Source organism: Sparus aurata, chromosome 11 (assembly GCF_900880675.1).
Source record: "Sparus aurata chromosome 11, fSpaAur1.1, whole genome shotgun sequence".
Lineage (NCBI taxonomy): Eukaryota > Metazoa > Chordata > Actinopteri > Spariformes > Sparidae > Sparus > Sparus aurata.
In genome coordinates this window covers 6,196-146,735 of record NC_044197.1, presented here as the reverse complement: position 1 = coordinate 146,735, position 140,540 = coordinate 6,196, and the positions used below count along the sequence as shown (strand labels likewise).

The 140,540-nt window shown below is 42.9% G+C and overlaps 4 protein-coding genes across 8 annotated transcripts; 1 reads left to right on the top strand and 3 right to left on the bottom strand.

Moving 5' to 3' along the window:
* Positions 1-19,873: 19,873 nt before the first annotated feature.
* On the bottom strand, positions 19,874-56,847 carry wdr18 (WD repeat domain 18). The gene is made up of 10 exons (XM_030434244.1): positions 56,576-56,847; positions 48,138-48,248; positions 47,846-47,979; positions 46,653-46,794; positions 43,152-43,295; positions 41,852-41,916; positions 41,568-41,692; positions 21,156-21,319; positions 20,825-20,893; positions 19,874-20,096 (listed from the first exon to the last, which is right to left on the bottom strand). Exons 1-10 carry the CDS (start codon positions 56,783-56,785, stop codon positions 19,968-19,970), a joined length of 1,293 nt encoding a protein of 430 aa, XP_030290104.1. The 5' UTR covers positions 56,786-56,847; the 3' UTR covers positions 19,874-19,967.
* A 483-nt stretch (positions 56,848-57,330) lies between these two features.
* On the bottom strand, positions 57,331-63,540 carry LOC115591695 (ELAV-like protein 1). 3 transcript variants are annotated; one of them, XM_030433904.1, is made up of 8 exons: positions 63,348-63,539; positions 62,694-62,755; positions 62,528-62,596; positions 62,254-62,419; positions 59,350-59,453; positions 58,731-58,884; positions 58,394-58,628; positions 57,331-58,266 (listed from the first exon to the last, which is right to left on the bottom strand). In XM_030433904.1, exons 2-8 carry the CDS (start codon positions 62,727-62,729, stop codon positions 57,948-57,950), a joined length of 1,083 nt encoding a protein of 360 aa, XP_030289764.1. In that variant the 5' UTR covers positions 62,730-62,755; positions 63,348-63,539; the 3' UTR covers positions 57,331-57,947. The 3 variants fall into 3 exon arrangements, with proteins under 3 accessions (XP_030289764.1, XP_030289765.1, XP_030289766.1); XM_030433905.1 differs by having other exon boundaries at positions 58,394-58,619; XM_030433906.1 differs by lacking the exon at positions 59,350-59,453 and having other exon boundaries at positions 58,394-58,619; positions 63,348-63,540.
* Positions 63,541-70,162: 6,622 nt separating this feature from the next.
* stx6 (syntaxin 6) lies at positions 70,163-76,701 on the top strand. Of its 3 annotated transcripts, none has more exons than XM_030433309.1 (8): positions 70,163-70,394; positions 71,751-71,920; positions 72,001-72,095; positions 72,281-72,340; positions 72,543-72,671; positions 72,818-72,924; positions 73,369-73,463; positions 75,384-76,701. In XM_030433309.1, the coding sequence occupies exons 1-8, from the start codon at positions 70,360-70,362 to the stop codon at positions 75,458-75,460; spliced, it is 768 nt and encodes a 255-aa protein (XP_030289169.1). In that variant the 5' UTR covers positions 70,163-70,359; the 3' UTR covers positions 75,461-76,701. The 3 variants fall into 3 exon arrangements, with proteins under 3 accessions (XP_030289169.1, XP_030289167.1, XP_030289168.1); XM_030433307.1 differs by lacking the exon at positions 75,384-76,701 and adding an exon at positions 73,718-74,589; XM_030433308.1 differs by lacking the exons at positions 70,163-70,394; positions 75,384-76,701 and adding exons at positions 70,401-70,525; positions 73,718-74,600.
* A 269-nt stretch (positions 76,702-76,970) lies between these two features.
* LOC115591349 (uncharacterized) lies at positions 76,971-96,242 on the bottom strand. The gene is made up of 7 exons (XM_030433306.1): positions 96,128-96,242; positions 94,555-95,516; positions 90,974-91,076; positions 81,308-81,503; positions 81,109-81,212; positions 80,683-80,855; positions 76,971-80,374 (listed from the first exon to the last, which is right to left on the bottom strand). Exons 1-7 carry the CDS (start codon positions 96,190-96,192, stop codon positions 80,178-80,180), a joined length of 1,800 nt encoding a protein of 599 aa, XP_030289166.1. The 5' UTR covers positions 96,193-96,242; the 3' UTR covers positions 76,971-80,177.
* Between the last annotated feature and the right edge of the window lie 44,298 nt (positions 96,243-140,540).

The window sequence follows — 140,540 nt, the reverse complement described above, 5'->3', positions numbered from 1 at the left end:
TCATCCCACGGAAAGACTGCCCTCCCATGGACTTGTCAGTAACTGTCAATGATGTCACATCACGGTATCGCCTTCATCAACAACGAGGAGCCTCGGCACTACAACATCACTACTGAGGCCTGATCCTGCATATGCCCTCTACAACCTCCTCATCTGCCGCCTGTACTAAAGTAACTCCCTCTTGGCTGGACTCCCAGCATCTGCGACTTAACCGCTGCAGTGTATCCAGAACGCTGCAGCACACCTCATTTACAATCTACACAAATTCTTCCATGTGACCCGCCTCCTCCATGACCTCCACTGGCTTCCTGTTGCGGCCCGCATCTGATTCCAGATGATGGTGCTGGTCTTCAAGGCCATCAACAGTACTGCACCGTCTACCTCCAAACACTGGTCAGAGCACACGGCCCAGAGAGAGCACTTCACTCTTCTACATAAGCTAGCCGGTTGTTACCACCATCACTAAGAGTAAACAAAGCTGCTCAGCAAAGTTGCAACTCTTCTCTCTTCTGGAGCCTCAGTGATTGAACAAACTCCTGACCAACGTTAGGACAGCAGAGTCACTCTGTCTTCAGCAGAAGACTCAAGACTCATTTGTTCAGACTTCACCTCGACCCGCAGAGCATGACTCCCTCCCAACCCCCTTTCCAAAAAAAAAAAATTTTTGAAAAAATTTTAAATGTAAAAATGTGTGTTACGATCCTCAGATAAGACCTTGAAAATTGTTTCTATATTTCTTTTTACTCCATCGACGGTGATAAATGTACTCATTGTAAGTCGCTTTGGACAAAAGCATCTGCTAAATGCCCTAAAGATAAATGTAAATGTCAACTTCACCCTCACGAACACAGGGACAAAAGAAATACTTAGGAATCAGGAAAAAGACAGTCCACTGACAAGAGAACAGACTGTGGCCTTTTGAAGTTCCGGCTGGCTCATCTTAATGGCAGTCTTTGCCTCCCACCTTTAAGCTCCAACTTTCTACACCTGACTGGTAAGGAAAACAAATCACAGTCATCACCTCTATTAACAGCAAACTTGATAATACTGACGCCCGATGCCACAAACAATTGTTAATTTCCCAGCCTTACAAGAACAAACTCATCCGATCCTTCCTATCATAAACCATGCCTGTTTATCTTCTGGAGCATGCCAGGCTCGAGGCAACTTGACAGGCAAAATAGCAGCAGCCAAGGCCCTGGCACAAACAGGCCTTTCTCATTTCCGACCGTGTTCACAGTAAACCCAAGGGCTATGTAGGCATCGTCATATTTACTGCTCCATACTTCCCGACCGAAGGATCAGCAGAAGAGCTTGTGTTTGTCTCTTTTTTGAGATTTGTGTGCTCGTGTCATCAAGTGTTTTATTTTGAAAAGTAACCGGATGTTATATTGTTATTTCGGTGCTTGACTTCCTGTCTGCTCAGTGCAAAATTCAGCTGAATTGCTGCGTCGTGCTCTGGTATCTGCCAGAAATAGAAGTCCTGCGTATCTGTTCTGGGGGGCTCCGGACTGCCGGAGCTGGACGGGGCAGACAGGCAGCAAAGCGGACCTGGTGAAAATTAACACATAGACTAAAGTGAGCTCCGCTGGCGTGGCGGAGACATAACGCAGCGGACACGTATCCAGTGGAAATAGACCTTCGCATCCCGCCCTGCCTCTCACGCCCCCTCCCGGTATGCCCCACTATTTGAGAAGTACTGTACTAGACTAACTTGCAACAAGTTTGTTTGATTGATCAAATCTAAGCCAATCAGATTTCTAGTACAAGTGCACTGTTTGCCAATGAGAGGGAAGATAAAAAACAAAGGGAAAGAGAAAAAATAGTACATGTACGTTGAAGAGCCGCGTGTATAGTGAGCAGAGCGCTAAAAGCTTAGCTTGATGTCAAGGTAATTATTATTTGTAGACTAATTACTTATTAAGCATTGGCACAAGTATTATCCTGCAGTTAATTGTCATGTGTCGCTCACAGTTCAGTAACTTGTCCAAGATGTGGTTTCCTAAGTAGAGGCTTAACCACAGCAGACTTAAAACTAGCAGGGACTGTAACGCAGTTACTTTACATTACTTTATGTTGAAATTACTTTACATTAACATTACTTTATATTTACACTAATTTACATTGATATGATTTTACATTAACATTACTTTGCATTAACATTGACATTATTTCACATAATAATACTTTATGCAGTCTCTGTTCTCACCCTCACTCGTTATTTCAGAGTAATTAAGTGATTTTCTTCTGCCTGGCAGTGTTGCTTCACTCTGTTATCTATTTTTCCTGAATGTTGACTTGCAGGTGGATTTAAAATGACACCTGCTGAAAGGGCTTCTCTTCGTCTCTTTGATGCTATGTTACCAAGCGATCGCTGAATAGTTGTTATTATTGATCTCACGTTCATGACAATTGGAAGGATCGCTTTTGGATTTGGAATCTTTATGCAATATTGAAAAATGAGAAAGATCGCTACTGAGCAGACCAGTGCGAGGGCGGACAACGCCAATACTCGGAGTGCTGTGGTCGGGATACGCTCTGACATCTCAACAATCCGCGACTTCGTGATACAGATGCGAGTTGATGTAGCCACCAATCGGGAGGACATGGCGAAGCTAGCAGCGATAAAAGCTGCAGAGGAGACTGATGAATAACATGAAAATGCATTAAAGGGCTCTTACACCATCCCAACACCATCTCAACAAATAATAAATACACTGGACTTTTGCTCTCTCTCAATTGGATATTCTGACTTTGTGGCAAGCCTGGCTATAAAATGAGGCCATAAGATGAGACTGTTGTTCACTCATGATGGACTAATATGGACACATGTGCAGACACACATGTAATCTGTATGTACTGTCTAGAGCTTGAATTCAGCTCTGTATGCTACTGCTGTAATATGTTTTGTCAAAGGTCATAACAAAAGAAAAAAAGAGAAGAAAAGAAAAAAGTAATTTGCAAATGACAAGAAAAGATCAGAATGAAGATTTTATACTGTGGGTAATGGGGGCGGGACTTGATAAGCTTTGGCTTCTCCCGCTTTTCCCTTTCGGCCATGTGTGTTGTATTATTTGAACAATGATGAAATGTGATGCTTATGAATTGACATGCCCGAAATAAACAACATAAATAAATAAATAAATAAATAATGGTGACTGTAGGAGAGAGATTGTTCTAGATGTGAGCTAGGGAGGTAAAACGTCTGTGTTAAGTGGGAGTCACTTGTTAATATTAAAGATTGCTGGTTTTGGTCCAACAGTTTGACATTAAACAACACTTGTAAATGTCAGTCAATCATGCAGCAATAGTGCCCGGGAATAGAGCCAGTGACTCTCTGATTACTGAACACCCTCTCTTCCTCCTGAGCCACAGCCACGAGAAAAAAATGTAATTGATATTGATTTTAACCTTCTTGTTATCAGTCTGACTGGCTGGTTCTGAAGTGAGAAATGCCCTTCGTCTTTTTAAGGGTAAATGTGTGTGTAGATGAAGCAACAGGTGCTAACACCTGGAATCAATGAACACACCTCAGGGCTATATTATTAAGATCCTGAGTTTTTCTAAGTGCAGTTCATATTCAACTGGGCTTGTTTCAATTTGTTGAAGACATTTCACCAAGTCAAGAGGCGTCTTCACTTCTAACTAATTGAAGGGGAATTGCAGGCTTTTACACTACGCATGGGAGTGTCCTTATATGGTGTGGGAGTGTCCTTCCATCGTGTGGGATTGTCCTTACACAATGTAGGAGTGTCCTTACATGGTGTTGGAGTGTCCTTACACAGTATGGGAGTGTCCTTACATGGTGTGGGAGTGTTCTTACATGGTATGGGAGTGTCCTTACACAGTGTAGGAGTGTCCTTACATGGTGTTGGAGTGTCCTTACACAGTATGGGAGTGTCCTTACATGGTGTGGGAGTGTTCTTACATGGTATGGGAGTGTCCTTACACAGTGTAGGAGTGTCCTTACATGGTGTTGGAGTGTCCTTACACAGTATGGGAGTGTCCTTACATGGTGTGGGAGTGTTCTTACATGGTATGGGATTGTCCTTACACAGTGTAGGAGTGTCCTTACATGGTGTTGGAGTGTCCTTACACAGTATGGGAGTGTCCTTACATGGTGTGGGAGTGTTCTTACATGGTATGGGAGTGTCCTTACACAGTATGGGAGTGTCCTTACATGGTGTGGGAGTGTCCTTACATATTGTTGGAGAGTCCTTACAGAGTCATTAAAGACAAGTCTAAGCTCAGAGTTTCATAGTCGTTCGGGCCACTTCGGTCTTCATCTGGGGTGCTAAGTCTGGGTGAGCCCAGGTGTGAATGGCTGTCTGAGGAGAGAACTCAGTATAGTATTGTAGGGGGTGATCAGTGATGTCTTAGTCCACCTCCTCTGTTCAAATAAGGTTCCAGTTCGGCATGGATGGATTCTTTTACTCCTCTTTCAAACCATCTGTCTGCTCTGGACAACATGTTCACATTGTTCCTTCATCAACACAACCTGAGTATTCATCAGCTCCAATGTTACCGACTTTTATTGGTTCTTGTCAGATGTGGGCGGAGCTGAGAAGGTCATCACAGAGACATGAAACACTGTCCGTGGGTGTCAGTGACCCTGAGTTTTGACCTGAAGGCAACTGAAGTGCGGAGGCATTTAATTTGTTGTCACACACATCAGTTTCACAGTCCAGCTGCTGGTTCATTCACAGGCATGAAGGTAGAGAGACACCTGCAGTGTGACTCATCCTCTCTCTCTCTCTGCTAAACACACACACACACACACACACACACACACACACACACACAGTGACAGCAGCATTGTTGAATGAAGCTCAGCCGGTCGGAAACGAGCTTCAGAAGTAAATCCCAGACGAGCCACTGGAATTAAAAAGATAATTAACATTCAACACAGAGAACAATTGACAAGACTAGAGGAGAACAGAATAGGATACAGAGAGGAGAACATACAGGAGAACACAGAAAGGAGGACACATACAGGAGAACACAGAGAGGAAAATACAGAGAGGAGAACACAGAGAGGAGGACACAGAGAGAAGAACACAGAGAGGAGAACACAGACACAACACTATAGTCATTTAAGGCTGTTTATTAACTTGGGTTAGGGTTATAATAATAAGATTATATGAGGTTAACAAGTTTACTGGTGGATTATAAGACAATAATAAACAGATATAAGACACATGGAGCATATTATCAACCAGGTGACCTACCTGAACACTTTGTGTTGATGTGATCATTTGTATTAACTCAGCTAATCATCATTCTCTGTTTTAACAGCATCACCACGCATGATCATGTTGATAATATCACATTATCATATTTAACATGTTGATGAAGGTTCTCAGTCATCCAGGTCCTGGTTCCTCTAAGAACTGTAACATAGCAACTGGACTTGTTTCAGTGTGTTGAAGACGTTTCACCTCATCCAAGAGGCATCTTCACTTCTAACTAACTGACTTATTAATTTTTACCTTGTTTCACTCTCACGTGAACAGAAAAAACTGTCTGACACATATTATAATTATGTGGGAGGTGATCCCGGGGCATCCGAAACAGATGCCCGAGCCACCTCAGCTGGCTCCTCTCGATGTGGAGGAGCAGCGGCTCTACTCCGAGCTCCTCCCTGGTGACAGAGCACCTCACCCTATCTCTAAGGGAGCGCTCCGCCACCCTGCGGAGGAAACTCATTTCAGCTGCTTGTATCCGGGATCTTATTCTTTCGGTCATGACCCAAAGTTCATGACCATAGGTGAGGGTAGGAACGTAGATTGACCGGTAAATCGAGAGCTTCGCCTTTCGACTCAGCTCTCCCTTCACCACGACAGACCGATACAACAACTGCATTACTGCAGTCGCTGCACCGAACCGCCTGTCAATCTCCCGTTCCATCCTGAATCCGAGTTTAAGTACCCCAAGGTACTTAAACTCCTCCACTTGAGGCAGGAATTCTCCCCCAACCCGGAGGGAGCAAGCCACCTTTTTCCGGTTGAGAACCATGGCCTCGGACTTGGAGGTGCTGATTCTCATCCCAGCTGCTTCACACTCGGCTGCAAACTGCCCCAGGACATGCTGGAGGTCCTGGCTCGAAGGAGCCAACAAGACCACATCATCCGCGAAAAGCAGAGATGAAATCCAGTGGCTCCCGAACCAGACCCCCTCTGGCCCGTGGCTGCGCCTAGAAATTATGTCTATAAAAATAATGAACAGAACCGGTGACAAAGGGCGGCCCTGCCGGAGTCCAACATGCACTGGGAACAGGTCTGACTTACTGCCGGCAATGCGAACCAAGCTCCTGCACCGGTCGTACAGGGACCGTACAGCCCTTAGCAGAGGGCCTCCGACTCTGTAATCCCGGAGCACCTCCAACAGAATGCCACGAGGGACACAGTCGAATGCTTTCTCCAAGTCCACAAAACACATGTGGACTGGTTGGGCAAACTCTCATGAACCCTCGAGCACCCTGCGGAGGGTATAGATCTGGTCCAGTGTTCCGCGGCCTGGACAAAAACCGCATTGTTCCTCCTGAATCCGAGGTTCGACTATCGGCCGAATTCTCCTCCCCAGTACCCTGGAATAGACTTTCCCAGGGAGGCTGAGGAGTGTGATCCCCCGATAGTTGGAACACACCCTCCGGTCCCCCTTTTTGAATAGAGGGACCACCACCCCGGTCTGCCAGTCCAGAGGCACTGTCCCCGACTGCCACGCGATGCTGCAGAGTCGTGTACACCAAGACAGGCCCACAACATCCAGAGACTTGAGGTACTCAGGGCGGATCTCATCCACCCCCGGTGCTTTGCCACTGAGGAGCTTCCGGACTACCTCAGTGACTTCGGCTTGGGTGATGGATGGGTCAACCTCTGAGTCCCCAGCCTCTGCTTCCTCTATGGAAGGCGTGTCAGTGGGGTTGAGGAGATCCTCGAAGTATTCCTTCCACCGCCCTACAAAGTCCCCAGTCGAGGACAACAGCTCACCACCTCCACTGTAAACAGTGTTGGTGGAGGACTGCTTCCCCCTCCTGAGGCGCCGGATGTTAGTCCTCCTCCATGGCCTCCCCGAACTTTTCCCAGACCCAAGTTTTTGCTTCCGCGACTGCCCGTGCTGCCGCACGCTTGGCCTGCTGGTACCCGCCAGCTACCTCAGGAGTTCCCCGGGCCAACCAGGCTCGATAGGACTCCTTCTTCAGCTTGACAGCATCTCTTACTTCCGGAGTCCACCACCGGGTTCGGGGATTGCCGCCACGACAGGCACCGGAGACCTTACGGCCACAGCTCTGGACAGCCGCGTCAACAATGGAAGTGGAGAACATGGTCCATTCAGACTCAATGTCCCAAGCCTCCCTCGGGATCTGGTCAAAGCTCTCCCGGAAGTGGGAGTTAAAACCTCCCTGACAGAGGGTTCCGCCAGACGTTCCCAGCAGACCCTCACAATATGTTTGGGTCTGCCAGGTCTGTCCAGCTTCCTCCCCTGCCAGCGGATACGACTCACCACCAGGTGGTGATCAGTTGACAGCTCAGCCTCTCTCTTCACCCGAGTATCCAAGACATACGGCCGGAGGTCAGATGACACGACCACAAAGTCGATCACTGACCTCCAGCCTAGGGTGTCCTGGTGCCACGTGCACATATGGACACCCTTATGCTTGAACATGGTGTTCGTTATGGACAAACTGTGACTAGCACAGAAGTCCAGTAACAAAACACCACTCGGGTTCAGATCGGGGAGGCCGTTCCTTCCAATCACACCCCTCCAGGTAACACTGTCGCTGCCCACGTGAGCGTTGAAGTCCCCCAGTAGAACGACGGAGTCCCTGGTTGGAGCACTCTCCAGTACCTCTTCCAGGGACTCCAAGAAGGCTGGGTACTCTGCACTGCTGTTCGGCCCATAAGCCAAGACAACAGTGAGAGACCTATCCCTGACCCGAAGGCGCAGGGAAACGACCCTCTCGTTCACCGGGGTGAACTCCAACACATGGCGGCTGAGCTGAGGAGCTATAAGTAAGCCCACACCAGCTCGCTGCCTCTCACCGCGGGCAACTCCAGAGTAGAAGAGAGTCCAGCCTCTCTCAAGGAGTTGGGTTCCAGAGTAGGGATGGAAATCTCCATCCCCAAGACGATACGATATGCATCTCGATATGTAGGCTACGGTACGATACACTAACGATTCACATGAAGCATCTAATGATTCAGTACGATATGATTTATCATCCTACCATGATTCAATTGCGATGCAATCACAATGCAATCACGATTAAAAAACAATGCAAATCTGTGCAAATTCAACTCAACTTTATTGCTCCTTCAAGAACATAAGCAGTACCATACTTCTCGTCATTAAGAGGCTTATAACAAATGAAGACAGATCTCTTAAATTAGGCTACTTAAGCATTGAGGAGGTGTTTGTCAACATAAATAAGTTGGCCTATTCACAAAAAGGCACATAGGCCTAACAGTAGTGGAGCTCAGCCTACAAAGCTGTCAGGAGTCAGGACATGTCATTAACAATTTAGACTAAACAGATAAACAGTCAGGAGCAGCAGCACTGCCCCAGCAGTGGAGCCAGTGGATTATTTGTTAAACATAAAACAGCCTTTCCTGTCACAAAACTGGTCTGTCATAACTACAAAAATAAAGATTAGGCCTACATAAATAACACCAGCCTCACCATTATCATAACAGCAAACTTAAGACAAATGACTTTTTAAAAGATTTTTCTTCATGAATACCAGCTGATCCACATGTTCAGGGGCTGGATATCTTTGCATATACAGAAAGCAATGACTTTAGTTATTACCTTGCCGCGGGCAGTATTTGTGCCCAGCGGAGTTTGGAAAAAAAAGTACTGATGCTTGGCTGTTGACTAGTGTTGTTAGCGCCGCTGGAGCTACTAGTAGCATGAGGTGAATCCGAGGCATGATCCGAGACGGTCGAGTTGGCTAATACCGAGGGGGCTTCTTCAGCCACACTGTGTCGTCGTTTCAGATGAGTTATCAGGTTGGTCGTGCTGCCTGTGTACTTTATAGCAAGACGGCATATTTACAAATTGCCTGGGACTTATCAAGGTTTGCGTCCTTTTTGAAAAATCCGAAGTGACGCCAAACATTGGACTTGTATGTATGGCTGGGTAAACTATGAATTTGTTGTTCGTCTTCTGCCATGTTTACTGGTAGCCCACTTCAACACGTTTGTTTATTGTCGACTCTGTTGCCCGGATGTTATTGTTTTTATTCTTCTTCTGCTTCTTCTTTAACGGCCCGGATATTGATATTCAGTGACTAGTGACGTGTACGGCTTGTAGTGAATAGGTGAATCAGAGTGTGTTTGTCGTTCCGCAACAAGTAGTCCGCTCGTGAGAAACAGCTGATTGAGATAATTATGGAAGTGAATTGACTAAAAATAATCATTTTAAAAATATATATAATGATAACAAATCAGATTTTACTGATGCAAAGCTTTTACAAGGAGATGCATTGTGGTTTCAGCCCAGTTTATATCCGATGCACACCACTCCAACCGATGCAATGTATCATAGACCCTTGCATCGATGCACTGATTGCGCATCGGATAAAATGCGCAATCAGTTCTTCTTGCAAAAATGAAAAGCATGTTTTCTGAAGTCATATGGAATAAAGGAAGGGCTAGGCTTTGCTTATCCTTGCGTTATCTCCCCTATGAAAGAGGGGGTCTTAAACTCCCAAACCTCCAATGGTATTATTGGGCAGCCTAACCTTCTACTGCTTCCTACTGGTTTGCATTAGGAACCCCATTGCCCTGGGTTAACATGGAAAGAGGTAGCGCATCTTATTTACCTCAACTCATACTTGTACTCAGCTAAACTAAAAGACTTTAAGTAAAATACTCAGAATCCCTTTGTTAAAAACACAATACATGTATGGTATGAGGTACAGTACATAAACATTGTCCAAGTTTTCTCCAATCTAGGGTAATGGCTGCTTCCCACCAGGTAAGAGCAATATGAGCTTTAAAATCTGGGCTGATAAAGGCATATGTAAGGTTGCAGACCTATCTGACAAAAAATATTTTTATGTCTTTCGACAATGTGCAACAGAAATATGACATGCAGACCAAGCATTTCTTTAAATATTTACAGATCAAGAGTTTCATATTTAAGACACATAAGTCATTATCCTTACCTTCCCTCACTTCTGTGGAAGAAATATCAGTAAATCACAACTCCAAGAGAGGCCTGATCTCTGTGGACGGCTCCCAAGTCTCCTCAGAATATAAAAGGGTGGCGTGGAGTGAGGACCTAAAAACTGACATCTCAGTGGAAGACTGGCAACGAGTCTACCTAAAAGCCCAACCACAATCCATAAACACCCAATTTAAATTAATTCAGTTCAAGTGGTTAATGAGAACCTATATAACACCAATCTCGCTTAATAAAGTTGATCCCAATGTTTGTATGTGTGTTAAATGTCAAATGAAAGGTGCTTTACTTCACTGCCTATATGGGACTGCCGAAGTATTCAGACTTTCTGGTTGGAAGTTTTACATATTCTTTCATATGTCACAGGTGTGAAATGACCTCTATGCCCTAAGCTGTGTATACTTGGGATTTTCCCTGCAAAATGCAAAGCAAGGATGATAAGAAAATTACTGTATATTGCTTATTACAAGCTAAACACTCCATAGCCAAATCTTGGAGATCTGTTAACAAACCAAATTTACAAGTGTGGCTTGCTGGACTGTCAAACTATTTTGCCCTTGAAAAACTTACTTTTGTGAGTTAGGGTAAATATTCTACACATTCTACATTCCACAATGGGAGAAAGCCATTGAAGCCTTCTTGCCATAACAGTACTGTTTCATTTGACATGTATTATTCTTTCTTTATTTGTATGTTTATTTGCATTTAGATACATGTTGATGTATACTCTAGACCCATAAGAGTAACTCAGTGTAGCGCCCTGTCATAGAACTGTATTGGAAGATATTATGCCGCTACCCTGCACCATACTTGTTCTCTTTTTGTTTGTGTTTGTCGCTGTCATTGTAAATATTGAAAAATTTCAATAAAAACATTTAATTAAAAAAAAAGAAGAGGGCCTCTAGGTCAGGGGACCGAGCAGAGCTCAAGCATGTTCAAAGTAGGGCTGCAACAACCAATTGATTAAATCAATTAAAATCGATTACAAAAATAGTTGCCAATTAATTTAGTCATTGATTCGTTGGATCTATGTTATGCGCTGCATGGGCTGCATGCGCTGCAGTGCCATGTGCAGCTTAAAGTGAAACTCTTGCCAAAATGCAACCAAGGCTTTATTTGTGATTGAATATGAGTCAAACCTTCGAGTAAATGCATAATTATGACGAAAGAGGCACTTTTAAGATTTACCGAAGTTTAGTTTTCGGGGCAGGATACGATGGCATCAAAATTGCTATTTATAAAACACTAAGAAGGCTCGACACAACATGAAACTTTGCTCGTAGCATCACCAGGGTCTCTACACATGAACATGAGCATTGAGAACATTGTTTGTGTACACAGAGTTTATGAAAAAGAAGGTTTTTGAACAACTCACGTTAGCTGCTGCATCTCCGGCGCGTGGCCGTCATGGCAGGCAAAAAGTGTCGATCCACGAGTGCGACCTAATAGGAAGGAGAGTAATGGTGGGATGCTCCTCAAGCTTAGTTCCATATGAATTCACGGATAATTCATTGTTTTGTCGTTAGCGAAATGCAACATTGACGTCCACGTTGAAAAGGGAGCCTCATATTACAAGCAATACTACAATCAGCAGCTGGAAAAGTCACGTGACATCTCGCGTGGATAGTTGTTGCCTCGGTTGCATTTTGGCGAGAGTTTCATTTAGTGATGACGCCGTCTACCTTGCCTGGAGGAAACATTTGAAAAAATGGCGGAGGCAAGCACTACAGATAGTTAAGTGGAGAAACGTGTGGAGGTTAATGATACCACAGAGAAAAGTGTTCGACCCAAGTCATAAAAAGTGTTGTAACAATTTACATTAAAGCCTTCAAAGAAGACAGTTAGCTGCAAAATGTGTAGCGTTGACCTCGCATGGCACGGTAGTACAACATCACTGCGGGAGCTCCTGAGAAAGAAACATGTTGGAGCCATGGATGAAGGGAACTCACGGTTTGTAACTTTATAAATCCATAGCCAGGGTACATTGATCCGTTGTCTCCATGTACATGTTTTTTTTAATCTTTTGTTAAAGAGAAGTAATCCGATTGTTTAACGAAGTGCAGCAGCAACTGCTGTGTATTAATAAGTGTTACAAACTTTTTGGAGAGTGTGACAATTTCATTTGTTGTGTTGTTTTAGGTCGGAATAGGCATTCGTGAGTTCAGCACGCCAGCTCTTTTGTTTGAGTATCCCTTTGTTGCAACTCGGGGCTGATAATGTGTCGGTCTCCGGAGATTTGATTCAGTTTTGATGGGGAAAACGCACAGTTACCAATTTCGAAATAAACGTAATGGACAGAAATATCTCCAGTTCGTTTCATAATGGATCAATGTAGCCGGGCCACCAATAAAGCTATTTAAATCTATTTAGGTTGGAGAGACACTTTAGTATAACTAATGTTATGGAGTTCCTGGAATATTTCATGCTATTATTCAGAGGCAGTCTAAAGTGAATCCTTTATTACTTCGCAACAGAAACTTGAAATATATCTGATCCAGTTCTGATCTGATTAGTTACATTTCCGTTTTTTTTTGTTTGTCAGTTTTTTTGCTGTATGCTGCATCCCCAATGTCCATTTATTTAATTTAGTTTTTTATGTGCTGGCATTGTCTTTACTTGTCTTTTACATAATCAATTATTAATTGAATCAACAAGGTATGTGTTGAGATACATTTAAATGGTGTTACTATGTACGTTCATTATATGGTTTCTCTCATTTCAGAAAGAAACAACCCAACATTAGTGACTTTGTTCAAAGGAAGGTCTGCACACACAGCAAGTAGCTGCATTAACTGATGGTATCCTGAATATGTTGGTAACTGACATGAGGCCACTATCAATGGTGGAGGATGAAGGATTCAGACAAATGGTTCACGTCCTCAACCCTGGTTACACTCTTCCCTATGGACCCATTTTACCAAACTGATGGAGAGGAAGTACAAGCAGACATTCCAAGCAGTGAAGAGTGACATAAAAGCCACCCAGAGCAAAAGTATATAGCCATGGCATTACATGCCATTACATTGGAGACGAATGGAACATGAAGTCAATCTGCCTTACGACCATGCCACTAGAGGAAAGACATACGGCATCCAACATTGCAGAATGGTTTGAAGAGGTAGTAGTCAGGTTTGAAATTCCCCCAAGCAAAATTATTGCTATTGTGCATGACAATGGTGCCAATATTGTGGCTGTAGCACAAGTACTAGTGGAGAAGCATGGGTGGTCCTGAGTCTGCTGTGCTGGCCACACTTTACAGCTGGTGATCAATTCTTCACTGAAGCACTCAAGCATTGAAAAAGCATTTGGAGCAAGATGTCTCATGGAACAGTTTAGAAAAAGTGAGCTAGCCTGCAACAAACTGAGATAAAAACAGCAAGAAATGAGAACACCTCTGCACAAGCTTATTAAGGAAGTAAGCACTAGATGGAACAGCACATTTTATATGATTAGCCGACTGCTTGAGCAAAGGTGGCCTGTAACTGCCACGCAGGCCGACTCGACTGTTACACAGAGAGGCAAATGGTACCTTGACTTAAAAGCTGACCAGTGGAACCTACTTGAAGAGCTTTTCACAGCCCTTAAACCCTTTGAATGTGCCACTGTGTTTATGAGTGGGGAGAAATACATGACATGTATGTATCTCTGCAGTACTTTCACTTGAGAAGGGACTATTGAAGTCCACCCAGAGTGTTGTCTTCTAGCCAGCAGCAGTGCGGGCTTTCCAAGTCACTGCTACAGAGCAGCTTCAACAGCAATGGAAGAAGGGGACTACTTTCTTAGACACAGCACCGAACACAGTGATCCTCTCTCTTTACCCTGGACCCGAGGTTCAGAAAACTGAAGCTTCTGACACCTGAGCATGTCATTATGGGCAAGCCAAAGTGCAAACACAGGCATTCGAATTGAGAAGGGATCATCAGCAGCAGTGTGATGGTGTCCATGAGCAAACCAGTGTCACCTCCACCATTAATGTAGCTGCTCCTGCACCTACAACTCCTGTTTCTTTACCTGACTCATTTCTTGATTCTGAAACCAGGAGTGAAAAAAAGCATAAAGAGAGGGAAGGTGAGGATCCCAATAGCCAAGTGAGGAACGAGGTCCTCTCATACTTTGGAGAGAAGCCCCTTCCCAAGGAAGAAAATCCATTACATTGGTGGAAGGCTAATGAGAATACATATGCCACCTTGGCCAGGTTAGCAAAGTCCTACTTATGCATTCATGGCACCTCAACGCCACCTGAGCGCCTCTTCTCTGCAGCAGGCAACATCGCTTAGAAGAAGCGAGCCAGCCTTCCGGCCCAACCTTGGGACGTCTGAAGCGTTCGGGGAGACTCGGACGAGGTCGGCAACTAATGTGTTCGGTGTGTTCAGCTGCGTTGGAAGCTTTCGGAGCCTCGCGGACGTTGTCTGCTCCGATTCAACATGCAAAGTCTGAGGAGGTTGGCTGTCGGCCGTCTGAGCCGTTGGATTCTCTGATTGGTTGTGTGCGAGCTGTATGACCATTCTGTTTGGTGGTTTGCTAGCGAATTAGCGCGGTGTGTGGAAGGGGTGGAATACCTGCTTATTGCATCTCGCGCAAGCGCAGAACGTACACGCTGCTATGGAGCTGGCAGCACGTAGAAGCGGTGTGTTCAATGACACTTTTCTGCCGAACGGGTCAGACGAGAGGCAACAGAGTGGACGGATAAAGGCAGTTGGCTGTTGGTTTGAGTCTGTGCGGTGTGTGGGGGCCTTTAGCCCAGAGCATGTGGACATGCTAACATTCTTGCATTGCAATGCACAGTTTCTTATAAGTCAGTGAGAGTGAGGGTGTTCCTGCAGAACCATTCATTCATACTCCAATTCTACCTCCATGGCCTGTTGTTGTAGAGCCATTTAGCAAAGCCTGTTAAAAACTTGGTTCGTGTTTTATGTTTTTCTTTTTTATTTAAACTGTTCTTCAGCTAAATCACCTTCCTTTTTTAAACTGAAGACTTGAACAGGTTTTTGTTTTGAGAACAAATGGAAAGGCCTGCTGTGTGAAATTTGTCAAACCTATATATATTGTGTTTTTGTTGATAACTCTTAAAAAAACGTTCAGCTACAAACTGAAGTGCACTTTATACTTTTATTATTATTATTGTTATTGTTATTTATTTTATGTTTTTGTTTGTTTAACTCATTTGGCTTCTTTTAAATAGAAGACTTTAAAAGGTTTTTTGTTGAGAAAAAATTTTAATGTAATGTAAAAAAAACTTTTTTGTAACATTTTCTTTGTTTTATTTGGCAAGTTGTTTGAAAGAACATGGTACAAGAAGACCAGTACGCTGTTTTTTGAAAAAAATACTGGAAAAGATAGAAATGTAGTTTTTGTCTTTTTATCCGATTAATAATTGATTCATCGAAGTAATCAACAGATTAATCAATTATCAAATTAGTTGTTAGTTGCAGCCCTTGTTCAAAGAGAACTAAAACACAGAAAACTAGAGTACAAACTGGAAAACAATAACACCAGGGATGTATGGAGTGGGATGAGGGAGAAAACCCAGCTTCCAAAGTAAAGATAGGGGAGCAGCTGAGGGTAATAAAAAACGAGCAAATCAGTTCAACCAGGTTTTCAACAGGTTTGATTCCAGCACCCCCAAACTTATCCAAAGGGCAGGGTGTGTTGTTGAATCTGAGCTTGTCACCCTGGAGGAGGCTGCAGAGGACAGGATGCTGGTGAAACTGCTGGCAATCATAGACAATGTCTCTCACCACCTCCACAAAACTCTGGACAAGCAAAAGAGCAGCTTCACCAACAGACTAATTCAACCCCGCTGCCTAAAGGAACGGCACAGGAAATCATTCCTACCTGGTGCCATCAGACACTCAAATGCATCGATCGGGTATAACATTGTGACCGCTGACAGGTGAAGTGAATCACACTGACTATCTCTTCATCATGGCACCTGTTAGTAGGTGGGATATATTAGGCAGCAAGTGAACATGTCATCCTCGAAGTTGATGTGTTAGAAGCAGGCAAAATGGGCGAGCATAAGGATTTGAGCGAGTTTGACAAGGGCCAAATTGTGATGGCTAGACGACTGGGTCAGAACATCTCTAGAACTGCAGCAATTTTAGGGTTTTCCCAGTCTGCAGTGGTCAGTATCTATCAAAATGATCCGAGGAAAGAACAGTGGTGAACCGGCGACAGGGTCATTGATGCATGTGGGGAGCGAAGGCTGGCCCGTGTGGTCCAATCCAACAGACAAGCTACTGTTGCTCAAATTGCTGAAAAAAGTTCATGCTGGTTCAGATAGAAAGGTGTCAGAACATACAGTGCATCACAGTATGTTGTGTATGGGGCTGCATAGCCGCAGACCAGTCAGGGTGCCCATGCTGACCCCTGTTGACCGCCGAAAGCACCAACAATGGGCACGTGAGCATCAGAACTGGACCTCAGTGCAATGGAAGAAGGTGGCCTGTCTGACGAATAACGTTTTCTTTTACATCACGTGGATACCTGGGGAACACATGGCACCAGGACGCATTATGGGAAGAAGGCAAGCTGAGGGAGGCAGTGTGATGCTTTGGACAATGTTCTGCTGAGAAACCTTGAGTCCTGCCATCCATGTGGATGTGACTCTGACACGTACCACCTACCCACCTCAGCATTGTTGCAGACCATGAACACCCTTTCATGGAAACAGTATTTCCTGATGGTTGTGGCCTCTTTCAGCAGGATAATCTGCCACAAAGCAAACAATGGTTCAGAATGGTTTGAGGAGCACAACAACAAGTTTGAGGTGTTGACTTGGCCTCCAAATTTCCCAGATCTCAATCCAATCAAGTGTGCTGGACAAACAAGTCCCATCAATGAAAGCCCAACCTCGCAACTTACAGGACTTAAAGTACTTAAATGTACCTGCTTCTTTGTTCACCTAATTTCCCATTGGGGATTAATAAACTTTATCTATCTATCTATCTATCTATCTATCTATCTATCTATCTATCTATCTATCTATCTTCCTTCCTTCCTTCCTTTCTTCCTTTCTTCCTTCCTTCCTTCACCAGGCAGAGGAGTGTGTTCAGTGGCTGCTGTCCCAGTCCAGCTCCACCAACAGACTCAAAAAGTCTTTCGTCCCCCTCGCCATCAGACTGTACAACAGCTCTCAGTAAAGGCAGGGAGGACAATAGATAATAGACAATGGACAATTTCTACCTCTATTTGCACTGTTTCACTTTTATTTGCACTGTCCACTGTTTTGCACTGTTTACTGTAGCTACTGTTCATTTTATATATATATATATATACAGTATAAAATACTTTATATTTTATATTTCATTCTATTTTTAATTATATTCTTAAGGTTAGGGTTTTTAATTTTAGTTTAATGTATGTCTAATGTATGTCTAATGTGTTTTGTATCTTGTATGCTACTGGACACTTGAATTTCCCTCGGGATAAATAAAGTATCTATCTATCTATCTATCTATCTATAATTGGTGGCTGGACTTGTAAAGGCTGTTCACGCCCGATCCCCTTCAACTTGACAGAGTTGGAGCAGTTTTAAAAAGGAATTGAGTAAAATTGCAGCGTCCAGATGTTAAAGCCTCAATACTGACTTGAAGGGGGTGAAAACTTATGCAAACATGTATGTTCATATATTTATTTTTATGAACTGACATCACTTTGCAGAGTTAAGAGTTTTTTACATTTAAGATTTTTTAAATATATATATTTACCATATTCTATTTAAAAAAGCAATTAAAGAAAAAAAGAATTCAGGGGGTCAACACCTTTTATAGGCAACATATAACTCAGGTGAGCAGTTAGATTCATCATAAAAACATGAATTTATCAACAGATTTTATTGATTCTTTCAGCATCTCTCAAAAAAGTTGAGAACATTAATATATAATCAATAAATATATGATTTCTGACGGTCTATTTTTACTTTAATAAATAAAATAATACATTGCTTTTTGCCTAGGCTTAGCACAGAGAACAGGGCTCATGCTAGGACAGTGGAAGTTGTTTTTTTTTTGTGATCAAATTTTAAAATTATTATTATGTATGACAAACAACAAACATAGCCCAAGACAAGGGAACATGTCGAGGGAGCTCGACAAACATTATCAATAAAGAAACATAAAAGAAAAGAAAATAATTGCACCGCAATATGACACTTAAAGAAAACAACAGTAAATAACAAAAAAAATAAAAAAATAAAAAATAAAAATAAATAAATAATCAAATGCATACATAAACATACAAAGACATACACACACACAAACACATAAGACAAGACAGGGGGAACTGGACAACCAGGAATACAAAAATAGGAAAGCCAATAGCAAAGGAGTTACAGCAGCAGAGCGCCAGGAGTCAAGAGTCTGCTCATTGGCACCATTGATTCGGGCTGTGGAGAGCTCCAAATATATAACGTCCAGGAAAGAAAGGATCCAAGCCCTAACAATAAGAGAACGAGGCGGCTTCCACTGGGTCGAAATCATTTTCTTGGCTGCAGTCAAACCGGCGAAAACGACACACTTATTCAGTTTGAAAAGAGTAAGAGTCGACAGGTCGTTAAGGACCAACACACATACAGATACAGGTACTGTTACCTGTATCTGTATGTGTGTGTAAGAAATTAATTAATTGAATTAATGACTATTACCCATTAATTATTTATTGACAACATGGTGCTAATTAATGACCATTCATATTGATGAATGTCTTAATCTTATTTACACTCTTTCAGACTTATTTTAGACGTACACCTGCGCCACCAGTCTTTTTCTTTTTAAAACTTTATTAGCAGCATTTGAATAACAGCAGGCCACTACTTGTTCTGAAAACAAGTTCAAGTTAGTTAAAGGTTTTTTTTTTTAACTTCCACTGTTTTAAGTTGTATGATGTGTGATTGTGTCTCTATGTTTTCCCATATGTGTGTATGAGGACTCTACTAATGCAAACAAAATCTACCTCTGGGCACTAATAAAGTAACTTGAACTTGAACCATGTTGTCAATGAATAATTAATGAGGTAATAGTCATTCATTCAATTAATTTCTTCTTCCAGCAGTTGGAAAAATTCTCCTGTTGTGGTCCAGAGGTTAAATGTTGTGTTTCTTAAATGGAGTTCTGTTGAGTTCAAGGATTCCTGCTGAATCACATTTTTGAGTGGTGACTTTTCATCTTCTTCTTTAAACTCAATTTATTTGATCTGCAACGCAACCGATTCACTCTGAAACTTTTACATAAACCTTCAAATCATAAAGATATTTGTTCTGATGTATTTAACAACAGGACCAGTCTGTGGGTGACCTTTGACCTCTCACCAGTCGGGTTTAATTGAGGTCAAGCCCTGAACGAAATCTTTTATACAGCAGATCTTTTCAGAATAACAGTCTAGGGTTCATGCTTTGACCCTGCCAGCTGATTGGTTTATTAATCAGAGTAACGTGATTACTCAGTGAGTGAGGTTCATTTCAGTTCAGTGTGGTGTGTTTGAGGATAATTAGGGGAGTTGTCAACAGTTGGGGCAGTTTATTGTGAGGTCGGGGTAGTTGATGGTGGTTGTGGTCAATTAATGATGAGTTATAGTTACAGATTACAAACACAGACAGGAAGTTCTAAAAAACACTTTTATTTTGAAACAACCAAAAAAATCATACTGTAAGACACCTGTGTGTGTGTGTGTGTGTGTGTGTGTGTGTGTGTGTGCAGTGTATATGTGGCTTTGAAAAACTGTGTGTACTTTAATGTGTGTATGTTAATATGTGTGTATCTTTGTATAGGAGTGTTTGTGTGTGCCTATGTGGGCTTGGTGAGCAGCTGGCTGGAGAAGTCGAACAGATCTTTGTTGACTTTCTTCAGAGTCTGAACTTCTTCCTCAAGCTCAGCGACTCGAACCTTTGTGTTTTCACCATCACCAAACACCGACTGAAACACACACACACACACACACAGAGATTACTGTACCACATATCTACCATGTCACAGAAACACATCTGATTAGTTAAACTGATCCCAGTCTTTCCACCACAGCAGCAAAGTGAGGTCACTTATAACATTCCAGCTGTAGTTACATCCTTCACATGTCATAAAATGTCATGTGACTCAAACTGCTGTACCTGGTCTAAGTGTGTCCTTAATCATTATTCATAAATAAAACATTATTTGTAAATAAAGATTATTAGAGAGCTGAAGCCCCGCCCTTTCCTGTGATCAAACCTTTGTCTGGAAGTGAATGAAAAGAGACAGATAAAGTATTGATCCTGTTTGAATTGTGTCATGAATCACATACGTCTGTCACTTTGTCATCAAACTAATGAAACATTGGACTGAAAATCCATTGTTAGTGACATCACAGCCGACAGCGTCGTTAGAGACGTCCAAGCTGACTGTCGCTAGTGGCGTCATATCTTAACTTAAACACCGTAGAGCTGCTCCTGTATATCAGCAGCTCACATAACTGAACGAGAACCAGAACTGCAGTTGTCAATATGAGCAGGTTTATTGTGCCGTTCATTGTGTTCACAACCTTTTCTGACCCAATTGGCTCCATGTTGGTTCTGGTGTCGTGTTGATGAGACGATGCAGTTCACTGAGCTTTAATGAAGGATTACGGTTAGCTTTTATGAACAGACTGAAGCCCCGCCCCCTCTCACCTTGTCAGTCACAGCATTCATTAAAGAGTTCAACCTTTCAGCTTTTTTGAGGTACGTCTCCTCTTCCTCCTAAAGACACAGGAAGACAATTTCTAAATAAAAACAAATAAGGTCTGCATTCTCTGCAAAATAAAATAAAGAGTCAAATTCTGAAATAGGAAGATTTTCAATATAATTAGTGCCTCCCACAGGCAGCAGAGATCATTACAAACAACATCCTGAGGCGTCTGAACCATTGTTGAGATAAACATGCACAGTTCGTCCTGATGATGGCGCTAGAGGAAAGATAGTCGAGTCAATGGTGTCACCCACTCTTCACCTGTGGACTCACCTGTGTGTAGAGGCCGAGTCGAACACACACGTCTCCTAACTCTCCACTGTCGCCCTCGGAGGCGTGCAGGTGTCGGCTGAAGCGTGGCAGCGGGACGGCAGGCCGACTGTCGGGCAGGAACATGTTAGCTGGAGCTGCCATGATGACAGCATTCGTCACCAGACCTGCGCACACAGACAGGAAGTGAGGTCAGAGGACTGTAGTTCCACTGTTACCATGGAGACGGTATGCCTTGTGACAATCAACAGCTGAAACTAATCATCATTACTGATCAATGAGGACTAATCAAGAATTCATTCAGCTTATGAAACATCTGAGTGTGTCGGAGTCGAACATGACATCTAAAACTGAAAAGCTTTTATGGATCAACGATTCAATATTGATTTATTTCAGCTGTACTGTGATCAGAAAGCCTGAATTGACTTGAATAACAACCATGACCAAGAACAATTGGTTGATTCTGATGCTTCTGCACATAAACAGACCAATGAGCTGTCAGCTGACCTGTGACATCAGCTGAATGATGATGAGGACGGAGCCTGAAGGCAGGGAAGAGCAGATCAAAGTGAGGATGAATTGCTTCAATTTGTAACCTGAAATAACCTTGAATCTGCAGAAGAGACTGAAAATACTAAAAATACTACAGTTCACCTCCGAGTGAGAACTCTTCATATCCAATATAATTTATTATCAGACTGAGAAGAAAACATATTCTCATCAACACTGCATTTATTCACTGAAGCTGTTTTTAAAGCTTTTACCAGTTTACTTTTAAATAAAGTCCTCATGTTCCTGAACAGCTTCATGGTAATAAGCAGCTCACATTATATTTCAGTCATCATGACCTCACTTCCTGTCTGTGTTTGTTTCATAATAAAGTTAATTCAGCCTGTACTTTCAGAAATCCTCCTCTGAGAGCTGCGGCAGTCCTTCACTTTATTCTTTTATAGGTAGTTTGACTCTTGAACCCGGCAGCTGATCTCTGATTGGTCCATTAGTGTAAGTCTTCTACAAATGCAAAGTAAATCATCTAATTGGACAGATGGATCGGACTCATTTTTGAATGCGACAGCGAGTTGGCCGCTCTAAACAGACACTTTTCACATACTGTCTGAAATTAACACTTTGCACGTTTCAGTTTGTTGTCAACAGACGATCAAATACCTTAAATATCAAATGTCTCTGAACATAATCCAAGCAGCGATCCTTTAACATGGTGTCTTTTACCAACGACCACCATCTTTCTTTAACTGCCATCGACTCGTTTTTGTTCCACAGCTTGGTAAAAACGTTAAAATGGAGATCAAGGAAACAAAGTTCTGTTGGTTTTTTTCACTATTTGTTGGGAAAACTGCAGATATGACCTTATTTTTTCATTTTAACTCCTTCAAATGTTCACAGTTGTCCATCATTCGCTGCTCTCGTTGGCTCTCAGTGACCTCCAGCTAGTGAAACGCTGATCCTGCAGCTTCAACAATTTTCCCTTTCTGAATCCAACAAACTGACGGGAACATCACCTGTGAAGATTCAGCAACAGTCGATGTGAGTTGTAGTTGGTATTTACCTGGACGTTTAAGCAGCGACACAAGGAGGCGAGCTGAAGGTCGAGTGAAAAACTGACCATCAGACTTTCATCACAAGACTGACGGGAAACAAAACTGAAGAAACTCACAAATTACTTGAAAATCAAATAAGAAAACACATTCTCCTCATTTATTTTAGCGTCCTCTTCTGCTGCTGTAAGTATGTCTACTCCTAAAAGATAAACCATTAAAACTGCAACACTCACATTTCTATTAATGTCTTGTTAGACCATGTGAGGTAAAAACCATAGGTGTGATTGGCAAAGGACAAAAAAGCAGGAAAATATACAGCTCCACTATGTCTTTACATTTATTTTTGCCCCGTTGTTGGCTTCAGCTAAGAAAGAAATAGTTTGCCTCACACCTCCAAAATTCTTAGAACAGCGTTGCCCTTAGATTTTTTTGTATAAGCAGTGCTCTGAGGTGGAAACCTAGCAAGACTAGGGGGGTCCAGGGCCATGCCCCCCCGAAAAAAAAAGAAATTAGAAAAATAACCCTTTAAAGGTGACATGAGACAAAATAGTGTAGAAGTTGACACTGCTGCTTGAAAATATGTTAAAGTGAAAGTCTCGCCAAATAGCAACTGAGGCTTTATATGTGAATGTATACGAGTCAAACCTTCGTGTAAATGCATAATTACGACAAAAGAGGCACTTTTAAGATTAACCGTAGTTTTGTTTTCGGGGAAGCTAATTTTTAATGGAGTGCATGGGGCACTGGCACGCCAGCATCAAAATCTCTATTTTTAAAACAGTAAGAAGGCTCGACACAACATGAAACTTTGCTCGTAGTATCACCAGTGTCTCTACACATGAACACGAGCATTGAGAACACTGTTTGTGTACACAGAGTTTACTAAAAAGAACATTTTTGAACTACTCACCGTTGTAGCTGGATCTCCGGCGCGCCACCGTCATGACAGACAAAAAGTGTCGATCCCCGAGTTCTCAATGCTCATGTTCATGTGTAGAGACCCTTGTGATACTACGAGCAAAGTTTCATGTTGTGTCGAGCCTTCTTAGTGTTTTAGAGAACTTTTTTTTACCATTATTTTCTTTATTATTATATATTTTTTATGGAAACAATTTGTTTCAGAAGTCAGTGGGCCAGATGACATGGAAGCTATTGAGGAAAAAATCACAACTTCTGCATATTAATATTCATATAAAATAGAGGAAGCACTAAAATACATAAAAAATGTGTGTCTCATTCGTCCAGTTTAATTATACAATCTGCTGCTGGATTGGAGTCACTGGGTCACATGACATGGAAGATATTGAAAAAACACCACCGCCAGCACTGCAGGGAACAGCACCCTCTGTCCAGAAGTGAACTTGCGTCTGGAGGCCCCGTTCACACAGCGGGGGTGACGCAGGAGACCCAGAGATCCAGTCCCAGCGATGGAGCCCGGGGCGAAGCGACAACATAAGTCCAGGAGCTCCCGCGCTGAACACCTGAAGACCCCACCAGCAACGGTGGAGCAGCGACCATTCAACATCACCGTGAGCCGGGGAGACCACAGCAGCAGAGGAGAGTGACAAAGGAGCCAGGCGGTGAACAACCTAGAGGTTGTGGTGGAGGGAGGACCAGCGGAGCAGCGATGGACAACCCACAGAGCATCGAGTACTTCTGCTTATAAGTTAGCGTTGCTATGCTAACAGCTGATCGGTGAGGCTTACAGCTGATCAGCAGAGAAAGGTGAGTCCATGGAGCCAATTCTTCAGGTGTGCATGCTTCAAAGGTGTAGTAGCACAGCCTCAGAGCTTGTAAAGACAACTTGGCTTTCTTCTTTTAACAGAAAAAAGCTGCTTTGTCACAGATCGAGAAGCAGCGATATTCACGCCAGTGTCCTCTCACATCCGGGTTTCCATTGACCTTTACCGGCTAACCGTCCTCCTGCTGCTAACACTGGGTGAACCTCAGTGAAGTCACGGCAGGACCCGAGTGAATATCCAACCTGAAACTAACTTCACCCCGGTTCGATGAATCGCCTTTTGCAGCTGTAGGAACACAAGCCTTTGTCTCTGCATCTTAAAGTGGTCCCATTTTATCCATGATTACCTTTAACCCAAATCGACTCCTTTTTCCAGCATATGGGACTGAAAGCCCCCCCACCTCCTGACCTGGCAGATCTTCTTTCTCCACGGAGGGGGGAGAATGTTGTTGTTTTTCTTGCTATAAACAGATCACCAGAGACCTTCTTTTAGTAATTTACAACGGCTAAGCACATCTGGTCTGTTCCCCTTCCTCCAAAGAAGATGAACCCCTTTTCCTCAGGTCAAACGAGGTCAAGCACGATAGAGTCTTCTTTCTCCACATCAGAAGAAAGGGGAACTGGTTTCTAACACAGATGTTGTGATTTAAGATGTCTTACTAATCTACGTGTCTCTCCCTCTGGAACATTCTCCAGTGGGGGAAGGCAAGGTGCGAAACCTAATCTGTGTGTTCTTCTCCTCACATGTCCAACTTTTATTTACGACCGTTGTTGTTCCTGGGTCTGACATACCAATCCTACTGCAGTCTCTGTCTTCATCCAAATTCAAATAAATAACTAATAAACTACAATCCCAACTTCTTAATTTTAGTAGATTCCAAAACAGTGTAAGAAGGTCATACAATAGATATTTCCCATGTTATTGTCAAGCCCAAATGAAGTTTATTACTCAATAAGTTTGAGGTCAACAGAAACCAGCCCCTCCCCTTGGTGAAGATGGAGGAGACTTGCAGATCATCATTCCATGTGTAATACTTGTGTTATTTACCAGTTAAATGTCTGATATGTTTTGTAAAGATAGAACTACAAGGAATATGTATAAGTCCTTGGTCCTACTGTGTATTGCATACTTTATTGTTTTATGTCTTAATCAGGTTATAATTCTTTTGAATGATAAATTATCATTATCATGTTGCATCTTTTCACAAAGGCAAAAATTCGACTTTTAAGATGGTGAAGTTTTGGGAAGGTTAAAACATGATTTCAAAACATTAAATACAATAGTGTAGTTAGATTAAACTTTTGGGAGCCTAAACTCAGATCACAGTAGGAGGGACACTCTGCCCCCACCTCTTTGTGGTCCATCTGCTGCAGGTCATAAAACAGACCACTCTGCTCCTCTCGGCCCTCCTCCCCTCTCTTCTCTCCCTGCTTCTTCTCCTTCTTCTCTCTTCTCTTCACTTCTTTGCTTTTCATTTTTTTTTTTAAAGTAATCTTTACTTTTATTTTTGCAACAAGCTCTAATAGAAGCGAATTGACTCCCTACTTTAAGTGTTTTACTTTTATCCAAGTTTTAATAGAACAAATTCTTTTCTTTTTGATTTTAATATACTGTTAAAGTATCACTGCCTGATCCAGAAGAAGTTGAATTAGTTTCAGAATCAGAACTTAAGTACCACTACTTGAAACAACAAAGAAAAAGTCTTTTTCAAGACTGTGATCATTTGATGAAGAACGTTGCAGTCATTGTCTGCTTCAGAAGCCTTGCAAGGAGTCTCCAACAAAAGAGACTTTGTGTGCTCCCAGCCGAGATCGACTCTGCCCCCAGCGCTCCCAAGGCGGGAAAACCTGCTGGGCCTTCGGACCAAGAGTTCCTCAACAGAGTACCGGCCATCCCTCTGGCTACTGGACCGACACACCGTGCCGTAGTCCAACCCAGAACTCTCAAGAACACCAAACTTCAGTGCCTCCTGACTCCCAGACAAAACAGGCTGAACGTCTTCATGCAGCTGGATCCACACACGTGAGAATGAGTGGTGTCTAAAGTTCTGACTTCTGTCTAGGCTCTGACTTCTGTCTAAGTTCTAACTTCTATCTTATGAACTTCAGAGAATTAAGGTTAGGGTCTCGTTAGTATTAAAAAATTACTCCCGTAATATTTAACATATATATATATATATATAACCCGACCCTTTAACTTTACCATCTACCGACGGTCAAACGACTTTATTACTTTCCCAATTACAGTCTTTACCTTTTCTGTTATCTGTTGTTGTTCGTCCAAAATTGTCATTTCATTTATTTTACCCCAAATTATTTAATCAATAAACATATATAATCGTTTGTCTTTGTCTGGAACTTAATTTTAATGTGGAGAACCGATGGATACATGCAAAGAAGTCACTGCTTCAGAATATTGAGACTGAATAAATTGATTTTGAATGGACTCTAACTGTCCAAGCCAACTGGTACAGTTAGGTGTTTGGAATAATTTCCTCCGGATTATTCCAAGAACTAAACACGGAGGTGGTGTCCCATTTACGAGTGTAAAATTAATTACCAGTGATTAATTATCATATATATATCAAAGTAGTGTGTGAGCAGTGTCTCCTACACAGCCTTTGAATAGGATGACGAGGATTTCAGTCACTCAACTTAAACAGTGACTTGTAGAAATTATACAAATAGCAGTAATGACAATAATAATTGGTTTCCATATAATTTAGGGTGTAGTGCTCTCACTGTGTCCAACCTTTTTTTTTTTTTGCGGCAGCGCTGAAAATCCAGCAGCAGAATGCATATAGGAGAAACACTGACACATCAGATAACCTTCTGCAACGATTACAGGCTCTTTGGTGAAGCTCTGCTTTGAATGAAGTTCCATCGTGACAAATGAATGGAGTGACATGAAGACATGAATCAGAGGCACAAAAAACACTGACAGCGGTGGCCGGTCATTATGTTTACTAATACCCGACACGTGCCTTGTGCAACCCCCCCCCAAAAAAAAACAATTGGATCTGTGACGTCTTGACCTGCCCAGGTGTACCTGTCAGGAAACGAAACTAGGAAACCAACCGACCCTCATGATAAAGATCTAAAATTAAAGAGGGCTGTTCTCTGTGTAACCGGTGACTCACAGAGCGACAGCCTGCTCCTACATCACAGACTGGACATGTGCTTCATCAACTTCAAATTCTGTTGAAGCTCCTGTAAAATATTAAAGCTGCTCCACTTCTGATTCTTCAGTAAAACATTTAAGCAGCCCAGAGTCTCTCAGTCCGACTTCATGTTCTCTCAAAGATACTTTCAAACTTTCTCACTCAGTCATCAATGACACCACTGTGATGTCAGCAGGACTGTATCAGGATCAGCTCTCAGCGCTGGACCCAGTCTCAGTTTCAGTCCCCAGTTGTGGTTCTGGGTCCGTATTCACAAAGAATCTAAAGGCTAAAAGTAGCTCCTAACAGGCGAATTTAGGAGCAACTCCTGAAAAAAATGGGCCCACCTTCACTGGTCTACAGTGAAGGTGGGAGCTGGAGTGGACTGTAGGACGGTCCCACCTGCTGTCAGGTGTATGTTGTGTTGATGTCACATGGCTGCTGACAGCGAGCGCCCAGCTGAACTCTTCTCCAGCTCATAGTGTCACAAAGAACAAACTTCAGAACGGTAAAAACTTTTAACTCAGCTTCTGAAAACCTCTTAAAGAGAAATAATGTTGATGTTCCACTGAGACACAAAATGTTTCGACTCATTACCAACTGATCAATTAACATTGATCTTTGATCAGTCAGTATGTGACTTCTTAGCTGATCCAGAACAGACTGACTGAGGTTTATGCCGATGAAGGCAAACGTATTTCTCGTATCCATGAGACTGTGAGCGACCCGTTTCTACGAGTCTTTTGCTCCTTCAGGCTTTAAATCCTCTCATACATGAAAACAACACGCAGTGCTGTGATGTTCCCCGGGAGATTAGATGTGAATTTAAATGTGTAGCGACCAATAAAAACAGCAACCTGTTAAAAGCAAACAAAGCAGCAGCAGCTTTAGTCTGCTCAGCCTCCACTTCAATCTCTGTAGAAAAACATTTTCATTCTTCCACCAGAAACAACTCTTGATTTGCAGCTTATCAGGAGGAAGCCACAAAGACAGAGCAGCTCTCTGCTCTGCCTTCAATCAGGAAATCAGCAGTCGAGCTGACGAGGTGACGCTCTGCCAGACTCATTTCACGCCAACAAAAGCTCAAAATCACAGCGAGGAAACGTGGGAGTCGATTTACTGACGCTCAGAGAGCAACAACCTTCAATCTTCCCAGAAAACACTCAAATCCCTCAACAATAGAAGCCGAGTCGAATGGTGTTTTACTGGACGAGGTTTCCTGCCTGCAGCACTGAGCCTCAACATGCTGTCACTCCAACTTCCTGTCTGGGGACTTTTCAAATTAATTTCCCTTAGATTACCTCGAGGATCAATTTAAGATGACAAGCCACTCGAGGAGCAGGAAGATGTTTGCAGTAATGACTGAAGGAGCTGCGTCACGCTTATCAACGACTCGCTGACGAAAGTGTGATAATTAAAACAGGAAGCAACTCATTTACATACTGAAGGAAACTGACTAGGTGGACAAAGCACAGTGTGAAGCACATGACTGAGCCCTGACCAGGTGTGTCTACAACCTCACCTGCATACTTTCATTCCTGTAACTGAGGAGTTTAACCTTTGTTGGATCTTACAGTCAGCGTGTTGATGAAACTATAATCTTCTGAATGATGGATTCAGTTTCACCCTCAGAGCTTCTCTTACTGGATGATTATTATCATTGGATAGACTTTAGACTCGTAGACTGACTGGAAAATCAATTTCCCGTCTCTGGCCCGGCTCTCACGTGGTTTAAGTCTTACCTACCCGGAGGAACACAGTGTGTTCTGCTTTTCTCTTTATATTTCGCCTCTAGGTCAAATTACACACAGTCATGGAATTTAATTTGCACTGCAGGCTGATGATACGCAGCTCTGTGTGCCCGTAAAAGCTGAGGATGATTCCCACATTAATAATTTAGAGTCCTGCTTGCTGTGAAAATCTCGATGTCATGTCATTTCCTGCGCCTGAATTCTGATACAGCTGTTGGTCACTCGACAAGAACACCAGTTTGATCATTTACAGTAACAACTTTGTGTTTGATCCTACCTTCTGCTTTGATCAGCACATTAAAGAAATCACCAACGTCACCTTCTTTCGCTTCATTCATTCCTGTCAAGACTGATGATGAGATGATAATCAACAGGACTGGATGTGTGTAATGTTTAGTTGGTTGATCTGTTGTGTTGATCGCACTAAAAGTCTTTGAATGCTTCTGAACGCTGCAGGAAGAGTAAATAAATGTAATCGTATAACACCAGTCATCATTGATTTAATTGAGACTTTAACCAGTGTAACCCAGGTGACAGGTTCTTCCTCTTTCTTTCTGTCAGTCAGTTTAAAACTTCGCGGGGTTAGGCCGGTTCTCGCGTGGTCCATCTGGGCCAATCACGATGACGCTGTTTAGTGACGTCACGGGGTCACGTGGGGTGGCGCGACCAACCGCGTTTAAGTATAGAGCTGCGGTGTACAGTCTCGGTAAGAGCGGTGGGGAAGCTGCAGGAGAGACGAGCTACAGGTCGGGTAAAACTATAATTTTCCGCTGCTTTGTCATTGATGGCCGATTGTTAAGTGATCTGTTAACTTATAGGAGCCTCTTGCCGAGCCGAGATTTGGTGTGCCGAATTCTACAACGAGTGAGCGCGTATCTTGCACAGAGACTGGTGAGTCCAATTGTTTGTAGCATTAGCATTAGCCTAGCCACCGCCATTCATTCCAATAGACGTGGTTAGCGCTTGGTTGCTAAACATGCCTTGATCCTCCAAAATGAAAGCTAAGGGTCCTGCAATGAATGAATTGTGCAGAAGCACATTGTTGCAACGGAAATGAATGTATTTTGAATCATGGCATTTGAAACATGAAGGATGTATTTTTATAAGCTTTTGAATCATGACATTTGGATTTATGTATTGCTATTATGTGGTGGAATCATGACTGTTAAATGATATTGTAAATGCTGTTTATGATTAATAAGAGAAGTTTATTTATTTTTCTATTGCTGAATCATGAATATTTGGAGAAACTTACTCTAGTGCTATTAGCGCTTTGGTTAAATTATGTGCGCACTGGATTAGTATTTATTGATGTATAGTGTGATTTATGGAACTATGGTCCTGTTCTCCAGGCCAGGTTTTGGATTGATGGCGAGCTAAGGAGCAGGACTAGAGCCTACAGCTGGATAAGACCGCGACGGATCACCCCCCCCTTCTGCCAGGCCGGTAGGGGGCTCCCTGTAGCCCATAACAATCTCTCCCCTCCCCTTGCTGCCTCTTGCCCCACACACACACTCTTCCCCACACACTCTCTCACCCATACTTCCCCCTGGACTCAAAATTTAACCCAGACGTGGGTTTTTCATGAACTTTGGGTGGGCAGCCGGGTTGAGAACTGTGCTCAGTGAGCAGAACATCTGGGGTTATTGTCATGTCTGAATTATTATTGACTACGTATGATTGAACGAGTAGCTACACGTCATTTGGACTGGCCATCCAAAATGAATGTTCACATATTTTTCACTGTACAAAATTAGCACTTTAACTGTTGTTGTTTGAATTGTGGTTGGTGTCAATACATTTTTCTAAACGCAAACATCAGTCTCTTGTTTACTCCCTCCCAGTTCGTAGCCTGGTCTTTTGGTCGAGGGTCTATTTTGATGCTGCATTGTGGTTACTAGTCCTAGCCTCAAGCTAACTTACTGTGGGTGCTACACCAGCCTCTGCCAAATTAAACACTTATAAATGTATTTGCAAGTGAGAGTTTAAAGATGGCTTTTCTAATTGCATTGCTTTTTTCGGGAATAATGAGACATTGCGAGTCTGTTCAGGCATTCGAATCTAAACTTAAATCTTTTTGCCTTTACTTTCATCTAGTTGCTTATTTTTGTTTGCCCATCATCATTTTCCTTCTGGAGGGTCTGCTTTTCTGAGGTTCCAAGGTCTAAGGTTAAAGGGTCTCATATGCCGCTTTGCTACCTGCTTGAAGGTGAGTCCTAAAGCAATGATACGCTTGTCTCGATCTCCGCAGTGCTATCAAAGAATCACCACTAACAAAGTGGCTCAGCAAATTCAGTTACAACACATTTAACTTCTTCACAATAAAAGCCCCCCATTATTTAGTCATTTAAAGGTCCCATATTATGAAAAACACCTTTTCTCTGGTCTCTACATACACTTCTCAAGAAAATTAAAGGAACGCTTTTTTTATTGGGTATGGCATGAGGTCAATTGAACCTGTCTGATAATGATCTGGTCGGTTAAGCAGCAGAGGGTGTTGTTAATCAGTTTCAGCTGTATTGGTGTTAATGGAATTAACAACAGGGGCACTAGAGTGGCAACAATGAGAAAACCCCCAAAACAGGACTGGTTTTGCAAGTGGAGGTCATTTCAAGTTTCTCCCTCTTGATCTTTTTTGGCTGGTTCACTAGTGCTGGTTTTGGCCAGAGTCATTATCACTACTGGCAGTATGAGGCGATTCCTTAACCCTACAGAAGGTGCACAGGTTGTCCAACTCCTCCAGGATGGCACATTCACATGTGCCGCAACAAGGAGATTTAATGTGTCTTCCAGCACAATCTCCAGAACATTTCAGGAGACAGGCAGTTACTCTAGGAGAGCTGGACAGGGCCATAGAAGGTCCTCAATCCATCAGCAGGACCATTATCTGCTCCTTTGGGCAAGGAGGAACAGGTTGAGCACTGCCCGTGCCCTACAGAATGACCTCCAGCAGGCCACTGGTGTGAATGTCTCTGCCATGAGGGTGGCCTGAGGGCGCGACGTCCTGTAGTGGGCCCTGTGCTCACCGCACAGCACCGTGGAGCTCGATTGGCATTTGCTAGAGAACACCAGAATTGACAAGTCCGCCACTGGTGCTCTGTACTTTTCACAGATGAGAGCAGGTTCACCCTGAGCACCTGTGATGGACGTGAAAGAGTCTGGAGAAGACAAGGAGAACGCTATGCTGCCTGCAACATTGTTCAGCATGACAGGTTTGGTGATGGGTCAGTGATGGTCTGGGGAGGCATATCCATGGAGCGATGCACAGACCTCTACTGGCTAAAAAAAGGCAATCTGACTGCCATTAGGTATCGGGATGAAATCCTTGAACCCATTGTCAGACCCTTCGCTGGTGCAGTACGTCCTGGGTTCCTCCTGATGCACGACAATGCCTGGCCAACTGTGGCAAGAGTATGCAGGCTGTACCTGGAGGATGAAGGAATTGATACAATTGAATGGCCCTCACGATCACCTGACTTAAACCCGATAGAATACCTCTGGGACATTACGTTTTGGTCCATCAGGCGTCGCCAGGTTGCTCCTCAGACTTTACAGGGGCTCAGGGATGCCCTTACACAGATCTGGGAGGACTTCCCAGAAGACACCATCCATCATCTCATTAGGAGCATGCCGCGATGTTGTCGAGCATGCATACAAGCACGTGGGGGGCTACAAAAGACATTGAGAAGCATTTTGAGTTGCAGAAGTTAAATTTTGGCAAAATGGACTAGACTGCCACATCATTATTTCTTGGCTTGGCTGGAATGAAAGCCTGCAGCCACAACAGCCCTTAACTGGATCAGTTTGAGACCCCTGCATTAAAAGATGTGGCATCCTTTCGTTCCTAAGACATTGCCCTGTCCATATCTGTATAGATATCCAACATAATTTTTTTTCACATCGAGATCTGATGTGTTTTCAAAGTGTTCCTTTAATTTTTTTGAGCAGTGTATATAAGCTGGTCCTCCCTGAGCCTGCCAACTCCCAGAATGAGGAAAGCAAGCCATTCCTGCATGGTCTCTGCAGCCCACCCACTGGTAAAACGTTGCTCCTACAGGCTGTTCAGACTCTAGACATTTTCATAGGCCGGCCTCCTCTGAGCGGTGATAGGAGATATCCAAGAAGGGGGCGTCCATCCCCGATGTGAAGTTCGGTGTGTCCAGCGGTAAGATAGTAGTGTTTCGCATGTCTGTTATTGGTTGTATAAATCAACATTAGTGCCTATATTCTGTGCCAGCTACAGAACAACAGAAGAGACAGTGGTTGCGTTTCATTTTCAATGACAACGTGCCGGCTACAGCTCGTGTTGGCTTGTATGTGTGTGCTAACCACCTCACATCGGACTGCTTCAGTAACGAGGGTCAGTACAAAGCTGGCTTTGCTTCGACACTGACCCTCGTTAAAGGATCATTCCCAACCATACCGGACCCAGCAACTGCACCCGAGCCACAGGTAAGTGTCGCCACGTTTTGATAGTATTTACAGTTGCCTACGAGTATGGTGAAGTCAGCTGGAAATTGGCTAACAAGTTAGCTCCTCTAACTAGTTCAGTCCACTATGCAATGGCATTTGAAGCGAGTTTGATGTTAATAATATTATGATGGAGCTTGGTTGTCACAGTAAAAAGTCTGGAAACATGTGCAGACTGGAGACAGAGACGATTCGAATAGTGTCCAAGAGTTTGGAGACTGTGTTGGAGACAAACACAGCTTTCGCCAGCTGTTAGCCATTAGCTACATGGTAGTAACTGTAACAACACATAGAACAAACTAACGTCATTCAGAGACACTAACCATTCTGAAACGTCCTGCTGCAGCCACAGAGTCTGTACTTCTACAGGAGCCTCTCCTTCTGGGTCCGAATCTGGGTCAAACTGGTATGGTTGAATGAAAAAATCTCGGCGAGCCATAGTGTTACATCCACTGTAAAACATTAGCGCATGCTACCGCTAGCGTAAGAGGCATGTCTCACTGAGAGGGGCATGTAGCAGGCAAGGCAGGCGGTGACAGACGGGGCTCATTAGCATTTAAAGGTGCAGGCACAGAAACAGCTGCTCTCAGTAAGGCTAACTTTAGCGACATTTAGACGGCTGAAATTCAGGACCGGGGATGGGTTTGGGGCAATGCATTTCAAACACAGTTGTTGGAACTCTGACAGCTGTGTGAAATTGATGAAAAACAGTATAATATGGGACCGTTAAAAGCTTCTGCATTGGAGCAGCATAATAGGAAACATTGCGTTTCAGCAGCAGTAACTAACTTACCGCCTGAAAGTGAACACGACTAAACAGTAAAACACAGCAGATGTTAGAAAGAGCAAACAGGACGAGAGAAACTAAAGAGATTCAGTTAGAAGCTACAAAAGTTCTGAGAGCTGAACACAATGATTTTATAGACTTCTCTCAGGTATCCTGCACAGACATGAGTTCAGTATCGATTTGAGGAGGAGATAGATGATTGTTTTACGGGTTGGTTGCAGTGGTTAGACGTCACCACATCACACTGTGTACCTACTCAGTGTCCCGGGACATTTCAGGACAAACAGCAGATAAACCAAGGACCAAGGTGGTGGTGTGCACAAACTCAGCGGTTCAGAGCTCTCTCTTTTGGTGCACGTTTTTGATGTTTTTGCTTGTATGGTGTGTGTGTTTGTTCACATTAAGCCGGGCGAATAACATCTACAGCCGACCAGAACTTCTAAAATTGGGCAAGCAAGGCATTATAGCTAAGTGTCTTTGCTCACACGAGATACTGGTGGACATAGCCAAGACGTGAGAAGGAGGCAGAGGCGGCGAAGGGACAGGAAGCAAAGACGGGGCTGCAGAACCGGCACGCTAGCTAGGCTCCACAAGCAAGCCATTCAAACCAATGCTTCCTAGCATTTTCCTAATAAATGAGAGATCCCTCACAGTGTTTCCCCCAGTATTTTTTGAGACTGTGGCGCTGGCGAGGGGGCCTGGAGCCGGAACACCGGAACTCTGTAATGGTTGGACCAAATGTCTTCGCGTCTTCGGTACTGGCAAGTCAAGGGTAGCTTGAGCAATGAAGTGGCATGTTTAAATCGACCAAAGTTCTCCTTTAAGTCACTAAGACATTAAAGATTGAAGAATTTCCTGCGAGCGCAGACTCTGCAGATGTTCTGCTGAAGTGTCCTTGAGCAGGATGGCAAGCTTCCACGTGCTGCCTCATTAACAGTCTCTGTGGACGAAACTGAAATGCTCAAATGTAAATGAGAAGAGACACAAACAGGGCTGAAGGCTGAGAACACGCCCTTTCTGTTGACATCACAGCGGGTCAATGAAACTTCGCTCTGGTCGCCACAAGGACACACCATGAATAACTCAAAGAGACACAGAGGGGGTGATGAAGGAGGACAGTCAGATATCCTCCAAGAGTGATATCACACAACTCTCTGAGACGCTTCCCATTACACTGAATTATACTGGTTCACAATTATATTATATTCACAGGTGATATTTAATATAGACAAGAAAATTGATAGAATCTGAATGAAAATAAAAACAGTTTGAATTCTGTCAGACATTAAATCTAACCCTACATTAACGTGTTTAATTCAAAAAGCTGAAACCTGTGATGACCTGCATAGTTTTGAAGAAACACGTTTGTCTCTTTCTTAATGGGTTGTCCAGGTTGGTTCTTAACATGTTGTTAAAAAGGTTTTCTCACCTCAACATGTCCTCACTGCTGTAAATCATAAATAAAACTCTTCTGAACTGAAACTCTTCCCGTCTGGATCAAACCAGTCTGTGATGGAGGATGGAGGTTTGAACTGAAATGTTAAAGTATATTTCTTGCTTGTTGTGGTAATAGAACCGCAAATTATCTCCTACTCAATTACAAATATTGATCAGCAGCTTGGCTCTGGCTGCTGGAATTACACTAATGGTCTAAATCTGGTCCAACATAGAGAAATAAATCAGACAGAGTGTTAGAGGCTGTAGAGCTGCCAACACACTGCAGAGAAAACACCCTGCAGACACACACTGACTCAACAGGAGAACACACCTGGATTCTCAAGGACTGACCCGACAACACACCTGGACTTACAGGGACTGACCCGACAACACACCCTGACTTTCAGAGACTGACCCTTCAACACTTTCAGGGACTCGATTGAGAACACACCTGGACTCTCAGGGACTGAGGATTAGTTGTAGAGGTTCACTGGACATATATATATACATATATATAAACATGTTTTGATCCCATTTAGGGTGAGGGGATATTTTTTGAGCCTTTTATTTTCCTGAATGATGAAGTGTGGAATAAACAGTTTCATAAAGCACGCATATTTGCCCTTTCTTATGTTGTTAAAAGTATTCAGAACATGAAAAAAATACATTAAGGTACATTTAGAACAGAAAAAAAAAAAAAAAAAAAAAAAAAAAAAAAAAATATATATATATATATATATATATATATATATATATATATATATATATATATATATATATATATATATATATATATATATATGTGTGTGTGTGTGTGTGTGTGTGTGTGTGTGTGTGTGTTTTTAAATGTTGAAAAGGACTGGATAAACAAACATTTCTATTCAATAGAGATCATTTACTGTTTTATGCTGCTGACAGTTTCATCTTTCATCTGTGACAATCAAACCTCTGAAGAGAAATAAAATCTAAAATAAATTAATCTCATATGAAGCTGATAAGATGTGGAAATCGGTCATGTTCTGTTTTAATTAATTAAATTTAACTCATCTTTCAGTTTGTGAATAAGCTGTTGCTTATTCTGCACGTGCCTGTGGGAAATAAGGGCAAGGAGCCATTTAGTAAATCAGACTTCATGTGAATGTTTAAAATCAATGTTAAACACCACAAAGACAATATATTTAATGTATCACTGACTTTTGTAAATATATGTTTAATGTTAATCTGATTTTAAACATGCTTCGACAGATGCAACAAGCACCTGTTTGGATCATCACAGGTGATTATGGTTATGGTTATGGTTAAGGTTTTATGGCTGTATAAAGGAGATTACTAAATAGAGACTTCAGAAGAGAGTTTGTATGTTAATGATTGATTTTAGTTATATATCACACAAAACAGAATTCTTTTTATGTAATTAACCTATAACTTTACAAATTATTTTATGTGTTTTTTGTTTTCTTATTGAATTAATAACGTATTGTCAAAGATGAATCTTGACAAACATTTTTACCACAAGTCTCATTTTGAATTTGCTCTGGAGCTTTCAGGCACTTAGCATGAGCTGCTGCTGAATGTTCTTGTTTTAAGGTGGATAATTAAGTTAATTCCACTGTGTTGGAATGCTCAAACTCGTTATAAAACTATATACATTTCTTTGTGGAATTAAAGACATAAACAAAGTCTCTGGTTCTTCTGGTATTCTCCTGGTATTCTCCTAACATGCAGACGGACGTGAAGCAGCTAAATCTGAATCTTGAGATGAGATTAATTGGTTTGAAATGCTGCCGTCATGGAGGATGAAGCTTTTCTTTTAACAGTCTGGCTCTTTGTGAGCAACATCGGCAGCTGCAGGAAGACAATCCCAATGCATGACGGAGGCGGGGGACGACCACAAGTCCATCCATCCGTCCAGCCAGAGGAAGGATTATCGTCTCCTGACAGTCCGTTTGAAGTGAGGAGGCCCTCAGCACAGAGAGGATTCGCTTAATTACAAAGTGCCAGTCATGATCACGGCGGGGCGTTTCTTCTTCATGTTTCTGTCAGACGCAGCACGATCACTTATTATGAATGAGACAGGAAAGTAAAAGCTCCTCCGGAGAGATGGAGGCCGGCGGGTCAGATGGCTCATTAATAACTCTGCAGCAGCAGAGACGAAGGAATTATTTCAACCAGAGAGGTTAAATTCACCTTCACCTCCAGAGACTCTGAGAGACATTGGGTCTGACCCGACTCCACCTCAGCTGACTTAAAATCAGCTCAACAGGGATGCAGCAGATGATAATGAACAGATTAAAGACAAGAATCGCAGTGTCAGTCAATACAATCACAGCACAACTACCAGAGCAGCAAATTAAGGGCTCAAATATCAGTTTAGAAATAATCATATTGATTAAGACTGTAAAAATGAACACATTCGTTACAAGAATAATAATCATCATGAATTTTCAGGTAGGATCAACAGGACATGTTATTTTCGCTTTCAGCCACGCCAGTGCGTATTGGCAATGCGTGTTTTGAAAAAATGCGTGGAAGAAGACGGTAGAAGATGGCAGAAATGCAGCCTTTGGTCGGGAAGAAAGGCAAAGTGAATTCTGCGGTGTTGAAACACTTCGGTTTCGAGGAGTCTGACTCGGAACAAACAAAGATATTGTGCAAGATGTGTCACGCGACCATGTCTGCACCTCAAGGGAACACGACCAATTTATTTAACCATTTAAAGTCCACACAGAGTAATACATGACCAAGTAGTGAAAGAACAAAAACATGAAAAGCTCCTCAACTCCTGCCACCGCCACACAGTCCTCAATTAAGGACACACTTTACAATGCCACCACATATCCACCCAGCTCCCACAGGCATGAAGGAATAATGGATGCCATCACATACGTGATTGCCAAAGACATCTGCCCTATCAACACCGTTAGCGACCCGGGGTTCAATAAACTGACTAACACATTGGACAAGCGGTATGTGTGACCATCACGTCACCATATCAGCAGAATTGCGCTGCCTGCCCTTTATGACAAATGTCGCGGAAAAGTTGCAAGAGAAGTGTCAATAATCGAGCAGCCCTAATGGAAGGATCATTAGTCTGGATGACTGACTGACCATTTGATTAGACTAGTGCAGTGCCCGTAAGAAAAGTGTATTCCTATAAAAAAGTGGGAGGTTAAGCAGCTTTTTCATGGATGGCCAAATGAGGCTGTGTTTGAAGGTGGGACATCAGGGATATTTAGGTTTTTGTGAAATCCGATATTCCAGGGTATAATTGGCTGCTTTTGGCTATTTTTGATTTTGCCATTATATTTCATCTTAAAAGCTATTTACTTGGTGTCATTATTTTCAGCACAACCTCACATGTGTGACTGTACAGTTATTTTTTTTATTTTGACATACTGTTAGATTTTTTTACTGTGAAAACCACAAATATGTTTAACAAACCATTTTTTATTTTTATTTTTTACTTATAATGCAAATATAAATTGTTGTTTATCTAAATGTGTGCATAAATTTAAAAACATTACAAAGTTATATGTAACTATTTACATTTAAATGCAGGCAATGCTCAGGTCTGCCTGTGCTCCTGCCTGCTGGATGAAGAGCTGCACTGCCTGCTCCACATTCAGCTTCTCCTCAGTGTTCTGACTCATTTAACAAAAAAACGACTCCACTACTCACTAAACACACTACACCAAACACTACATAACACACTAACTACACACTCCAAACACGCTAAATGTCACAAATCTCTCAACTCTCACACACACCGACCATCGTTGCCTGTCAATCATCCGCCTACGTCCCTCCCACAACTTCCTGTTCCTCAACAACCAAACTTGCTGCTTGGACACTTTCGTGACAAAAGCCCGTTTTTACCATTTCTTCCTGCACCAGACACAAAGCAAACGTGACGGCAATGTTCGCGAAAAAGCGTGGCGGACATTATTTACCCTAGGTCCGGTTTTGGACGTGCCGATGCTTCCGGTCCGTCACTTCGGGAGGTGGGCCGTGTAGCTAGCGACTAGCAGCTAGCTAGCAGCTAGCTACACACAAACATCCACAGATTCCGATTCCACTTTGTTGTCCGCGCGTCTCCGGATCTCCTCAGACCCGAACAGAGTCGGTCCGGACTCGTTTAATCTCATTAATCCACAACAGTCGGGATTAGAACGGGACCGAACTGCCGGCAAAATCCCGGTCCAGCTCGCGCCGCTGCAGGTATAAATCTGCTTGTTTCTTAAGGTGGGGGGTCGCGGTGGGCTCTGCAGTGATTGGCTCTGGTGCGCACGTGACTGTAGTGGCTCCGGTGGACAATGCTCGTGGAATTTGTAAAGCATTTATGAAATAATTTATTAACGGTATCATTGCAGTCCAAACAAATGCGAAATAGCACACTCTTGAACCACATAGCAGTCATGTTGAAACTCTCAGGTCAGTCTGATCCTGATCCGCAGAGATATTTGAGGAACACACACACACACATGCACACACACACACACACACACACACACACACACACACACACACAGACAGACAGACAGACAGAGGTTATTTGCTTTTATAGAGAGATGACTGATTGGAGTTTGACAAATAGTCAGTCTGAACATGAAACACAACAGTGGAATGTTGGTGAAGGTTCTCAGCCATCCGGGTCATGGTAAACCTAGGTGCTGTATCGTAGTGGACTGGACCTGTTTCAGTTTGTTGAAGCTGTTTCTCCTCTCATCCAAGAGGCTTCTTTACTTCTAAGGAACTGAAAGGGCTGCAGGGTTTTACACTCTATATGGAAGTGTTCTTGCAGAGTGTGGGAGTGTCCAAGTGGGTGTGGGAGTTACTTACATAGTATGGAAGTGTCCTTACAGAGTCGTTAAGGACACGTGTGAACACTCAGTTTCAGAGTTGTTAGTGGGCTCGACTGTTAAACTTGCTTGTTTTGTGTTGTGCCTTTATTGTGACGGAGCCCAGGTCTTTACAAATACTTTACCATGAAGGAGCCTGAATGTTCTTATGGTGAAAATGTGAGAGATTCATTGTGAAAGAGCTGTAGGCTTTGATCATAGAACAATAAGATGGTGGCTATGTCTCAGAAGGTTGATCAGGTTGTCCAGTAATCAGAAGGTCGTGGGTTCGATCGCTGGCTCCAGAAGTGTCTGTAAGTGAAATACTGAACCACTGAAGAACAAATCAACCTCCGAAGGGATCCAACATGGATCATCTTTAATTTTCTTTTCTCAAAGTAAAATCATGTCCAGGCTGATGTTGATGTATGACGACTGACTGAAGAATTCAAGGCAGCTCGTTTTGAGCTGACTCGAGGTGAACAGGTGACAGTAAGTTGCCCTGAATATCAACATGCTGTGTGGTCATTCTGTGATTCAGCTTCCCTTTGTGTTCATTGTAACTTTACTGGTTTACTGGATTTGTCTTGAGATATGATGAAATGAGATTCAGAAGTGAAGACGATAATTTCTCATTGTTAACGTCAGCTGCACCAGGGGGCAGAGCTTACCTTTGTGAGCGAGGCAGCGGATGCTCTGTTTGCTTTGGATGTCCCAAAGTCGAACTGTCTCGTCATGAGACCCAGAGAGCAGGAGCGTCCCGTCCATCGACACAGACAGACACGTCACCATGTTCCTGAGGGAGACGTCAAAATGACTTAAAATCATGAATCTGATGTAATCTGAGTCGGAGATGGATAAAACTATGGAGGAGCTGAACTGAAACCAGCCTAATGTCTTATTCTATTCTGAGGACATGCAGACAAAGTTCAAGTTCTACCTGTTGATATCTCACCTGTGTCCTTTGAACACCTGGTTCCCATTGTTGTCAGACTGGAACGATCTGTCTCGACTGAGACTCTGAAACAAACAGTTCAAACAGTTCATCTTTATCGACACATATCAACATTTTCAAACTCAATAACATGACCAGATTAAAGACAACCTCACTATCCACACGTCCTCATGTCCCACTGCTCAGGCTGGGCGATCAATCGGTAAAATTAATTAATTCAAGTTTGTGGTTTAGGACCATTTTAAAAAATGTAATCGATTTTCTCTTTAACTTGCTAAGTCGCTGCTCCCCTTTGGCTCCTGTAGGTCATAGTTGGCCCCGCCCCCCCGCATTTACTTTCCACAGAGAAACAAACACAACATGCAGCGAGCCAAGAGTTCGTTCCTATAAAGGAACTGTCTCGTCAGTAGTTCAGCTCTGTAGCGTCGGACCTCGAACAAACCACGGTGTAAAGTTTGTTTAAAGGCTGCTGTAACTAAAGGCAGCAGGTGCGGCGGGGCCGGAGTCCCTCAAACGAGCCGGTGCCAGGTACAAGGCAGGCGTCGATGGGATCCAGGAACCGCCGAGGCACGGCGAAGGCATGAATACGTCCATGTCCTGTCTGGGAAATGGACGAAGATTGTGCCAGTCAGACTTTCAGCTTCACCAACCGGCCGCCGCGTCTGCTGCGGCGGAGGGGACGCTTCCGCCGAGGGGGTGGAGCAGAGGCCCCGCACAGGTGAGTCGGGATCCCCGCTATGCGTAAATGCACGTAACTCTCCGACATTATGTCGAAGGTCCAAAAGAGCCTGGCGATCATACACCAGCAGAGACTCGATCTGATTAGTGCCAAAGGTTATAAACAACAGAAACATCAGCCATCGTAGGAGCAGCAGGCAACCAGCAACACTCAGCGGCGCCATCTTGCCCTGACAAACGAGCTTGCGTTCTGAAACTACCAATGAAGACTTACACTTACACTTACACAGACTTAAACTTCCTCAGAGATGGAAGACAGTTTCATCAGTTCAGTTGGAGGGTGGGGGAGGATGGGTGTATTGGTGGAGGCCAAGCTCTGTGGTTTGTTTAGAGGATTAACTCAGTGAAGCTTTCAAATGTTAATGTGTTGTGAGAAATCTTTCATTGTTCATAGATAAGAAAAGATGAACAAAGAGCGAATGGTGAGAAGAATCATCAGACACTGACACATCCTCATCCACATAATGACACATCTCTCTTTTACATGAACTCTTTAAAGTAAAGTAAAAGCTCCGACCACTGATGTCTAGATGAAGGATGTAAAGTGTAGAGTGAGACTCACCTGGCTGCACAGAGACACCTGGAAAATGTTTCCATCACTGCCTCCACAGAATAGGAAGTACTCGCAGGGGTCAAAGGTCACAGACATGATCTCCACATCAAATAGGACAGATAGGAGCAGCTCACCTGAGGACAACTCCCACACCTGGACAGACAGACAGACACGTCCGTAAATAAACAGGTCACTGGTTCAGACTAACACCTGGCTCACAAATTTCAAATGAAGGAATTCTGATTCTGATTCTGATGACCTGCCTGATCCCCCATAAGAGCTGTGTCTCACAGTCAACAGTTGCGTTTGGAGCATTACAGTTTCTTCTCTTTGGAAACTAAATAAACAAGTTCAGCTCAGAGCATTTAAGAACCCTGCGAATCTTTGACATTCTTTTCAGGTAATCATAATTTTCACAGTCAACAGCAGGATGATTCTGTTTTAACTGAAACTGAACTTTTGTAGTTTCTTCAGTGGTCTCTGCTGATGCATTATTTTTCTTTAATTAATTATATTGTTTGTATTTTGTCTTTGAAATTTGAAAGTTTATCAGAAGGAAGAGACTTCTAGAGATGTGAAGTGATGATAAGAGGATGAGATTCATCTCGGTTGACCTTTAACCCCTCCAGTGTAACAAAGCTGCTGGCACTTCAAAATTGGATTATTTAAAATGTGAGCAGCAGAGGCGCCTCAGCTCTCGTTTAACACCTCCAAACCATCCGTTAAGATGTCACAGCAAGCTGACGTTTCATTGCCGAGACTCCGCCTCCTGAGATGTATGCTTAAGGATTTTACCAAAAATAAAACCAGATCTGAGGACAAGGAGAGATGCTTTGTGTTTACAGAGATTAATCATTCTGATCAGAGGTGATCAATGTCACAGTAACACTGTGTGCATGTGTCAACAGGTGCAGGTGTATCGATACTGTAGAAAAGGATTTAGGGACTGTTTCAAATACTCTTAATCAATATTTATCAATCTATTGATACATTGATGTACACTAATATACTAATCTATCCATCTATGTCACTGTGTTGTCGGACTGATGGTCCAACAAAGTATTGCCATAACGACAAAGCTCTCATGTCAGGCTCAGTTAGAGAGGTGGAAAACTAAGTTTCTGGCAGAAGAAATCTCTGCTGTTAGACTGCAGCAGAAGGAGATCCTGGACCTGCTGGAGGAGGTGAAGTCGCTGAGACTACAGAATGAGGAGATAAACAGGGGCCTCGCCTACCTGGAGAGCAGAGTAGATGACTTGCTTTCAACGGGGGGAGGCCTGAGAAATGGATGCTGACTCAACTGAACTACAAGTGGCTGCCTTCCTTCACTCCAAGGGGATTACATTGGACTGCCCAAAAATCAAGGCATGTCGCCCTCTGCCCCCAAAAAAGACCAACGATAAAGCAGCCATGACAGCGGGTTGGTCAACAGAAAACACAAAACTACTTTGTTCAAACAAGGAAAGAAGACATTCAAATTCACTGATCTTGTAGAATTTCAAACAGCACCAATACTGTTCAGTGTCAGACAGTAAAGAAATATTAAAAAACTACTTTTTGATAGAGAGGGGGGTTATGATTTTTCATAATTTTTTGAAAGTTCACTAGCTGGTTATGATTGTTATTGTCTGGTTGTTCATTTATGTATTATTTTGTTTTGTTTGTTTGCTGAAATGAATGTGGGTATATAAATAAATAAATAAATGAATTAATACAAACATGGGAGTGGGCAACTCTGCTTTATGCAAATATATATTTATTTTTATTGCAACAGTCCAAAAGAACAGATACTGTCCAGAATATTCTCCAGAATAACCTCAAAGGTTCTGTACCATCAAAAAATATGCTATATGACAAACAAACTCAACAAGCAACATCAGATGGACACACTGCACTGCTTAGCTGAGACTGGGCTGAACCGGTGCTGACTCAGTTCACATCCACAGTAAATGTTAATAACTTTGTTCTTACGGAGAGAAACATCAGGCAGGTTTAAAGGTGAACTTGTCATTCAAAGGACTCTTTTCTTTATCCATTCCTGTTCATGGCTGTTTCTTTCTGCTGCCATAAGTATGTGCATTAATCAATTAAAAGAAACATGTGTCAACATGTTATTATTGAGTTATCTTTGACTTTTGACGTGTAATTAGAATTGCCTGTTTTGGTGTGCACTCTTCTTTTGTTGCTTTGTTTACGGTATAAAAAATTGTAAATCAGTCAGTCAAAAACAAAAATATGCTTTTTATATCTGATCTGTGCAGTTTTACATATGACAGAAACACTAAAATGGAACTTCCTTTAGAAAACATCACATTTAAAGAAAAATGATTTTATTTAATGGACAGGTAACTGAGCTATGATCAGCTGAAACAACAAACAACAAACCAAACTTAATTAAAAAAATGTCTGGTTCTGAGACAAAGATCCAATTTTTATAAGAATAAAAAAAAATTGTGACAATGGAAATAATGTGGTCATTGTTTAAAACGAGAATACAATGTAATGTAAAAATGAACTACATTAAGACTGAAACACGAGTAGACCTCAAACAACAATGTTCTTCTGTATTTCACTATATCATCGAGAAAAGATGGTCAAATTAGAACAATACCAGCGTGTGAACTAGGGGTGGGAATCGAGAACGGGTTCCAACTGACCAATTCCATCGGAACTGTATGCCTCCAACGTTATCGATTCTTCTTAACGATTCTCTCATTTCCCTGCCTGCACAAGGTTTTCCGTTGTTCCTGAAATTTTGCGTTGCGGTACATTTGCGTCACTCTCCGCGGTGACTCAGACCTTCAACTGCGAAGCAGCATCATGGAGAGAAGGAAGCGATCTAAAGCCTGGCTGCGTTTCACCAAACAAGATGAGAATTCTACCGTGTGTAATCAGTGCAATGCTGGAATATCGTGTAAGGGTGCAAACACCAGCAACATGCTAAAACATTTGTCTACCCAGCTTGGAATGAAGTACCAAGAATGTCATATGTTCGACCGCCTGCATACAAGTTCTAAGTTAGCACTTGTACGCAGGCGGTCGAACTAATTTATTTAGACTATATTTTCTTTCTACGCTATATCTTGTTAAGGTGTTGTTCAGTATGTTTAAGTTGAATATGTTCATGTTCACAGTCTTGTGCAGACATATTTTTGGGAAAAAATAAAATGGTTGCTTTTGGTACACAAGACTGTGTAGAACTCCTTTTTTGCCACTCAATGAACTACTCAGGAATCGATATGAGAATTAATAAGGAATTGGATTGATAGGCAGAATCGACAATGGCATTGATATCGATAGGCTCCTCTTTGGTCTTTTATTTTGAAAGGTTGAGGATGAGATAACATTTTCTCTCCCAGATTATTAATTGATCAGTTTTATCTGAACATACAAACGTGTGTGTGTGTGTGTGGGGGGGGGGGGGGGGGGGCATATTAAATAATATAGAATATACCCGTTTTACCTGTGCAAGTGTTCTTAACTGTACCTGTGCATTGACCTAAATCTTACCTTGACAGTTTGGTCCAAGGAGGCAGTGGCAAATCTGGCCTGAGCTCCCATTAGGCCACAGTGCAGGTCTGTGATTGGTAGAGAGTGACGAGACAGGACGTGACGTGGTTCAGGGGTGTGGCTCAAATCCAGCTGGATCACACTGAAGCACGCACACACGCACACACAAAAGAATGAGTTGGTCAAGAATAACTACACTTCCTCACACTGGTTCCACACTCAGAACCTCCTTTAGGAAACTGTGGATTCAGGTTCATGCAATGTTGGAGTACAGCTGCTGTGAACAGTCACTGATTCAGTCAGATCGATGTTTCTGTTAAACACTTGTTAACTCTGTCCTATCGTTTATATTCCTGATGATGTTTGTGTGACAGAAACTCCTCAGAGTCTCAGGGAGCACTGGGATGAAAAACATTATTTATTAAAAAGGAGGAAAATACTTTCTTCATATGATTTATGCAACTGAGCATTGATCAATATTAATCATAATGAAACTGATCACATTTTAATCAATGCAGATATTGAAGTGACAGAAAGCAACACACACCGACTCAAGATAAGCTCCTGCAGAGAGGAAGACATCAGAGCGATGAAGATGAAACATGTTTCATTACTGACAGCATCTTTAACATTCAGCTCAGGTTTCCCATCATCCCCTGCTGCATGATGACATCACATCACAGACAGAGGAACATTGGCCCGTTTCAACAGATGTATTGATTATTTTCTGATTATGATCAATGACATGTTTTCATTTGACACAGTGAGGCGGGATCAGCTGCCTCCTCCTCCTCATCTTAGGATCTAATTCTGAGTCTGACATTGATCAGAAACAACCAGCTGATCTATAAAAGAACAAAGACTGACAGAGATCTGAATGGACCAACCAGAAACCAGCATCATAGTCCAGAAAAAAATCAGTAGATTGTGATCAATGATGAAGAAAAACAAAGACTATTGATTAATGAGTCAAACAAAAAAAATAAATCACCAATCTGCCAATCAACTAATCAATCTATAGTTAATGTTGCTACAGTGTTACAGCTCCACCCAGTGGACATATGCCTCTTGTGCAGGTATACACACTGCATACCTGCACAACTGTACACACAAAGACTGTGACAGACTTGCTCAACACATAGAGTACATCATCATATCGTCACCTGTTTCAGGTGTGTTCAGATGTGTGTTACCTGGACAGACTCCACACCAGAGCCAGGTTGTCTTTTCCTGCAGAAACAAAATGGCTGCTGTCGTCTGTGAACTTCAGACAGGTAACATCCTGATAGTGACGACTGAGGACACACAGCAGCTTACCTGTGGACACCTGAACCAATCACAGAGGAGAAAGACAGACATGGTGTCAGTTTGTTCATTCCAAACTAATTTTATAATAACACTTATTTCTTAATTTAACAGATCAGAAATGCTTTTGTTTCCTCCAGCTGGTCTTCTGTGTTCATGTGAAAAAAGAAGCTGACTCACCTCCCACAGGTAAACGGCCTCAGCGACAGCGGCAGCAAGGAAGAGTCCATTGGGTGAAGCGGTCAGACAGGTGACCACACCTGGACAGACGATCTTCTGCTGCAGCTGATCCTGGAAGACAAACAGGAAGTCACGGATAATAGGTATCAAACTGTACTACGCACAAAGCTACAGTTACACTACAGAACTACAGTAACACTCCACAGAACTACAGTAACACTACAGAACTACAGTAATACTCCACAGAACTACAGTAACACTACAGAACTACAGTAATACTCCACAGAACTACAGTTACACTACAGAACTACAGTTACACTATAGAACTACAGTAACACTACAGAAATACAGAAACACTCCACAGAACTACAGTAACACTACAGAAATACAGTAACACTCCACAGAACTACAGGAATACTACAGAAATACAGTAACACTCCACAGAACTACAGTAACACTCCACAGAACTACAGTTACACTACAGAATTACAGTTACACTACAGAACTACAGTTACACTACAGAACTACAGTAATACTCCACAGAACTACAGTTACACTACAGAATTACAGTTACACTACAGAACTACAGTAATACTCCACAGAACTACAGTAACACTACAGAACTACAGTAACACTCCACAGAACTACAGTTACACTACAGAATTACAGTTACACTACAGAACTACAGTAATACTCCACAGAACTACAGTAACACTACAGAACTACAGTAATACTCCACAGAACTACAGTTACACTACAGAACTACAGTTACACTATAGAACTACAGTAATACTACAGAAATACAGTAACACTCCACAGAACTACAGTAACACTCCACAGAACTACAGCAACACTCCACAGAACTACAGTTACACTGCAGAACTACAGTTACACTACAGAACTACAGTAACGCTCCACAGAAATACAGTTACACTACAGAACTACAGTAATGTAGAAACGTGTCCGTTGTCTCCTCTCTCACAACAGAAGAGGCGATCTACATGCATTTATCGATTCCCCTCTCATCTACTTTCTGTGACACCATAATGGCCTGGCTCTTTCCCCCCCTTTCCCTCTTCACACTCCACTAGTGAGAAAACAACATGTGCTGGGCAATAAACATTGCCTGCGGGAAGAGACTGTCTGCTGAGTTCACGAGGGGGAGTCACCAGACCCCCAAAGCCTATCACTAAAGGGGGGAAGATGACCATTTGTTACCCTAAGTTCCCCTCTTCCTTGACTTATATAGAGCCTATGTTAACAGGCTATGGACATCCGAGACTCAGAAAGGTCTCATTCAGCATCTGGACTGCATTTTGTTTTACAGACTGTTTATAATTCAGTGCGCAGTGGTCACTGGATCACTTCAGGGTTGTCTCTGTTGTAACAGGCTTGTCACCAACAGACATCCTTCACATCTGGCATGGGCTATCAAAATGTCACACTTGTAAATTACGACACTCAACCCAGTCAGAGTGTCTCTACATTCACAGCAGGAGAAAAGAAGAGCCTTGATTTCTTTCTTAATGCTAAAAAAGTACTGAACTGTAATCTTATCCTTTGCAAGACAAAATATTCTTAATCAGCTTGATGAGACCTCAAACTACAGTTAGGAACCCCAGGTTTAATGTCTGGAAGTTTGATGGAGCCACAGTGCCACCTTGTGGTAAGTCTGGGTATAGTTAAAAGGAAAGTTTCTGAAACGGACGGATTTTACATTTATACTTATAAATATGATCACCTACCTCCAACATATTTATATTGAAAATACCTTTATTTCGAAACCCAAGCAAGAACGAAATTAATCCCCTTTTTGTATTCCTTTACATCGTAAAAAGTATCGTGCTCAAAGCCAGAAAAAGCTATTTTTGTTTTTGTATTTAGTGACTAAGAGAGACTCGTCCGGCCGGCGTTTTCTTTCCCAGTTATTTTATGCAAGAAGCCCAATCGATACATGTTCGGAGCTCCATAATTACCAATTCAAGATAGACTCTGATCAAACTCTTAACTATTATAAAGTCGGTGCAGTTTAACTGCTCAAGAGACTGTGAAGAAATTAGGGCTGAACGATATATCGTTATCGTATCTATATCTAGATATGAACATTCAAGATATTCATATCGAAAAAGCAACGATATAAACGATATAGATTCCCCCCTGCTCACCCTGCATGTACAGCTCTGGCAGTTACAACAAACATCGTTTTTACGATTGCCCTTGAATGCAACGCTAAGGCCAGCCAATCACAAACCTTATTTCATGCTTGCTTTGGATCGACAGCTGAAGCCAACCAATGACAAACATACAAGGGCGGGAGTGAGGGAGACGGAGACTGAGACGCACACACACTACATACAAGTGTTGCCAACTTGCCGACTTTCTCGCTAGATTTAGCAACTTTTCAGGCCCTCTTAGCGACTTTATTTCTTAAAAGTGACTAGCGACAAATTTAGCAACTTATTCAGATCATCAGGGGAAAAGTGAGAAATACATTATATTGTAATTCACGTGCTGCTCAGAGTGATCGCAGTCCACGGCTCCTCTGCAGCAGTGCCGGGGTCTCTCCCCTCTCACGCGGCTGCGCAGGCGGCAGGCTGGTGTGTGTGTGTGGGGGGCTGGCTGGGGCAGCAGGAGCGGACACTGCGGCCGCTCGCTCTGTGGATTTGAGCCCGTATAGCTGCCGTTTACTCTGTTTTGATCCGTTAATTCTCTGACTTAAGTCTTTTCTAGATTCAACTGGTACTTTACCAGCATTAACCTGAAGCTGCTGAGTCTCGATCTTCACTCTCACTCTCTCTCCAGATTAGGATGTCATCGTTAATCTTGTAAAAATGCACATAGTTCGTTTGATCTTCTCCCTCCCTTCACTGTTGTTACTTCATATATATTTGTCTCTGTAGTGAGTTTGTGATTATTTGGTAAAGACTTCTCTATCAACCATTTGTATATGGCTTAAAATAATCTCTTTATTTTTCTGAAAAATGCTTGGTTTTCACCGAACTCGTAGTCGCATCGTATCGATATTGAGATATCTGGCATGAATATAGAGATATGAAATTTTGTCCATATCGTTCAGCCCTAGAAGAAATCCACAGCCGAAAGAAGAAATAGCATTCAACCGTGCCCGGGCCACCTACAGCGCTCTCAAGCTAAAACTCTGCAGGGCCAGAAGTTGTCCTCAGTCGACCCTAGACGGCATCACTCTCCAGCGGTTCTGTAATCGCCGCTGGCTCCCTGCAAAGAGACTAAGCTGATCCAGAAACTCCGGAGTCCGGTACCCTTTCTTCTTCAACAAAAGTAGGATAAACATTTCACACGACAAGAGTCACACTTGAATGAAATTAGAGTTGGTGTTTGTGGAAGCTTCGAATATATATATATATCACAAATTCCAAGGCGTTGCCATATCGCCTCGTTAGAATAAATATTAATTCCGTAGTGGTGAATTACCGGTTCATAACACTAAAATCCACCATCGTTTAGAATTCATCTTGTCAGTATTTTATTTTACAATCTCCACAATTTCTGTTACTTGTTGTCACCTGTTTGAATTATCACCTCATATCATTTACTCTGCATTTATTTAGTCAATAAACATATTTAACCTTATGTCGTTGTCTGTGCCCGTTTAATTTTAAGTGGGAAATCGATGGGATTGTGGAAAGAATTCACGGCTTCAGAAGAGGAGCAAATATAGATATTGAAATTCAACAGATTGATTTGAGACTGATCTTTTCTGTTCAAGCCAAACTTGGACAGTTAATATTTTGACTAATTGCCTACGAGTTAGTCGCACAAAGAAACATCGGAGGTGGTGCCCCGTCTAAAAGTGTATTATTAATCGCCAGTGATTAATTACCCTTTTTATCAGAGTAGTGTCTCCTACAGTAACACTCCACAGAACTACAGTAACACTACAGAACTACAGTAACACTCCATAGAACTACAGTAACACTCCACAGAACTACAGTAACACTCCATAGAACTACAGTAACATTGCAAAGAACTACAGTAACACTGCAAAGAACTACAGTATAATACTCCACAGAGCTACAGTAACACTACACATAACTACAGTAACACTACACAGCACAACAGTAACACTACACAGCACAACAGTAACACTTGAGGAAAAAGAATAAACTATACAGAAAATATATCTCAAATCCTACTCCTCTTATCCATGGTGTTGATAAATCCTATAGAAATAAATATATTCATTCTATTAGATCTGCAAAAAAGAAATATTTCAGTGAAAAATTTAAGAGATGTTCAAAGGATATTAAAACCACATGGAAAGTGATAAATCAGTAGTTGCAAAGAGAAAAAACTGCCCCAGAGCTACCTTCAGTCTTTTTGGATGGTGGGAATCCTCTGAAAAATCCATTTGATATAGCTCAAAAATTTAATTATTTTTTTGTTAATATTGGTTATGAATTAGCTAACAAAATATCTGCATGTCATGGTAATCCACTGGATTTTATTCCGAGACATTTTCCAATTATTTCTTCTTTTGAGTCCCCTGATACCCAAGAAATAAGTGACATAATTGATGATCTAAAAATATCTTCAGCCGGTCATGACAATATTACTGCATTTCTTGTCAAACAAGTGAAACAGTCAATACTTCAGCCACTTTCTCACATATTTTCTCTGTCCTTGAAAACAGGCGTTGTACCAGAGGATTTAAAAGTTGCCAAAGTTATTCCTCTGTTTAAGGCTGGTGATCCATGTTGTTTTAATAACTATAGACCCATATCTATTTTGCCATGTTTTTCAAAAATATTAGAAAAAATTATTTACAAAAGGATTCTTATTCATTTAGATTCTAATTCAATTCTTTACAAACACCAGTATGGTTTCCGGAAAAAACACTCTACTTATATGACTCTGCTTCACCTGACTGACAAAGTTACTTCTGCACTTGAAAATAAAGAATTTACTTGTAGTATTTTCTTAGACTTTTCAAAAGCTTTTGATACAGTAAATCATCATATTTTACTGGAAAAGATGTATAAATACGGTTTTCATGACACTACATACAAATGGTTAAAAAATTATGTTTCCAACAGAAGACAGTTTGTTTGTGTTACGGGTTGCTATTCGAACAAAGCCAGACTACTTTGTGGGGTTCCACAGGGATCCATTCTGGGACCATTATTATTCCTTATATACATTAATGATTTGTCTAATGTCTCTAATATCTTTTCTTCAATAATGTTTGCAGATGATACAACTCTAGTTCTCTCTCATTCAAATTTCAGTTCACTGATTAAGGAAACTAATGTTGGTTTAACTGCCTATGCTACATGGTTCAGATTAAATAAATTATCTTTGAATATAAAAAAATCTAACTTTATCATTTTCAGTGGAAAAAAATCATATCCCAGGGACTTATCTAAAATTACAATTGAGTCAGTTGAGATGCCTCAAGTGTCTTCTACAAGATTCCTGGGAATTATTGTTGATGAGAGTTTGAGTTGGAGAGAACAAACTGACTGGGTTAGCAGAAAAATAAATAAATCTATTGGTATAATAAGGAGGGTCAGTTATCTTGTCACCACAAACTGTCTCCTTACTCTTTATTACAGTTTAATTTATCCCTATCTTTCATATTGTAATATAGTTTGGGCGAGTACTTTTCCTAGTACTCTCTACAAAATCTTGGTCCTCCAGAAACGTTTTGTTAGAATTGCAACTCGATCAGAGTCTCACATCCCATCGACTCCTTTATTTCAAAAACTACAAATTCTTACTATTTACGACATCAATATTTCTCAAGTATGTGTTTTTATTTATAAGATCCATTCAAGTGAAGGGAATATTCCTGAGCATTTCAAGACTTATTTTAAAGCAAATTCACAGGTCCATTCCTTCTCAACTCGTCAATCATCAGATCTTCATCTTCCTAAATTTCTTACTAGTAGAGGTCAATTTTCAATAAGATTTAGGGGTACCAAATTATGGAATGGCTTTTCCCATCTGGCAAAGAACTGTTCCTCCATAACATGCTATAAAAGAAACTTAAAAGATAATTTAATGGTTGCTTTGTAATTGCTTTTTTTTTTTTCATGTATTGTTGTTCATTTTTTACACATTGTCCATTTACATATTATTTACTCACTTTCTCTGCTTTTATATTGATGTTATTATTTTTTGTTATTATGTATAATTTGTTACTATTAACTTGTTATTACTTTATGTAGTTTTTATTTTTTTATTTTTTGTATGTTAATTTTGTGTTTCCTTATAATATTGTGAAATGTTAACATTATTTAGGTGGAGGCTTCAAATATGCCCACTAGGTTTTCTGCCTCTTCCTGCACTGTATGTTATTTGTATTCTTTGTCAGTATTTGTGTATTTTTTTAATTGTGCTAAATAAATAAAATAAAATAAAGACTAAAGAACTATAGTAACACTACATAGAGCTACAGTAACACTACACATAACTACAGTAACACTACACAGAACTATAGTAACACTACACAGAGCTACAGTAACACTACACAGAACTACAGTAACACTACACAGAACTACAGTAACACTCCAGAGCTACAGTAACACTACACAGAGCTACAGTAACACTACACAGGACTACAGTAACACTCCAGAGCTACAGTAACACTACAGAACTACAGTAACACTCCAGAGCTACAGTAACACTACACAGAGCTACAGTAACACTCCACAGAACTACAGTAACACTCCAGAGCTACAGTAACACTACACAGAACAACAGTAACACTACACAGAACTACAGTAACACTACACAGAGCTACGGTAATACTACACAGAGCTACAGTAACACTACACAGAACTACAGTAACACTACACAGAGCTACAGTAACACTCCACAGAACTACAGTAACACTCCAGAGCTACAGTAACACTCCACAGAACTACAGTAACACTCCAGAGCTACAGTAACACTACACAGAGCTACAGTAACACTACACAGAACTACAGTAACACTCCAGAGCTACAGTAACACTACAGAGAACAACAGCAACACTACACAGAGCTACAGTAACACTCCACAGAACTACAGTAACACTCCAGAGCTACAGTAACACTACACAGAACAACAGCAACACTACACAGAACTACAGTAACACTACACAGAGCTACAGTAACACTACACAGAACTACAGTAACACTCCAGAGCTACAGTAACACTACACAGAACAACAGCAACACTACACAGAGCTACAGTAACACTCCACAGAACTACAGTAACACTCCAGAGCTACAGTAACACTACACAGAACAACAGCAACACTACACAGAACTACAGTAACACTACACAGAGCTACAGTAACACTTCACAGAGCTACGGTAATACTACACAGAGCTACAGTAACACTACACAGAACTACAGTAACACTACACAGAGCTACAGTAACACTACACAGAACTACAGTAACACTACACAGAGCTACAGTAACACTACACAGAACTACAGTAACACTCCAGAGCTACAGTAACACTACACAGAGCTACAGTAACACTACACAGAACTACAGTAACACTCCAGAGCTACAGTAACACTACAGAGAACAACAGCAACACTACACAGAGCTACAGTAACACTCCACAGAACTACAGTAACACTCCAGAGCTACAGTAACACCACACAGAACCACAGCAACACCACACAGAACTACAGTAACACCACACAGAACTACAGTAACACCACACAGAACTACAGTAACACCACACAGAACTACAGTAACACTCCAGAGCTACAGTAACACTACAGAGAACAACAGCAACACTACACAGAGCTACAGTAACACTACACAGAACTACAGTAACACTCCAGAGCTACAGTAACACTACACAGAACAACAGCAACACTACACAGAACTACAGTAACACTACACAGAGCTACAGTAACACTACACAGAGCTACGGTAATACTACACAGAACTACAGTAACACTCCACAGAACTACTGTAACACTGCAAAGAACTACAGTATAATACTCCACAGACTACAGTAATACTACACAAAAAGGCCCAGTATCACCAGTACACCAGTCTACTCAGCCTCTCTGTCCCACTATCACCAGCATAACAGATAGGCTACTATTTAAAATCTTTCCACATGTCGGTTCTGCGTATTTCATCAACCAAATCAGCGATGAGCCAAACTAGATTCATGACAACAGATCAGTTTTAAACGAAGTTAAAATAAAGTTTTATTGATGTGAGTATGGTCTGATTTGAAGTCTGACATATTGGTTCTGTCTCTGCAGACGAGCCGAGTCCAATTTCAGTGTTTGCGTAGAGAGTTCGGTTATGTTGTGTCTGTGTTCACGAGAGATTCGGGACTTTTCCCGGCCACCTGTCCCCGCAGTGAGAGTATATCAGTGAGGTGACATGCAGCAGGTGCGTTCAGATGTGTTCAGGTGTGTTCAGATGTGCCAGCCCGTACCTTTCTCTGGATCTCCCACACGTTGATGAAGTTCTTGCCCTGCTGAGCCGACAGCAGGTACTGGCCGCCGAGGACGGTCAGTCCCCGGGCGGAGCTGTTCCCTCCGCGGTAGGAGAGCAGGCTTGAGCCGCTGTGTAGGTCGAACACAGTGCTGTTCCAAAGCTGAGAGCCGGAATCACTGCTCACGATTACCTCCAGAGGAGCCGCCATGTTGGCTCCACAACACACCGCACAATACACACGCGGGGAGCCGGCGGGCTGCTAGCAGCACGGCTACGTCATTTCCTGGACTGTGTGCATGATGGGAGATGTAGGAGCGACGTCCTGGTAATGGAACTGGTTATACTGGGACAGACAAGGCTGAGTGGACTGGGTTAATGGACGCCGATCATTTATGTAAAAATCACTGCAGCTTGTTTTTGACGGACATAAATGTCGAACAGTGACGAGAATCTGTGAGGAATGATGTCATCAGTTAATCAAACTCACGGATTCATGAACCGCCATGTTTAAATCTTTTATCAACTAAATATCACAATTTAAAAATATTTGACTGGACTTTGAGCTACTAAATTAATTTTTTTTTTCTTAGGGGATTTTTTGTGATGTAGTCAAAATTTCTTTCCATTTTTTCAATCAGTTCGTGCTTTTGTTTCTTTTTCTCCATCAAAATCTATTCATCATATTTTCTCATTTTAATGTCGGTACTTAATACTTCTCAGGAAATTTCTGAAAGAATCAAAAGTAGACAGAAGTTTTCCATAAACAGATTTATTAATGAACAACCAGTTCAACATCACAATCAGCTACAATTCAGAAACTAAATACAAATGAAAAAAGGGTCAGTACACAACAAGTTTCTGTACGTCAGGAAGCCATTTAAAAAAAATAAAATCTCTGTTGAAAAAGAAACCGCAAGCCCCGCCTCCTCTTTGCGGACTGATTGAGAAAGCTATTAGTCACCTGACAGAGTTTAACTCTAAACTTTTGTTTTACATAATCCAAATCTGTGACAAAGCTTTAATAATTATATATGTGATATATGTTAATAACATCTGCTGGAGAAATAACTGCTTCTCTATGTTTAAACTAACTACAGTGACTCCACATGTTTCTGTTGTTTCAAACACCTGGATCACAATCCAAACTCTGCTGATGTCATCAATGTGAACAAGTGATGTCATACAGCCTGAAAAAAACTGAGCATGCTGGGAAAAAAGGAAAGTTACATCAATACAAACGCAAAAACACAAATTTCCTGAAACTGTTCGGCTCGACTGACTGCTACCAAAAAAACAAACAAAAAAAACAACAAAAACTTGTCTGACTCGTTTCCTCGTTAGAGACTCAACACTCCTTCCTGCTCTGCTTTCTACTTGTGTCCCTTGCTGGTCTTGAAGGAGACTTGCAGGACTTTGTCTCCCAGTCGGTACCCATTCAAGCTGTGGATCGCCATGGCAGCCTCCTCGTAGTTCGTCATGGTAACGAAGCCGAAACCTTTGCACTTGTTGGTATTGAAGTCTCGGATCACCTTCACGTTGACGACGGCGCCGAAGGGCCCGAACATCTGCCACAAGATGGCCTCGTCCGCATCCTGACCCAGATTATAGATAAAGATGCACCAACCGCTGGATGAGTTCCCAGAAACTCCGCCCCCACTGCCCATGTGGTCAACGCTCATTGGAGAAAACCTGGAGGGAAATAGGAAGTATCATGAAAGTTACTGAGCATTTTATCAGTATCTGATTACTTTGGTTACAGCAAACAGTAATCTGTTACAGGTGGTTCTGCCTTTGGACAACAGTCAGATGCGCATACCTGAACCTCTGGGCCTGGTGGTGGACGGGTCCTCCAAAGCGCCGTGATTGGCCGTGGTACATCTGTGACATCATCTGGGAGTTCCGGGCCTGATTCGGGTTGGCAGCAAACTTCACTGTGATTGGCTCAGAGCTGCCCGGGGGCGTGTGCCCATTCAGGTGTTTGACAGCGTCTTCGGCCTCGGAGCGCTTATCAAACCGGATGAAGGCAACGCCCCGTGACAGACCTAGAGAGTCAATAATATTAAAAGGAGAGAGGGGAGTGTAAACAACTGAAGGGCTGTGATTGGTCACATGACCGTGTGATGTCAAGACTATGTCACATGACTAGGTGTTACCAGAGGCCTGGTCCACCAGCACTCTGGAGTTGATGATGTTGCCGTAGCGACTGAACATGTCCTCCAGGTCCTGCTGACTTAGCGTCCGCGGCAGCCCGCTGATGTATAGATTAGCATCTTTGATCATGTCTGAACTCGGTCGCGCGAACGACACCTGCAGGGAGGAAACAGGGCGTGTCTTAGTCTGTTGTCATAACAACCACAAAGGATTTAAATGAACAACAACAAACAAAATAAAAGATTACATGAAGTCTTTAAATAAAATCCAGAATATTTCAAATGTGTAAACGACAAACAACAGGAACCTTCCCAAATAAAAAAATATACAAAATGACAAAATAAAAGCATCCAAACAGGCTCAGACCAATAGGCACTTTTGTCAAAAATAAAAGCAGAAATTTAAGAAAATAAAAGCTCGGCACAATGTCACACAGACTTGGTGTCAACATGTGTCGATATTAAAAACAGGCTGAGAATATTTTACCAACATGACAGCAGAGTTTTAAAATACCTTCATCCATTAGACAGTTTGCAGGTGAGAGCGCCCTCTACTGTCCAGGGAACATAACACATCTATCAGTTGAGACAGGAATATCAAAGAGCACCTGTTGCACATTACCTTGATAGTTTTAGACTGTAGCCTCAGGCCATTGAGGGTACTGATAGCCCTCTCTGCATCATTAGGGTTAACAAAGTTAACAAAGCCGTAACCTAAACTGTGGCCTAGAGAAACACAAAAAAAAACAACAACAACAAAATAAAATAACAAAACTGTCTGTTACAGCTGCCACACTGTGGGCTACATCACAGACTGAATACAGACAAAGCTTGTCATACAGTGTTAACATCAAACTCTGAACAAACCCTGAAAACTGTGTCAGAGTGAGACCTCTCAATATTAGGTGTTCAGGGACAAAGTCCTACCTATACCTGCTAGATCATGTTCTCCTATAGCCCTGCTGTCCTTTACCCCCCGTCCTACAGCCCTGCTGTCCTTTACCCCCCGTCCTACAGCCCTGCTGTCCTTTACCCCCCGTCCTACAGCCCTGCTGTCCTTTACCCCCCGTCCTACAGCCCTGCTGTCCTTTACCCCCCGTCCTATAGCCCTGCTGTCCTTTACCCCCCCGTCCTATAGCCCTGCTGTCCTTACCCCCCGTCCTATAGCCCTGCTGTCCTTTACCCCCCGTCCTATAGCCCTGCTGTCCTTTACCCCCCGTCCTACAGCCCTGCTGTCCTTTACCCCCCGCCCACAGTTCTATAGCCCTGCTGTCCTTTTGCCCTGCTGTCCTTTAGCCCCCCTACCCACAGTCCTATAGCCCTGCTGTCCTTTACCCCCACCCCCAGTTCTATAGCCCTGCTGAACTTTAGCCCCCCGTACCATAGCCCTCGCTGTTGTAATTTATCCCCGTAGTCCTATATCCAGATGTATTATATACCCACTGTGCTGTAATCTGTGTCGTCTATCTTTGCAGTCAGACTGGGATCAGCCACAACATTAAAACCACTGACAGGTAAAGCATTAATAATGTTGCTATAATGCAATGTAAGGCTAGGAAACATTGCCTCCTGGCATTGAGTGGTCTAGCGATAACGCATTTTTTGTAGTTGACTGAAGTTAGCCTCACCCTGGATCCCTGAGAGATTATTGAATTGGATTTTTATTAAACACCACCTTATGATTTGAATATTAAATTAAATGTGTAGCAGTAAGAAGCTAATGTTAGGCTACAAACAGACAACATCATGGTCACATGACTTGAACCGCTAACTGTTTTTAACAAATGAAGAGCTTCATAATTAAACTGTGGGACAATTGATGGATTTTATGTGGAAGAACAAAAAGTGTAAATATTTTCCGCCTGTGGTGACCACACACCTTATTACACACATTTAACTGAAAACACATTCAACAAACTCAGACTTTGAGACGAGGGGACAGGAAGTGCCAACATGCCAATTGATTTCTGGGTTTTAGGGCTCATTACTAAAGCACACTATTCATGTGGAAACTACTTGGCACACACCACTCATCTAAACACCACTGCAGATCATGTAGATCCTTACCAATGGCAACGGCACTACCTGATGGCAGTGACCCTGCCAGCATCTGGAGGTATCCTGCAGTGTCTGGCACCACAGGATACCTCCAGGGGATCCTTTGAGTCCTGCGGGTTGCGAGGTGCTTCCCCTCATGGGCCAGACTTGTTAACCCAGACCAGGTTGACAACTTGAGCTCTCATATTCCTTGGGCAATTCCTGAGCAGCAATGGCAGTCTGTCAGGGCACATTGTCATGCACTCACCCTCCAGTGTGGGTACATGGCATAGTTACATGTGAGAGGGGGTGTACATGATCAGCGTCTGTGTATGGGCTGGTGATGCGTGTCACGTAGCATCCACATGAATGCCACGACCCCAACATTTCCTAGCCAAACACTGCAGTGCAATATCATTCCCTTCAGCTGTCTGTAGTTTTAAAGTTGTGGCTGATCAGTGTCTACACCTCCGTCAGAATTACACTGATAAGAGCACTCACTCTGAGGGAAAAAAATGTGTGCCGTAATTTTGAGTAAATTCTTTCAGTCGATAGTTTTCTTGACTTGTTCAGAACAAATCTTCATACATTAATCATTAAAACTTTACAGACATTTTCAAAACCTGAAAAATAAAATAAAAACGGTGAAAACATTTAAAACATTTGTACATTTGTTAAATTCAGTTAAATACAGTTCACTGTCAGGACAAAATTTCAATAAATTAAATTAATAATTTGTTCGATTTACAAAATAAATAAGCATTCAGTTTCCTGTATGATGAATATTGATCTATACTGCTGAACCCAAGTTTAATGAATTACCATGAAATACCTGTTATACACTGAGTCATTAAACCTGATGTGAAAAATAAAAAATATTACAACAGTGCAGAAAAGAAAAATATTCAGTTCAGACAGAAAACACAGAATTATCCTTTAAAAAACAAAAAAACAAAAAACAGTATTAGAAACAAAAATAATTAAAAAAAAAAAAAAAAATCAGATGATCCGCAGTTAAATAATAAAAAAAAATACCAAAAAACATTTTCTTTTTTTAAAAAGGAAAAAAAATTGTTATTTTAAAAAACAGCTGCTGGAGAGAAGAAAAAAAAAAAACACAGGAAATACTGCACACAGTACTACTACTGATATTTCTTCTACTACTACTACTACTACTACTACTACTACTACTATAATAATTACTACTACAGCAGCTAGGATTATTACTATAATCGAGACGAAGTTCACTTGCAGTATTGGCACTGTAGTAACCCTAACTCAAGCTTTCTTTACATTAGTTCCAGTCAGACTCACTATACTACAGTGGTATTTTCTGTATGAACTAGCCTTAGTAATACTAGAGTAAATGTGTGTTTGCAAAGTATTACTGCAGTAATACTGAGGCCTGTAATCACATGTGAAGTTTTCATAGCTCAGAGCATTACTCTGCAGTCAGCAGCAGTACTGCAGTAGTATTGTGGGGAGTTACCTGCCACTTTGTCCCTGATGAGTTTGGCGGACTCAACGTCGCCGACACTGCTGAACAGACTCCGCAGCTCATCCTGACTCATGCTCTGTGGCAGGTAGTTCACAATCAGGTTCGTCCGTGCATCATCGTCCTCCATCATCTGCTCGTACCCGTTATCGTACAACTCCTGAGTCCACACACAAACATACACCTGAGTCAAATCACCAGCACGCCTGGAGTCACACCCACACAACATATTTGATGGCAGATTCAGCCAATCAAAGGGCAGACTCACCTTTCCAGCAGCTCCTTTCACGTGTTGGCTGTCTCTGACATCACTCTGAGATGACTGAACCTCACACACCTGTGACACACACGCACATTACTGTACACTACAGAACACGGGTGCTGTAGTCATGTCTCAGTTATTGATCTGGTCAAGAAGTTATTGATCAACTCACCTTCAGGTACCTGATATGTCCTCGTCTTAACGCCATGGTGACGACTTGGGTGCTTCACTGGTCTGAAAGAAACAGAGCGTCTCGTTACCCTCACTGATTGCTCACAAGGTTGGTTGAGATTGAATGTAATCATATTACAATGAATATATATGTAATAAGATTACAGTATTAGAGATGAACCAATCAATCGTTCTTCAGTTCTGATCCGATTCAGATCCTGAATCTGAAGAAATGCAGAGCTCTCTTAATAACTAAATGTATTACTATTAATACTAATATTATTAGTAGCATTGTCATTAGTAGTGTAAAGAAATCTGACCCAGCCCTGATAATGGTCACCGATTGTAGGAATCGCTTCTGAAAGGTTTCTCAAGGATAACGTTACTGAATCGGTACTGAACCGCGTCTGATCCGGAACAAAGTCGGACTCAGAGAGTAAAGCCTACTGACTCAAGTGGACCGATGAGCTGCAGTTTAGGTTAACATGGAATGAAATGATAAGGAAATTGATCGATACTGAGCTAAAACCCGACAACAACCAGTAAGTGTTAGCCACATGTTAGCACCGTGCTCACACAAAGGGGCTAAGCAGCTAACGGCGCTGAGCGAGGCTAACGCCACGAGCTAACAACTAACATACGTCATATTTCTTACCTGTAACCGTGACTGACAGGTGTGTGACAGTCTTCAATCTCACTTATATCGATCTCTGGACGGATATTGTGCTGATGCAAAGTTAACAAAGCTTTTTTAAAAACAGCAGATTAGCTTTTAGATGACGACTGCTCTCCGCGCCACACAAAGGAAGTAAACTAACGCTGTTCCGCAAAGTATCGCGATATCACAGCCCTGTCTTCTTCTGTAATGTTACAGGAGATCGAGTGATTACCGCCGCCTGCTGGACAAGCAGAGTTTATACTTAAACCTATGTTGAAAATAGAAAACATATTTATAAAAGTGATCTGATTAACTTTATTTACAACATGCAGTTATTATTCAAACAACACAAACAACAGTGCATAATACAATTATAATACATGTGATAATGTCATCCATCCATCAGTTCTTCATATTCTCTGAGGTGGGGTCATGGTTGATGTATGTATTGTATAGATGTTTATAATGTATAGATGTATATAATGTATAGATGTATGCAATGTCTAGATGTATGTAATGTCTAGATGTTTATAATGCATAGGTGTGTGTAATGTATAGATGTGTGTAATGTATAGATGTGTGTAATATATGGATGTATATAATGTATAGATGTATGTAATGTCTAGATGTTTATAATGTCTAGATGTGTGTAATGTCTAGATGTATATAATTTATAGATATATGTAATGTATAGATGTTTGTAAGGTATAGATATATGTAATGTATAGATGTGTGTAATGTATAGATGTATATAATTTATAGATATATGTAATGTCTCGGTGTATGTAATGTCTAGATGTATATAATGTATAGATATATGTAATGTATAGATGTTTATAATGTATAGATATATGTAATGTATAGATGTATATAATTTATAGATGTATATAATTTATAGATATATGTAATGTCTAGGTGTAGACAGATGTACTAGATGGTGTCTAGATGTATATAATGTATAGATCTATCTATAATACAAGGAATCTCTGTCTGTCTGTGTCTGTGTGTGTGTGTGTGTGTGTGTGTGTGTGCATGTGTGTGTGTGTGTGTTCCTCAAATATCTCTGCGGATCAGGATCAGACTGACCTGAGAGTTTCAACATGGCTGCTGCGTGTTTCAAGAGTGTGCTATTTCGCATTTGTTTGGACTGCAATGATACCGTTAATAAATTATTTCATAAATGCTTTACAAATTCCACGAGCATTGTCCACCGGAGCCACCACAGTCATGCGCGCACCGGAGCCAATCACTGCAGAGCTCACCACGACCCCCCCACCTTAAGAAACAAGCAGATTTATACCTGCAGTGGCGCGAGCTGGACCGGGATTTTGCCGGTGGTTTGGTCCCGTTCTGTTCTGTGCATCTAAACTGACTGTTGTGGATTAATGAGACTAAAAGAGTCCGGATCGAGTCTGTTCGGGTCTGAGGAGATCCGGAGACGCGAGGACAACAAAGTGCAGTCAGATCTGTGGATGTTCGTGTGTAGCTAGCTGCTAGCCGCTAGCTGCTATCAGCTAGCTACGCGGCCCACCTCCCGATCGAGGCGATGGACCGGACTCACCGGCACGTCCAAAACCGGACTTAGGGTAAATAATGTCCGCCACGCTTTTTCGCGAACATTGCCGTCACGTTTGCTTTGTGTCTGGTGCAGGAAGAAACGTAAAAACGGGCTTTTGTCACGAAAGTGTCCAAGCAGCAAGTTTGGTTGTTGAGGAACAGGAAGTTGTGGGAGGGACGTAGGCGGATGATTGACAGGCAACGACGGATATCGGTGTGTAGACAGCAATATTGAGAGTTGAGAGATTTGTGACATTTAGCGTGTTTGGAGTGTATAGTTAGTGTGTTATGTAGTGTGTAGTGGAGTCAGTTTTTTGTTTAATGAGTCAAAACAATTAGAAGACTGCTGAATGAGCATTGCCAAGTAATAAAAAATGGTTTGTAAACATATTTGTGATTTTCACAGTAAAAAAAATATAACTTTTTCTACCAAAATTTTATGTTTTTTTGTGATGTTAGGTCCATTGTGTTAATACAGTATGTCAAAATAAAAAAATAACTCTACAGTCACATGTGAGGTTGTGCTAAAAAAATAATGACACCAAGTAAATAGTTTTTAATAGTCAAAAGCAGCCAATTATACCCTGGAATATCGGATTTCACAACAAACCTAAATATCCCTGACGTCCCACCTTCAAACACAGCCTCATTTGGCCATCCATGAAAAAGCTGCTTAACCTCCCACTTTTCTATAGGAATACATTTTTCTTACGGGCACTGCACTAGTATATGTAATGTATAGATGTGTGTAATGTCTAGATGTATATAATGTATAGATATATGTTATGTATAGATGTATATAATGTATAGATATATGTGATGTATAGATATGTGTAATGTCTAGATGTGTTGTAGATCAGTAGTAGTAGTAGTGCTGTTAATTTTGCATTCATGGAAATATGTATATATGTCTATTTATTTCTTCCCTTTTTAATTTTATTGCTTATTTTTGATATTGTTTCTGTTTTTGTAATATTCTGTCGCTGCTGTGACAAACAAATTTCCCTTCTTCTGCGGGACATTAAAGGATTTCTGATTCTGAATCTGATAGAAGCTGGAAGTGAGACACAGATCAGCTGATCATCTGATTCAACAAAATGTAACCTAATTTTCAACTTTAATTGTTAAATTACTTCACTTGGTCTTATTTTCTGTTTCTAGGTTGTGTTTTTGTTCCATGTTTTTTCATCATCACGTCATAAGTTTTAATTTATTTACTTGTTTTTTGTTTTTTTTTTTCTTTCAATGAAAATCTTTATTTAACATTTGCAAAAAGTACAGACATTCAGACAGAACAGACACTGATAAATGTATATAAGGCATTTCTTAATTGGGGGTAAGTGAAAATGACTTTAGGTATAATAGTGTGCGTTCACTTTTCTTATTTGGCAACAGTTTCAAGGTATCGATATAAAAAATAAACTCATTTGTGAAGACATTAAAGTTTGGGAGGGACTTGGAAAATTTACTCTTGTGAATGTGGAATTTACCTATTAAAATCATGAGGTTTACTGTGAAGCAAATTGATTTGTCATCATATTCAAATTTTGAAATAATATCTTTGGGTCTAATTGTTACGTTCTGTTTAGTTTTATTGTAGATAAACTTTTCCATGTCCCTCCAAAATATAGATGACAATGGGCAAATACAAAAAAAATGCAAAATTGTCTCTGGCTCATCTCCACAAAAAGTGCACATTTCATCCGCTTTCACAAACCTAGAAATTGATCTGTTACAAGGGTAAATATTATGTAAAATTTTAAAATGAACTTCTCTAATCTTATTAGAAATGCAGAATTGAGAGGGACACAACCATGCTTTACGCCAGTTTATATCAACCAACTGCGAATCCCAAAAAAACTTTCCTCTGGGGGAAAACTTATTTTGTCTCTGAAATACTTTCCTTAGATGTTTGTTTGTACATTTTCTATCCATTATGTCAACCCCATCAACTTTTAGAAAAGGTGTCTGAACATAAACTTTTTGGTAATTTAAGTGACATTTTATTAACTCAATCATACCAGCAGGAACAGCCTTTACAACAGAAACAAATTCTCTATATTTCACTGGAAAGGATTTAGCTTTCAGGAATTCATCATAGCTGTAAAGATTTCCATTATCGTCAAACAAGGCCGTTACAAATATTATGTCCCTCTCAATCCAGCTCCCTTTATATATACTTTTGTTGGTAATGGTTATATGACCATTGTTCCAAAGCAATTCTTTGTGTGGAGAAAAGTTGTGAACATAACACAATTGTGTTATGTTCACAATTTCCAAGAGCATAAAGCCTGTTGATGAAACTTTGAGAGTTTCAGAGGTAATTTAGAAACTGTTAAGTTGCAGCCCATTAAAAACCTTAAGCCTCCTACTTTTTGGAATATATTGTGTGGAATAAAATTCCATAGTGACTCTGGTAGTTCCAAACATTTCTTAAGCCAAATTAACTTTAAAGGTAGAATTTAAGTGAAAGAAATTCAGAGTTTCCAAACCTCCTTCTGCTCTCTCTAAACTAAGAATTTCTTTCTTGAGATGGTGGTGTCTGTTTTCCAAACAAAATTAACAAATAAACTATTGATTTCTTTACAAAGTGCATCAATAAGAAAAAGTGACAGAGCAGGATAAACGAACCTTGATACACCTTCAGCTTTAGATAATAACACTCTTCCAAAAATGGATAGGTCTCTCTGCAGCCACATATTAAGAATTGATTTAGTTTTTTAACTTTTGGAAGGAAGGTAAGTTGCTGTCTAAGCTCCATATCTTTTGTAATTTGAATTCCCAGATATTTAACAGTTTGTTTAACAGGGATATTAAACATAAGCTTTTCATCAGTATCATATAAACACAAAATTTCACTCTTATTGATATTAAGTTTAAGACCTGAGGCTTCTGAAAATTCACCAGTTACTTGTAATGCAGTCTGTATCTGTGATTTATCCTTAAGGAATAAAACTGTGTCATCGGCCAGTTGTGAAATCTTAACCACTCAATTAAAGATTGTTAAGCCTTGAATATTTGGGTTGCACGAAATATTTAAAAATAGAAGTTCAGCAAAAACCAAAAATAAAAAACATGAAATAGGGCAACCTTGGCGTACACCTCTTGAAACAAGAAATCTTTGAGACATTTTGGGATATAGAATAATCGAACTATTTCTGTCTTTATATAACATGGAAATGTTATTAATAAATTTATCTCCAAAACCAAGAATTTGCAGGGTCTTTATAATGAAGGAGTGTTCAATTGAATCAAATGCCTTGTAGAAGTCAAGAAAGACCATGAATGCTTTGGAGTTTATATAATCTGAATAATCGATTAGATCCAATACTAATCTGACATTGGAGCTAATATGACAATTTGCCATAAAGCCATTTTGGTTTTCACTAATTATCTCTTCTAAGTTCTTTTTTAGTCGTTTAGCATAAACTTGTGCTAAGATTTTATAGTCTATATTTAAGAGTGAAACAGGTCTCCAGTTTTCTATTATTAAAGGATCTTTTCCTGGCTTAGGAATCAAGGTTATCAGTCCTTGTTTTCATGGTTGTTGTCATTTCCTGTTTGTCTGTGCATTCATTATACATTAATAAGAGATGATCTTTGATTAAATCCCAAAAGCAAAGATAGAATTCTACTGTGAGACCATCACTTCCAGGTGATTTCCTCAATCTCACTGAGTTCACAGCATTAGTCATTTCTGAACACAAAAGCTTAGCTTCACATTCTTCTTTAGAATTTTCTGAAATCAAAGGTGTAAAGTTTCGTATGTGTTTCATAAATGTGTCACACTTTGGTTGACTGAATTCAGATGTGTATAGTTTGTTGTAAAAAGAGGTGATGTGATTAGAGATGTTATTAGGATCAGAACATATGACACCATTTATATTAAGAGATGTAATGTTATTTCTCTTTCTGTTTCTTTTCTCCAGTGCAAAAAAGTAACTGGAGTTTTTCTCTCCTTTTTCTAACCAGTTTGGCTCGAGATCTGATGAAAGCACCTTTAGCTAAATTCACATACATTCTATCAAGCTCCTCACTGAGACTTTTTAGTGTTTCTGATTCATCCTCAGATAAGTGGTGTTTGGAACTTAGCAGCTGCAGCTGATTTATAAGGGCATTCATTTTTTCAGTTTTCTGTTTTTTTAATTCTTTGCTGCGTTTAATTGCAATTTCTCTGATTTTAAATTGAAAGAATTCCCATTTTTGAACTGAATTCATTTATTTTCTATCAAATATATCTTTAGCAAGTAATTTTACACATTCCTTAAATGTTTCATCATCTAATATATTATTGTTTAATTTCCAATAACCTCTAATGTTTGATTCTTCTTTAGATCTTCTCAATGTTAGACTTATCAATTTATGATCAGACAAATGTGCATGAGAATGAGAGACATCAGAAACAAACTGTAAACTCTGTAAAGACATTAACCAAAAGTCAATTCTTGACCTTAAACTCCTGCTGGAGTTAGACCATGTGTAGTCTGTGACACTGGGGTTCATAAATCTCCCCACATCTGTGAGTAAAAAATGATCACTTATAAATGAGGTAGGTTTAAATTTCGATAGCGATGCAGATTTCGGAGGATGGCGATCCATGCAATCGTCTGGAGCGTCATTGAAATCACCTCCAATGATAATAGTAGAATCCTTATATTTTTCCTTTAAGGTATCCAGTGTTAAAGAAAGTTCAGAAAACATGTCCTTTGCTTGAGCAGCTCTGTTAGGTCCATAAACATTGCAAATAATAAACAGAAGTTGTCTACTTTCAAAACTAAAATAATCCACCGGCCTTCATTTGAAACTGTCGACTCCAGAATATCACCATTAAATCTGTTTAGTAGTATTGCAACTCCAGCTCAATAATTTGAGCCATGAGAAAAATACATTGCATTGCCCCATTGTGATTTCCAGAATTTTTCATCATCAATATCTGAATGAGTTTCTTGTAAAAAAAAACAATATCACTATTGCAACTTCTGCTAAATAAAAATACTGTCTTTCTTTCTGTGTTATCACGTAAACCCCTTACATTAATAGAACATAAATTCAGTGCCTTAAAACTAAAACATTCCATATCTAACACTTTCTGATGTCTGAAAAACAAATAAACTCTACACTATCAGAGAACAAACAATGAAATAGATACTTACAAACCTCGAACCTCAACTATAAGTACCATTTCCATTATTTACGGATTTTAAACCGTTTACCATTTTAGTAGTTTTACTTGTTTGTTTTTGGTGACGACCGAATGGAGTGTGTGACGTCACCAGGTCATTTCCGCTGCGGAGGCCGACGCTGCATGTAAACAAAGCGGCAGCAGCGCTGATGGAGATAAACTCGGTTCAATCCGAGTTAAAGTGAATAAAGTTCAGATCGTTAAACGGATCCGGTGCTGACCCGGATCACTGTGATGGAGCGCCGCTGTGACTGAACCGGAACCAGCAACATGTCCATGGAAGATCCGTTCTTCGTCGTCAAGGGGTCAGAAGTGTTTAAACCGTGCTAACCAAGTCGATGCTAATAGGGGGCTACCGGCTAGTTTAAGCCTGCGGAGAACTGATGGCTAATCGATAATCAATGAGCCACAGCGACCCAAACCAGTTTGATATGAGGTTAAACAGCAGACAGACTCACAGCTAGCACATAGCTAAGCTAACATCAACAATGAACAATCAATTGACACTGTGCTAATGTTAGCTAAAAGTGTTTTATGAGTGAGTTAGCATGTTAGTATGATGCTTTGATGTTAGCATCAGGTCTGTAAACAGGAGTCAAAGTCATTTTATTATTATTATTATTATTATTATAAAGTGATCTGTGATCACATGACCTAAAATAAAATAGCAGATTTCTGTTGAATCAGCTTTTTTCTCCCCGGATGAGAAATATTGTTATGTTTGTTATAATTCATATCTTCAATCAGCAGTACGTGCTATTGTTGATCATTAAATGAGTCATTAATCAGACACATGGCAGTTAAAGGACTCATTCAGTTTTATATATCCGAGCCTGGGGGCGGGGGTGTGAGAGAGAAAGAGAAAGAGAGATCAGACATCCTGTTAGAACATGAACAACACTATCAAAGATGGGTGATAAAACAGTTCTTCTAAAATGGAACATTATTTTTTGAAAGCTGGATTGGTACAACACATTTATCTATAGTCATATTTGAAATGTTTTTCTTACATTTACATTTATCAGACGCTTTTGTCCGAGGAGACTTACAGTAATTCATACATGCATTCATACCCTGATGGTGGTGGCTGTTTTGTTTTTAATGAAACACTGTCAAAATTGAACGGTCTTTGGTATTAACTTAATCAAAACTGTTGAACTGAACATTATGGCCTGGTCTGGTCCATCCCACCCTCTCAGTGTAAAGTTAAGGTGAAACTCAAGCTGGATTATTTGGAAGCGAGAGCGCCACTGTATAGTATGAAGTTACGTTACGCTACAGGATGGTTTCTGTTCCTGCCTGCCTGGCAGCCTTCAGTGCCCTTTCCCATTCGTGGACAAGGTGATGGTCTCGCATCATATAATCAAGACCAGATAAACTGAAAACAGGTCAGATGAGAGAGGTTTGGCTATGGGAGACTAGAATGACTTGAATGCCACACTCGTCAGCCTCCGGTAAAATCCGCTGTCAGTATGGCTGCTGCATATCTAACGTTAATGTACAGCAGTTACCTCTCTGTGCCAGTTGGTTCATTTCAGATTAAGAGGATTTAGATCATTTCAGCAAAAGTGGCTTCAAATGATGATGATTGACTCAGTGTTGCCTCCATGCAAAATGGTGACATCACCCACATCAGCTGTTGATATGTTATCTGTTAACAGTGAAGTCCAAAAGGCAGTGAATGCAGCGCAGAGTCTCCATCACAGATGGAGCGAGCTGTTGCAGGAGGGGGGCGGTGCCTCCAAGGAGGAGATGGACTGGACGACCAATGAGCTGAGGAACAGCCTGCGCTCCATTGAGTGGGACCTTGAGGACCTGGATGAGACAATCAATATCCTTTATAAGCAACAACATGTTAAAACGCTGACTTACACTTTTACAGATCAGCGTGTTCCTTAACTTTCAGTGAACGCATCGTCGAATCCAATCCAAAGAAGTTCAACCTGGACACAGCCGAGCTGACAAAGAGGAAGGCCTTTATCACCTGCACCAGACAGACGGTCAAGGTAGGCTTTATTTATAACAGCAGGTAACACTCACCTGTCACCTGCTCAGGTGAAGAAACTATACCGGAGTGTCATTACCCAGCTACTAGCCAATTTGATTGAAAATTATGTGATTGGCTGAGGTGAATCTGAAGACTGGATTGATCTGATTGGCTGCTGACTGACTGACTTTATTTGTCATGAAGGAAATGAAGGAGAAGATGTCGAGTCCAACGTCTGCCTCGGTGGACAGAAAGAACAAACAGGTATCTCACCTGAACCCAGGTGATCCGTCCTTTCATTTAACAAATAAGAACCAAAAGATATCCCTGGAGGTCATGCTAAAGGTAGGGCAGGTCCCAGATGGTCCTGGAGGTTATAGTAATGGCCGTCTAGGTATCTGTGTGGATGTAAAGCTGCTGCTGAAGCATAATGTCTGACAGTGTGTGTTTGCATTGTGATGTTCAGGCTCTGCTTGGGGAGCACGGTGCTCAGGGTCCGATCTGGCAGCCTGGTCCAGATAAATACAGCCGACTGGACCGACAACTGCAGAATGCCAACTCGCAATTTATAGAGGAACAGCAGGTCCAGCAGCAGGTACAGTAACACCTGTCCAATTAAACAACCAAGCACAAAGCTTAGAGCTATGAGAATATTTTGGATACTCTGATACAAAGGGAAAAAAATGAAAATGAAATGAAATTGTTGGATTTAAATGTTATGTGTGTGTGTGTTTTTATCAGCTGATAGCGGAGCAGCAGGATGAACAGCTGGAGCTCGTGTCGGGAACAATCGGAGTCCTGAAGAACATGTCAGAAAGGATCGGCATGGAGCTGGACGAACAGGCCGTGTAAAGATCCACCATCCACCATATTAGTTTTGACTGAGAACCCTTGACACTTTAAGTTCAGTCCTCAGAACAGATGGACATCAGTCCTGGACTTATCAGACAGATTTCAGATAAAACAGATGCTGTTTTAGCAGCAAACAAAGACAGAGAGACAAGTACTTTTTAACATGAACTCCACATGAACTCCATAAAGTAAAAAGTGGATAAAAAAGTTACAGTAACAATTAGGCAACAGCATTAAACAGAGTACCTACTAGCCGTGCTAACAAAAAAGCCTAGTGATGTACAAATACTGCAAATTTATGCAAATATACTGTAAAATTATGGTGCTGTTATGGATCAGATAAATGAAAATTGTTGAAAAACCATAACCCTAAAAACAGGAGGTGGTCAGGGTAAAAGCAGGTTGTGCGAATGTTGATACATTTTATGTTCATCCTGCAGGATGTTGGACGACTTCAGTCACGAGGTGGACAACACTCAGTCCCGACTGGACAACGTCATGAAGAAACTGGCCAAAGTGTCTCACATGACCAGCGGTAATCTGCCCCTCAACACCGTCACTGTCTTTAGTGGAGTAGAGACAGTAATACAACATTATAATAATATTAGCTTTCTGTTAGACCAGATTTACATTCAGTGCTGCTTGCCTATTCTAACTGCATTGACCAGGGATCAGAAACGGCAGGTTACTTGAATTAATAACAGGCCAATATGAGAGTCAGGATGTGTTCTGATTGGATGAAGCTCCCTAACCCCTGATCCTACCAGGCACAACCGCGTTGTGTTCCAGAGCTGCTGACAGCTGTTCATTTGGGGTTCCTCCAGCTGCGTCCCGGCACCTTGCATCAGCATCTCTCGCTCTCCTCCATTGAGAAAACACACAGTCTGTTTTTGACCGGGTTGGACACCAGCCGTGTCAAGCTGCACAGAGCTGATTGAGCCAGACAGGAAGTCAGACACAGGAACGCCAAAGAACATCAATTAAAATAAAACACCCTGTGCAGACTGGGGATCAACAGCACAACAAAGCCGGAAATAGTAACAATAAACACACTTAAAACAGAAAAAAATTAAAAGATTTAACTACATATTGTACTCAGCCAGAAATGTGATGAAATATACACAATCTGAGCATGTCAACAACATCAGGCTGACACAATGCTCGACTTCTGTACCTTCCCAGTGGGATCTGAACCCACTTGGAGGACAGAACAAAACTGCGTCACACGTGTTGTCATTGCGACCTGCCCAGTGGGAGCAAGGCGTTGGCATGAAACTGTTACCACTTAGTGAAGATATGGCCTGTAATATTAAGTTACATCACTAAAAGTTAGCTGTGGTTGGTTCTTCTTAATGGAGGGTTAGTTAATTTCAGGTTAATTATAGTTTGATAAATTAAGTAATTGTTCCTTAGATTTATATTGATATTATCAATAATTAAAAGAAAGAAAGAAAGAAAATAAGTGAAAGTTGTGGTTTGTATATAACATAGTTAGATTACATAGTTATATGTAGTGATAGTGGTAGTTATAGTTGGTGGTAATTAAAAACTTAGTTTCTCTGGTAACGCCTGAGGGTGTGACTAATACCTGGAACAATCATTTCCCTCCCGTAAGGTTCTTATGCAACGGAGACGTTGTTCACTCCTCCAGTAAACAGGACGGATCATAGATACGACTTGGCAACGGGAGATATTCTAGTCCGCTCAGCGTTGAGCCAGAAAGCTAACGCTATGCTAGCAAGATTCAAAGTCAATAACATTGTGTACGGTTGACAAACAGTAAATATAATTTGACAGTATGCTAGCTAACAAGACTAGCTAGCTAACCAGTCATGTCATTGTCCCCAAATCAGTATCAAGATTTTCAGGAACAAATGACCGGCCGTGTGTAACGTTACTGTGGCCGCAGCCTGAAGCAGAGAGCTGAACAGAGAACGGGATGTCAGATTATTCACGTATCAGTAAATTTAGAGGGGAAGTGAACTTTCTGCAGCTTATGTGTTACAGTCGCCCCCCTGTGGTGTTCAGAGGATAAGACACTGAAGGACTGATGGACTGAACTCAGTGCTGGAAATAATGTTATTTCCAACAGTGAGTTCAAAGCGCATTAATTTAGAACAGTAAACAGCCAATTTGACTGGAACTACTTAGTAGGTGTCCATATATCAGGGATTAATGGACCCTGCAGCCAATCAGAATCGACTGTTCCCCCAGACCATGGTATAAAGTTGGTTATAGTTGTGGTAGTTATAGATAGTGATAGTTATAATTGGGGGTAGTTATAGTTAAGGCTAGCAGTAGTTAGTCATAGTTAAAGATAGTGATGAATTTAGATGGTTATAGTTAGTGATGGTTATGGTTGGTGATAGTTATAGTTAATGAGAGTTATAGTTGGTGGTACTTATAGTTATCAGTTGTTATATTTAGTTGAAAGTTGTTAATTGTGTTTCTGCAGATCGTCGTCAGTGGTGTGCAATTGGGGTGTTGCTCACCATCCTTTTCGTTGTCATCCTCCTCTTCTTCATCATCTGATTGATGCCTCTTCCTATCAGCACAGAATTCAACTTAATACTGTGTCTCCTGGACTCTACTGAACTCTCTTGGACTCTCCTGGACTCTCTTAAACCTGACTGAAGTGTACTGGACTTTTGCGGACTCTTTTGGACTCTTCTAGACTCTTGGACTCCCCTGGGCGTTCTCCACCCTCTGAGTGGGACATAAAGGCACTTTTGGTTCTTTAAGTGTTTGACTGTTAAAAATATCGACGTTGGGAAACATGTTTGATGTTTTAATGCTTAATGTTTTCTTTAAAGGGCTGAAAATAACCAGTTTAACTCCCATTAATCTTCAGTCTAATTTTACTTAACACCAGTTTACCTCTAGAAAAACTAGATAAAAGTTATACTTCAAGTAACTTCAATCTAATTCCAGTTTAACGTCTGTGTAATTCTACATTGAAACCAGTGAATTGGGTTTTAAGTGTTTTAATTACAGTTTAAGCTCCAGTTAAGTGGGGGTTTTTGCATCCACTTTTATTATTCTAATCCTTTTAATCCTGCTTCAATTCAGGTTTAATCCTGCTTTAGTTCAGGTTTAATCCTGCTTTAGATCAGGTTTAATTCTGCTTCAATTCCGGTTTAATCCTGAATCTTTAGTCTGAGGTTTGAAGAAAATAATATTTTGGCAGAAATTACGTAAAACACTAAAATGTCCTGTTTATGTTTTTGTGATTTTTCTGTTTACACTAAGCGTTGGTTGTATTGACTTTAAGTGACTGATGTTTAATGTTTTGGTTTTTTGTCTTAAGTTTCCTCCAACAGTTTATTTTGTTCATTTTATTTTATTTTTCTGTACCATATTGATCAGTTTATTGGTCAGTGGACTCTTATACTGTTAAACTGTCATTAAGACCACACAATTCCTGCTGCTTCTTTGCAATAAAAGCCTTTCTCTAGTGATCATCTGGTAGGCTTTTAATGAAAGACAGCAGCAGGAAGCGGATACCTGAAGGTAAACGACATAATTTTAATATAAATTAGTCGAAATCAGGTAACAGGTGGGCTGTAAGACAAAGCAGCCAATCACATCGTCCCACACCATTATGTCTATGGTACGCATGGCGGTGAAATTTACACATGAAAGTGATTACATGTTACAAGTAAAAATATTACCTGTTACTATTCTACCAAATTAAAAGCACAGTGTTCACTGTGTCAGATCACTCCAACTGATGGAAATAACACTAAATAAATACATAAATCAATGAAAACTTTCTTCTGTTTAATGTGTTTATTCAGCGTAATCTGTCGATATGTTTTAACTTGTAAATCCATCCAGTAGCAGTATTTTGATCATAAGATTATTTTCTCCTTTTCTTTGAAATTTTATCTTTAATAAGATTTGTGTTTTCTCTTATTCTGAGCAGTCTTGTTTTATTTAAACAAATTAAGCAGATTGTTTTTCCTTCTTTTACATGCAGATTGTTCAGTATTTTATTTCTAAAAGTATATAATTGTAATTATATCAACATAAATTGCTCAAGGCATGTTTCCTCACAACTTTATTGATAATTAATTTAACATTTAGCAGATGCTTTTGTCCAAAGCGACTTACAATAAGTACATTTGTCAAAAGAAAGAAACCCCAACATCATTGTTGATAGAGTCAAAAGGAAAAAGCCCTCGTCTGAGGATCGTGCTATTTGTCAAGGATTCTGCTGCCCTGACATTTGTCGGGAGTTCGTTCCACCACTGAGGCTCCAGAACAGACTAGAGTCTCGACTTCTCTGAGCAGCTTTGTTTGCTCTCAGTGATGGCGGTGCCAGCCGGCCCCCTGATGTAGAAGAGTGAAGTGTTCTCTCTGGGCCGTGTGGTCTTGAGGACCAGCACCATCATCTGGAATTGGATGCGGGCCGCAACAGGAAGCCAGTGGAGGTCACGGAGGAGGCGGGTCACATGGGAGAATTTGGGAAGATTGTAAACGCAGTGCGCTGCAGCGTTCTGGACATACTGCAGTGGTTCAGTCTCAGAGGCTGAGAGTCCAGCCAAGAGGGAGTTACTGTAGTCCAGGAGGGAGGTGACCAGCGCTTGGACCAGGAGGTGTGTTGCATCCTATGAGAGCAAAGTCCGGATCCTGCAGATGTTGTCGAGAGCAAATCTGCAGGATTGGACCACAGCAGTGATGTTGGGGGTGCAGGACAATCCGAGCGACTCAGTCACTGTGAGGAGGTCCATCTCAGTGGAGTGAGCGGTCCTGAAGCCTGACTGATTTGGGTCAAGGAGGTCGTAATGTTAAAGATAGGAGGACAGTTGGTTGTAGACTGCACGCTGCAGGGTTTTACAGAGGAATGAAAGAAGAGATGCAGGTCTGTAGCTTCGGATGTCAGCTGAGTCTAGGGTGGGTTCTTTAGGAGTGGCTTTACTGTAGCTATCTTGAAAAGAGCTGGAATAAGGCCATAAGTGTGGGAGGAGTTGATCAGAGTGGTGAGGAATAGCAGGATGTCATAAGAGATGTTTTGGAGAAGGGGGGAGGGAATCGGGTCCGGTTAGATCAGTTGAATGAAACTGTCATATTGATGGATGAATGAAAAATATTTTCTGTCTTTATTTGATTTTCTGTCAACATAATTTTTTTTTAGTTTTTAATTTTTGTTACAATAAACAGATTCAGAAAAGAAAATCAGATTAATCCTTACAATAATTTCATGTCAGACCACCAGCAGTTTAGTGAAACCTCTGAGTTTGTTAAGTCTGAGATGAGAATCTCAGTTTATTGTTACACAGAGAGGTAACTTAAACTCTGGGTTAATTACCAAAGTAACTAAAGGGCTAAAGTAACTGACTGAGTTACCAGTAACAGTGATAATTATATTAATATAATAAACTGACTCATCACCTCCTGCGGAGCCTCAAGCAGCTGTCTGTTTAATTTTGTTATCGATATCAAAGCACGTCAGAACAAGTTTTCATCTTCAGAACATTTATATCCTTGTTAAATATTCGTTCTTTCCTGAGGAACATTTAACATGACAACTTTATGATCAATCTGTCATCAATGTAAAGACAGATCTTTGGATTCATTCATTCATCTTTAATGATTCACCCTTACTGTAGTAAGACAATAATCAACGATCAATATTTTGCTGTGTTGTGATTGGTCACACTGATAAGTGATTTCTGAATAAATAAGGTGACTCTGGTGCAGCTGAAAAGACTTTCAATAAAACTGGACTAAATGTATTAAAAGTGTGTTTTGAGCGACACGATTTTGAATATAAAATAGATGTTTCCAAAAATGTACACTTAGTTAGAATTTACTCATGTTTACAACAGTAAATCACCAAAAACGTCATTATTGGGTCAGACTGTGACTTTAGAATAAATCACTGATCAATAAGTCAACTATATCTGACCTTTTTGATCCATATCTTCTTCTTCAGTTGCTTCCAGGTTGCAGTCAAGTTACAGATGAATAAATAAATAAAATAATCTAATGCAGCCTAACAGATGGTACAATTCCAGCACCTAATCATCCATCTGTTAAATGATGAATGTGGATTATACTGAATAAACCGTTACAGTATTAACTTCATACTTCAGGAATATCGGAGCTCCACGGATGTTTAACTCAGGCTGAACAAACTCAGCTCTTCTGAAACTCAACTCTGAGATATTTTTTTTAAAGCTGCTTCCTGAATCAGGTATTCACATCGATACATGTAGACTCATTAGATATTGTGACAGGGTTAGTACAAACATAATCGATAAACCGATCATTTATAATATGCCCTATCCTTAACCTCAGAGAGATTTAACAGGCGACATGAAGCTGCACTTCAACGTTTCTTTAATTTGTCTGAAAATATAACATATGAAAATACTGAAATACTGAAGAGTTTCCTTAAACACTGTACTAGTGTACGTGACACCAAATAAGTGATTACAACACTGACAACTGTGTTGAGCAGCATGTTGAGGTTTCCATGATGTGATGTGTTTGTTAAAGCTGACGGCAGCTCTGAAGCTGAACAACAGAGAAACAAGAACAGAGTCAGAAGATCAATCTGCTGACGTGTTCAAACAGATAAAGTCCCAAACTTTGTTTTTCGATGACTGTCCTTCTCACCCTAACAGTTGTAATGAAGGCATTACTGCCCCCTGAGGTTGGAGAGCAGAAAACACCCCCTGAAGCTACAGTAGATGTGTTTCTGCCACGAGACGCAGCATCCTGCACTTTACAACAAGTTTTGTTCAGAAGTTTTTCAAACTTTATGTTTCAGGTTTACAAGAGAAAAATGAAACTAAAGGACTTCACAGTGAAACTTCATCACACCTGCAGCTCTAATAAATATTAGTCATTTACAGGTTATCACTTTACTCCTTAGACTTAAACTCCACGTCTCGCTTTGATAATTTCTGTTCACACACATGCAAACTCTGAACGTTTCTGCAGTGTACCTCCCTCACCTGTATGGATCTACCTGTACATCTGTGACAACACAAGGTGGAGAATTTGATTTCCTGTTTTCAGAAGAAACAGCAGCAGATAAAACGACTGTCATAACTTAAGTCATAACTTTAAACTCTTGTTTGGACCAACCTCTCGGCCCAACCTGCCCTCCCAGCCAACCCTGGTCGGACCAGTTTCTCACAGGTTTCTGATGTTGTGGTCAGCTCAGAGCACCAGTTTGCTTTGCTTTGTTACATGTTTCGCTTTATACTCAAGAAGCTACTCTCAGGATGACTTGTGGTCAACGTGGAGGCGTCCTCCAGTGTCGGAGCACCCGTACTGTAGCAGAAGTGTCCTGGCTCAGAAGGTGGGTCACCTGGTCCAGACTGAGACAGGCCACCTTCTCCCCATTCACTTCCAGGATCTCATCTCCAACTGCCAACAGGCCGCCATACAACTTCTCTGTGCTACTGTCCACCATTTCCTCCACGTATACACCTACAGAACACACGTTATACTACTGTTAATGCACTGTTAACACAGTATTAATACACCTACAGAACACATGTGTACTACAGTTACTACGACACTACTACAGTTAAAACACATGTTAGTAATTACACTATTATTTGCAGTAGTTAACAGTACAAGAGTCAGGTCATCCTCTACCTCTGCTGTTACATAAGTATTTGTAGTATTCACAGTTGTATGTAAGTAGTATTTATAGTAGCATTTGTAGTATTTACACTAGTATTTACAGTTGTATTTACAATTATATCTGTAGTATTGGCCGTAGTTTACAGTACCAGAGTCAGGTCGTCCTCTTCCTCTGCTGATTATGAAGCCGAACTTTCGGCTCTTCGGTCGACTCATTTCCAACAGAATTGTTCCGTCAGAACAAACCTGAAGAACTCGACCGACTGAACGGACTGAACTGGGAGAACTGACATCCTCGAGACTGAGACAACGCTGCAGGAACCTGAGACGCAGACAGAGGGAGACAAACAGACAGGGAGAAAGATGGACAGGAAGAGAGAGACAGGCAGGAGGAGAGACACACACACACACACACACACACACACACACACACGAGGACAGACAGACAGGAGAACAAATTCAGGGACACGACCGGTGAGTACAGAAAATGTGATTAGTTACATTTTGATTCCACGCAATTGACTGATCTGAGTTTCTATAGAAACAGACAATAAAATCAAAAAGCGGTGTTTTACTGATCAGCAGCTGGTCTGTAGTCAGCAGAACAATCCTTGTTCTTCTTCTCTGAGACAGCAGTCTGAACTGATGACGATTTCCTCAGCTGCAAGAAGGGCGACCCCTGCTGGACAGACATTAAAGATACAGATTAGAGGAGGAGCAGGAGCAGGAGAAGGAGAACTAATTCATAGAAATAATAAATATTGATCGTCTCACCACACTGAGCGCCTGGACAGACAGAGTTTTCTTCAGCAGGCCTGAGGACTTCCTGGGACATGAAGGGGGGTCAGGTGTTGAGGGGCGGGGCTGTGAGCTGAGGCGGTCGAGGCTGCCAGTTCGAGTCCTGCTCAGTCTGACGGTGGAGAGGAGGCGTCGCAGAGAGAGACGAGAGGATTCATCTCTTCTCATGAAACTGAGGGAAACAGACATGATTAATTCTCAGATCACACTGAGACTGATGCTAGAGATACAACGATACGTTATTTTTCCACATGAATCCAGCTTGTTTGTATGTATCAGCTGTAAAACTGAAGAAATAAACTGTCATCTTCATTCCGTCTCAGCCGCTGACCTGATCACTGATATCAGATATCAGTGTTGTGTATCCAGAGACTTAAGTGTGATAAATGACTCCAGAACTGACCTTCCTTCCACGCTGCGTGTTATTAAAGAGATCTGATTCATACACTTAAGTCTTAAATTCTTCTGAGACTTAGCAACTCTCAACCTCACAGGGAAAATTTATCACTGGATAATCTGCTGATAAAACACGTTGATTCTGTCTACTGCAGATTGACACCAGGTGCTTGAGATTGTTCTTCCCTGCTGGAAAAAACAGTGATTTTTAGTGCTGTTTGGTGCTGGTTTAGGGTAAGGGTTAGCCCTAACTGGCAAAGAAAGCAAAGTCTGAGGTCTGGAAAAGTTTTGACCATGTGTATAATGTGAACAATGAGCCAGTGGGTTATGTGAAATGCAAAATATGCAACATTCTGTTAAAGTAGGAAAACAAATAAGGATAAGGCATGTTGATCAAAGCTGTTCAACACCTGCCAGTGCCGTGGGTTCAACCTACAATAACATCGCTTGTTACAGCATCAAAACCCATCCCTGCAATGGTGAAACAAACGGTGACGGAGAAGTGTGTCAGCTTTTGCTGTAAAGACATTAGGCCTTTTAATATCGTAAATTACAAGGGGTTTGAGGGGCTGGCACAATAACTAATTAATATCGGGGCTACGTATGGGAGGGTTCCTGTAAACTCTGTTATTCCCCGCCATGTGACAATTGGGAAGAGGTGCACTGACATGGCAGAAGAAAAGAGGGAAGCTTTAGTACAGAAACCTAAGATTGTGTTGACGGATGGCACAGTTGCAATGACCACAGACATGTGGACAGAAGATTATCAGAAAATTAGTTATTTGACAATCACATGCTATTTCATACGTGAGGAAATGGAACTGGTGAATACAAGCCTGACAACTACAATGGTCCCTTTGGAAGAGGCAAGGATGGGAGAAAATATCAGACAGGAGATACTGAAACTACTGGTAACAAAGTTTGGCCTTGATGCTTCCTCTCTCAGCAAAATTGTATGGGTGACCGATGAGGGGGCTAACATTAAATTAGCTCTGCATCCATACCAGAGACCAAACTGCATTGACCATGCCATTAATACAGTACTGTGCCATGGACTTGATATCGCCGAGTTATCCAAGGCCGACAGTGCTCCAGACATAGGAGATACCATTTCTGCTGCTAAATCATTAGTGAGGTACGTTAAACAGTCGAGGTTGGCTGCGCAACTGTCAACAGCATTGCTAAGACGGACAAGCTCGCTGCGCTGATAAAGACTCGGAGGGAATATCATGAGTGCAGTGTGGAATTGGAATTCCCCGGGAATTCACATCCGCCATCATTATTGGTGTGTACATTCCTCTTTCAGCTGATGCAGCGGTGGCCTGTGACGTCACCCACTCCGCTGTTGCCAAGGTACAGACACAGCATCCCAGTGCCTTCATAGTCATCACTGGGGATTTTAATCATGTTTCACTGGACAAAACACTCCCAACATTTCACCAGTATGTTGACTGCCCCACCACAGACTGTAAAACACTGGATCTTTTGTCTGCAAATGCTAAGGATGCATACAACCGCACAGCCCTCCCCCATTGGCAGATCTGACCACAACCTGGTCCTGCTGACCCCTAAGTATGTCCCTCTTGTTCAGCAGCAGCCTGTCCACAGAAGGAGTGTGAGGAGGTGGACTCAGGAGGCTGCTGATGCACTGTAGGACTGCTTTGAGTTGACAGACTGGGATGAACTCGTTGAGCCACATGAGGCGGACCTCGACAACATGACTGACTGCATCACAGAATACATCAGGTTCTGTGAACACACCACCATGCCAACCTGGACTGTACGCTGCTTCCCTAATAATAAGCCTTGGATTACAAATGACTTGAAAGCCCTTCTGAACAAGAAAAAGAGGGTGTTCAGGTCTGGAGACAGGGAAGAACTGAGGAGAGTGCAGCATGAACTCAGGGATTGTCAGGTCGGGGTAAAAAGGGAAAACTAAGGAGATATAGGAGTTGGACCCAAACGCAGATAATCAGAGGACAAGAGGCAGCAATGAGGGGAACGAAAGGCGAGCTTTAATAAAACTAAAGCTGAAGTACAAAAACCAAAAGGAGCAAGACCGAAAACAAGACAAAAGCAAAGTAGCAACCAAGAGAGCTAAACAAAGTGCAAACAAAAGGACAAAGTACAAAATCAAAAGTGCAGATTGCAAAACTCAAAATCCAACACATACCATGGGACATGGAAGGAGGCAAGGCAGGAACATGGACAGGCGTAAGAACAGACACTGGCAGAGACAATGAACGGACAAGGTGTGCAGGGGATTCACAGACTAAATACACAGACTAATGACCAGACAAGGAACAGGTGAGGAGAGAGGAGCCCAGGTGAGGTAACGAGAGGGAGGAGCATGGAGGACAAAACACTGACAGACAGAGGGAGACAGACTGCAACTGGGAAAATACACAGGAGAACTTAAAGGACACATGACACAAGAGGGCATGGAAAATCAAAACATGAGACACAAGACACACAACAACATGAATACAGAGACATAAAACCAGAGTCATGACAGGGATATGCTGAGGGCCTGTAAAGACGCCTACAGGAGGAAGCTGGAGGCCAAACTCCAGCAGAACAATGTGAGGGATGTGTGGACTGGTATGAAACAGATCACTGGGTGTAAGGTGAGCGGCAGACAGTCATCGGGCAGCCTGGAGAGGGCAAATGAGCTGAACAGATTCTTCAATAGGTTCAGCTCACAGCCTCCTGTCGTCTCCCTGACACCTCCAGACCCCCACACACCCTCACTGCCCCAAATGCTTCCTCCCCTTCTCCCTCACTCCCCTGATGTGCGCTCTCCTGTGCAGCACCTCTAATTCAAACCAATTAGAGAGCAGTTTCCTCGTGCATCACACATTTTGGTCCGCTTGTAAATGCTGCCGTGTGAACACAAACCAAATTCGAGACAAAATGCAACATTGTAACAAGTGGGTCCCTGATTCGGACCAGAGCAAACGAACTATAGGTGTGAAAATGCCCTTAGACAACTTTATTCATCCTTTTGGGAGGTTCCCTTAAGGAAATTGAAGCTCCATGTCACACACAGCACTGTTACACACAGATAGAGGATCAAGAAAGAAGAGACACCAAGGTACCCGACACCCATATAAAGATAGAAAACCAAATACAATATATTATACATAGATATATAAATATAAATATATACAGTGCTCAGCGTAAATGAGTACACCCCCTTTGAAAAGTACCATTTTAAACCATATCTCAATGAACACAAAAACAATTTCCAAAATGTTGAATATATATATTTTTAATATAACATCTGTTAAACTTATAACATGAAACTAAGGTCAATAACATAACTTAGATTACACATTTTTCAGTTTTACTCAAATATGGGCGATGCAAAAATGAGTACACCCCACAACAAAAACTACTAAATCTAGTACTTTGTATGGCCTCCATGATTTTTAATGACAGCAACAAGTCTTCTAGGCATGGAATGAACAAGTTGGAAACATTTTGCTACATCAATCTTTTTCCATTCTTCAAGAATGATCTCTTTTAGAGACTGGAGGCTGGATGGAGAGTGATGCTCAACTTGTCTCTTCAGAATTCCCCATAGGTGTTCAATTGGGTTCAGATCAGGAGACATACTTGGCCACTGAATCACTTTCACCCTGTTCTTCTTCAGAAATCCAACAGTGGCCTTAGATGTGTGTTTAGGATCATTGTCGTGTTGGAAAAGTGCACGACGACCAAGGGCATGGAGTGATGGTAGCATCTTTTCTTTCAGTATAGAGCAATACATCTGTGAATTCATGATGCCATCAATGAAACACAGCTCCCCGACACCAGCAGCACTCATGCAACCCCACAGAAGGACACTGCCACCACCATGTTTCACTGTAGGCACCATGCATTTTTCTTTGTATTCCTCACCTTTGCGACGCCATACAGTTTTGAAGCCATCAGTTCCAAAAACATTTATCTTGGTCTCATCACTCCAAAGTATAGAGTCCCAGTAGTCTTCATCTTTGTCAGCACGGGCCCTGGCAAACTCCAGGCGGGCTTTTTTGTGCCTGGGCTTTAGGAGAGGCTTCCGTCGGGGACAGCACCCATGCATGCCATTCCTCTGCAGTGTATGTCATATTGTGTCACGGGAAATAGTCACCCCAGTTTGGCTTTCTACTTCCTTGGATAACTGCAGTGAACTTGCATGCCGATTTTCTTCGACCCTTCTCATCAGAAGACGCTCCTGTCGAGGTGTCAACTTCCGTGGACGACCTGGACGTCTCTGTGAGATGGTTGCAGTTCCATCTTTTTTAAATTTTTGTATCACTTTTGCTACAGTATTCTGACTGATAAGTAAAGCTTTGCTGATCTTCTTGTAGCCTTTACCTTCGCGGTGTAAAGAAATGATTTTCTTTCTCAGGTCTTGAGACATTTCTCTTCCATGTGGTGCCATTGCTAACAACATGAAATGGGAAGGGGTTTTCTACACCCTTTTATAGTCAACTGTCTGCTGGACACCTGTGTAATGAATAATTAGACTCACCTGTGGTTTATTATTGTTAAATTAGACATTTGTAGTCTAAAATTTAGCCTTGCTCCAGAGACTTTCAGTGGGGTGTACTCATTTTTGCATCACCCTGATTTGAGTAAAACTGAAAATTTTGTTCTCTAAGTTATATCATTAACCTTAATTTCATGTTATAAGATAAACAGATGTTATATAAAACTTAGTCTTGTCAACATTTTGGAAATAGTTTTTGTGTTCATTGAGATATTGTTTAAAATGGTACTTTTCGAAGGGGGTGTACTCATTTATGCTGAGCACTGTATATATATACATATATATATAAATATGCAAGAAATACACATACATACATTTAAAATATACATGTAAATATACATATAAGTAAATAAATATAAAATAACACTGTAAGAATATAAATATATATATGTATATACATATATATATTTACACACACTAGGCCTGTTCGATTAATCAATTTTAAATCGTAATCGCGATTATTTAGTTATGACGATGTTAAAAACGTGAAACTCATAAAATAAATTTTTCACTTTAACTAGGGTAATTACAGTACAGCCCCCGTTCATGTGTCTGGGCTACGCTGGGTTGCCGTAGTAACTTCTGCCTCTGCCCTCCCATCGCGCTCAACAAACTTGTCGGCGTTGGATTTAGTTGTTTAGTTTAGATTTAGAGCTGCTGTCTCTGCTGCCCACTGACTGGGCGCTCACACCAAAAGCGACTTGAGCGACCGAGGCGACCAACTGCCATTCATTTTCAGCCATTTCAGCGACGCGATGCGAGCGACAAAAGTTGACAGACGCTCAACTTTATGCAAATGAGCAGCGGCACGACCACGGCGACAGCCAATTGGGGGCTGATCTGGATTCTGAAGGCGGAAAAAGGCGGAAATGCCTGCTGCTTGAAAGACCCGTCCTTCGGTCGCTTTGGTCGCTTCTGTCGCTGCAGTCGCTGCCACACAGGCGACTGCAGCGACGCGATGTGAGCGACCAGAGCGACCACAGGCGATTTTATCGCCTTTGGTGTGAGCGCCCAGTGAGCCTGGCACAGCTGTGCCGGTGCCCCAGGAAGAAAAAGGAGGAGGAGCTGCAGCTGAGCCTGGTCCTGTACTGAAGAAGCGGAGGGGCCCGCTCCCTCCTTGTCACAGGCAGACAGAATTAGAACTGAGCTGGCAACCTACCTGTTGATCTCTGGATGCTGAATGCTGATCCACTTCAGTGGTGGAAGAAACACGAAGAAAATTCCCCAAGGCTCAGCAAGCTAGCCAGGAAATACCTCTCAATCCCTGCAACAAGTGCCCCGTCTGAGAGGCTCTTTAGTGTAGGAGGGGGCGTTGTAACATGCCACCGGGCATCCCTCAAGCCAGATGCCGTAGACCGGCTCGTGTTCCTTGCAAAAAACTTGCAAATGTGAATAACAAGTGTAATGACTGACCGACTGACATTACGCACCTCTACCTCCTTCATGGGTTATTTTATTATTTAACATGCAAATAACTTATGTTTGCAAGTGCTGATTTTTGTCTCAGAGATACAAATTATATTCGTATCCGTATCCCTACGCATTATATATAAGTTCTGCACTTTATTCATTCATTTTTGTTTAATGGGCACATCTTAAGATAAATGTGAAAGTGAGGTTTTTCTCTTAATCCCAAAGGGACTGTTTTTTTTGTTTACAAGAGGTCTACAAGAAGATAGCATGGAGCAAAGCCAGATGGCAAAAGTTCATTAATTTTTCTTTTTTATTAATCCCTTGAGGGATTTTTTGTTCCATAAGAGCAAGGTTTGCACTCAAATTCCAATGGGGAAATTATTTGCAAAATGTTCATTAAAAAACAGCATATTTGAAATAATTTCTTTGCCTTTTGTCATTTCACAAAATAATCGTAATCGTAATCGAAAATCGGATTTTGAGAAAAGAAAATCGGGATTTTATTTTTTGGCAAAATCGAACAGCCCTAACACACACATGTAAAACTGTACACAGGTACACAGTATCTGTTATGGTTCTTTTATTATTGCACATGGTTATTGCACATGGTTTTTCATGAACAGTCCAGCATGTCTATAATTTTAGTTGGGCAAACCTCTCCTCCCTGTCCCTCAGTCTCTCTGTGTTCGCCCTCCTCCCCCTTCGTGAGGAGTTGAACAGTTTGATGGCACAGTGGACAAAGGAGTTTTTCAGTCTGTTTGTCCTGCTCTTTGGAAGGAGCAGCCTGTCGCTGAACCGGCTCCTACGGCTGCTGGTGACAGTGTGCAGAGGGTGGTTGGCATTGTTCATGATGCCCCGCAGTTTGTTGAGGGTTCTCCTCTCTGCCACTGTCACCAGAGGGTCCAGCTTCATGCCGACCACAGAGCCGGCCCGCCTGACCAGCTTCTCCAACCTGTAGAGGTCTGCCTTTGATGTGCTCCCACCCCAGCACACCACAGCGTAGGAGAGAACGCTGGCGACCACAGACTGGTAGAACAGCCGCAGGAGCTTCCTGCAGATGTTAAAGGATCGCAGCCTCCTCAGGAAGTACATCCTGCTCTGAGCCTTCTTATACAGCTGCTTGGTGTTGCTCGTCCAGTACAGCTTGTTGTCCAGCCACAGCCCAAGATATTTGTGGGTCTCCACGACTTCCACCTCCTCTGCTCCTAACAGAACTGGTCTAGATCTGGGTCTGTCCCTCCCAAAGTCAGTGACCAGTTCTTTAGTCTTTGAGGTGTTGAGCTGCAGGTTGTTTGTGTGGCACCAGACAACAAAGTTCCTCACCAGGCTCCTGTATTCCTCCTCATCATCATCTCTGATACACCCCATGATGGCTGTGTCATCTGTGAACTTCTGGATGTGACACGTATCAGAGTTGTAGCAGAAGTCCACTGTGTACGGAGTGAAGAGGAGGGGGGACAGCACAGTCCCCTGCGGAGCTCCTATGCTGCTGATCACAGTGTCAGACTTGATGTCCTTCAGCCTGACATACTGCGATCTGTCGGTGAGGTAGCTGGAAATCCAAGCAACCAGGCAGGGGTCCACTCGCATTCTGATGAGTTTTTCCTGGAGTAAAAGGGGCTTGATAGTATTGAAGGCACTCGAAAAGTCCAGGAAGAGGATCCTGACAATGCCGCTTCCCTTGTCCAGATGCGAGTGTGCTCGGTGTAGAAGGTAGAGGATGGCATCCTCCACACCGACCTCTGCCCGGTAGGCGAACTGAAGGCTGTCCTCAGCGTGCTGTACCTGGGGTCTGAGGAGGTTGAGGAAGAGTCGCTCCAGGGTCTTCATCAGATGTGATGTGAGTGCCACTGGCCGGAAGTCATTCAGCTCGCTGGGCCGGTTCTTCCTTGGAACTGGAACGATGCATGATGTCTTCCAGAGGGTGGGCACTCTCCCGAATTGCAGGCTCATCTTAAAGACCCGTTGATTCCAAATTATGACTAAATATTAATTGAGTCTTAAATGCATAATGTAGACAGAGTATATAGGCTAATGTTGGCAATGTTGGGCCTCAATGCCACATGTCTCTGACAAAGAGAAGGCCTCCAGGAGAAATCAAAAGCCTAACTACTAGGGCCTTATCAACCGTGGAGTTGCATAACAAAGGAACAGGACCAAGGCCCAAAAGGTGTGAAAAACTGTAACTCAAGGTATGACCCGCCCCCAAAACTTTCACCCGGTTCCTATTGGCTGTGACCCAGGAAACTCTGCCAGGATCACAATGACATCACTCCCAGTTTAAAGGTTAGCCCTTTCATTTTGCTTGAGCTAAGCTTCAGTTCCCTCCTGACTGGACGAGACAGAGACTGTTTTTGTTTTACTTTCATTTTTGGAACTGTGGGTATTATCCCTCTCAATTCACCTCGTGTGCAATTAAACTGCACATGAAACCAAAGACGACGTAACTGCCGTCTTTGTTCAAACTCGCACACGTGTAGTGATTGCCTTTCACACATTCACTGCCGCCATTTTTGAATCCCAGGTATATGATTCAGTTGAATCTGAATCATCACCTCAGGAACCGTGTTCTCGCGTGACTTCGCCAAGTCAAGTTCAGCATTTCCTGTTGTCTCTCTGACAAGATTTCCCAAGTCACGCCCACTAGTTTGTAGTCTGGTGAACGTGTCTTCCCACGTTCGGCCATCTTTGTAGTTCTTACAAAGGACTCCCCTAACCCTAACCTGTGGCCTATAGCCTACATTAGTCATGAATAAATGATGTCAAAAAATGTATAAATTACTCATTCTTGACAAAAGGCAAAAGAGCTGTGTGCATGCGCACATTTGAATAATGCCGGGCTGTAAACGGGTTTGGACTTTTAAAAAGCTGTCAATCAAAATGTACTTGTCGGGCTCGGGCCGAATTCTGTCAGGCTCAGGCCTTGTCGGGCCTAACTTTTAAAGCCCGATTACAGCTCTAGCTGGGATGCTGGTGACCAGCATACCAGCACCAAAACACAACATATGCTGGTCTTTCTGGTCACCATTTATGCTGGTCTATGCCGTTTTTTCCAGTGGGGTTATAATCCTGCCAGTGTGTGAATATAGGTTTTGAAGAAGGCGTCATCCTCCATCCTCCATCCTTCTTAGTGGTTTGAATGAACTTGTTGTAAGTTGCTTGATGTATTAATTAATCATAAAATGAATGTCATGTAGTGGAGATTATGAGCTGGACGTAGTGATGCTCAGACACATCAGTTTACATGTATCAGGTGAGGGTTTGCTCTGGACTTCCAGCAGTGGTGTTAAACTCACGGTTCAGGAAGTGAAGTGTCGTTGCTGTGAAGCTCTGCTGTCAGTGGCTGCCTCACCTGTCCCTCGTCATTGCTGTCTGAAGTGGGTGGGGCTCGGCTCTCAGCTGTAAATCAGAGGAAGTGATGTTAATGTTTCCAGAATGCAGTGAATCATCAGAAAAACATAGAAGTGTTGACTCAGGAAGTGTTGACCGTGTTAGTGGGGTTTATCTCTGTCTGGATTAATTGTATTTAACATACTTATACACAAGACATGTTGTCGTAAAAAGAAGATGATGGATGTATAGAAGTGTTTTACACTCATCAAAACAGTTGTTAAAGGTCCCATATTATGAAAAACAGGTTTTCTCTGGTCTCTACATATATAAACTGGTCCTCCCTGAGCCTGCCAACTCCCAGAATGAGGAAAGCAAGCGATTCCTGCATGGTCTCTGCAGCCCACCCACTGGTAAAATGGCGCTCCTACAGGCTGTTCAGATTCAGCTCCTGTCGTTACGTAACGAAAGGAGTCATTTTCGTAGGCCGGCCTCCTCTGCCGGATGATAGGAGATATCCGAGAGGGGGGCGTCCATCCCCGAGGTGAAGTTTGGTGTGTCCAGCGGAAAGATATCATAATGACTCTGTTGTTGGTTGTAAAAATCAACATCAGTGTCTATATTCTGTCCCAGCTACAGACCAACAGAAGAGACAGTGGTTGCGTTTCATTTTTAACAACAATGTGCCGGCTGCGGCTCCTGTTGGCTTGTATATGTGTGCTAACCACTTAACATCAGACTGCTTCAGTAACGAGGGTCAGTACAAAGCTGGCTTTGCCTCGACACAGATCCTCGTAAAAGGATCAGTCCCAACCATACCGGACCCAGCAACTGCACCTGAGCCACAGGTAAGTGTGTATTAGATAGTATTTACAGTTGCCGAAGAACTATAAGTTACCTTTACCGTAGCATTAGCTACACGGTAGTAACTGTAACAACACATACAAACAAATTAAGTAACATATTCAGACACACTAACCATTCTGAAACGTTCCGCTGCAGCTGCAGAGTCTGTACTTCTTCAGGAGCCTCTCTTTCTGGGTCCGGTTCTGGGTCAAACTGGTTCGGTTGAACGACGGCATCTCGGCGAGCCATAGCAATACATCCACCGTAAACATTAGCGCATGCTACCGCTAGTGTTAGAGGCATCATCTCCCTCAGAGGGGTGTGTAGCAGGCAAGGAAGGCATTGACAGATGGAGCTCATTAGCATTTAAAGGTGCAGGCACAGAAACAGCTGCTCTCAGTAGAGCGACTTTTAGACAGCTGAAATTCAGGACCACGGATGGTTTGGGGCAATGCATTTCGAATACAGTGTTGTCGGACCTCTGACAGCTGTGTGAAATTGATGAAAAACAGTATAATATGGGACCTTTAAAAATGTAAACTTGAGTGAAAGTGAGCCTCCGTCTGTTTACAGAGGCTGTGACCTGTCAGACATGATGGCAAAACTAATCTGACTTCTCAAATACTTGATTTACACCGCGAAACCAGACTGTATTCTGATTACTGTGTTTATGTGATACAATGATCGGCACCAAGTGAAGATACTGAATATATACAGCAGGGGTACTCAAATACAAATCTTAAAGGGCCACAAAGATTTTTTTCAATAACTCAAAGGTCCATGTATTGAGGTCGGTCAGGCCACATGCAATAATACTGTAATATTCCAAACAAAATGTCCTTTTCATTCTAAACAACAAAATAGGAACTAAAATAAAATGTACTTTCCATTTTAACCCTCTGAGGTCGATTGACGCGCCGGCGCGTCAAAATCACGTGACTAATTTCAGATGACGTAGCAGCGAGACGGAGCCTCTGTGAGTCTCCGTTCCGACTCTATGTGTTAGAGCAACCTTCAAACTATATGCCAGTTTTTAAATCGTGTTGATAGGCCAAGTAAAACCGGAGTTACGATGTATTATGTACGCCACACTTTTTCGCTAACGTTGCTGTCACGTTTGCTGCGCGTTTGATGCAGGAAGAGACGGAAAAGAGATCGGGCTTTCCTCACGGACGTGTCCGCAAGCAGGAAGTGCAAGCTAAAAAAACATGTTCCTATTGGTGGAAAAAGGCACCACACCAGCCAATCACAAAATTACATGGCAAATCACGTGATTTGGTTGCTGAGGGTGGGGGGGAAGATTTGGAAGGGACGGGGCGGAAAAGTGAAAGCAGCAGTGCCGGTCAGAGAGGCAGCAACAGAGATCGCGAGTTTTGAGAGTTGGGAGATTTGTGACATTTAGCGTGTTTGGAGTGCATAGTTAGTGTGTTATGTTGTGTGTTTAGTGTGTAGTGGAGTCGTTTTTGTGTTTAATGAGTCAAAACAACAAGGAGAGTGCCGAATGTGGAGCAGGCAGTGCGGCTTTTCATTGAGATGGAGGAGCTCAGGCAGACCTGAGCCTGGTGCGTTGCCTGCATTTAAATGTAAATAGTTACATATAACTTTGTAAATTTCAAAAACTTATGCACAGATTTAGCAAACAACAATTTATATTTGCATATGAAGTAATAAAAATGGTTCGTTGAGCATATTTGTGGTTTTCACAGTAAAAAAACTAACTTTTTCCTACTCGGATTTTATGTTTTTTTGTGAATTTAGGTCCATTGTGTTAATACAGTATGTCAAAATGAAAAAATAACTTTACAGTCACACATGTGAGGTTGTGGTGAAAATAATGACACCAAACAAGGCAAGGTAAATTGTTTTTAAGGTGAAATATAATGGTAAAATCAAAAATGGTCAAAAACGGCCAATTATACCCCAGACCCCAGAGGGTTAACATGAATTAAAATACATAGTTGAATATTTCCTCTTTTTGTTTGCCTTCAAACATTGTGTCCATCACTTCAGTCATGCATTATTTTATTTCATTGTGACATAGATGTGACAAGCATCCTTCTTGCAGCTTTATATGACGATTTCAGTGCATTTATTGGTGTTGTGCTTATCGCTGAATTTTGAGGAAATGTCTCTTCAAAATTCCTATGCTTCGTCTCATAATGCCGTTTCAAATTGGAAATCTTCATCACAGCTTCTCCTGGCATATTGTAACGCCCCTTGTGGACTGTGGCGCAATGACTCTTGGGTATTCTGCTGGTGTTGGTGTAATTATGGTTTGTGAATGTGTTTGTGAATAAGATGATATGTAAGATGGTGGTGGGTTAATTCACGTCATTTGTTCTGTGATTAAATGGTGTTGAGTTTTAACGAGGATGATAAACATTTTGGCACCGTGAGTGAAAGGGTGTTTGCCAGGAGAAACTCCCCGTCTATTACAAAACAAAAGTGAAAGTGAAAAGTTGCGCTCGCAGCGGTGAGTGACCCAGCTGTCTCTGCATAGTTGGCATGTAGACAAGTCCCGGTGTACATGTGCTGACCCAACCAAAACACATGGTGAAGGAATAAAAGTTCGGGGGCCACAAACAGGAGGCTGGCGGGCTGGATGCGGCCTGGGGGCTGCCTATTGAGGATCGCTGATATACAGTGTACATTCTATGTACTTATGTCTGCGTAAAGTTATGTTGTATGTAAATGTTCTGACCTGTTGTCCCTGAGATGGAGGAGAAGAAGAAAGAGGCGTTCTTCATCCTGAGCTCCACACCTTTTTCCTCCACACAGGGGCTGCTCTCATTCACCTCTGCCCCAGATTGAAGCTCTTTGTGGGGCTTGGATGTTGCAGGTCTCTCTCGCTCCTCCTGGCTCTGGCTCAGACTCTTTTCTGACTTTGTGGCATTGAGTCTGAAGCTCTGTGACATCATCGTTGATGGAGGACACAAGAAGGAGGGACCTTTGGAGATGGGCGGGGACAAATCTGAGGGCTGAGTGGGGGCGTAGGGGTTGATTGGCAGATCTGCAGTGGGTGTTGCTTGGGGGAGGTTCACCTGGTTTCCATTAACCTCCACGTCATTCATCATCCTCCTCACCTGCTTGTTAGCAAAATACTGATCATTGCCCCCTCCCCTGCTGCTCTCACCAGGTGTGACAGAACCAATGTATGTCTCTCTGATTGTCTCAGTCCTCAAGTTGAGACGGGACCTATGCAGACTCCGCCCCCGGTCTTCAGGTACAGGTGGATGTAGATGGACATTCAGTTTGACTCTATCTCCTAAAACTGTCCCCAAGGAGCAAAACTGATCCGTCCCCCCCACCAGCGTCCGTCCTCTCCGCTCTCCATCAACAACATGTTGAACACCCTGTGCCCCCGCCCCCTGTGGCACTGCCCCAGCCCTGCCATTTACGTAAAGTTTCAGTTCTGGTTTGGAGACCAGGACACCTGTCCGTCGTTGCCCCGTCTGTCTTCTCTGTCGCTCCAGGTACCGAGACTCTGCCTCCCTCTCCGTCTCATCCTCAAATCGCAGAAGACGAGTTGGAGATGCCACGGGGGTGGTTTGCCTTGTTGACCCGATAGCTGGTTTCCTGCTGGACAAGTCACTCAGGTTTCCTGATAAGGAGGCCTTGACCTCCGACCTCACCTGGACAACAGGATGCAGCCTGACCCCCGACCTTTGAATGGAGCACAATAAGAAGGTGCCACAGTCCAGAGATGGATGTAAATGTGAAGTCAGTAACAATGGATTTATTACTGGCTCTCTTCAGGTCAAACTGTGTATAGTCTTTTTTAAAGCCTCATTGGACATCTGGTACAGAAGTTAAGCTAATTGTTTACTTTTTAACCATTTTAATTAATGGTGTGTGTTGGAGACAGCACAGGTTCATCAAGCTGGTTCATCAAGTGATTGGTCGGTGTCATCACATCACAGGTTAAATCACAAGACAAAACAAATATTTTAAAGTGACAAAAAACTAGAGCAGCTGAGTTCACAGACTAAAACTACAAACTAATTAGCTGAGAAGCTGAATAAATCAGGACAATTAATATCAGTTTGTTTCAAGAAAAACTTTGTTTTTGCTTCAATTTCAAAAAGTGTAAAACATTTAACCAAAAATAACAGATGAACCAGAACAGTGACCGAGGCTCCAAACAGAACCAAAAAATAACAAGTCAGACTGACTCATCAGGAGAACAATGTTCAATACTTTACTGATACATCTATGTGTGTGTGTGTGTGTGTGTGTGTGTGTGCGAGCGTGTGTACACTTGTCAGAATACTCACAGTGTGTGTGTGTCGGGGGTCAGCAGGTTGTGGTCGGCTCTCAGAGGAACGCAGCGACGCTTCATACAAGCTCTGTCCTCAAACTGCTGCTGTCGCGGCAACCAGGCTGACACAAAGAGGCTGAACACACACACACACACACACACACACACACACAGGGTGGGGGAGGGGAGAGGGTGACATCAGCATGTCTGATTGGTCTGTCTGACAGCGGAAGGAGGATTAAACTGAGCAGCTCGTCAGGACTAATTAACCTGACGAGACCACAGACTGTTTACATCAGCACACACTCACACTGTGTGTGTTACCGTGTGTGTGTGTGTTTGTGTATGTGTATGTGTGTTTTATGTGTGGTTGACTGTGACTGTTTTTTGTTCTGAATCCCTGAATAGAGAAAAATAAAACCTGAAGGAAAAACAAGATGGCCGACAGTGCATCACATTCTTGTTTCTCATTTGCTGTGTCTCAATTCAGGGTCTGCATCCTTCGAACAACCCGGCATTTGTGGTCTTCAAAGGCGAGTCTTTCAGAGAGACTTTCAAAGGTCATGTCAGCTGTTGTTAAATGGGACGGTCTATCCTTAGGAACATTTCTGCCACACAGGCCCATGAAAGTTTGACCTAGATCTATTTTTGATTTTCTTTTTAATCCTGCTGATTCTGGTGGAAGAGGTGAAGTGGCGCCACTGACCGCAGCAGGTTTACCTCCAGTTGAGAGAGGACCGTGGAGAGTTAAACCTTTTATTGAACCCACAGTAATGTTATAATTATTATCATTACTATCATCATTAGTTAGCTAACAGTTTGAGGTCTGTTGCGTAAGCCAGTTTATTGTGACGTAGGAGCTGCACTTGCGCACTTGTTAGCAGAGGGTGCTGCTGACTGTTGGTTGTTGTTGTTAACTACAGGTGAAAAATAAAGCACATGGCTGCTGCCAAGAGTATGCTCTTCTCTCTCGCCTGGTTAGCTACTTAAGGTTAAGTTAACCACTTCACAGGGTCATTTGTCATGATTGGGGATTCTGTGTCTTCTTGTTGTGTCTCATGTTTTGATTCTTTGCCCTCGTGCCTGTGCTGCATGCATCACATCTGCTGCACTCTGTCCCCACCAGCGCAGGGTTAGGATCGGAGGTTTAAGCAAGCTTGCTCCCGGGGCAGTGCAAGAGGTCATCACCTGTGCGCCTGCAGCACTTGTGGTGTTTTCTGCTGCGTCTTTGCACAGCCAAGTGTGGCAGTTGCAGTGCAAGAGAAGTATATCATCACCTGTGCGTCCGCAGAAGATATGATACAGTGCTGCACGGTCACGGCTGATTGTGTGTGTGTGTGTGTGTGTGTGTGTGTGTTTTCACGATGTATAATTGATTGAGAATGAATCAGGGCTGGACTGAGTTTATGTGTAGGCATTCAGATCCATGTTGGGGTCAGGCAGGAAGGTCAGAGTGAGGATAAGACATGACATCAGGGTTAGGTGAGGAGAAAGAGCTGGGCACCACCATGTGGTCGCCCAGAGTGCACGGTCCTTCACAGGGCTGACCAGCCCCAATCCCCATCGTCATCCACCTGTGTTTGTGTTAGTTTGCGGTGTATTTAGATAATAATTTATATAATTTCTAGTTGGGTTTATATATCTTAAATTAAAGTTTATATCAAGTATTATTTTTACCGCTTAAATCAAATCAAATCAAATCAATTGTATTTATATAGCCCAAAATCACAATCACATTGCCTCAGTGGGCTTTACAATCTGTACAGTGAACAACATCCTCTGTCCTTAGACCCTCGATTCGAGTGAGGAAAAACTTCACATGTTGATGGAAAAAAAACCTTTAACAGGGTAAAAAAAACAATGGAAGAAACCTCAGGAAGAGCCACAGAGGAGGATCCCTCTTCCAGGACGGACACACATGCAATAGATGTTGTGTGTACAGAAAAGAGCAACAATTCACAGTTTACAGGTACATCGACAGAAGATCTGATACAAGTTATGCAATGTTAGTGGAACCAGGAGACGACCGAGCAGGACGAGGCATCACCAAGTGGAGCCCGAGCCAGACGACCTCCTGTCCACCATGTTGACCTGGAAGAGGGCAGGCCACACAAGATAATTAGTATAGACAGAGAGAGGCATCAAGATTTACAGAAATAAAGATATGAGGAGATCAGAGCAGAGGAGAGAAATGATCCAGCAGAGCCCGGGGTGTGACGATCCAGATCAGTCAGTATTTCAAGGCAGCAGGAGCCTGGAAATGGTGGATGGTCCCAGGGGCCCGTGGTCCATCAGAAGGGAGCCTGAAAGAAAGAGGGGAGGAGGAGGAAGAGAAGTAGGAGAGAGAAGAGGAGGGGAGGAGAAAGCTATAGAGAGTGACACAGCTTGCAGCTTGTGGGAACAGAAAACAAAAACAAAGGTTAGAGAAATGAAATATTGATCAGAATAAACAGATTGTTTTCTCGTCGGCAGCACAGTGTAACTCTAGTAGTATAGGAACTCATTGAGACTGACACCGACCCACTGAAGAAGCTTACAGTTGATATCAGGGCTAATTAAAGGCTAAATCGAAGAAGTGAGTTTTGAGTTTAGATTTAAAGGCGTCAACAGAGCCAGCTGGTCTGAGGTCAGCTGGGAGGTTATTCCAGAGGAAAGGAGCCCGATAGGAAAAAGCCCTGCAGCCAGCTGACTTCTTTTTGATCCTGGGAACCATCAGGAGCCCTGAATTTTGAGAGCGTAGTGCCCGAGTTGGAATATATGGTTTAATGAGATCTGACATGTACAACGGGGCCGTGTACAGTTTTGTATGTCATCAGCAGCACCTTAAAGTCTGATCTTAGATGCACTGGGAGCCAGTGCAGAGATGCTAAGATTGGTGTAATATGATCAAATTTTCTTGTACGTGTTAAGACTCTGGCTTATGTTTTTTTGTTGTTTTTATTTTACCATTTTTTTGGTCTTTTCTATTTTTTATGGTTTGGCGTTACGTTGTTTTCATAATTCCCTCCCATGTTTGTTTTTTGGTTAACCTTTTGTTTTTCTATGTTTCCTGCAGGTGGCGCGCGCGACGTTTCGTCCGACTAGGACTTATTCAGGGTTTGGCCATCCTACAGGTGAGTCCCATCAATGCTGGGGAGATGTTGCTCCTCCAAAGTTTTCTGCCAAACTGAATTCCTCTTGCTCTCTGTCTCCCTTTTATACTCTACCATAATTTAGGCTCTCCAATTACTGTAGTTACATATGCTATGAATTTACTTGTGTTTTGTGTTTAAACTTGTTTGTTTTTAACTTATTTGATTTTAGCTTATTTATATGACTTACTTGTATTTTAACTAGTTTGTTTTTACCTTATTTATTGTGTAACATATTCGTTTTTAAACCAATTTGTTTTGTATGAATTTATTGTGTCTTCCTTGTATTAATTCTGTAACGTGTTTGTTTTTAACTTGTTTTTAATCAAATAAAATATATCCCCCATGAATTTGTCTATCAATTGTATTTATTATAAAGAATTTATTTACCCTATTATCCTTTTTCCTTTACCTTTTTCATTTCCTTTCCCATTACCTGTCTTCCATCCTTTATCCTTAACCGGTCCCTAAACGTCCGTACCACGTGTATCTTACTTAGCCTTTATTTGTTTTGTTTAGTGGCTATACACGGTATCTAATTACGACCTCTCGAGTCAATTTACGGGCTAGGGTTAGGTGTGTGAGAAATTGTTGTTTTGTTCCCACTGTGTGGTTCTGTGGCACTGGCAACAGGGATGTCTCCGCATTATTTTACCCACCCACACTCCCCGGTGTAAGCTGGACTGCTAGAGTCTATGTATAAAGGCAGCTGTACGCTTGAGTATGTACTATACCGACATTTGGGATGTAAATTAGACATTGTCTCGCCACAATCATTCTACTTTGATTTGTTTTTGTTTTCTTTTGGCTTTAGGACCTGCAAACCAGGCTGTGAGGCCTTTGGAGGGCAGGATGAAAGATCAAAGCCTCAGTAGTAGTGGAGGAGCACCTCTGCTGGTTGAGTTTCGTAGGTATCCTCTGACTGCCGCCCCGGTGGTCAGGACAGGTGAGTAAATTTGTCAATTTTTGTTTCTACTTGTTTTTCTTTTTGTATATGTTGTGGCGAGACAGTGTACAGTAAAACAGGTAAGTTCATATACATAGACTGTTGTCAAGAGAAGATTTTATTGCAGTTCAATATAGGCAAAATGATCATCACAAACAGACTTCTGTCTTTCAGGCTCTTTTTAGAGGCCCGAAGGCACCTAGGTTATCCGCCTCTCTATGCTGCAACCTCTCTCGTCGTTCGTTCTGGTCCCCCATCCATGGCACACCCGTCTGTTCACCTGTGAAATGGAGCTTTCTAAAGATGGGTGAAGTTTAGTGCATCTGGGGTGGCAGTTGGTCAGTTCATGGCCTTTGACGGACCTGTGGTTGGTCGGGTGAAATGTTAGCGTAGCTTTTGAAGCTCGCTTTTTTGGCCTCACCCTCCGTTGAATGGGCAAAATGATCATCACAAGCAAACTTCTATGTGTCAGGCTCTTTTAGAGGCCTGAAAATCCCTAAGTTCTATGTTTTTCTATGTGGCAACATCTCCTGTTGTCCTTCCTTTTCCCCCATCCATGGCACACCGGTCTGAACACCTGTGAAGTGGAGCTTTCTGGAAATGGGTTACTGTTAGTGCTCCTTGGGTGCCAGTGGGTGGATTCCTGGTGCTTTTTGGGTCTGTGGTTAATAGGAAGGAATGTTAATTTAGTCTGGTGTGTTGGCTTTTTTTGCCTCGCCTCTGCCTCCCGCAGCTCACCGTGGGTGTGCGAGATGACCGGGGAGGTTTGGTGTCTGGGCTCAACAGAAATGCTTTTAGTGGTGGGGTCAGAGGAGGTGTTGTTTACCAAGAGGTTAGCATTGCTGTGCTTATTAGACCTCTGTCTCATCATTTTATCCCCAGCCACCTGCTGTAGTGTCTGTGAGCCCAGTGTTTGTCCCGGTTGGGGTTTCAAGTCATTCCCCGGATCAGTCGCACACCCTGCGGAGGCAAGACGGATGTTAAAGGCTGTAGAGGTAGGCTGGCCACAATCTGAGGTGGACATATCAGGTAGATTTGGTTGTTGTATCGAGTTTGGCTGGAAGAATGCCCTCTCTAGTAGTGATGGTGAAAGTTGCGGCGGACTAAAAGTCTGTTTACTGACTGTCCGTTTTAGATTCTGTCTGTCGAGGGGAAAAGGGGGAGAAAAAGAGGGATAACCGGGTTGAGGAGAACCGGCATCTAGCGGGGAGAGGTGAGATTCAGCCCGGGAAGCAGGCGGAGCCGTATGTTGAGCTGCAATTGCAGTTGAGGGGTCCTGTCTGTCTGCTAGGGGCACTCTCAGAGGGATATCGCCCACCAGGGACACCGAGGGTGTCATGACTGTAAATCTGTCTGTTGTGTTCTTGTCTGGTTTTGTCTTGTGGCTTCTTGTATTTGATTTCCATGTCTTTGTATCTTGTCTTGTGTCTTGTTTTTCCATGCCCTCATGTGTCCTTTAAGTTCTCCTGTGTCTTTTCCTATGTTCCCTCTGGCTCCCTCTGTCTATTGTTTTGTTCCCCTCATGTCCTCGTGTGCTCCTCCCCTTCGTTACCTCACCTGTTGGTCCACCTCACCTGTTCCTCGTCTCGTCATCAGTGTCTGTGTACTTAGTCTGTGTGTTTCCCTTCACTCCCTGTCTGGTCATTGTTCTTGTCAGCGTCCGTCCGTCCATGCTCCATGCTCCATGCTCCAGTTCCTGTGCCTCTGTCTGTTCCTTGTTTCCCCACGGTATGTGTTTTTGGAGTTTTGCATTGTGCATCTTTGATTTGAACTTTGCCTTTTTCTTTGTACTTTGTCTTGTTTTTGGTTGATACTTTGCCTCCTGCCCCGTTTTGTCTGCTCCTGTTTTTGTATTCAGCTTTTGTTAAAATAAAGCTCGCCTTTTGTTTCCCCACGCCTTGCCTCTCGTGCGTTACTGCGTTTGGGTCCACCTTCCCCTTTCCAAAGTCTTCCCTTTAACCCCCCCACCTGACAGAGGGGGTGGTAGGTTCAGAGTCGGATTGGTGATATTTTTCAGAGCCGCACTGGAGTAAGGCTTGGGCCTCCCCCACAGCAGTGTGATGCAGCCTGCCTTTAAAGCGCTTTTTTGCCCAGTTCACTGCTATGGGGAAGGCCACACTATCATAGGCTAGGCTAGATAAAGGCATGGTAATGTCAAGATAGTGTCCCTCTAAGATTTTAAGGTTGTTAGCCATCCAGGTATGTGTGTTGGCAGCTACGGCCTGTCTGACTGCATCTGTGGGTGATGAGGGTTTAATAAATGCAGCAAGTTTAGCAGCCTGTTTAGCCATGCCTTTAGGTGGTGTGTGGCTAGCTATGGCTGCATCGATGATATTGTTGTGGTGGATTGCCTGAATTAGCTTAAAGTAGCTCTTTGCTAACTGTCTCGTTTGCTCACTGGGGGGGGTGGTGAAGGAGGAAAGGTTTGTGGTGAGTGTCTGCACTGGCTTCAGCCCCCGCTGCGGGGCTGAACTGGGCCGCCTTGGACCTGCAATTTAAATACACAGACATTAGTAAGGCCTACCTGTGGCCGAAGCCTGAGGGCTCTGCAGGCCGCAATCCTAGGCCGCAGCTGGTGTTGCTGTGGTCTGCCGTGTGGATCCTGCACCTGGATAGGTGGAGATGGCGTGCTTCTGGTGTGCAGGTTAGTGGTTGCTGTGGTCTACACTTCAAAAGTTAAAGAACACTAGTCCATCTTTTCACTGTTAGTGATATCCAAACAAAAAATCTTCTTCAGGCTCCAGTGGTGGTGGCTAGCAGGCCCTGGGTGGTCGGTTCCTCACAATGACATACTACAGTTAAAATTTGTAATCTTTATTGTTTAAAAATAGGTTTAAAAACAGTCCACTGCAGCCAGTTTAGGTTTGCAGGGAAGAGTAAAAACCAAATTAGCTAAAAACAGGCTGCCAGGTTGGGTTAGGTTTAGAAAAGATAAATAGTTTTTAAGGAGGGGGAGTCAAAAGACTCTCACACTTGCACGGGCACATGGGGTTTTCCTTTTTTCTCTTTTTTTCAAATTCAGACAACAAAATCAGTGAGGAAAACATTTTTACACATATTTATTCGGGCTGTAGAGTGCCAGAATACCATCGTTGGTAGTCTGGCACTCCCCCCTTCACCACCAGTTCACAAATAGTCTGTAGTGTTCTACGTACGTAGCCCAGAATACCATTGCTGGTAGACTGGGCTCTTCTGCTTCCACCATCTACGACATCATGTCTCCGGTCTGCCTGCTCAAGTTTACAGGATCTCATTGAGGCCCATCGGTACCCCAGTTTGTAATTTTTCGATCCAGAGCCTCTCGGCTCGTATTCTCTGTGCCGCAGACCAGTACGGTTGGCTCTCCAGACCCGCAATTCTAAGATTATCCACCCCATGTGTTCGGAAATGGTCATAAAGCACTGACACTTTAGTTGTTGTGTTAATATGGTAGAGGTGTTGTTTCAGTCGGTCCAATAACTTATTTTGTGTTTGTCCGACATACAGTTTCTCACATATTATACACTCAATCAAATAAATCACATTTGTAGACTCTAGCTGCACCCTGTGCCAAACCGGGGCCCCTGATGATGTGTGTTTATTTGAAGCAAATGTAATTGCTCTAAAATGCTTGTTGCTATGCTGTGGTGTGTTCGATTGGAGGGAGGCGTGGACTAATAGGTCCTTTAAGTTTTTATTTCTTTTAAAAGCGGAGATGATTTTAAAATCCGAAAGTGATTCTGTGACACCCTGTAGTCGGAAAAAAGTTCTTTTGACACAAGAGTTTAGATGGATTGAGGATGAGGAGAAATGGGTTACCAGAGGAACCAGGTTTTTATTCGGTTCTACTCTGGCAACCCATTCTCCCCCCTCAAAAGGGTTAGGGTTAGGGTTAGGGTAGGGTTAGGGTTAGGTATTGATGAAAAAAGTGTATTAGGACTCCTAGGAGTCCAATACGGCATTGGCACAGGTTTCTTTTTCTATATTCTTATTGATAACCTGAAATTTTGAGGTCACTTATCACTTTTCTTAAAGAAGATAAAAACCAGAAAAGAGGAAGGGACACATAATGCTCAAAAGGGCACTTTACGGGTAAATAAGGACTAAATGAAGCCTGTATCAGAAGTGAATCAATTTAATTAAGAAAAAAACCATGATATTAATAGGTTAAGTTTTTAGATATAAGTACACTAGGGTTATGTTTAGGGCCTGTGGTCTAGTATTGGTTATGTTTAGAATCTTTCATGGGCGAGGTTGTAACCATGATATTATTAGGGTTAGGGTTAGGGTTAGGTGAAGTGGTAAAGTACTCAGAGCCTCCCCCTATGTTGACCAACGACAACATAGTTTGGAATAGAGAGACAACGGCATGGCACAGGCCGACGCATGTTAGTCCCCATCCCATTTCCCACTTGCTTGCATGAACCATGTGACAGAGGAGAGGAGAACAGATAGAGGAAGTTCGGGAGGTGGAGTGAGAACGTTTAAAACGACCCTCCAAGCACAGTGGGTGGTTAAGTCCACAAGCACACCAGAGTCTCCAGTGGCTGTACATCACCGTGTAGTGATTAAAACTACGTAAAAATCCTGTCTAAGGCGTGTTAGGCGTGAGACCAGAAAAAGGAAGGAGGGGTTGGGGTTAGGCATGCAGAAGGGGAGAGGTTGGGGTTAGGGTAATCGACTGGTGTGGGCATATTTTAATATGTTCCGTACTCCAAGTGTATTAACTGTTAGGCATTAAAATATATGAAAATATCCGCAGAAAATTGGAACGTGTCAGTGAATAGGGACTTTCTCGGAGTAGTTAGCATAAGAGGAAAACGCCCAGGTGGAAAAAGTGTGAACAATGCAGGAGGCCATGACCCGACATCCCAAATAAGGAGCAGGACTGATCCCCAACATCATTATAAACTCTGCCATGCGTTTGTCTGAATTTAAGAGAACGTGGGCCAGTGTGTCGGCCCGCGAATCCCCAATAGCGAAAATCCGGGAAGGAATTTCGAGCGATGCTCTCCAAGGCGTGTACCCACTATTGGATTATTACAAGCAGTTTTGAATTGTTGTGAATTGCAAGTAAAATATTTGTAGCAACCGTATCTTAAGTGAGTTAGGACAATGCAAGAGGTGTCATCATTTCCCGGTCCGCCCAAATGGAATACTCTGAGCAGTGCAGGAAACTACTGTAATTCCCTCGCCCAAGCTAGCATGAGACCTCCAGGCACTCCTGTTATACCTGAATCCCTCCCATCAGTTAAGACACCGGGAGCACACACAGCCGTAACGGGGGATCTGGCTGCATGCGTCCGATGTGCAGAGCCCCAGGAGAGAATGTGGTGGGTGCAAGGAAGAAGTCCATGATAACGGAAGGCAGGAGGAATAGCTCCACTACACTGTGACAGACATTTCCATTTTATCTGAATTTAAGGGAACGTGGGCCTGTATGTCGGCCCGCGATGCCCCAACAGCGAAAAACCCCTTGGGGGAGTTTCGATTGATGACGTGCAAAGCCTGTATTCACAGGGACACATCTTCAGTTGTGCGCCTCGAGGTCTCAGGGCGTTTCGACCGCTTACCACAAGACACCCTCACCCGAGGTTGGTCCCGCCGCAGTTGCGCCAGCTGCGGGGTGTGTCCCATTTAATGCTACACTACACTAGCCACTTGAGTTTTTTAAAAGTCTGAAGTTTTTTAGACGAGTTTTGAGGTTTTTCTCCTGAAAACACGAACACAGGTTCATGTGAAGTAAAGTTTTTTTTGAAGAGGTTTTTTTTGGGTTGTCAATAGACTTTGAAGTGGTTGAGCAAATGCCAAAACTGATGTAAATACAAGCCTATGGTGTGTTGCGTCCAAACCCAGTTGCTAAACCAGACTGAGGGACGGAAAAAAACCTACGTCCCGGTGCATCCACGGCTCAGTCTCTAAGTCAGACTGAGGGACGTTAAATTTAGAGGAGAGTGGTAATTTGAAGGACGCCCAATTGAGTTTTTAACAAAACGGACTTTCAGAGATTGAGACGTATGTGGTGCAAAATGGACTGGTGTGTGGGTGAGGCTAAGCCTCATAGAAAACTTGGCAACGTTTAAGGTTCTGACGCCAGAACCACCACTCCCGCAGTGCTGCCCTGAAGTCGGGACACGGGGGGCCGCATACTTACCCCCTGACCAACTAAGACCACGTCGTTATCACCGCAAGGTATCAGTGGTCCAGCCGGCCAGGGCCAGAGAATTCGGTCGCATCTCCCATATTGTCCGACCTCTCAAGAAACCAGTACTAACCCGGCAAGGCGATGCCAAGTTTTCCAGGTTACCAGAGAGGACCGAGGGACCGAGGTCGACAGAGACTGGCTCTGTCTCCTTGATCCCCTGGTAGACTCAGGGTCAGGAAAGGCCAACTCTCTGGTGCCCCATACACCGCACGACACCAGAGAGTGGTAAAGCAACAGAGAAACAACATAACAATGAATTTTGTATTTTTGAATTGATAAAACCTGTACTCACCAGAAATATAGTCTTCACTCCAAGTCTTCTAATTTTAGTGTGGCTAATCTGGCTGTAGTCATGAATGTTGCCCTTCCCCTTTATGAGGGTACCCAGTATTCCTTCACCTCTTTACAATGGCAGCCCCTCCTACTTTTTAACCTAACTATTTTTAAGTTAGCATTTCACTTTAAATTGTAAGTTAATAAGTTTAGTAAGTTTGTTGTAGTCATTTGGTTTGGTTTTTAGATTTGTAACAGTACTAATTTAGTTTAGAAACGTATCCTTCTGAGAGCCAGAAGGGTGAAATGCATGCTGGGTAAATTTCTGTGGGTGGAGCTCAGGTGGCTGGGTGGGTGAAAGGGATTCTGGGTAATAAGGATTCAATCTGTAGAATGAGAAGTCTACCTGTTTAGTGTTGAGGTTCTAATAGACTTGGAGTGTTATGTTATTTAAAGTCAGGGTGAAGTACAGTTTAAAAATTTAGAAGTTTGTAAAAGTAAGGTTAAATGTGACTTAAACCATGAGTGAAGTAGGGGTTCAGGGCAAGGACACGTTGGAGATTTCTCCCAGGTAAGCCCCTCCCCCGGATCCCTTCCAGGTGATCAGGTGACCTTTTGTTTACAAAAGGCTGCCAACAAGCTCCTCTAGCCTCCAGTATCCTGCAATGGTTATTTGGAGGCACAACTGTGAAAAATAATTACTTTTAATAACCTAGGTTTCTCTTACTTTTTGTTTTACAAGAATTTGAGAGTGGGGCTTAGAGTACGTGAGGGTTGGGTTTTAGGCATTTAAGAAGGGAGATGGTTAAGGTTAGGGTAAGAGAAGTGGGTAGGGTTAGATGTTAAGAAAGGAGAAGATTAGGTTAGGGAAACTGATTGGGTTTAGGTAAGAGGAAAGGGAGAAGGTTGGGGTCAGGATAAGAGAAAGGGGTGGGGATGATGTGAAAAAAATGAGCAGGCAGGAGTGTAGGTGAGTGAGAAACAAGGAAAAAATAAGAAGTGATAAAAAATATATAAGAAAATAAAAAATGTTGTAAAAAAGAAAATGGTAAGGATCAGTTCAGCTTCATTTCCTGTCCCATTTTCAAGCATCAGCCTCCGGTATCGTAAGGATTTAAAATAGAAGGGTGCTGTAAATGGAAAATGTGTTTTATGTACATAGGGTTTCCTAGAAATAGAAAAAAAATTGTTTTTGTTCCATGCAACCTCATCCATTATCGTATGGATTCAAGTGGAGGAGTGCTTTAAGTGAAAGTAAGAGTACATGGAGAAAAAAAACGAGTAAAATTACCCAAAAAGATGGTAAGTGAAACCGTGTTATTGTACAAAGAATTGTTAAATATTAGAAAAAATAAGTAAAGAAAAAAAATAAATGATGGTTTTGAAACATAAGAAACCAAAAAGTATTTTAATAAAAAAAGTCATAAAAATAGGAAAATGGGAAGGATCAGTTCAGCTTCATTTCCATTCCCCTTTTCCTGCATCACCCTCCTATATCGTAGGGATTTAAGTGGAGGGGTGCGTTAAGTGGAGAAAAAGTATGTACAAAGTCAAATTGGGAAGGGAAAAAGTTAGTAGTTTGTAAGTAAAAGTAAATATGAAGACGTATAAGAAATAACAATGAGTCGGATTATTGCTTGTAGCCTATCCAGACACATGTAGGAACATCGCTTCTAGTGCCGTAGTGTGTTAAGAGAAAGCGTGTGTGTAAGAAAAAGAAATATCAAAAAATAAAATATCAAAAAATATCAAAAAATATCCAAAAATAAATATCAAAAAAGAAGTGGTAGAAATAATAAAAAGATGAAAGGAAAAGTGTTTAGGAAGTTATTAACCCAGAAAAAATGGGTAAATATAAATATTTCTCTCTTGTTCAAAAGTTAGTGTTGTTGAGGTTAGGGTTGAAGGTTAGTTGTTAGAGTGTAAGAGAATGTGTTTGGTGTTTTAGTAAAGGTTAACGAGGTTAAGGTTAGGAAGGAGGTAGTGCAGAGTGACTATATATAGTCTGTTGTGTCAAACATAGTAGTTGGGGTTAGTCAGAGGTCATGGTCGGCTTCTGCATGGTTTTCTGTCATTAAGACCACGCGGATAAAAAGTGTTCAGTCTTCGAATCCAAATGGCTTCGCGTTTTCTGCGTTCATCCACTGTCCAGTGGGGGTTGTGTTCTAGCGGCAGCATGATAAGGTTATGTAAACCGTGTCGTTGGAAGTGTTCCACTAGGTGGGAAGAAGAACCTGAGCGCGTTCTGATGACGTATTTATGTTGTGTTAAGCGGTCGTTGAGTGAATTGCGTGTTTCGCCTACATACAGCTTGCTGCAGTGGCAGCATTTCAGAAGATATAGGCAGTTGTTTTGCGTCCGCGATATGTGCTTGGGTAAAGGATAAGCTGCCGTGTTGGAAGTGTTCCTGACAGCCGTGGGAGCGTAGGCCTTCCGCAAAGTTGTCTTCACCGGAGGCAGCTTCGCTCTCACCAAGAGCTGCAGTAAGTTAGGGCTCCGCCGATATGCCGAGATGGGTTTAAAGCATCTGCCCAGACGGGTTGCCAAAAGAGTGGTATTAAATCTGTCTCGAAGGGCGCGAACTGCTCGTTTAGCGAAAGAGGAATATGTCACTACAAGTGGAATGAATTGTCGATTGTCCCTTTCTGGTTGGCAGCTTGAAGAATGCAGGGATTTCTGAGATTTGCGCAAGAACGAACGCGAATAACCCCGTTTTCGCAGAGCCGTAAAAAGTTCCTTCTTCGCAGCCTCTCGGTCTAGGGGCCGAGTACAAATGCGAGAGAAACGTAACAGCTGCGATTTGAGTATGCCAGTGAAAACATGTCGAGGGTGGAAGCTGTTGCGGTGTAAGAGAGCGTGTGTGTCGGTCGGTTTTATGAAAAGTTTGACGTCAAGAGTGCCTGTACTGGCAAAATCACTACTCTTAAAGGTGGTAGTGTCCAAAAAGTTGACCTGAGTGGCATGGATTTCAGGCTCAACTGTAATGGACGTGTGATGTGCATTTAGAGTTTGTACGAATGTGTCAAAATCTGCCCTGGAGTGAGTCCAGACTCCCCAGATGTCATCCAAGTATCGCAAGTAGATCAGAGGCAAGAGCTGACATTTTTGAAAGACACTGTCTTCCCAGTCAGCCATATAGATGTTGGCATAGGCAGGAGCAAATCTTTTGCCCATTGCGGTGCCTTTGATCTGGAGATAAAACTGATCTTGAAAAACAAAATCATTTCGTCTCAAATTGATGTCGAGGAGGCGTAAAAGGATGTCATCAGGGCGCGAAGGATCAGGGTAACGTGTGAAGATGTTTCTGACGGCTTGTATACCAAGAGGGATCTCTATGTTAGTATACAAGCTGTTCACATCCATGGTGAAAAGGAAACAAGGATCACGTAGTTTTAGGGATGCTACTTGTGACAAGAAATGTTGTGTGTCTTTTACGTAGCTTTTGTGGCGCACAGAGAGAGGGGTAAGGAAGTGGTCCAGATATTCAGCCACGCCATAGCTTTCACTGCCACAGTCAGAGACTATGGGGCGGCCTGGGGGTACGCGGTGTGGCACGGTCCATTTTTCCTGAGGTTTATGTATCTTTGGTAAGAGATAAAAATATCGCGGACGAGGGGGGGATTGGCCTACAAGATATGTAAGTTGCTTTTTGTTAATGGCTTTCGATTGCAGTAGGGAACGCAGTTCCTCCGCAATGATTTCAGCGGTGTCTGTATACATTGGTTTAGCCAAGGGGATGTAATATTCCGTGTCTTCAAGCTGGCGGAGTGCTTCCAAAACATAATCAGCCCGGTCCATTAGCACTACAGCGCTGCCTTTATCAGCGGGCTTTATTACTAAGCCTCTTGTACTGATAAGGTCACTCAGTGCTAGTTCTTCCGCAGGCGGCAAGTTTGGAGCATCCGATGTATACGATAGTGAGGAAATATTGTTGCAATCGTCCTGCAGAAGTTGCAGTAAGGGTAGGGGTAAGCGCGAGGAGCATGGTTCCCATTCTGAAGGAGGTAAAAAGGTTTTATTGCGGCGGAAGGGTGTGGGACCGAAGTAGGAGGCTAGTTTTAAGCGGCGATGATAGAAACGTAAATCCGATGCCAGGTCCTGGCGTGCCGTTTGTTGAGCTGATTTTGTCGGGACAAACGATAGTCCCCTGCTAAGGAGGGAATGTTGGCTGTTGGTTAACGTGAAATGCCGCGAGAGATTAATGACTGATTTATTCGGAGTGGTCTCGGGCGGGGGATGTGGACCCGGAGTTATTCTAAAAAATCTCTCCAATGTTTCCACATCTGACGTGCCGTTTCCGTTGTCCAATGGACATTATCATTAGTGGTCCGAAATTGAGCCGTTGCTAAGCGCGGAATGAAGGAGTTATACGATTTGATCAGGTCGTTGAGTTGTGTTACGTGTTGCTGAATGTGTGGTGGGAGAAAATGGCTACAGTTCAGCAGTGGCATGTAGATTATCGCGTTAGGGAAGGCAGTTTTAGCCGCATTGTAAAGGGAACCCAAGGATTTTGTCAACAGTGAAGGATTTGCCGAGTCTTTGTCATTAATGCCGAATGACAAAATAGCAGTCGTGACCATGGGGCAAGGTTTAGTTTTGTGGCGTAGAATATTAGCCGCATGAGCTATTTTAGCCCCAGGGAAACTGTCAACCTGTACACGGACGTCCGGTATTGCTGGTAAGCGAGCCAGGTTGGAATCCCCCATGATAATCAGTGGGCGACGGGGTGAAAGGGACCAATTTTTATATTTGTCCCCGTGGTGTGGGTGCGTGGCAAACAAGGGGACTTGGCGCAATGATCCCGATGGCTTTAGGGGTGTTGTGGCGGCGATGTCCGTAGGAGGCTGGCCAGCTGCAGGCAGAGGCGAGGAAACTTCCATCGGGGAATTATCAAGGAGTGAGCGCAGGTAGCCGTCATCGAGAGAGTCAATGTCAAAACGACCTTTTTTCGCTTCGGGTGTAAGAGGGGGCGGTGACAAAGCTAGGGGCCTTACAAATGAGCGTGTCTCGTTATCCGAGTTTGAGTGGATAATACTGATAACCGGTGACAAAGGTGGAGGAGGGCGGTCAGCGGCACTGGCAGGGGGTTCCATCGGAGGTGGTGGGGGAAGGATGGCTGGTGTTGTAGCCAGGTCAGGACAGGTGGATCCCTGTAGTTGTGGTTCGAAAGCTTCCCCAGATGGCCTAGGTAGGTGGGAGGCATCAGGTGTGGCCGGCTGTGGCGGCGGCGGCGCAGTACCCGGCAAGGGGAAAGAAGGTGACATGATGCATGTCAGCATGGTACGGGTAGCGTCAATGGAGGTTTCCCTAATAGCAGGGGTTTTTTTACGGGCCTGACGGATAGCCACTAACAGGGCTCGGTTCCATGCTGGTACCAAAAGAGGGGTTATGTCGGCGATAATGCTGGCACGGAGGCGGCGGTAGTGCTCCTTTAGCAAAGTTAGGGTAGAGTTTACCCAGTGTCTAGCAGTTTGTTGCGTGGCTAGAGTGGATTCCTCTGATGGTACGTAAGGGTTGGTAATGCGGATTAAATATCTTTCAGCATTTACCAAAAAGGAAGGAAGTGGGTCATCGGGAGTGTGTGGTAAACACTCCGTTTTGTGGTGAGCCAAAATGAACTGCACCAACTTGTCAACCAGTGTCATAAAGTCCTCAGCTGTATTCAGTTCTGACATGTCTATGTCGTTCAAGGGGGAAGTCAATATGCTGTATATGGGAGAGAAATAGAGAAAGAGAGTTAAAAAAAGGGTTTCAGCAAGGTGAACGCCATTGTTTATCATTACATTTACATATTACATAAATCATCTGACATGAAGTAAGAACTTTAGAAGGTATATAACTATGTAGTTATGAACATATCTGATGTATAAAGAGAGACAAATTAAGAGGAATGGTAATAGGTAAAGTCATATTTGTTTTTGAACACATCAATCATGTAATTTTGAGAGAATCCAATAGGAAGAGAAAGTTTTATTTGCCCTGCCTATTACGGTAGCCATCTAACTGTAATTCAATGTGTATAAATCATAAATAAGCATAAAGCCTCATAGTCGAGATAGACGTATTAGTAGGCCATGTAAAAGTTAGAATAATACTAACCGCACTACAGTTGCCGTGCGATATAATTATGTGAGATGTTAAAGACAATGAAAGTCCAGCAGCCTGATTACAGAATCCACCAGACTGTGACCTCTAAGTATACGCTGTATACATGGAGTTATCATGTTCTGGATAGAGTTACCACCAGCCCATGTAGAGGTCAGACTACTCCTGGTCGCACTACAGTTGCCATGCGAGCAGGATATTAAGGTTACAAAGAGGATGAAATGGCCGTGCAGCAAGATAGTAGGGATAATGAGAGGAGCTGGTCCGAGGCACGGGCAAGGGTTAGGTGAAGTGGTAAAGTACTCAGAGCCTCCCCCTATGTTGACCAACGACAACATAGTTTGGAATAGAGAGACAACGGCATGGCACAGGCCGACGCATGTTAGTCCCCATCCCATTTCCCACTTGCTTGCATGAACCATGTGACAGAGGAGAGGAGAACAGATAGAGGAAGTTCGGGAGGTGGAGTGAGAACGTTTAAAACGACCCTCCAAGCACAGTGGGTGGTTAAGTCCACAAGCACACCAGAGTCTCCAGTGGCTGTACATCACCGTGTAGTGATTAAAACTACGTAAAAATCCTGTCTAAGGCGTGTTAGGCGTGAGACCAGAAAAAGGAAGGAGGGGTTGGGGTTAGGCATGCAGAAGGGGAGAGGTTGGGGTTAGGGTAATCGACTGGTGTGGGCATATTTTAATATGTTCCGTACTCCAAGTGTATTAACTGTTAGGCATTAAAATATATGAAAATATCCGCAGAAAATTGGAACGTGTCAGTGAATAGGGACTTTCTCGGAGTAGTTAGCATAAGAGGAAAACGCCCAGGTGGAAAAAGTGTGAACAATGCAGGAGGCCATGACCCGACATCCCAAATAAGGAGCAGGACTGATCCCCAACATCATTATAAACTCTGCCATGCGTTTGTCTGAATTTAAGAGAACGTGGGCCAGTGTGTCGGCCCGCGAATCCCCAATAGCGAAAATCCGGGAAGGAATTTCGAGCGATGCTCTCCAAGGCGTGTACCCACTATTGGATTATTACAAGCAGTTTTTGAATTGTTGTGAATTGCAAGTAAAATATTTGTAGCAACCGTATCTTAAGTGAGTTAGGACAATGCAAGAGGTGTCATCATTTCCCGGTCCGCCCAAATGGAATACTCTGAGCAGTGCAGGAAACTACTGTAATTCCCTCGCCCAAGCTAGCATGAGACCTCCAGGCACTCCTGTTATACCTGAATCCCTCCCATCAGTTAAGACACCGGGAGCACACACAGCCGTAACGGGGGATCTGGCTGCATGCGTCCGATGTGCAGAGCCCCAGGAGAGAATGTGGTGGGTGCAAGGAAGAAGTCCATGATAACGGAAGGCAGGAGGAATAGCTCCACTACACTGTGACAGACATTTCCATTTTTATCTGAATTTAAGGGAACGTGGGCCTGTATGTCGGCCCGCGATGCCCCAACAGCGAAAAACCCCTTGGGGGAGTTTCGATTGATGACGTGCAAAGCCTGTATTCACAGGGACACATCTTCAGTTGTGCGCCTCGAGGTCTCAGGGCGTTTCGACCGCTTACCACAAGACACCCTCACCCGAGGTTGGTCCCGCCGCAGTTGCGCCAGCTGCGGGGTGTGTCCCATTTAATGCTACACTACACTAGCCACTTGAGTTTTTTAAAAGTCTGAAGTTTTTTAGACGAGTTTTGAGGTTTTTCTCCTGAAAACACGAACACAGGTTCATGTGAAGTAAAGTTTTTTTTGAAGAGGTTTTTTTTGGGTTGTCAATAGACTTTGAAGTGGTTGAGCAAATGCCAAAACTGATGTAAATACAAGCCTATGGTGTGTTGCGTCCAAACCCAGTTGCTAAACCAGACTGAGGGACGGAAAAAACCTACGTCCCGGTGCATCCACGGCTCAGTCTCTAAGTCAGACTGAGGGACGTTAAATTTAGAGGAGAGTGGTAATTTGAAGGACGCCCAATTGAGTTTTTAACAAAACGGACTTTCAGAGATTGAGACGTATGTGGTGCAAAATGGACTGGTGTGTGGGTGAGGCTAAGCCTCATAGAAAACTTGGCAACGTTTAAGGTTCTGACGCCAGAACCACCACTCCCGCAGTGCTGCCCTGAAGTCGGGACACGGGGGGCCGCATACTTACCCCCTGACCAACTAAGACCACGTCGTTATCACCGCAAGGTATCAGTGGTCCAGCCGGCCAGGGCCAGAGAATTCGGTCGCATCTCCCATATTGTCCGACCTCTCAAGAAACCAGTACTAACCCGGCAAGGCGATGCCAAGTTTTCCAGGTTACCAGAGAGGACCGAGGGACCGAGGTCGACAGAGACTGGCTCTGTCTCCTTGATCCCCTGGTAGACTCAGGGTCAGGAAAGGCCAACTCTCTGGTGCCCCATACACCGCACGACACCAGAGAGTGGTAAAGCAACAGAGAAACAACATAACAATGAATTTTGTATTTTTGAATTGATAAAACCTGTACTCACCAGAAATATAGTCTTCACTCCAAGTCTTCTAATTTTAGTGTGGCTAATCTGGCTGTAGTCATGAATGTTGCCCTTCCCCTTTATGAGGGTACCCAGTATTCCTTCACCTCTTTACAATGGCAGCCCCTCCTACTTTTTAACCTAACTATTTTTAAGTTAGCATTTCACTTTAAATTGTAAGTTAATAAGTTTAGTAAGTTTGTTGTAGTCATTTGGTTTGGTTTTTAGATTTGTAACAGTACTAATTTAGTTTAGAAACGTATCCTTCTGAGAGCCAGAAGGGTGAAATGCATGCTGGGTAAATTTCTGTGGGTGGAGCTCAGGTGGCTGGGTGGGTGAAAGGGATTCTGGGTAATAAGGATTCAATCTGTAGAATGAGAAGTCTACCTGTTTAGTGTTGAGGTTCTAATAGACTTGGAGTGTTATGTTATTTAAAGTCAGGGTGAAGTACAGTTTAAAAATTTAGAAGTTTGTAAAAGTAAGGTTAAATGTGACTTAAACCATGAGTGAAGTAGGGGTTCAGGGCAAGGACACGTTGGAGATTTCTCCCAGGTAAGCCCCTCCCCCGGATCCCTTCCAGGTGATCAGGTGACCTTTTGTTTACAAAAGGCTGCCAACAAGCTCCTCTAGCCTCCAGTATCCTGCAATGGTTATTTGGAGGCACAACTGTGAAAAATAATTACTTTTAATAACCTAGGTTTCTCTTACTTTTTGTTTTACAAGAATTTGAGAGTGGGGCTTAGAGTACGTGAGGGTTGGGTTTTAGGCATTTAAGAAGGGAGATGGTTAAGGTTAGGGTAAGAGAAGTGGGTAGGGTTAGATGTTAAGAAAGGAGAAGATTAGGTTAGGGAAACTGATTGGGTTTAGGTAAGAGGAAAGGGAGAAGGTTGGGGTCAGGATAAGAGAAAGGGGTGGGGATGATGTGAAAAAAATGAGCAGGCAGGAGTGTAGGTGAGTGAGAAACAAGGAAAAAATAAGAAGTGATAAAAAATATATAAGAAAATAAAAAATGTTGTAAAAAAGAAAATGGTAAGGATCAGTTCAGCTTCATTTCCTGTCCCATTTTCAAGCATCAGCCTCCGGTATCGTAAGGATTTAAAATAGAAGGGTGCTGTAAATGGAAAATGTGTTTTATGTACATAGGGTTTCCTAGAAATAGAAAAAAAATTGTTTTTGTTCCATGCAACCTCATCCATTATCGTATGGATTCAAGTGGAGGAGTGCTTTAAGTGAAAGTAAGAGTACATGGAGAAAAAAAACGAGTAAAATTACCCAAAAAGATGGTAAGTGAAACCGTGTTATTGTACAAAGAATTGTTAAATATTAGAAAAAATAAGTAAAGAAAAAAAATAAATGATGGTTTTGAAACATAAGAAACCAAAAAGTATTTTAATAAAAAAAGTCATAAAAATAGGAAAATGGGAAGGATCAGTTCAGCTTCATTTCCATTCCCCTTTTCCTGCATCACCCTCCTATATCGTAGGGATTTAAGTGGAGGGGTGCGTTAAGTGGAGAAAAAGTATGTACAAAGTCAAATTGGGAAGGGAAAAAGTTAGTAGTTTGTAAGTAAAAGTAAATATGAAGACGTATAAGAAATAACAATGAGTCGGATTATTGCTTGTAGCCTATCCAGACACATGTAGGAACATCGCTTCTAGTGCCGTAGTGTGTTAAGAGAAAGCGTGTGTGTAAGAAAAAGAAATATCAAAAAATAAAATATCAAAAAATATCAAAAAATATCCAAAAATAAATATCAAAAAGAAGTGGTAGAAATAATAAAAAGATGAAAGGAAAAGTGTTTAGGAAGTTATTAACCCAGAAAAAATGGGTAAATATAAATATTTCTCTCTTGTTCAAAAGTTAGTGTTGTTGAGGTTAGGGTTGAAGGTTAGTTGTTAGAGTGTAAGAGAATGTGTTTGGTGTTTTAGTAAAGGTTAACGAGGTTAAGGTTAGGAAGGAGGTAGTGCAGAGTGACTATATATAGTCTGTTGTGTCAAACATAGTAGTTGGGGTTAGTCAGAGGTCATGGTCGGCTTCTGCATGGTTTTCTGTCATTAAGACCACGCGGATAAAAAGTGTTCAGTCTTCGAATCCAAATGGCTTCGCGTTTTCTGCGTTCATCCACTGTCCAGTGGGGGTTGTGTTCTAGCGGCAGCATGATAAGGTTATGTAAACCGTGTCGTTGGAAGTGTTCCACTAGGTGGGAAGAAGAACCTGAGCGCGTTCTGATGACGTATTTATGTTGTGTTAAGCGGTCGTTGAGTGAATTGCGTGTTTCGCCTACATACAGCTTGCTGCAGTGGCAGCATTTCAGAAGATATAGGCAGTTGTTTTGCGTCCGCGATATGTGCTTGGGTAAAGGATAAGCTGCCGTGTTGGAAGTGTTCCTGACAGCCGTGGGAGCGTAGGCCTTCCGCAAAGTTGTCTTCACCGGAGGCAGCTTCGCTCTCACCAAGAGCTGCAGTAAGTTAGGGCTCCGCCGATATGCCGAGATGGGTTTAAAGCATCTGCCCAGACGGGTTGCCAAAAGAGTGGTATTAAATCTGTCTCGAAGGGCGCGAACTGCTCGTTTAGCGAAAGAGGAATATGTCACTACAAGTGGAATGAATTGTCGATTGTCCCTTTCTGGTTGGCAGCTTGAAGAATGCAGGGATTTCTGAGATTTGCGCAAGAACGAACGCGAATAACCCCGTTTTCGCAGAGCCGTAAAAAGTTCCTTCTTCGCAGCCTCTCGGTCTAGGGGCCGAGTACAAATGCGAGAGAAACGTAACAGCTGCGATTTGAGTATGCCAGTGAAAACATGTCGAGGGTGGAAGCTGTTGCGGTGTAAGAGAGCGTGTGTGTCGGTCGGTTTTATGAAAAGTTTGACGTCAAGAGTGCCTGTACTGGCAAAATCACTACTCTTAAAGGTGGTAGTGTCCAAAAAGTTGACCTGAGTGGCATGGATTTCAGGCTCAACTGTAATGGACGTGTGATGTGCATTTAGAGTTTGTACGAATGTGTCAAAATCTGCCCTGGAGTGAGTCCAGACTCCCCAGATGTCATCCAAGTATCGCAAGTAGATCAGAGGCAAGAGCTGACATTTTTGAAAGACACTGTCTTCCCAGTCAGCCATATAGATGTTGGCATAGGCAGGAGCAAATCTTTTGCCCATTGCGGTGCCTTTGATCTGGAGATAAAACTGATCTTGAAAAACAAAATCATTTCGTCTCAAATTGATGTCGAGGAGGCGTAAAAGGATGTCATCAGGGCGCGAAGGATCAGGGTAACGTGTGAAGATGTTTCTGACGGCTTGTATACCAAGAGGGATCTCTATGTTAGTATACAAGCTGTTCACATCCATGGTGAAAAGGAAACAAGGATCACGTAGTTTTAGGGATGCTACTTGTGACAAGAAATGTTGTGTGTCTTTTACGTAGCTTTTGTGGCGCACAGAGAGAGGGGTAAGGAAGTGGTCCAGATATTCAGCCACGCCATAGCTTTCACTGCCACAGTCAGAGACTATGGGGCGGCCTGGGGGTACGCGGTGTGGCACGGTCCATTTTTCCTGAGGTTTATGTATCTTTGGTAAGAGATAAAAATATCGCGGACGAGGGGGGGATTGGCCTACAAGATATGTAAGTTGCTTTTTGTTAATGGCTTTCGATTGCAGTAGGGAACGCAGTTCCTCCGCAATGATTTCAGCGGTGTCTGTATACATTGGTTTAGCCAAGGGGATGTAATATTCCGTGTCTTCAAGCTGGCGGAGTGCTTCCAAAACATAATCAGCCCGGTCCATTAGCACTACAGCGCTGCCTTTATCAGCGGGCTTTATTACTAAGCCTCTTGTACTGATAAGGTCACTCAGTGCTAGTTCTTCCGCAGGCGGCAAGTTTGGAGCATCCGATGTATACGATAGTGAGGAAATATTGTTGCAATCGTCCTGCAGAAGTTGCAGTAAGGGTAGGGGTAAGCGCGAGGAGCATGGTTCCCATTCTGAAGGAGGTAAAAAGGTTTTATTGCGGCGGAAGGGTGTGGGACCGAAGTAGGAGGCTAGTTTTAAGCGGCGATGATAGAAACGTAAATCCGATGCCAGGTCCTGGCGTGCCGTTTGTTGAGCTGATTTTGTCGGGACAAACGATAGTCCCCTGCTAAGGAGGGAATGTTGGCTGTTGGTTAACGTGAAATGCCGCGAGAGATTAATGACTGATTTATTCGGAGTGGTCTCGGGCGGGGGATGTGGACCCGGAGTTATTCTAAAAAATCTCTCCAATGTTTCCACATCTGACGTGCCGTTTCCGTTGTCCAATGGACATTATCATTAGTGGTCCGAAATTGAGCCGTTGCTAAGCGCGGAATGAAGGAGTTATACGATTTGATCAGGTCGTTGAGTTGTGTTACGTGTTGCTGAATGTGTGGTGGGAGAAAATGGCTACAGTTCAGCAGTGGCATGTAGATTATCGCGTTAGGGAAGGCAGTTTTAGCCGCATTGTAAAGGGAACCCAAGGATTTTGTCAACAGTGAAGGATTTGCCGAGTCTTTGTCATTAATGCCGAATGACAAAATAGCAGTCGTGACCATGGGGCAAGGTTTAGTTTTGTGGCGTAGAATATTAGCCGCATGAGCTATTTTAGCCCCAGGGAAACTGTCAACCTGTACACGGACGTCCGGTATTGCTGGTAAGCGAGCCAGGTTGGAATCCCCCATGATAATCAGTGGGCGACGGGGTGAAAGGGACCAATTTTTATATTTGTCCCCGTGGTGTGGGTGCGTGGCAAACAAGGGGACTTGGCGCAATGATCCCGATGGCTTTAGGGGTGTTGTGGCGGCGATGTCCGTAGGAGGCTGGCCAGCTGCAAGGCAGAGGCGAGGAAACTTCCATCGGGGAATTATCAAGGAGTGAGCGCAGGTAGCCGTCATCGAGAGAGTCAATGTCAAAACGACCTTTTTTCGCTTCGGGTGTAAGAGGGGGCGGTGACAAAGCTAGGGGCCTTACAAATGAGCGTGTCTCGTTATCCGAGTTTGAGTGGATAATACTGATAACCGGTGACAAAGGTGGAGGAGGGCGGTCAGCGGCACTGGCAGGGGGTTCCATCGGAGGTGGTGGGGGAAGGATGGCTGGTGTTGTAGCCAGGTCAGGACAGGTGGATCCCTGTAGTTGTGGTTCGAAGCTTCCCCAGATGGCCTAGGTAGGTGGGAGGCATCAGGTGTGGCCGGCTGTGGCGGCGGCGGCGCAGTACCCGGCAAGGGGAAAGAAGGTGACATGATGCATGTCAGCATGGTACGGGTAGCGTCAATGGAGGTTTCCCTAATAGCAGGGGTTTTTTTTACGGGCCTGACGGATAGCCACTAACAGGGCTCGGTTCCATGCTGGTACCAAAAGAGGGGTTATGTCGGCGATAATGCTGGCACGGAGGCGGCGGTAGTGCTCCTTTAGCAAAGTTAGGGTAGAGTTTACCCAGTGTCTAGCAGTTTGTTGCGTGGCTAGAGTGGATTCCTCTGATGGTACGTAAGGGTTGGTAATGCGGATTAAATATCTTTCAGCATTTACCAAAAAGGAAGGAAGTGGGTCATCGGGAGTGTGTGGTAAACACTCCGTTTTGTGGTGAGCCAAAATGAACTGCACCAACTTGTCAACCAGTGTCATAAAGTCCTCAGCTGTATTCAGTTCTGACATGTCTATGTCGTTCAAGGGGGAAGTCAATATGCTGTATATGGGAGAGAAATAGAGAAAGAGAGTTAAAAAAAGGGTTTCAGCAAGGTGAACGCCATTGTTTATCATTACATTTACATATTACATAAATCATCTGACATGAAGTAAGAACTTTAGAAGGTATATAACTATGTAGTTATGAACATATCTGATGTATAAAGAGAGACAAATTAAGAGGAATGGTAATAGGTAAAGTCATATTTGTTTTTGAACACATCAATCATGTAATTTTGAGAGAATCCAATAGGAAGAGAAAGTTTTATTTGCCCTGCCTATTACGGTAGCCATCTAACTGTAATTCAATGTGTATAAATCATAAATAAGCATAAAGCCTCATAGTCGAGATAGACGTATTAGTAGGCCATGTAAAAGTTAGAATAATACTAACCGCACTACAGTTGCCGTGCGATATAATTATGTGAGATGTTAAAGACAATGAAAGTCCAGCAGCCTGATTACAGAATCCACCAGACTGTGACCTCTAAGTATACGCTGTATACATGGAGTTATCATGTTCTGGATAGAGTTACCACCAGCCCATGTAGAGGTCAGACTACTCCTGGTCGCACTACAGTTGCCATGCGAGCAGGATATTAAGGTTACAAGAGGATGAAATGGCCGTGCAGCAAGATAGTAGGGATAATGAGAGGAGCTGGTCCGAGGCACGGGCAAGGGTTAGGTGAAGTGGTAAAGTACTCAGAGCCTCCCCCTATGTTGACCAACGACAACATAGTTTGGAATAGAGAGACAACGGCATGGCACAGGCCGACGCATGTTAGTCCCCATCCCATTTCCCACTTGCTTGCATGAACCATGTGACAGAGGAGAGGAGAACAGATAGAGGAAGTTCGGGAGGTGGAGTGAGAACGTTTAAAACGACCCTCCAAGCACAGTGGGTGGTTAAGTCCACAAGCACACCAGAGTCTCCAGTGGCTGTACATCACCGTGTAGTGATTAAAACTACGTAAAAATCCTGTCTAAGGCGTGTTAGGCGTGAGACCAGAAAAAGGAAGGAGGGGTTGGGGTTAGGCATGCAGAAGGGGAGAGGTTGGGGTTAGGGTAATCGACTGGTGTGGGCATATTTTAATATGTTCCGTACTCCAAGTGTATTAACTGTTAGGCATTAAAATATATGAAAATATCCGCAGAAAATTGGAACGTGTCAGTGAATAGGGACTTTCTCGGAGTAGTTAGCATAAGAGGAAAACGCCCAGGTGGAAAAAGTGTGAACAATGCAGGAGGCCATGACCCGACATCCCAAATAAGGAGCAGGACTGATCCCCAACATCATTATAAACTCTGCCATGCGTTTGTCTGAATTTAAGAGAACGTGGGCCAGTGTGTCGGCCCGCGAATCCCCAATAGCGAAAATCCGGGAAGGAATTTCGAGCGATGCTCTCCAAGGCGTGTACCCACTATTGGATTATTACAAGCAGTTTTTGAATTGTTGTGAATTGCAAGTAAAATATTTGTAGCAACCGTATCTTAAGTGAGTTAGGACAATGCAAGAGGTGTCATCATTTCCCGGTCCGCCCAAATGGAATACTCTGAGCAGTGCAGGAAACTACTGTAATTCCCTCGCCCAAGCTAGCATGAGACCTCCAGGCACTCCTGTTATACCTGAATCCCTCCCATCAGTTAAGACAACCGGGAGCACACACAGCCGTAACGGGGGATCTGGCTGCATGCGTCCGATGTGCAGAGCCCCAGGAGAGAATGTGGTGGGTGCAAGGAAGAAGTCCATGATAACGGAAGGCAGGAGGAATAGCTCCACTACACTGTGACAGACATTTCCATTTTTATCTGAATTTAAGGGAACGTGGGCCTGTATGTCGGCCCGCGATGCCCCAACAGCGAAAAACCCCTTGGGGGAGTTTCGATTGATGACGTGCAAAGCCTGTATTCACAGGGACACATCTTCAGTTTGCGCCTCGAGGTCTCAGGGCGTTTCGACCGCTTACCACAAGACACCCTCACCCGAGGTTGGTCCCGCCGCAGTTGCGCCAGCTGCGGGGTGTGTCCCATTTAATGCTACACTACACTAGCCACTTGAGTTTTTTAAAAGTCTGAAGTTTTTTAGACGAGTTTTGAGGTTTTTCTCCTGAAAACACGAACACAGGTTCATGTGAAGTAAAGTTTTTTTTGAAGAGGTTTTTTTTGGGTTGTCAATAGACTTTGAAGTGGTTGAGCAAATGCCAAAACTGATGTAAATACAAGCCTATGGTGTGTTGCGTCCAAACCCAGTTGCTAAACCAGACTGAGGGACGGAAAAAAACCTACGTCCCGGTGCATCCACGGCTCAGTCTCTAAGTCAGACTGAGGGACGTTAAATTTAGAGGAGAGTGGTAATTTGAAGGACGCCCAATTGAGTTTTTAACAAAAACGGACTTTCAGAGATTGAGACGTATGTGGTGCAAAATGGACTGGTGTGTGGGTGAGGCTAAGCCTCATAGAAAACTTGGCAACGTTTAAGGTTCTGACGCCAGAACCACCACTCCCGCAGTGCTGCCCTGAAGTCGGGACACGGGGGGCCGCATACTTACCCCCTGACCAACTAAGACCACGTCGTTATCACCGCAAGGTATCAGTGGTCCAGCCGGCCAGGGCCAGAGAATTCGGTCGCATCTCCCATATTGTCCGACCTCTCAAGAAACCAGTACTAACCCGGCAAGGCGATGCCAAGTTTTCCAGGTTACCAGAGAGGACCGAGGGACCGAGGTCGACAGAGACTGGCTCTGTCTCCTTGATCCCCTGGTAGACTCAGGGTCAGGAAAGGCCAACTCTCTGGTGCCCCATACACCGCACGACACCAGAGAGTGGTAAAGCAACAGAGAAACAACATAACAATGAATTTTGTATTTTTGAATTGATAAAACCTGTACTCACCAGAAATATAGTCTTCACTCCAAGTCTTCTAATTTTAGTGTGGCTAATCTGGCTGTAGTCATGAATGTTGCCCTTCCCCTTTATGAGGGTACCCAGTATTCCTTCACCTCTTTACAATGGCAGCCCCTCCTACTTTTTAACCTAACTATTTTTAAGTTAGCATTTCACTTTAAATTGTAAGTTAATAAGTTTAGTAAGTTTGTTGTAGTCATTTGGTTTGGTTTTTAGATTTGTAACAGTACTAATTTAGTTTAGAAACGTATCCTTCTGAGAGCCAGAAGGGTGAAATGCATGCTGGGTAAATTTCTGTGGGTGGAGCTCAGGTGGCTGGGTGGGTGAAAGGGATTCTGGGTAATAAGGATTCAATCTGTAGAATGAGAAGTCTACCTGTTTAGTGTTGAGGTTCTAATAGACTTGGAGTGTTATGTTATTTAAAGTCAGGGTGAAGTACAGTTTAAAAATTTAGAAGTTTGTAAAAGTAAGGTTAAATGTGACTTAAACCATGAGTGAAGTAGGGGTTCAGGGCAAGGACACGTTGGAGATTTCTCCCAGGTAAGCCCCTCCCCCGGATCCCTTCCAGGTGATCAGGTGACCTTTTGTTTACAAAAGGCTGCCAACAAGCTCCTCTAGCCTCCAGTATCCTGCAATGGTTATTTGGAGGCACAACTGTGAAAAATAATTACTTTTAATAACCTAGGTTTCTCTTACTTTTTGTTTTACAAGAATTTGAGAGTGGGGCTTAGAGTACGTGAGGGTTGGGTTTTAGGCATTTAAGAAGGGAGATGGTTAAGGTTAGGGTAAGAGAAGTGGGTAGGGTTAGATGTTAAGAAAGGAGAAGATTAGGTTAGGGAAACTGATTGGGTTTAGGTAAGAGGAAAGGGAGAAGGTTGGGGTCAGGATAAGAGAAAGGGGTGGGGATGATGTGAAAAAAATGAGCAGGCAGGAGTGTAGGTGAGTGAGAAACAAGGAAAAAATAAGAAGTGATAAAAATATATAAGAAAATAAAAAATGTTGTAAAAAAGAAAATGGTAAGGATCAGTTCAGCTTCATTTCCTGTCCCATTTTCAAGCATCAGCCTCCGGTATCGTAAGGATTTAAAATAGAAGGGTGCTGTAAATGGAAAATGTGTTTTATGTACATAGGGTTTCCTAGAAATAGAAAAAAAATTGTTTTTGTTCCATGCAACCTCATCCATTATCGTATGGATTCAAGTGGAGGAGTGCTTTAAGTGAAAGTAAGAGTACATGGAGAAAAAAAACGAGTAAAATTACCCAAAAAGATGGTAAGTGAAACCGTGTTATTGTACAAAGAATTGTTAAATATTAGAAAAAATAAGTAAAGAAAAAAAATAAATGATGGTTTTGAAACATAAGAAACCAAAAAGTATTTTAATAAAAAAAGTCATAAAATAGGAAAATGGGAAGGATCAGTTCAGCTTCATTTCCATTCCCCTTTTCCTGCATCACCCTCCTATATCGTAGGGATTTAAGTGGAGGGGTGCGTTAAGTGGAGAAAAAGTATGTACAAAGTCAAATTGGGAAGGGAAAAAGTTAGTAGTTTGTAAGTAAAAGTAAATATGAAGACGTATAAGAAATAACAATGAGTCGGATTATTGCTTGTAGCCTATCCAGACACATGTAGGAACATCGCTTCTAGTGCCGTAGTGTGTTAAGAGAAAGCGTGTGTGTAAGAAAAAGAAATATCAAAAAATAAAATATCAAAAAATATCAAAAAATATCCAAAAATAAATATCAAAAAAGAAGTGGTAGAAATAATAAAAAGATGAAAGGAAAAGTGTTTAGGAAGTTATTAACCCAGAAAAAATGGGTAAATATAAATATTTCTCTCTTGTTCAAAAGTTAGTGTTGTTGAGGTTAGGGTTGAAGGTTAGTTGTTAGAGTGTAAGAGAATGTGTTTGGTGTTTTAGTAAAGGTTAACGAGGTTAAGGTTAGGAAGGAGGTAGTGCAGAGTGACTATATATAGTCTGTTGTGTCAAACATAGTAGTTGGGGTTAGTCAGAGGTCATGGTCGGCTTCTGCATGGTTTTCTGTCATTAAGACCACGCGGATAAAAAGTGTTCAGTCTTCGAATCCAAATGGCTTCGCGTTTTCTGCGTTCATCCACTGTCCAGTGGGGGTTGTGTTCTAGCGGCAGCATGATAAGGTTATGTAAACCGTGTCGTTGGAAGTGTTCCACTAGGTGGGAAGAAGAACCTGAGCGCGTTCTGATGACGTATTTATGTTGTGTTAAGCGGTCGTTGAGTGAATTGCGTGTTTCGCCTACATACAGCTTGCTGCAGTGGCAGCATTTCAGAAGATATAGGCAGTTGTTTTGCGTCCGCGATATGTGCTTGGGTAAAGGATAAGCTGCCGTGTTGGAAGTGTTCCTGACAGCCGTGGGAGCGTAGGCCTTCCGCAAAGTTGTCTTCACCGGAGGCAGCTTCGCTCTCACCAAGAGCTGCAGTAAGTTAGGGCTCCGCCGATATGCCGAGATGGGTTTAAAGCATCTGCCCAGACGGGTTGCCAAAAGAGTGGTATTAAATCTGTCTCGAAGGGCGCGAACTGCTCGTTTAGCGAAAGAGGAATATGTCACTACAAGTGGAATGAATTGTCGATTGTCCCTTTCTGGTTGGCAGCTTGAAGAATGCAGGGATTTCTGAGATTTGCGCAAGAACGAACGCGAATAACCCCGTTTTCGCAGAGCCGTAAAAAGTTCCTTCTTCGCAGCCTCTCGGTCTAGGGGCCGAGTACAAATGCGAGAGAAACGTAACAGCTGCGATTTGAGTATGCCAGTGAAAACATGTCGAGGGTGGAAGCTGTTGCGGTGTAAGAGAGCGTGTGTGTCGGTCGGTTTTATGAAAAGTTTGACGTCAAGAGTGCCTGTACTGGCAAAATCACTACTCTTAAAGGTGGTAGTGTCCAAAAAGTTGACCTGAGTGGCATGGATTTCAGGCTCAACTGTAATGGACGTGTGATGTGCATTTAGAGTTTGTACGAATGTGTCAAAATCTGCCCTGGAGTGAGTCCAGACTCCCCAGATGTCATCCAAGTATCGCAAGTAGATCAGAGGCAAGAGCTGACATTTTTGAAAGACACTGTCTTCCCAGTCAGCCATATAGATGTTGGCATAGGCAGGAGCAAATCTTTTGCCCATTGCGGTGCCTTTGATCTGGAGATAAAACTGATCTTGAAAAACAAAATCATTTCGTCTCAAATTGATGTCGAGGAGGCGTAAAAGGATGTCATCAGGGCGCGAAGGATCAGGGTAACGTGTGAAGATGTTTCTGACGGCTTGTATACCAAGAGGGATCTCTATGTTAGTATACAAGCTGTTCACATCCATGGTGAAAAGGAAACAAGGATCACGTAGTTTTAGGGATGCTACTTGTGACAAGAAATGTTGTGTGTCTTTTACGTAGCTTTTGTGGCGCACAGAGAGAGGGGTAAGGAAGTGGTCCAGATATTCAGCCACGCCATAGCTTTCACTGCCACAGTCAGAGACTATGGGGCGGCCTGGGGGTACGCGGTGTGGCACGGTCCATTTTTCCTGAGGTTTATGTATCTTTGGTAAGAGATAAAAATATCGCGGACGAGGGGGGGATTGGCCTACAAGATATGTAAGTTGCTTTTTGTTAATGGCTTTCGATTGCAGTAGGGAACGCAGTTCCTCCGCAATGATTTCAGCGGTGTCTGTATACATTGGTTTAGCCAAGGGGATGTAATATTCCGTGTCTTCAAGCTGGCGGAGTGCTTCCAAAACATAATCAGCCCGGTCCATTAGCACTACAGCGCTGCCTTTATCAGCGGGCTTTATTACTAAGCCTCTTGTACTGATAAGGTCACTCAGTGCTAGTTCTTCCGCAGGCGGCAAGTTTGGAGCATCCGATGTATACGATAGTGAGGAAATATTGTTGCAATCGTCCTGCAGAAGTTGCAGTAAGGGTAGGGGTAAGCGCGAGGAGCATGGTTCCCATTCTGAAGGAGGTAAAAAGGTTTTATTGCGGCGGAAGGGTGTGGGACCGAAGTAGGAGGCTAGTTTTAAGCGGCGATGATAGAAACGTAAATCCGATGCCAGGTCCTGGCGTGCCGTTTGTTGAGCTGATTTTGTCGGGACAAACGATAGTCCCCTGCTAAGGAGGGAATGTTGGCTGTTGGTTAACGTGAAATGCCGCGAGAGATTAATGACTGATTTATTCGGAGTGGTCTCGGGCGGGGGATGTGGACCCGGAGTTATTCTAAAAAATCTCTCCAATGTTTCCACATCTGACGTGCCGTTTCCGTTGTCCAATGGACATTATCATTAGTGGTCCGAAATTGAGCCGTTGCTAAGCGCGGAATGAAGGAGTTATACGATTTGATCAGGTCGTTGAGTTGTGTTACGTGTTGCTGAATGTGTGGTGGGAGAAAATGGCTACAGTTCAGCAGTGGCATGTAGATTATCGCGTTAGGGAAGGCAGTTTTAGCCGCATTGTAAAGGGAACCCAAGGATTTTGTCAACAGTGAAGGATTTGCCGAGTCTTTGTCATTAATGCCGAATGACAAAATAGCAGTCGTGACCATGGGGCAAGGTTTAGTTTTGTGGCGTAGAATATTAGCCGCATGAGCTATTTTAGCCCCAGGGAAACTGTCAACCTGTACACGGACGTCCGGTATTGCTGGTAAGCGAGCCAGGTTGGAATCCCCCATGATAATCAGTGGGCGACGGGGTGAAAGGGACCAATTTTTATATTTGTCCCCGTGGTGTGGGTGCGTGGCAAACAAGGGGACTTGGCGCAATGATCCCGATGGCTTTAGGGGTGTTGTGGCGGCGATGTCCGTAGGAGGCTGGCCAGCTGCAGGCAGAGGCGAGGAAACTTCCATCGGGGAATTATCAAGGAGTGAGCGCAGGTAGCCGTCATCGAGAGAGTCAATGTCAAAACGACCTTTTTTCGCTTCGGGTGTAAGAGGGGGCGGTGACAAAGCTAGGGGCCTTACAAATGAGCGTGTCTCGTTATCCGAGTTTGAGTGGATAATACTGATAACCGGTGACAAAGGTGGAGGAGGGCGGTCAGCGGCACTGGCAGGGGGTTCCATCGGAGGTGGTGGGGGAAGGATGGCTGGTGTTGTAGCCAGGTCAGGACAGGTGGATCCCTGTAGTTGTGGTTCGAAAGCTTCCCCAGATGGCCTAGGTAGGTGGGAGGCATCAGGTGTGGCCGGCTGTGGCGGCGGCGGCGCAGTACCCGGCAAGGGGAAAGAAGGTGACATGATGCATGTCAGCATGGTACGGGTAGCGTCAATGGAGGTTTCCCTAATAGCAGGGGTTTTTTTACGGGCCTGACGGATAGCCACTAACAGGGCTCGGTTCCATGCTGGTACCAAAAGAGGGGTTATGTCGGCGATAATGCTGGCACGGAGGCGGCGGTAGTGCTCCTTTAGCAAAGTTAGGGTAGAGTTTACCCAGTGTCTAGCAGTTTGTTGCGTGGCTAGAGTGGATTCCTCTGATGGTACGTAAGGGTTGGTAATGCGGATTAAATATCTTTCAGCATTTACCAAAAAGGAAGGAAGTGGGTCATCGGGAGTGTGTGGTAAACACTCCGTTTTGTGGTGAGCCAAAATGAACTGCACCAACTTGTCAACCAGTGTCATAAAGTCCTCAGCTGTATTCAGTTCTGACATGTCTATGTCGTTCAAGGGGGAAGTCAATATGCTGTATATGGGAGAGAAATAGAGAAAGAGAGTTAAAAAAAGGGTTTCAGCAAGGTGAACGCCATTGTTTATCATTACATTTACATATTACATAAATCATCTGACATGAAGTAAGAACTTTAGAAGGTATATAACTATGTAGTTATGAACATATCTGATGTATAAAGAGAGACAAATTAAGAGGAATGGTAATAGGTAAAGTCATATTTGTTTTTGAACACATCAATCATGTAATTTTGAGAGAATCCAATAGGAAGAGAAAGTTTTATTTGCCCTGCCTATTACGGTAGCCATCTAACTGTAATTCAATGTGTATAAATCATAAATAAGCATAAAGCCTCATAGTCGAGATAGACGTATTAGTAGGCCATGTAAAAGTTAGAATAATACTAACCGCACTACAGTTGCCGTGCGATATAATTATGTGAGATGTTAAAGACAATGAAAGTCCAGCAGCCTGATTACAGAATCCACCAGACTGTGACCTCTAAGTATACGCTGTATACATGGAGTTATCATGTTCTGGATAGAGTTACCACCAGCCCATGTAGAGGTCAGACTACTCCTGGTCGCACTACAGTTGCCATGCGAGCAGGATATTAAGGTTACAAAGAGGATGAAATGGCCGTGCAGCAAGATAGTAGGGATAATGAGAGGAGCTGGTCCGAGGCACGGGCAAGGGTTAGGTGAAGTGGTAAAGTACTCAGAGCCTCCCCCTATGTTGACCAACGACAACATAGTTTGGAATAGAGAGACAACGGCATGGCACAGGCCGACGCATGTTAGTCCCCATCCCATTTCCCACTTGCTTGCATGAACCATGTGACAGAGGAGAGGAGAACAGATAGAGGAAGTTCGGGAGGTGGAGTGAGAACGTTTAAAACGACCCTCCAAGCACAGTGGGTGGTTAAGTCCACAAGCACACCAGAGTCTCCAGTGGCTGTACATCACCGTGTAGTGATTAAAACTACGTAAAAATCCTGTCTAAGGCGTGTTAGGCGTGAGACCAGAAAAAGGAAGGAGGGGTTGGGGTTAGGCATGCAGAAGGGGAGAGGTTGGGGTTAGGGTAATCGACTGGTGTGGGCATATTTTAATATGTTCCGTACTCCAAGTGTATTAACTGTTAGGCATTAAAATATATGAAAATATCCGCAGAAAATTGGAACGTGTCAGTGAATAGGGACTTTCTCGGAGTAGTTAGCATAAGAGGAAAACGCCCAGGTGGAAAAAGTGTGAACAATGCAGGAGGCCATGACCCGACATCCCAAATAAGGAGCAGGACTGATCCCCAACATCATTATAAACTCTGCCATGCGTTTGTCTGAATTTAAGAGAACGTGGGCCAGTGTGTCGGCCCGCGAATCCCCAATAGCGAAAATCCGGGAAGGAATTTCGAGCGATGCTCTCCAAGGCGTGTACCCACTATTGGATTATTACAAGCAGTTTTTGAATTGTTGTGAATTGCAAGTAAAATATTTGTAGCAACCGTATCTTAAGTGAGTTAGGACAATGCAAGAGGTGTCATCATTTCCCGGTCCGCCCAAATGGAATACTCTGAGCAGTGCAGGAAACTACTGTAATTCCCTCGCCCAAGCTAGCATGAGACCTCCAGGCACTCCTGTTATACCTGAATCCCTCCCATCAGTTAAGACACCGGGAGCACACACAGCCGTAACGGGGGATCTGGCTGCATGCGTCCGATGTGCAGAGCCCCAGGAGAGAATGTGGTGGGTGCAAGGAAGAAGTCCATGATAACGGAAGGCAGGAGGAATAGCTCCACTACACTGTGACAGACATTTCCATTTTTATCTGAATTTAAGGGAACGTGGGCCTGTATGTCGGCCCGCGATGCCCCAACAGCGAAAAACCCCTTGGGGGAGTTTCGATTGATGACGTGCAAAGCCTGTATTCACAGGGACACATCTTCAGTTGTGCGCCTCGAGGTCTCAGGGCGTTTCGACCGCTTACCACAAGACACCCTCACCCGAGGTTGGTCCCGCCGCAGTTGCGCCAGCTGCGGGGTGTGTCCCATTTAATGCTACACTACACTAGCCACTTGAGTTTTTTAAAAGTCTGAAGTTTTTTAGACGAGTTTTGAGGTTTTTCTCCTGAAAACACGAACACAGGTTCATGTGAAGTAAAGTTTTTTTTGAAGAGGTTTTTTTTGGGTTGTCAATAGACTTTGAAGTGGTTGAGCAAATGCCAAAACTGATGTAAATACAAGCCTATGGTGTGTTGCGTCCAAACCCAGTTGCTAAACCAGACTGAGGGACGGAAAAAACCTACGTCCCGGTGCATCCACGGCTCAGTCTCTAAGTCAGACTGAGGGACGTTAAATTTAGAGGAGAGTGGTAATTTGAAGGACGCCCAATTGAGTTTTTAACAAAACGGACTTTCAGAGATTGAGACGTATGTGGTGCAAAATGGACTGGTGTGTGGGTGAGGCTAAGCCTCATAGAAAACTTGGCAACGTTTAAGGTTCTGACGCCAGAACCACCACTCCCGCAGTGCTGCCCTGAAGTCGGGACACGGGGGGGCCGCATACTTACCCCCTGACCAACTAAGACCACGTCGTTATCACCGCAAGGTATCAGTGGTCCAGCCGGCCAGGGCCAGAGAATTCGGTCGCATCTCCCATATTGTCCGACCTCTCAAGAAACCAGTACTAACCCGGCAAGGCGATGCCAAGTTTTCCAGGTTACCAGAGAGGACCGAGGGACCGAGGTCGACAGAGACTGGCTCTGTCTCCTTGATCCCCTGGTAGACTCAGGGTCAGGAAAGGCCAACTCTCTGGTGCCCCATACACCGCACGACACCAGAGAGTGGTAAAGCAACAGAGAAACAACATAACAATGAATTTTGTATTTTTGAATTGATAAAACCTGTACTCACCAGAAATATAGTCTTCACTCCAAGTCTTCTAATTTTAGTGTGGCTAATCTGGCTGTAGTCATGAATGTTGCCCTTCCCCTTTATGAGGGTACCCAGTATTCCTTCACCTCTTTACAATGGCAGCCCCTCCTACTTTTTAACCTAACTATTTTTAAGTTAGCATTTCACTTTAAATTGTAAGTTAATAAGTTTAGTAAGTTTGTTGTAGTCATTTGGTTTGGTTTTTAGATTTGTAACAGTACTAATTTAGTTTAGAAACGTATCCTTCTAAGAGCCAGAAGGGTGAAATGCATGCTGGGTAAATTTCTGTGGGTGGAGCTCAGGTGGCTGGGTGGGTGAAAGGGATTCTGGGTAATAAGGATTCAATCTGTAGAATGAGAAGTCTACCTGTTTAGTGTTGAGGTTCTAATAGACTTGGAGTGTTATGTTATTTAAAGTCAGGGTGAAGTACAGTTTAAAAATTTAGAAGTTTGTAAAAGTAAGGTTAAATGTGACTTAAACCATGAGTGAAGTAGGGGTTCAGGGCAAGGACACGTTGGAGATTTCTCCCAGGTAAGCCCCTCCCCCGGATCCCTTCCAGGTGATCAGGTGACCTTTTGTTTACAAAAGGCTGCCAACAAGCTCCTCTAGCCTCCAGTATCCTGCAATGGTTATTTGGAGGCACAACTGTGAAAAATAATTACTTTTAATAACCTAGGTTTCTCTTACTTTTTGTTTTACAAGAATTTGAGAGTGGGGCTTAGAGTACGTGAGGGTTGGGTTTTAGGCATTTAAGAAGGGAGATGGTTAAGGTTAGGGTAAGAGAAGTGGGTAGGGTTAGATGTTAAGAAAGGAGAAGATTAGGTTAGGGAAACTGATTGGGTTTAGGTAAGAGGAAAGGGAGAAGGTTGGGGTCAGGATAAGAGAAAGGGGTGGGGATGATGTGAAAAAAATGAGCAGGCAGGAGTGTAGGTGAGTGAGAAACAAGGAAAAAATAAGAAGTGATAAAAAATATATAAGAAAATAAAAAATGTTGTAAAAAAGAAAATGGTAAGGATCAGTTCAGCTTCATTTCCTGTCCCATTTTCAAGCATCAGCCTCCGGTATCGTAAGGATTTAAAATAGAAGGGTGCTGTAAATGGAAAATGTGTTTTATGTACATAGGGTTTCCTAGAAATAGAAAAAAAATTGTTTTTGTTCCATGCAACCTCATCCATTATCGTATGGATTCAAGTGGAGGAGTGCTTTAAGTGAAAGTAAGAGTACATGGAGAAAAAAAACGAGTAAAATTACCCAAAAAGATGGTAAGTGAAACCGTGTTATTGTACAAAGAATTGTTAAATATTAGAAAAAATAAGTAAAGAAAAAAAATAAATGATGGTTTTGAAACATAAGAAACCAAAAAGTATTTTAATAAAAAAAGTCATAAAAATAGGAAAATGGGAAGGATCAGTTCAGCTTCATTTCCATTCCCCTTTTCCTGCATCACCCTCCTATATCGTAGGGATTTAAGTGGAGGGGTGCGTTAAGTGGAGAAAAAGTATGTACAAAGTCAAATTGGGAAGGGAAAAAGTTAGTAGTTTGTAAGTAAAAGTAAATATGAAGACGTATAAGAAATAACAATGAGTCGGATTATTGCTTGTAGCCTATCCAGACACATGTAGGAACATCGCTTCTAGTGCCGTAGTGTGTTAAGAGAAAGCGTGTGTGTAAGAAAAAGAAATATCAAAAATAAAATATCAAAAAATATCAAAAAATATCCAAAAATAAATATCAAAAAAGAAGTGGTAGAAATAATAAAAAGATGAAAGGAAAAGTGTTTAGGAAGTTATTAACCCAGAAAAAATGGGTAAATATAAATATTTCTCTCTTGTTCAAAAGTTAGTGTTGTTGAGGTTAGGGTTGAAGGTTAGTTGTTAGAGTGTAAGAGAATGTGTTTGGTGTTTTAGTAAAGGTTAACGAGGTTAAGGTTAGGAAGGAGGTAGTGCAGAGTGACTATATATAGTCTGTTGTGTCAAACATAGTAGTTGGGGTTAGTCAGAGGTCATGGTCGGCTTCTGCATGGTTTTCTGTCATTAAGACCACGCGGATAAAAAGTGTTCAGTCTTCGAATCCAAATGGCTTCGCGTTTTCTGCGTTCATCCACTGTCCAGTGGGGGTTGTGTTCTAGCGGCAGCATGATAAGGTTATGTAAACCGTGTCGTTGGAAGTGTTCCACTAGGTGGGAAGAAGAACCTGAGCGCGTTCTGATGACGTATTTATGTTGTGTTAAGCGGTCGTTGAGTGAATTGCGTGTTTCGCCTACATACAGCTTGCTGCAGTGGCAGCATTTCAGAAGATATAGGCAGTTGTTTTGCGTCCGCGATATGTGCTTGGGTAAAGGATAAGCTGCCGTGTTGGAAGTGTTCCTGACAGCCGTGGGAGCGTAGGCCTTCCGCAAAGTTGTCTTCACCGGAGGCAGCTTCGCTCTCACCAAGAGCTGCAGTAAGTTAGGGCTCCGCCGATATGCCGAGATGGGTTTAAAGCATCTGCCCAGACGGGTTGCCAAAAGAGTGGTATTAAATCTGTCTCGAAGGGCGCGAACTGCTCGTTTAGCGAAAGAGGAATATGTCACTACAAGTGGAATGAATTGTCGATTGTCCCTTTCTGGTTGGCAGCTTGAAGAATGCAGGGATTTCTGAGATTTGCGCAAGAACGAACGCGAATAACCCCGTTTTCGCAGAGCCGTAAAAAGTTCCTTCTTCGCAGCCTCTCGGTCTAGGGGCCGAGTACAAATGCGAGAGAAACGTAACAGCTGCGATTTGAGTATGCCAGTGAAAACATGTCGAGGGTGGAAGCTGTTGCGGTGTAAGAGAGCGTGTGTGTCGGTCGGTTTTATGAAAAGTTTGACGTCAAGAGTGCCTGTACTGGCAAAATCACTACTCTTAAAGGTGGTAGTGTCCAAAAAGTTGACCTGAGTGGCATGGATTTCAGGCTCAACTGTAATGGACGTGTGATGTGCATTTAGAGTTTGTACGAATGTGTCAAAATCTGCCCTGGAGTGAGTCCAGACTCCCCAGATGTCATCCAAGTATCGCAAGTAGATCAGAGGCAAGAGCTGACATTTTTGAAAGACACTGTCTTCCCAGTCAGCCATATAGATGTTGGCATAGGCAGGAGCAAATCTTTTGCCCATTGCGGTGCCTTTGATCTGGAGATAAAACTGATCTTGAAAAACAAAATCATTTCGTCTCAAATTGATGTCGAGGAGGCGTAAAAGGATGTCATCAGGGCGCGAAGGATCAGGGTAACGTGTGAAGATGTTTCTGACGGCTTGTATACCAAGAGGGATCTCTATGTTAGTATACAAGCTGTTCACATCCATGGTGAAAAGGAAACAAGGATCACGTAGTTTTAGGGATGCTACTTGTGACAAGAAATGTTGTGTGTCTTTTACGTAGCTTTTGTGGCGCACAGAGAGAGGGGTAAGGAAGTGGTCCAGATATTCAGCCACGCCATAGCTTTCACTGCCACAGTCAGAGACTATGGGGCGGCCTGGGGGTACGCGGTGTGGCACGGTCCATTTTTCCTGAGGTTTATGTATCTTTGGTAAGAGATAAAAATATCGCGGACGAGGGGGGGATTGGCCTACAAGATATGTAAGTTGCTTTTTGTTAATGGCTTTCGATTGCAGTAGGGAACGCAGTTCCTCCGCAATGATTTCAGCGGTGTCTGTATACATTGGTTTAGCCAAGGGGATGTAATATTCCGTGTCTTCAAGCTGGCGGAGTGCTTCCAAAACATAATCAGCCCGGTCCATTAGCACTACAGCGCTGCCTTTATCAGCGGGCTTTATTACTAAGCCTCTTGTACTGATAAGGTCACTCAGTGCTAGTTCTTCCGCAGGCGGCAAGTTTGGAGCATCCGATGTATACGATAGTGAGGAAATATTGTTGCAATCGTCCTGCAGAAGTTGCAGTAAGGGTAGGGGTAAGCGCGAGGAGCATGGTTCCCATTCTGAAGGAGGTAAAAAGGTTTTATTGCGGCGGAAGGGTGTGGGACCGAAGTAGGAGGCTAGTTTTAAGCGGCGATGATAGAAACGTAAATCCGATGCCAGGTCCTGGCGTGCCGTTTGTTGAGCTGATTTTGTCGGGACAAACGATAGTCCCCTGCTAAGGAGGGAATGTTGGCTGTTGGTTAACGTGAAATGCCGCGAGAGATTAATGACTGATTTATTCGGAGTGGTCTCGGGCGGGGGATGTGGACCCGGAGTTATTCTAAAAAATCTCTCCAATGTTTCCACATCTGACGTGCCGTTTCCGTTGTCCAATGGACATTATCATTAGTGGTCCGAAATTGAGCCGTTGCTAAGCGCGGAATGAAGGAGTTATACGATTTGATCAGGTCGTTGAGTTGTGTTACGTGTTGCTGAATGTGTGGTGGGAGAAAATGGCTACAGTTCAGCAGTGGCATGTAGATTATCGCGTTAGGGAAGGCAGTTTTAGCCGCATTGTAAAGGGAACCCAAGGATTTTGTCAACAGTGAAGGATTTGCCGAGTCTTTGTCATTAATGCCGAATGACAAAATAGCAGTCGTGACCATGGGGCAAGGTTTAGTTTTGTGGCGTAGAATATTAGCCGCATGAGCTATTTTAGCCCCAGGGAAACTGTCAACCTGTACACGGACGTCCGGTATTGCTGGTAAGCGAGCCAGGTTGGAATCCCCCATGATAATCAGTGGGCGACGGGGTGAAAGGGACCAATTTTTATATTTGTCCCCGTGGTGTGGGTGCGTGGCAAACAAGGGGACTTGGCGCAATGATCCCGATGGCTTTAGGGGTGTTGTGGCGGCGATGTCCGTAGGAGGCTGGCCAGCTGCAGGCAGAGGCGAGGAAACTTCCATCGGGGAATTATCAAGGAGTGAGCGCAGGTAGCCGTCATCGAGAGAGTCAATGTCAAAACGACCTTTTTTCGCTTCGGGTGTAAGAGGGGGCGGTGACAAAGCTAGGGGCCTTACAAATGAGCGTGTCTCGTTATCCGAGTTTGAGTGGATAATACTGATAACCGGTGACAAAGGTGGAGGAGGGCGGTCAGCGGCACTGGCAGGGGGTTCCATCGGAGGTGGTGGGGGAAGGATGGCTGGTGTTGTAGCCAGGTCAGGACAGGTGGATCCCTGTAGTTGTGGTTCGAAAGCTTCCCCAGATGGCCTAGGTAGGTGGGAGGCATCAGGTGTGGCCGGCTGTGGCGGCGGCGGCGCAGTACCCGGCAAGGGGAAAGAAGGTGACATGATGCATGTCAGCATGGTACGGGTAGCGTCAATGGAGGTTTCCCTAATAGCAGGGGTTTTTTTACGGGCCTGACGGATAGCCACTAACAGGGCTCGGTTCCATGCTGGTACCAAAAGAGGGGTTATGTCGGCGATAATGCTGGCACGGAGGCGGCGGTAGTGCTCCTTTAGCAAAGTTAGGGTAGAGTTTACCCAGTGTCTAGCAGTTTGTTGCGTGGCTAGAGTGGATTCCTCTGATGGTACGTAAGGGTTGGTAATGCGGATTAAATATCTTTCAGCATTTACCAAAAAGGAAGGAAGTGGGTCATCGGGAGTGTGTGGTAAACACTCCGTTTTGTGGTGAGCCAAAATGAACTGCACCAACTTGTCAACCAGTGTCATAAAGTCCTCAGCTGTATTCAGTTCTGACATGTCTATGTCGTTCAAGGGGGAAGTCAATATGCTGTATATGGGAGAGAAATAGAGAAAGAGAGTTAAAAAAAGGGTTTCAGCAAGGTGAACGCCATTGTTTATCATTACATTTACATATTACATAAATCATCTGACATGAAGTAAGAACTTTAGAAGGTATATAACTATGTAGTTATGAACATATCTGATGTATAAAGAGAGACAAATTAAGAGGAATGGTAATAGGTAAAGTCATATTTGTTTTTGAACACATCAATCATGTAATTTTGAGAGAATCCAATAGGAAGAGAAAGTTTTATTTGCCCTGCCTATTACGGTAGCCATCTAACTGTAATTCAATGTGTATAAATCATAAATAAGCATAAAGCCTCATAGTCGAGATAGACGTATTAGTAGGCCATGTAAAAGTTAGAATAATACTAACCGCACTACAGTTGCCGTGCGATATAATTATGTGAGATGTTAAAGACAATGAAAGTCCAGCAGCCTGATTACAGAATCCACCAGACTGTGACCTCTAAGTATACGCTGTATACATGGAGTTATCATGTTCTGGATAGAGTTACCACCAGCCCATGTAGAGGTCAGACTACTCCTGGTCGCACTACAGTTGCCATGCGAGCAGGATATTAAGGTTACAAAGAGGATGAAATGGCCGTGCAGCAAGATAGTAGGGATAATGAGAGGAGCTGGTCCGAGGCACGGGCAAGGGTTAGGTGAAGTGGTAAAGTACTCAGAGCCTCCCCCTATGTTGACCAACGACAACATAGTTTGGAATAGAGAGACAACGGCATGGCACAGGCCGACGCATGTTAGTCCCCATCCCATTTCCCACTTGCTTGCATGAACCATGTGACAGAGGAGAGGAGAACAGATAGAGGAAGTTCGGGAGGTGGAGTGAGAACGTTTAAAACGACCCTCCAAGCACAGTGGGTGGTTAAGTCCACAAGCACACCAGAGTCTCCAGTGGCTGTACATCACCGTGTAGTGATTAAAAACTACGTAAAAATCCTGTCTAAGGCGTGTTAGGCGTGAGACCAGAAAAAGGAAGGAGGGGTTGGGGTTAGGCATGCAGAAGGGGAGAGGTTGGGGTTAGGGTAATCGACTGGTGTGGGCATATTTTAATATGTTCCGTACTCCAAGTGTATTAACTGTTAGGCATTAAAATATATGAAAATATCCGCAGAAAATTGGAACGTGTCAGTGAATAGGGACTTTCTCGGAGTAGTTAGCATAAGAGGAAAACGCCCAGGTGGAAAAAGTGTGAACAATGCAGGAGGCCATGACCCGACATCCCAAATAAGGAGCAGGACTGATCCCCAACATCATTATAAACTCTGCCATGCGTTTGTCTGAATTTAAGAGAACGTGGGCCAGTGTGTCGGCCCGCGAATCCCCAATAGCGAAAATCCGGGAAGGAATTTCGAGCGATGCTCTCCAAGGCGTGTACCCACTATTGGATTATTACAAGCAGTTTTTGAATTGTTGTGAATTGCAAGTAAAATATTTGTAGCAACCGTATCTTAAGTGAGTTAGGACAATGCAAGAGGTGTCATCATTTCCCGGTCCGCCCAAATGGAATACTCTGAGCAGTGCAGGAAACTACTGTAATTCCCTCGCCCAAGCTAGCATGAGACCTCCAGGCACTCCTGTTATACCTGAATCCCTCCCATCAGTTAAGACACCGGGAGCACACACAGCCGTAACGGGGGATCTGGCTGCATGCGTCCGATGTGCAGAGCCCCAGGAGAGAATGTGGTGGGTGCAAGGAAGAAGTCCATGATAACGGAAGGCAGGAGGAATAGCTCCACTACACTGTGACAGACATTTCCATTTTTATCTGAATTTAAGGGAACGTGGGCCTGTATGTCGGCCCGCGATGCCCCAACAGCGAAAAACCCTTGGGGGAGTTTCGATTGATGACGTGCAAAGCCTGTATTCACAGGGACACATCTTCAGTTGTGCGCCTCGAGGTCTCAGGGCGTTTCGACCGCTTACCACAAGACACCCTCACCCGAGGTTGGTCCCGCCGCAGTTGCGCCAGCTGCGGGGTGTGTCCCATTTAATGCTACACTACACTAGCCACTTGAGTTTTTTAAAAGTCTGAAGTTTTTAGACGAGTTTTGAGGTTTTTCTCCTGAAAACACGAACACAGGTTCATGTGAAGTAAAGTTTTTTTTGAAGAGGTTTTTTTTGGGTTGTCAATAGACTTTGAAGTGGTTGAGCAAATGCCAAAACTGATGTAAATACAAGCCTATGGTGTGTTGCGTCCAAACCCAGTTGCTAAACCAGACTGAGGGACGGAAAAAACCTACGTCCCGGTGCATCCACGGCTCAGTCTCTAAGTCAGACTGAGGGACGTTAAATTTAGAGGAGAGTGGTAATTTGAAGGACGCCCAATTGAGTTTTTAACAAAACGGACTTTCAGAGATTGAGACGTATGTGGTGCAAAATGGACTGGTGTGTGGGTGAGGCTAAGCCTCATAGAAA

What these genes read in the sequence shown, in the direction of transcription:
- wdr18 (XM_030434244.1), bottom strand. Translation starts at nt 56,785, where the DNA reads ATGGCGGCTCCTCTGGAGGTAATCGTGAGCAGTGATTCCGGCTCTCAG. An exon ending in TGTGGGAGATCCAGAGAAAG is followed by an intron (nt 48,249 to 56,575) that starts GTACGGGCTGGC and finishes TTTGTCTTCCAG; the next exon opens with GATCAGCTGCAGCAGAAGAT. An exon ending in CCTTGGACCAAACTGTCAAG is followed by an intron (nt 43,296 to 46,652) that starts GTAAGATTTAGG and finishes CTGTCTGTCCAG; the next exon opens with GTGTGGGAGTTGTCCTCAGG.
- LOC115591695 (XM_030433904.1), bottom strand. Translation starts at nt 62,729, where the DNA reads ATGGCGTTAAGACGAGGACATATCAGGTACCTGAAG. An exon ending in GACATATCAGGTACCTGAAG is followed by an intron (nt 62,597 to 62,693) that starts GTGAGTTGATCA and finishes TGTGTGTCACAG; the next exon opens with GTGTGTGAGGTTCAGTCATC. An exon ending in CACCAGGCCCAGAGGTTCAG is followed by an intron (nt 58,267 to 58,393) that starts GTATGCGCATCT and finishes ATTTCCCTCCAG; the next exon opens with GTTTTCTCCAATGAGCGTTG.
- stx6 (XM_030433308.1), top strand. Translation starts at nt 70,491, where the DNA reads ATGAGCCACAGCGACCCAAACCAGTTTGATATGAG. An exon ending in GCACCAGACAGACGGTCAAG is followed by an intron (nt 72,096 to 72,280) that starts GTAGGCTTTATT and finishes TTTGTCATGAAG; the next exon opens with GAAATGAAGGAGAAGATGTC. An exon ending in AGTGTCTCACATGACCAGCG is followed by an intron (nt 73,464 to 73,717) that starts GTAATCTGCCCC and finishes GTTGTGTTCCAG; the next exon opens with AGCTGCTGACAGCTGTTCAT.
- LOC115591349 (XM_030433306.1), bottom strand. Translation starts at nt 96,192, where the DNA reads ATGAAGCGTCGCTGCGTTCCTCTGAGAGCCGACCACAACCTGCTGACC. An exon ending in CTGTCCAGGCGCTCAGTGTG is followed by an intron (nt 81,213 to 81,307) that starts GTGAGACGATCA and finishes TCTGTCCAGCAG; the next exon opens with GGGTCGCCCTTCTTGCAGCT. An exon ending in AAGAGGACGACCTGACTCTG is followed by an intron (nt 80,375 to 80,682) that starts GTACTGTAAACT and finishes TGTGTTCTGTAG; the next exon opens with GTGTATACGTGGAGGAAATG.